This window comes from Carassius carassius, chromosome 29, assembly GCF_963082965.1.
Source record: "Carassius carassius chromosome 29, fCarCar2.1, whole genome shotgun sequence".
Taxonomy (NCBI): domain Eukaryota; kingdom Metazoa; phylum Chordata; class Actinopteri; order Cypriniformes; family Cyprinidae; genus Carassius; species Carassius carassius.
Window position 1 is genome coordinate 10844665 of NC_081783.1, and position 123508 is coordinate 10968172.

The following is a 123508-nucleotide window of genomic DNA, read 5'->3' on the forward strand; positions in this document are numbered from 1 at the left end:
AGGGGTGATGGTGTCAGCAGTAGTTTTTGTTGCTACAGTTGCACACATGGGGAAAGACATGCAGAGTCATGACAGGTGGCATATGAAATCACTTGTTTGGGTTTTGGTGGAGACAGAAATGTTGGTCTTGGTAGAATACTTTTTTTTGGCCACTTGATGATTTCACGGTGTGTTTGCACCGTTTCAGACAATAACATTGTTCTCTCTCTCTCTCTCTTTTTTTTTTATTTGGCACATCATACATTTTGAGAGTTTTGCTCTACATCATACATTTTGAGAGTTTTGCTGTACTTGCTTTAACAAGTCAGATTTTATGTTTGTTTTTCTCTCACCTTTTCTCCAGAAGCTGGCCTGTGTGTTTTTTCACGATTAACGGTGCTGTAAGTGAAGAGATTAAATGTTTCTTGGCCCATGAAAGGAACGTGGCAGAATCGGTGAATAAGTGTAGCTCGTTTTCCTTTTTGTGCTCTTCACAGAGCTATAGAATTGTGGAATAAAGAAAAGCTGAGAGTATTTTATGCACAAAAGGTATTTTTTTCTATTTATTTTTTTTATAGACTTTTCCCCTTAGTTAAACCCAATTTTTATGAAACTCCAGTAGAATAGTTTTATATCAGAAGCACAGTGGATAAAGTTGCCAGACGTATCCCTTATTCATCTTCAGATGACTTGACGCACATGCTCTTTTCGTCACAAACGAAGCATATTCGTCACAAAGGTGAAGCATATTGCATATAACTTGCATTATAACCTACAACAGAGCCAGCATTACTGTTTTTGGATGATTTTGTTGCTCCTCTTTGCCTATTCCTTCACATAATTGCATTATGCAAATAATATTAGATACACACTGTGTCTTAAGTGCCTGCTTGGTGCACAATAGAGTTCACCAACTGGTGTTTGTTGTTAATGGTAAAGAAAGAGGATTGAGAGTCTAGGACCTGTAAATGCATGAAAACCCCCGTCTTGCTGCTCTACTTGTGCTTTTCTAGGTGACCCACTCTCTCATGTTTAAAAGCCAAGAAACTGGATTGAATCTGCACCCATGCTCTACAGAAACTTGTGTACAAAGTTTGTGTACAGATGTTCTGTATTTAAACTATTTGTTTTATATGTTTATATAAAAGAATAAATATTTCACCAAGACATTCTGTCATTGATTTTCTCATTTTGTGTGTATATACAGTAAATAATTAATCTTGGTATAAGTACACACTACTTAGACCATATATAATGCTCTGTTTATTATAAGCGTGCATTGCAGTTATGCTGTCTGCAGCTTTAAATGTTTGAGCTTTTAAAATGTGTCATTGTTTTTATCATTCATTAGATATAAATAATCACTCTGAAACTGATAGCCGATCAGCATCCACCCAATGATAAAGCTTTTGAGCAATTAAAATGGTAGGTGACATAACTTTTTCAATTGTATCTATTTATTTATCTTTTTTATTTATAACACAAAAAATATATAACCTTTTAACACTAGCGGTCTCTATTCTATTTCTATTCTACTTATTAAAACCCCTTGCTACATCACAGCATTAGTATATTGTTGCTCTTTTGTTTGTGTGATTGCTGTTATCACTTTGGATAAAAGCATCTGCTAAATAATTAAATTTAAATGTAGGATAAATGTTACAGATGTAGTGAATCACTGAATCATTCACTCAGTCCATTTGTTAAAAAATGCAGATAAATGATTCATTGCTGCATGTGTCTAATTATGTGAGCAAAGTAGCAGTCAGTTTCTCAATTAGTCTGTATTTATAGTATAACAGCCCCACATGCCTTCAGTACAGCAGACGCGTGCATGTACAATCCATTTCCTTACTCCGACACGGGCTGCGTTCAATAACCCACAAGGCCAAACAGGGGAGCTTGTCTACTCACTTCGCTTTTGTAAATGACCCATTCTGGATTTAGTCCTGTCATGTTATTCACATTGTGTCACTGACACCACAAAGGTGTTTAAAGTTTCAGGTCATTTGTCACTTAACACTGTATAAGCAGGAAGAGGAGAGATTTGTGGTTCGAGCAGAACCCCTCCTGTACTCAGTTCCTGTCTGAGGGGGCTGGCCAAACCTGCAACATTTACAAATGAAATCCAAATCAATCTCAGTGGTGAAACAGACTTTTTCCTTGTAGGACACATGTTAATCGGTTTCGGCTGTCTTGAGCCAAACACGCGAAGAAGTAAACACTAGCGTGTGGTTAGTTTGATGTTTTCTTCTTTATAGAGAAACTGATTTTATATAATGTATAAACCTTCCACCGATCCACCATGATATCTTAGATAATATTTCTCTTTTTTTATTATTATTATGTATATATATTTCCTATATAACCCATCATTTTTATTTTGATTGTCATTCTAAAAGCTTAATAGGGTTAACAGTAGTTAAACTGTCAAGAACAGTCTTGTACCTTTGTCTTTTTGCACTTTTTGCTTCAAAGTAAGCACTATTGTGATTAACCTCAAAGGTAAGACTTTTAAAATCCCTGTGAAAAAAAAAAAAATATATATATATATATATATATATATATATATAATATGAAGAATATTTCCATAACCAGAAATTGTGGTTAAAGAACACTATGGGGCACATTGCAACATCATCAGGTCAGTCATCTTATTCTCTGATACTTATTTGCATATATCTAAATCTTTAAATGTTTTGTTTTTACTTTTAAAATCGTTGGCTATAAATCAATTTAAATTTATAAAGCTCCATTTAAATTTTCTTTTTTTTTTTAATCTTGGTAAATTTTTTGTCTGGAAACACACTTTTACTTTTGTCAGCTAGCGCTTTGAATTGTCTCTTGTTGTTGTTCACAGTTCATGTAAACTCTCTTCGAGGCTCTCCGGAGCCACTTACTATGCTCTATTATTATGTTGTTAGAAAAATAATCCTGCTTCAGACAAGAGAGTCGTTTTTACACTCTGTGTACATCGATCATCTTTGCATGGATGGACTGCGTGAATCAATAGTCAGGTTGCAGCTGGTCTCACTGAGTCTAATTTCCTGATGAAGTTTTTCCTCCTTTGTCCCATTCCAGCTAATTAAACTCCCAAGGAGATTTTTTTTTTTCCACCAGCATTATTTGTTTTCCAGCCCCTAACATTCCTTCTCCTTCCTCGGTTAAGGGCAAAAGATGCAAGTGGTTGGTGATGTAATGCGTTCTCAAAGGGAGGACAAACATCTTAGGGGTTAATGCACCATGTTGAAATGTTAAGAGTCAAAGCCTTATAAAGAGAAAAAACTCCTCCAAGCTGAAAGCTTTATCATCTTTAGAGCATTTGCAGATAGTTTTCAGAGAGTGTGGCTAAGCTAGTCTTTATGTAAATAAAAGCCAGTCATGAATGTATACTGGAATAAAAGTCAGACCACAATAAAAGCTGTCATTTTCATTTAAATCAGGAAATGCAGAAAAAGTTTTAGGATTTTGAGTTGTTTAAATAAATAAAAGTGACGTAAAATTAAGAGATTTTTAAACTTTGGGTTCTGTTAGGGCCTGAGACATCCCAAGGCCTTTTTAATAAAAAAAAAAAAAACGAAATATGCTGATTGTGATTAACTTTTCATAATCTCCAACTGCTTATAAACATTATTTCGATTTGATAATGTGCTTTACATAACTTCCATAAAAAAAACCTCTAGACCTCTAAAACCTATCAAACTTGATGCAATTAATTTTTTACATACTAACGTTATCTGACTAGTGTACCATCAAAAATCTCATTTTAATACATATTACTGGTACATTTAATACATATATTTAACACTTTATAGGGAGGAGACTGCAAGTAAAATATTTGTATCATTTCTTTATTTTACTTCTAGTAATAGGTAAAATATAATTTTTTTTAAATTCATATCCAGTAAATCATGAACGTACAGTTGCATTAAAATGATATGGGGGGAAGGTATTACATTTATTTATATTCATCTAAAATTAACTTTCTTTTCTCATTATATTCATAAAATTAATTAAATTGTATAAAAAAATTCTGTTATTAATTACTCACCCTCATGTCGTTATAAACCTGTAAGATCTTTGTTCATCATTGTAACACAAATGAAGATATTAAGATATTTTTTTATGAAATCCAAATGCGTTCTGACCCTATACAGCAATGGACAACGGAAAGGTAGTAAGGACATCGTTAAAGTAGTCCATGTGACTTCAGTGGTTCACCGTGATGTTATGAAGCTACCAGAATACTTTTTGTGCACAAAGATACATTTGTTTGATGCATGTTCACAAAACATATTCTCGTAGCTTCATAATATTGCGGTTGAACCACTTGTTTTAAAGATTTCCTAACTTTCTATGGCTTGAACGTGGCAGTTCCATTGCTGTCTAAGCAGGGTCAGAAAGCTCTCGGATTTCATCAAAAATATCTTAATTTGTGTTCCAATGATGAACGAATGTCTTTCAGCTTTGGGACAACATGAATCTGAGTAATTAATGACAGAATTTTCATTTTGGTGTGAACTATCCCTTTAACTTCTTCAGTGCAAATAAATGTATTTTCACAAGTGGTCCTAGACTTTTGAATGCACTGTACAAAGAAACCCGTAAGATCCAGCGGTGTCAGATGTAGTGTAAACAGTGCTGCAGGAATACATGTAAAGAATGAGAACACCCCACTGGTCTCCATCAAGCACAGAGCACAGCTCCAGCTGTCAGGCACTGGGAATCTATTGTTCTCCCTTTGCTGATACATCCTGCCATGTGTGCGCGCATGGCTTTTGTCATTTACCTCTCTGGCTACGTGCTAAAGGATGTGCTGAACCTGCTCTGGTGGACGTAAGTACAACCAGATGTGACAGGCCGGTTAAATTAGACACCTTGGCTGGCTCTCTTCCTTCAGGGCATGTGAAGGTAAAGCAAATGAATCTCGAGCGTGTAGAGATAATCCAGTGTCTGTCATACGAGTATGGCCAAGGAACGGTGATCTACTGCAAGATATTCCTGTCGTACAGAGAGGTCATTCAGAGGACAGCACCAGAATATGACTCTTAAGTGATAAACATGCTTTTTAGCATTTAGCTTGACTTAAGGAAGGTTAATGGACTTGATAGAAATGTCCATAAGCCAGTCAAAGTAAGTACGTTTTTTTTTTAATTATTGGCAAATGGAAGTGTAGATTTGAAATCTTATTTTCCTGTGATGCTCTTCAATGGCCTTTTTGTTATTTCTGGGTCACTGCTAATGCACTAGCTTTCATAAATCGTAATGCAAGCATCAGAGGACACAAAAATAAACATACATATTATGAAATCTAAATACTTGTCCAAAGACTTGTCCTCTTTATCTATTTTGAGTCAATGACCTGCTGTATCCTCTGCAGAGTGGTTCATCTAACCCAGCTGAAATTTGTATGTTTGCAGTGGGGTCTGTACCATCTCTCCTGAAAAAAGGATGCTTTTTGAGAAACGTGATTGAGTTGCTTGCCACTGAAATATCACTGCCTTTTGTAATTACTTATATTCATTTATATAGCCATTTTAACCATTTGTGATATTAGCCTGGGAGACTATTTATATGGACCATAAATATGGCTTATAAATCCATTATTGAAAGTTGTAAATATGAAGCCTGCTTTCTAAGGCTTCATATATTTCATCAAAGATACAGTAAAAACAGCAAAACCATGAACAAAATAGCTGCTTTCCATATGGAAATTATTTCTGTGATGGCAAAGCTGAATTTTCAGCATCAGTACTCCAGTCTTCAGTATCACATGATCTTTTAGAAATCATTCTAATATGCTGATTTGGTGCTCAAGATACATTTTCTTATCACTGTTGAAATCAATTGACCGTGCTACAATTATTATTGTTTTTTTTTTCAGGATTCTTTGATAAATAGAAGGATCAAAAGAACAGCACTTATTTGAAATAGAAATCTTTTGTGAAATCCTTTATATTTCATACAACAAATGTTATGTGAGTCACATGCTGAACCTCTTGCAAGGTCCACTAATTAAAGACACCAGTAATATATTTTTCATGGAAATGGACTGTAAAATTGGTCTCAGAATTGCAGAACCAGTTTTTGCAATGGTTTCAAGATGTTACCTGCATTGTTAACTTAAAAGTTCAGAATCAGTCCGTAACAGTATGTTAGCCCAAGCAAAAAAATCCAAAAATACACATTAATGTAAACAGTCTTGCAGATTGTATTCATCTTTGTATATCTGAGCTGTGTACAAGTCTTAACGAGTCATCTATCACTAGAACTAAACACGTTGTTCTGTTCTGTGCTGTGCTGTGTGGGCTCAAAGTCTGTGGCAGAAAACAGCTACAAAACATATGGCTATAGAGTTAAAATGATGCATTTAGTTGCAAAAAAATAAAAAATAAATAAACAATGAAGCACTCTTCATTGTTTTATGCTTTTCTATAAATGTTTTCAGATGGCCAGATTTGATATTTTAAAATATACTTTTGAATTTATTGACAAAAAAAGGTATTGCAATATAATATAACTACAGCCAAAAAATCTTTTATAATTCTTTCCATTTTGTTTACAATATACATTATTTTTGCAACTAAAACCAGCTTTGCTTCTGCAGTGCTTTGTTTTTTCAGCTATATACATCATCATTTTGACACCATAAAAAGAATAAAGCCCACACATTCATCCAGAGCCATTATTCAAATATCATAAAATAAAGAAATCTAGCAAATAGGGAAATTACACTGCTATGCTCCACTAGTATGATGCACTGGAGGAAAAGAACTCATCAGCCAGGCCATTAACGCTCAGGGCTGCCAAGCCACGAGGCACGGGTTAAAATCCCCTGTTTCACCAAATGTAAACAGAGAATCTTCCCCAAACATTGCCTTTTTAAGACTTCTCGGTGAGAGCTAGGGGGCGACCTCTTCTGCCACTCGCTGAAGCTAATGAAGGACTCACTGAACAACGGCTCGCACTGACACCCTGTTGTCACGCTTCTCCATTTCACTCCTGTCTAAATTTAGTCTTTCCAGAGCATGGGTCTGGAGGAGATCAGCCCCTCTAAACATTAGTCTTTTGCAGGCTCCTTTATGGACGAAGGCAAGAAGGGGATCTAACAGTGATAGACATTTCACAGACAGACCTCACCACCCCCTCGCTCTCTCTTTACCCATAGCCAATCTGCCTCTTTGACCTCTGTGGCTTGACGTGTCCAGGAGGAAAATTCATCTGCCAGCGAGCACGGCCCAAGGTCAAGGCTTTGTCTTGCTTTCTTTTATAATCGCTCTTATCTCTCCTCTCAGCAGATGTCTCATCTATTGATGCCTGGACACGGTGTGAATGAATGTCTGGTTTGTAAAGGTCTGCTGCTTATATGTACATTTTCAGAATTAGAAAGGGGTCAGCATATGTAAGACGACACTGAGTATTACATTACAATTAAATAAATAAATAAAAATACTTTAAGAATATCAAATCTGGCCATCTGAAGACCTCCACAAAAAAAGCTAATTGGCTAATAGATTAACCATTAACACACAGATTCCAGTTTATCTGTGCGGGTGTGTGATTTCATTAGCAAAATGTTTGTGTTGCCAGTGGTCAGTGTTATGATGATCTCCAGAGCCATATTATATTATTAGATAACAGTTTTCCCTAGGCCTGTTACACACACAATGTCCATCATCCTGAAGATGACCATTTCACTGTCGTTAATCTTTGTGTCATGAAAGCAAAAACATACAGCGGCTTCATCTAAATATTTTTCAGATGTATAGAGAAGCCCAAGACTAGATGTCACACGGGAAAGTTGTCACAAGGGTCGCGTCTTAGAAGGTTTTGAGTCAAAAGTCTAGCAGTGGTTAGTTTCAAACTATCCACTTCACAACTAGGATATTTAGAATTATAAAAATAACAAAATATTAAAATAGTTTTAGCTCTAAAGGTGTTTTTTTTTCAGTGATGATATAGAAGAAAAATGTTGGGCTCCCCAAAGAACTTTCAACATAGCAGTTTTTCTTAATGTGAAGAACATTTCAATAATCCAAAGAATCTTTTTCCCACTATAAAGAACCCTTTTATGCATTGAAAAGTTTCCATGGATGTTAAAAAGTTCTTAATGGAACCATTGATGCAAGTAAAGAAATGTGTATTTGGAAATAATAAACCCACACTGGTGTATTACATGTGTTTTTTCTCATCGTTTAAATGTTCAATAGTGTTTTTAGAGCCATGACTTTAGGATGTGTATAATAATCAATAGAATAAAAAGTGTGACAACTTTCTCTGGTTTTATTTGTACACTGTGATATAACTTTACAGTTTTCGCTTGATATTCTGATTTTCACAAATTTATTGTGACGTTTTATCTGGTTACAGTTTGACCAGTCGCCAACATAGAACGTCTTTGTGTGAAGACCCAGTTTTTGAGCCCAACTGCGATTCTGCCTCCTTGAGGAACATAAACAAACTTCTTTCTCTTTTTTTCTTTAACTCTTTTCTAACTGTTACTTGTAGATGATTCCCAGCATTCTGTAAGCAAATGCTTTCCCATATGGGGAAGCGCATTGCTTTTGAGAGGAAGTTAATTATTTAAAATAACTGTGTCTGTGCAAAGCCTGTGTGTTCCCAGGCAGGAATGGCAAGGAGGCCTCTGTTGTTAATGGTTTCCACATGGACTCTCAGAGAGGCCGGCCAAGACTCCAGCACGGGCAGAAATCTCCAAATTTAGAAGAAATATGAAAATTGTCAAACGTGCCTTCCTTAGGCTGAGACGGCGGGCCCGGCCCCCTACCCTGAGCCCTCCCTCCCCGTCTCTTCTCATCCTCACACATCGCGGGTCACAGCTCGGGGTCACGGGGGCTCTTACACCAGCCAATCAGACAGCTCGGGAGGCTTTCCCTGACGTGCCGCTCTGATAGTAATCCGGCCCCTTGCCTCATATAAGGTAAAAGAAAAGTCTTTGCTCCCCAAGCCGGCCATGCTTCAAAAAGGAGCCTCACTCCGGGAACCCCCTTCAGACGGTGGAGCGCACAGTGTCCATGAGCGGGGACCACCTCTCTGCATCTCTACCCATCCCGAACCCAACCACCCTCCCCACACCAACATATCAACCAGGACCAGTGTGAAACGATCCTTCTTCTTCAAAACACAGACTGTGGTAAGTCTATCTCAGCCAACTATTATAAACATCCGACTCAGTTCGTAAAGGTAATTAATAGCAAATTAATTTGTTGGCTAGTCATCGCCCATGTTGCTCATGAGATACTGACATACCAGGCATATCAAGCTGTCATTGAGAGCAGGTTGACACCGAGCTGATCCAGCTGGCTAAAAACACTTCACATGTTCCCCTTCAGGTACTGAGAGCAATAGGGTGCTAGGAATCAATCACCAAATGTGGCTTTCCTGTAGGTGTGCACTTATGAATCAAAGCTAAATCAAAGCCCTCTGATTAAGAATTACTCATGGAAAATTAGTTTTATGTTTTCAGATGGTATTGATGAATCTCAGATGACTTGCACTGTGCTTGCGTGCTGCAGGTTAAGTGTGTGCTAGGGAGTGTAAGAGGAGAGTTCACCTGGGGATAGTGGGGTGAAATGTGAATTGACCTCACAGAGCACAGTATCGAAAGCTTCTTTGGGGAATGTGATTCGGCTGCTGTTTAACTGGCCTTTGAACTTGACTTTGAACTTGAATTCTGTGAAATCAGATGATAAATCAGAAACTGAAGTCAAAATGTCCCCTAATTGTAGTTTTGCTAAATCAAAGTAATTTTACTTTCATGTCCACTATTTAGCAGTTATCATTTACATTTTCAGAAAACCGACTTGTATTGTATCACTAAGTTCTCAGACTACACAAACTTTCCACCATGTGCAGTGTCACTTGTCAATAAGCACATTAGGAAGTTTACTAAATATCTCAGCAGCAGCATCCAATGAAATTGTTAGAGCGAGAGAAATGAGGGGCAGAACTCCATCCCCCACACTCTCTCCTCCGTTCCTCCCATCCTTTGTTTCTGAAAAGACCCTGTTGCAAATATCAGATGTGGGGGGGGGGGGGGCGCGGAGGAGGAGGATTGCCAGCAGATGTGGCCAGCTGTTGTTCGGCTTGGGGTCAGCATTTAACTTTCCTAGTCCAGGGATACCACTCTGGTGACCTACTGAAACACACTCTGTGTCTTTCACACGCACACACATTCCAACACATTCGAGCTGAATCTTAGCATGCCCATATAAAGTAAAAGACATGTTAATCTACCGCTTGAGCGCATTGTAGAAGGACTGAAAATTTGCACCAACAGTTTAAAAAGAACAGTTATGGCCCATCTGGTATAGCTTTTAGATTTTTCATGACAGATTTTGAGCACACTCAATCTGGTGTTCAACATAAACACTAGATTTTGACATAACGTTCACAACTGTTGTGTGATTTCAAACCAGTATCTCTGATATCTCAGTGTCTCTATTAGCTAGTTTGTGTGGAGTTTCAAATTGTAAAACAAATATATATATATATATATATATATATATATATATATATATATATATATATCGTATATTGTGTTGCATTGTTTGTTACTGTATTATTTACTATATAATATACACTTGTAGCACAAAATTGGAAAAAGTTCAAATGAGCACCAACAGTTCCTCATTAGCTGTGAAAAATTTCCTTTGTATGCACATTTGCTTATCATATCGTTGCCAGTGCTGCCCAAAGTTATGTAACTCTCAAAGTCTTATATTCTAATCTACATTACACTGTAAGTCTTATTCTGCAGGGATGAACATCACATGTGTGTTGATGGACAGATTAGATAGAGGGTTATTGAGTTGGAGACAGTAAGGGAGGGAAAGGAAGTGCATTATTTATTTTCTGAGGAGTCAAAAGTCTGGCAGCCATAACAGCAGAGTGCTTTCACATGACCCTGTGGTGGCCTTGGTGCTTTGGCCTGTCCCCCACATCACTTGCTCCCCTCCCCGAGCCCCTGGGGACCCCAGTTCCCAGGGTCACTTTCACATGAACAGTGGGAAAAGGGAAAGAAGGGGGGTTAGGTGCTCACCAGGGACTACCCAAAGCTCATGTCCAATCACTCATATGGGTCCACACAGCCTTGGGCCCCCTAAAAACTCACATGTGACATTTAGGGACTATAGCACAACCCCCGGTTAAGCTCTGAGGTGCTGATAGAGAGCGTTGTCATGTCTGACTGGGAGTGTTTTTTCCATATACACACCACTCCACATTCCAATTACTTGCGAATGCTTTAGGGGTTTGTCAGTTCCTTTTTGGGCTGTAAAACGCTCCTGCTGGGCCTTTGGCTTGAAAAAGGGGATGTTGGTTTTTATGATGTTTAGATGTACCTGAGAAATGTTAATGATCTCATATCTCTTTGTCAAATGCAAATGTTTCCTTTTAACCTTGTCAAATTACACAATTGTTGAAGAAAGATGTGGCTTATGAGAACGGCATGTCTTACAGAAGAGAACGTTTGAAGGCATCAGGCATAAAATCGACCTAAGAAGTAACATGCAAACAATGCATAAATAGGCCTTTCTATAGCTTTCTTCTTTTTGCCTTACTAAATGCCACTAAATAGCTAACATCTTTTCTCAGAACTGAGTATGAGAAATCTGGCCTTAATATTCTCTCATATATGTGTTATTTTAACAGACAATGACAATAAAACTTGGTTAATTAGTTGTAAATCATATTTATTAAATATGGGGGGAATCTAGATTTAACTGTTAGTTAATCAATATAAATAACTGCATGTTTTTTTTAGTCACATTATTTTAAAAAATAAATATAAGAAAAGAAAAAGAAAAAAAAAATTCCCTAGAAATCCTACATGACACATCACATTGAATTTTATTAACATGTTTCAGTTTCTCCTTATTTATTTAAACAGTTATGTACATTAGGTTGTTTGTCACATTTTATGCTGTTTAGTTAATATTTATTACATTATTTTACCCCTCAAGTGGTGAAATAGTCTTTTAATTAATAATTATGGTGGTTATGTTGTCTGCATATTTCTTACAGGAACAGCTGCAAGTTTAACCATCTATTTTTCATATTGTAAGTTCACCGAAATCATTTCTGATCATCATAGTAGTGATCGCTTAAAAAAGGATTGTATGGTGAGATTCATAGTACAAGTGCTGAGCAGAAGACCACAAGCAAACAAACCCCATATCATTGCTCTAATTACACTACATCTCATTCTCAGTAAAACGCATCTTTCTGAATTACATATGCTTCTCGGAAGAATCTAAAAGTAGATAGCGCTATTCATTTGATATTCCATTTGAATGGATGAATGTTTGCATTTGTGGTTCATGCATAAGCCTAATCTTCAGAAGAGAGATTAGCTTATTAGAGCTAGACAGAGCAGAGAGAGGTAATAGGCAGGGTGCCCTCCCTCCTCCCTCCCCTCCTTCACGTTTCCTGTCGTGATGGTTTAAGGAGATGGGGAGAAATGAGAGGGAACCATAAAAGGCAATGTTTAGGCATGCTCGTGCTCTCCATTATCAAGCCACAGTCTGTGTCTGTGTAAACACAGCATCTGCCTCATCTGTGGAGGTGAGCGTTTTGGCACTAGTCTGGCCTGTCCCTGTAATAACTCTCTCTTTCGCTCCTTCACTGTATCTCTCTCTCTCTCTCTCTGTCCTGATCACATACACACATTTACACAGATCACATGTCATTTCCATCACCCCTATGATTCACTCTGCTCTGTTTCAGTTTTAGTGTTTCATGAGAAGTGTACTAAGTATAGCTTTTATGTATTTAGTCAGATTTTATTATCTTCTAATTATGAATAGTTCTTCGTTTTTTGAAGTTTCCGTTTATTTTCCTATGCTCATTTTTATGTCGATTTATTCATTTTATATTAGTTACAAGATATTTGTCTTTATCTTTCTTCAGAATAAATGCCACAAGATGTATAACATCTTTTCTTAGAACTTACTGTAATTTAATATTAATATTAAAAATGCATTTTTTTCCATGTTTCATGTTTAATCAGTGCATGCTTTCAATTTTCAAAAAGGTATATAATACACAAAAATTTTTATTAAAACCAAAGAGTAATATGTTCAGATTTATATATATATATATATATATATATATATATATATATATATATATATATATATATATATAATTATTTCAGTTTATACAATTATTTTAGCTTGCATTTTGATTTAATTTCAGTTTCAGTTCACATTGAGCTAACTAAAATAATGTTAAAAATGTGTACACTATTTGTAAGGGACTTTCAAACTGGAAACTTTTTATTTTTGTCTCTGGAATGTTTATTTATTTATTTATTTATTTTTATAACTATTGCAAAAACAAAACAGCTGGCATGCTTTAAAGTGTGTAAAGCTGGTAACACTTAGGCAATCTTTAGATCAGCACTGTAGACTTCCTCCTAAATGGCCAGACTATGTGTGTGTGTATCAGTGTTTGCAGAAACTGAAGGCCATCTGGCGTGAGTGGAGGTGTGTGAGGTTCACCTCAGCATACAGCCAAACCGCCAGAACTGCCTCATACAACACAACAAGCCAATAAATCTGAGCCATTCTTTGCATGTCATGCTTGAAATAACCATTAACATATTTTGGCCGATTTTGAGAAAGTATCCTAACAAAAAAATAGGACATGGGATAACTTTTGATTCACATATCTGGTCTATTCCCACTGTGAGACAAATTTAACTCTTGCCTCAAAAGCAGGACAGAGCCTGGGAACTAGGGTTAAACCAACAGGATGTGATGTTTATTATTGGGGCTCGCTTATTAGGCAGCTATTTCAGTATGAGTTTATCCACAAGCATAGAGCCTGGGAGCAGGATGTGTTTGCTGAGTTTTCCCTCACATGGAATACTAACTGAGACATCCGGCTCCATAATATCTCACAGAAAGGCTATTCACAGCTGTCAAACATGAGACCCAAGGCCTCGGCTACACATACCGAGGCAGATTGCCCTTGAAGTCGTGGTTGCCACTAAGTTTTCTGGCTTCTTCTACACCTTCGGTTCTCTTTTGCCTTTTACGTCAGGCTCCAGCCAGCTGTGACTAGAAAAGGGAATGTATGCAGGCAGTACAGCGGAGAGCGACCCGGGGAGGGGAGGGCACACGGAGCTGTGACAAATCTGCTTCCACAATCACTGGCCGTAAGAGGCTGAAAGAGTGAATGTTTATCGAAAGCGCAGCTACATTTTCCATTATCCCAAAATAAAATCCCTTCAGAATTCCTTATATGGGCTGAGGGAGATTCCAGAAGGGGGATACGAGACAACCTAAAGCTCTCACTCAAGACTCAATAGGAATTTTCATGTTGTTTCTCCACTTTTCCTCCATTTTTTTGGAAGAGCCTTTCTGCTTTGTAGCCAATTTGATACACCACAAATTCAATTAAGCAGGATTTGTTGGGATTCTTAACCTCCTTATCAAAGCCGCCTGGGGCATTCTGAAACCCTATAAGGATAATTGTTGATAATGTCTTTTCACACAAAGTCAACTGAGAAATGTGTGGAAAATCACTGATATTTGTACCTCTTGGCTGAGATATTCTATAGCATTGTTGCACGTGATACTGGAATGGTAGATTTAGCAGTGACATTATCCTGGAATTTCTGTTTATGAGATTCCATCTTTATCTCTCTTTACAGAGTCTGCAGGGGGGACACACAACATGGACAGTTGACACAACATGCTTCAGGTGATAACATACTTTATTCCCTTCCATATCCTTGAGATTTATTTTAATTTTATGGATGCTCGTTTCCACTTTCTATTTTTGTATAACAATAATAATAACAAAGGTAATTGCAACTTTTTATCTCACAATGTCATTTTAAATCTTGCAGTTGTGACTATATTTCACAGTGTGACTTTCTAACTCAAATAGTGCAATTTATATCTCATAATTGTGACAATATCACACATTTTTGACTATGTCTCACAGTTTGACTTTAAATCTTGCACTTGTTACTGACAAGGTGACTTTATACTTCAAAATGTAAATTGTATAACTTGTAATTGTGACAATATCTCATATTTGTGACTAAATCTCTCAGTTGTGACTTTATATCTCAAAATGTAATTTTGTACATCTTATGACTGTCACAATTTGATTTTCAGTTTACTATCTCTGAATGTACATTTTATACTTCAATATTTAGCATCTCATAATTGTGACATTATCTGACATTTTTAGACCGTATCTGTCACACTTTTACTTTCTCTATTTTTACTATCTCGCAGTTGTGACTTTATATCTCAAAAAGTAAATTGTATTATTTGTAATTGTGATATTATCTCATAATTGGGTTTTAAATATTGCAGTTGTGAGTTTATAGCTCAGAATGTCAATTTTATATCTCATAATTGGAACTATATCTCACATTTGGAATATTATGTCTCACAATTTGACTTGAAACTTGCACTTGTGACTGACAGTGTGATTTTATATCTCAAATCTAAATCTTGTAATTGTGACAGTATCTCATATTTGTGATTTTATATCTCAAAATTTGACTTTAAATCTCTCAATATCTCTACATCATGCAGTTGTGACTAAAATCTCAGAATTGTATTTTTATTTCTCATACATATAACTATATCTCACAAAAATATATTTTGTTACTTTATATTTCAAAGCTGTTACATTATAGTTCACAATTTGACTTGAAATCTTGTGATTGTAGCTACATCTCACAGTCATGACTTCATATCTCACAATGTATTTCTTTAGTTTTTTTTTTTTTTTAAACTTCACCTCACAATTAGCCTGTACTCTAAAACGGAAAAAGGCTTCTATATAATATACTTAAAAGGAAGACTAAGTGGAAGTTTTCCCTTTGTTGTACTCAGAAATAGGTCACCGTGCTTCATTTCAGTCTATAAACAGCATCGAAGTGGAGGCAGACGTGCTTGTCCACCAAGCTCTTGAGTGCTTCTCCAAAGGATTTTTACTGTAAACTGTGAACAGTACCTTGTGGATAAGCTGCATATGTGTCTGTTAATGTCTGCTGCCCTCATCTCTCTCCATAAACCACAGCACTGCTGGAAAAGCCATTAGAGAGCTGTGTCAGAGCGAGCGAATGATCCTGCATAATCACACCCGCTTCCTGGATGGAGAAGTGAAAACGATCCACAAAATTAGAAGGAGCGCAATGAGTTGCCTTTCTCTGAGAATGAGCTCAGCTCTGGGTTCTATACAGTAGCATTTTGTGGTTTCCACACACCACAGCAGCACATTCAGAGAGCTGACAGCACTGGAGCGAGGATTTTCTGCTATGCAGATGCCAGTGTGGTGTTATCTAATGATTGTGAAGGGCTCAGACTCTTTTAAACATATTTGAACCATGTCATCTCCTACTTAGAGAAGATAAAACTGGACTCTGACAGGTTTATGATTTTATTTGTCAAATCAGCCTGTTTAACCACCTCTGTTCGATTGAGATTTTATAGGATGAGAAAGGACGTCCCCTTGAACCTGGCTTGGCCTGTTCTGATTGAGACAGAGGAAGTGGTTGTGTATAAAGGGGCGTGGCCTCGCATTCTGCAGTACACTAACTCAGGGGCACTACAGCAGACGGCTGCATTGATGTTGCTTTGAACTTGAGTACAGATGTCCACTGCAGGAATAAACATCCTGTTCTGTAACCACCGATCTAGCAGAGCCACTTTGTGCCATATACCGCTGGGGGCAGAAAAGCGCTGGAATTCAGAGCGAGTGTGCAGTTGTTTGTTTAATGAATTGGAGTCCCGCAGCTCCAAGGTTTTTCTTGGGTGACGGCCACTTTCAGAGGCAAGAGCTCATGCTAAATATCCCGCTGTCAGGCTGGCAAGCTTATTTCTGTCTGAATCACTACATAAAGGCTTTCCGTTATCCCGGGTGGCATATTGCAAAACAGGATCAAGACTGGAATAGGAAGGAAAAGCTGAGAGGTTTGTAGGGAGATCAGGGCATGTACTGTAGGTCAAAGCCATTTCCTGTACACCCTCAACACTTCCCCCGCAAAAACATCCATCAACTTCCGTCAGTGTTTTTGTCCAAAAAGGGAGAAAATACAAAATAAATACCATCTATCCATGTGTAATTGAATATTCATCTTCTTCCCCTGATCTTTAGGTTTAATAGCTGCAGGTCAGACCGGCTGGCTCGCGACAAACTGAGGTATTCATCCAAATTCATCCTCTGGTTCTTTATTTGAGACTGAGTCACCTCCTATGTAATCAACAATGATCAATGATGGTAAGATGGAAAACACAAAAGGAGTCCTGCATGATCCATTCGCCCTCCAGTCCTCAGACCCAAGGTGCAGTGCTGCATCTCTGGTCAACTGGGAGTCTGAGATGAAGCACTGTAGCTCGGGAGGAAGGGCAATACACTGAACGCAAGCTTACTTGATTTTAATTTACAAATTTAAGATTGCTATTGAATAAAATGCCCACTTATAATTAGCAGTAGCCTAACCATTGTTGTTTAACATTAGCTTTATTTGGTAGAACAGGTGTTAGTAATTCTAGGATTAAATGTGCTTCTATTGTTGCCAGTCTTCCGTCAATGCAATCCATCATTTCCCCATCCCCGGGGTCCAGTTTTCCCAGGAATCCCTTGGGCAATCATAAGGGGGATTCCTGGAAATACTGTTCTTGGGGGTGGGGCTGGACAACTGAATTTATCGAATAATATTTTATGTGATCACTGGTTATTCTCCATTTTAACATTTTAAAAAACGTAACATGTATTGACATATATGTCATATGTTATATTGAAGATAGTTATATTTTAAAGATGAAGATGTTATATATTGTAAATAATTTACAGATTTAAATACTTTTTAAATTTATAAAGACAATAAATACATAAACTGATCTTGGCCTCCTTCAATGTTTTATTAAAACTACTGTTTACTCATCTGAAAGTGTTGATGTTGTTGTCTTTTCATCAAAAAGTGTTGATACTGACCTTGTGACATATCCCTATTTAAACAACTGTTTATACTGCTTTGCAAGATATTGTAAAGCCTTTACTTACATGACATGAAAAAACAGCGCCACCTGTTAGCGAAAATGTACAGAGCATCGAACGCAATGTCCACAGGGGGGCGCAGTTTACATGGAAAGGCGTTTCAAAGGGAAGCCGCAGACAACACGTGGTGGCTCAGATTACAGGAAATTTCCTTTAGTGTGACTGGAACCAAAACCAAATGTTTTTTTTTTTTTTTTTTGTACAATTCAGTTATCACAGCAGTCCTACTATAAGACCATGTATGGTAACTCTTTTATTTGTGTAAATGTGAACAAGAAAGAAAATGTGAACAGGTAGCCTAATCAAAGTTAAATAATGTATTTTGATATTGTTTTATAATAGTGCTGCACACACAGATTTGAGCGAGCGCCTGTATACAGATGCTTAGGCACCTATGTGCAGTGAGTCATTCACAATTAGGTGGGCGGTTGATGCTCATACATTTATGTGAGATTTGTTATACTGTTTACCAATGCTGCCACTGAAATGTGTGACACTGTGTGAAGGAAAAAGATCCACACATTTTGCCCTCTGACAATTATATATATTTAAATAATAGTAAACAAAAAACTACAAAGCAGTTGAAATTCAAAACTACTCTCACACTTATCATCTTACTCTTATCAAGGTCTCCTGATAGAGATCAGTTGCATAAATGTTTATATGGTTTGCTTACATGCGAGGAGGGGGGAGGGAAAGGCACAAGGATCTGTGCTGAGTTGCACCGTGTCACGTTCAGCCCAAAAGCTGCCTGGTGGTGATTCTGATCCTCTGAATCCACATTGGCAGAGACACTGATAAAAAGACAGCTGTGTGTGCTTGAGACGACAAGATGGTAAAACAGTGACAGGATAGAATAGCTTCAAGGCCGAATCAAACTTTTCTGAATTTTTCTACATCTGTGTTATTTTGGGTCGCAGCACATCTGCATAAGGTAAAGCTACATAACCAGAAACAACAATAGATAGGCCCGAGGTCAAAAAACTTTACCATAGCAAAACACAGGAGGCAAAATAATTTATTCATATGATTTTATTCGTATTATGTAGTAACTTTTATGTTGTTTCTTTCTGGCACAATAAAGTGAACTTGCTGGGTATATTTGCTATTAATGTAATAATTATTACAAATACTATTATTTGGGGCAGTGCTATTTTAGCATACATAAACTTAAACTAAATTAAATGAGATGTTACTTTGGCAACTAGCTAAAATAAAACATATACATATATATAAATATTATTTCATTACACCATTCTGAAGTTTATCCACATTTACGTTTATCTAAATTGTTATTATGTGCTAGAAAATCTTTATGAGAAAAGGAGTAAACATATTCCTTTTTTAGTAGTTCATATATATATATATATATAGGAAAAAAACATATGATGTTTTTGTAAGATCCATTGTAACATTTTTATTTCATTTATTAATTCATTTCGATGAAAAACAGTTAGGAATTTAGTAATTATGTATATAATTGCAATACATGTATTGTTTTATATATATGTTATTTGCGGTTTGGTTTGCAATATGTCTATTTGCAACTGTTAAAATGCCCTGTAAACATGCTGCTTGTGTCTTTTGTTTGAGGACTGCAGTTTAGCAATAAAAGTCTGTGTCATGATTCTCTGTTCACACAACATGAAAATCACAATAGGCTAGTACACGTGTCCAAGAGCATTAGAGGAATAATAAAAATGCTGTTTTAGAAATAGTTATTGTGATCAAGTATAGTTCAGCAAAGAGTGCAGTAACATGTTTAGACATGAGTTAGATGGAATGCCTGAATTGAATCAAACTCAAACATTTAATCAGGTCATGGATAGATTTTGAAGGTGGAGTTTGGTAGCTTTTATATGACCCGTTTTTGTATAAAACGCACTGAAATGTGATTAAATAAAGTTGACTGTAAATACTAGTACAAACTCTGACCTACATGTAAAACAAATCTCTCCATTCTGGCTCAGACTTGCACATAATGACGCAGAGTAAGAGATCTACAGGGTGGAAGTACTTGCATGGCTGGTAATGCTGTGGAAATGTGACGCACACAACTGATTAATCTGCTCATGGCACACCTGGCATGCCAAGGTGTGTTCTTCCTTTTCCCTCCATTTTTCTCATTCAAATGCCAACGTTTCCAATGCCAACGTCTTTAGCCATCTGCTTAACCAAGACCACACACTGCCATTCCATTTGGAGTGAGAAGAATTCCCGTGATTTGCCACACTGTCCGCCATGTGCTGGGTAAGACAAGCAGTATTGAGTGTGTTTCTCTGTGTGTTTCTAGTGACACATTACAGGGAAAAGAAAAAGAAAAACACTGTTAGGTTATGAGGCAATTAATCAGCAACCAGGGCAAGCAAATGTACATTCTGAAAATGTTTCTCGACCATTATATTATAGTTGTTTGATTTAAAATGTTTAAAAAATGTGGAGAAAAAAACCTGGTCCAGTTTTCTTAGTGTTTCTTAGTGTAACTCAAAATATATGTCTAGTTAACATTATTTTAATAAAACATTATTTTATGGTTATCATAGTGTTCCTGCAACAGTCTCTCACTTTGCTTTTTATATTAACAACTCAACATTCATAGGAATGCTTATTTGCAACATTTCGAGAATGTAAAACTGTCAAATATTTTACGGTAAGCATCATGTTCCTGTAACATTGTTTCAACTTACTTTTAACTCAACAAGGAACTAGGAACTAAGAAAATAACCGTTTCCATACGTCCAAACATGTTAAGTAAGCCGTTTTTTTGTTAACGTGCTAGATTTCCGGTTTGTTAGCGGCTGTAGGGAAATACCAAACACAGTAACAGTATGGTAAACGGTAAAACTGTTTGCACTACAAACCATTATGATCATAATTAAGATAATACATTAAATAATATTGTGAGACATCATTTTGCAATGTCAAGCACCAAAACAAACTGTTTTGTAAAGTTACAAATAACTGGAAGCTAATGAAACGGACACAATCATTTACAAATGCCGCGTTTCCACCGAAATTACCCGGAACATTTGTACCAGGAACTTTTTTTCCCAGGAACTTTTTTCCCCCCAGACCTGTTGCTTTCTGCGTTTCCACCGCGGTGTAAAGTACCGGGAAGATTAGGCAAATAGACTGGTGACGTAGGTCTGCGTGCGTTTGGACGTGCATTCTCGGTAGTGCGGACTTTGTGCATTCGACTCGGGAGTGGGATGTCCACGACGACGCAAATCCAGTAAATCTGCAAACAGCAGCATATACTTAATACAGTTGCAGAAATGTACTTAGTTCAGGGATACGTGTATACAGCCATTACAATGAAACGAAATATTATATAGATTTGCCTTTTTTATTTTCATTTTAACATATAGATAAGTTGAATACAGACCAAAGATAACCTGTTAGATTTACCCAAAACGAATTATATTTTATGTTTAACCACTAAAGAGACATCAGAGCCAGCGGCACACATCAGAAGGTCTAGCCGAGGAGAGGCTGCTCTCGGTGGATAGATGATCACTGAGCTCCCGCTGATCGCGTGGAGTTCACCGTCTCTGAGATCGGCGAAAAACGCATTTTTAAAAAGGCGCTGTCTTTATAAATAAACCACAGATTTGAGTTTTAAACAACTACATTCTTGCCTGAAATACTTTTAAAATTACATTTCATGACACAATAAAACAGTAATATTTTGAACATGATCCGAATAAATGGTGGTTGAACTCAATCAATGCTGCGTGAACTCAACTCGCTTTGGCTACTGCGATTTTCCTCTCAGTATATTTACAATAAAACGAAATAGGATATCAAATACCACTGCCTCCTTTTGTTTTCATTTAAACATAATAACAGCTGCATAAATGTACTTAGTTCAGGGATACGTGTATACAGCCATTACAATGAAACGAAATATTATATAGATTTGCCTTTTTTATTTTCATTTTAACATATAGATAAATTGAATACAGACCAAAGAAAACCTGTTAGATTTACCCCGCAGCTGAATTATATTTTATGTTTAACCACTAAAGAGACATCAGAGCCAGCGGCACATATCAGAAGGTCTAGCCGAGGTGAGGCTGCTTCTCGGCGGATACATGCGCACTGAGCTCCCGCTGGTCGCGTGGAGCTCACCGTCTCTGAGATCGGCGAAACACATTTTTAAGTAGGCGCTGTCTTTATTAATAAACCACAGATTTGAGTTTTAAACAACTACATTCTCGCCAGAAATACTTTTAAAATTACATTTCATGACACAATAACAGTAATATTTTGAAAATGTTGATCCGAATAAATGGTGGTTGAACTCAACCAATGCTGCGTGAACTCAACCAATCAGCATGTTTAGCGGCCAAGTTCCGCCCCCGAAAGTTCAGGAACTTTGAAAAAGTACCACCTCGCCAGCAGGGACTTTCTGAGGGGCATTTTTTTACCCGGAACTTTATTTAGTTCCTGGTTCCTGCGGTGGAAACACACCGAGTACCAGGCCAAAGTCCCTAGTTCCTGGGTAAAGTTCCTGCAGTGGAAACGGGGAAGTCTTTGGGGAAGTCGTGGCCTGGTGGTTAGAGAGTCGGACTCCCAATCGAAAGGTTGTGAGTTCGAGTCCCGGGCCGGCAGGAATTGTGGGTGGGGGGAGTGCATGTACAGTTCTCTCTCCAGCTTCAATACCACGACTTAGGTGCCCTTGAGCAAGGCATCGAACCCCCAACTGCTCCCCGGGCACCGCAGCATAAATGGCTGCCCACTGCTCCGGGTGTGTGTTCACAGTGTGTGTGTGTGTGTTCACTGCTCTGTGTGTGTGCACTCCGGATGGGTTAAATGCAGAGCACGAATTCTGAGTATGGTTCACCATACTTGACCGAATGTCACTTCACTTCACTTTACGGGAAAAAATAAGGTGGATAGGTTAGAATGTTCCTAAGCATTCTTTCAAATGAATTTTCATTTTTAGGAAGGCGATCTGAAACATGCCAAAAATATTTTAAAAACATCCCAGGAAGTAAAACTTTAAAGAATTACATAATCTCTTTTGCAACAATATACATCTTACACACTCAAGAGACTTTTGACAACCAGTCAAATGTCGTTTGAGTGCTTTGCAAACTGTGGTGTTTTACTAGCTTCACTATTAACCATTTTTGCTATTTTTTAACAACATCTCAATAGTTGGCCTGATGCTAGTCACTGCGGATACTCTGGAATTTAAATCGCATGTCGTTATGAAAATTACACTGATTAACCACAAGGTCATGAAAAGCGAACTAAAATTTACAAACTTGATAGTCTGGTCCATTCTTAAGGTCATTAAACAAGCCTAGGGACTATCACAGCCCTTTCATTTTATGTACGAGGAGTGGCTAAACCTTTAGCATGAATAATTCACACTCGTTCATTCAGCATTGTCCTCTGAAGGATTCTGCTCTAGGATTAATGCAGTTGAAAAGACTGTACTATCTGCGTGTTAAGTGTGCATTGCGAAACGTCATAGCAAATGCCAGTTTAACAGGGTGTGTCGGAAATGTATGAGACGGTGAATGACACCACATGCTGGGGGCATTTCCAGAGCACTGGGTGTGTCTGGACGTGTAAAGGTGCCTCAGTACTTTTCATTACAGTTTCATGAGACGCACTAATTAAATATTTGAACCTCGTCCTTATTTCGTTATGAACATTACCATTTTGTTTGCCAAAACGGCACCTACTTACTACTTTACTTTTTGAATGAATTACCTAAATAACTGTATAGCCTAAAGTAAAAGAAAGGTATTACACTGTTTGCTTTGGTGTTTTGAATTCTTCCTTTTCCCACAGCTTGAGTCTTTCCAGTAATTACACACAGACAGTGCGCGCAGGGGAGACCTGCAACACAATCCCCTCACTCGGATAGCTCTGTTAAAACACACTGATATTATTTCACATGGGTTGGCTTTCATTTTACCCCTTGTAGTAAGCATACAACTGAACCCAGCCCACCAGCTGACGCTCAAACAGGTTGAAAGGTGATGTTTTGCACCGGCTGTGTGTCACAAAGGCTCATCGAAACCGATGCAGTGCCCCATTAATGCCACAAGGAGGCGCGTGTTTAACTATGGAGGATTTACGGGTAAGCATTATATATATGTATATGTATATATATGTATATGTATATATATATGTATATATATATATATATATGTATATATATGTGTATATATGTATATATATATATATATATACATATATACATACATACATACATACATATATATATATATATTCTGAGCTGTCGCAGTTGGGTGTATGAGCCATAGTATAAATATATGGTGTGAGAATATTAAAAGTTTTGCATTATTGTGCCCCTCATTAAAATGTGACTTTTAAATAAATGTTTCTTGCCATGTCAACGAAAATCCAGAATAAACAAAAATGGATCTTGTATTGATTCAATGTGTCATTTTCGGTAGCTAAAAAGACAGTAGTGTTTATACTTAGGGTGTGCTCTCACTGATGTGCAGATGCCCTACCGGAGGAGTGTGTCGTGCTCTATATGAATTGACCACTCCCAGTTCATCCAGTAGCTCAGAGAGATTAATCTGCTGTTTGGATGAGATTAGCCTAAATCTGATGTACATTCACCTCATGACACACGGACATTTTCAATCCTCAAACGCCGACATCTACATTCAGACATTACAGGGTTTTTTTTTTCTTCCTCCAAATATTTTATCTAAGCATGAATGAGGCGGCATGAATGTAGGAACATTGTTGCTACTCTGAGTTAAAAACAGAATATAAATTATTTGCTTTACAAGCACAGTATTAAACGGCAAATAAAATAATAATGAACATACTTAATCATTTGTGATCAGGAAAAGGGGATTTTCTTGGACAAACTGCATCAGTGGCATTTTTCTGATACGATGCACTGGGAAACTATCATCAGAAAATCTTTTGTAGCATTTTTCACATATGAAAAGAAAAAAAGGGATAAAGTTAAATAATAATAAATGCAATACATTTGCTTAAAGACAATAATCACTGTCCTGATAGAGGCAAAATATATAGAAAAAGTAAAAAAAAAAAAAAAAAAAAAACACATTTATCCCCTTCAAGGCACATTATTTGTCCCTCCCTAAATGTTATTTTAATTCTTTTTAATTTATATCGTTTCCTTAAGTACATTAAACGCCAAAAAAAATGAGGTAATCTTTTTAAACATTGATTTCATGATGCGTTCAGAGGGATATAGAGGAACTGAGGTAAACTAGTGTAGCATGGATTACATTACACAGCTACAGCAGTACAGCGTGCGGTCACGTGACGCCTGACTCGACTCCATAAAGGGAAGAGAGGCCTTCAGTGGGCAAGAAGTCATTCATACTTTATGAATGAAGGCAGTCTTTAAATAAAACACCAAACGCTATACAAAGACTGTGTTTAAAAGGAATTTGTAGAATACAAATTCGTACATTATCATATTAGGCAGTTCTATGTAAGTTTTGGGTTTAAACCACACATACTGACGCTTTTTGTTGGAAAGGGTTTGTTCTATGAGCCTTTCTATTCACTCCCTCATGAGGCAGCAGCTGTTTTGTGCATGTGTTGATCTGAACCCCACTCCCTTCCCCCCCACCCCTTCTTTCATTTCCTTGAAGTGTACCATTTAAGTCTTTAGACCGATCCACAGCACATTTTAAACCACTTTGTCATTTCCTTAATTTAATAACAGGCAAGTTGTGACTGCTTTTATTTTGAAACACCTACAGATGACTCGGTAACAAGTCTGACAAAGCTGCTGCTGCCCTAAAATAAAATAGGATTTATAAAAATATATAATTAGTAACACAAATGCATTAATGATCCAATGTCCACACCTGCCATTTGAAGCAATTTTAATATTTACAGATATAAATCCTGGAATTTTGAAACACCACGAGCACCCAGAACTACCCACCACCCCCAAAAGAACTACTTTTCTGGATTACAGCAATATCTTCAGATCATTTCCATAAAGATGTCCCTTTAAACACTAGAGACAGTCATTCAAAGCTTTACATTTTTTTTTCGAGAACCAAGCATTTTGTCTTCTCATTTTTAAAGCATTTCATTTTAATTTTCAGTTTCAAAAATAAAAGAAGTTTGACACCTGGTTGTGTGGTATTTCAACAATAAATGTGCAGACTAGAGACAGATACCTGAACAAATGGAAGGGGGGGGGGGGTGTCTCAGTAATCGGAGTTTGTGCATTCTCATAAAATTACGTGAGACTGGGACAGCATTTCTGAGAAGTCATTTTAATTTATTCTGACATGCTAAAAGGGAATAAATTACACTTTTATAGAATGTCCAGCTGTAAAGTACTTACAGTTGGTTCTGAGGGACAATTTGGAGGCAAGGAAAACAACAAAAAGGAAAAGAAAGCCAGGTTACTGGTGTGCATTTGTCGTGGCTAAAGGCTGTGGAAAACAAAAAATCTAATTGCTCTTGCCTCACAAGACCCAAAACTTTATAGGAAAGAAACCTTCCAACCATGTTTCTTTGCAATAAAAAAAGAAAAGGAAATGAGCAAAAGACTGCTACCAAATAGCAGCGAAAAACTGTTGCAGAGAGAAAGTCCCAGAGATATTTTACAAGAGGATCTGCTTCACCACAGGAAGCAGCAACAAAAAACCCTTTCCCCAAAATGATTGATTCAATACAGGGAAAGACAACTCTATAAAACTGAAAAAGTATATATATATTTTTTTCTGATTTAAAAAAAAAAAAAAAAAAAAGATATATGCATATAAAAATGGTAATGGGAAGGGTGGAGTGAGCACATTTTTCTCTCAAAGACAGAACATTGAGCCTATCATAGCAATTAATCGCACAAATTGTTACTTTCTCAATCAACATGAACATTTTCCAGAGAAAAAACCCAGATCATATGCATACAATTTTCATCTAAGCATTTAACATACAGGTTTAGTTCAGAGTGATGCCTAATTTGTAATGAATATGCTTCTGTGGAGTTTATTTTATTTTTTAGACTTCAGAATACCAAGTACAATATAGTTAATGCAGCGTTCTATAGAGAAACCTAGTAGTCACTAGAATGTGTTTTTTTTTTTTTTTTATCTTCACATTAGAAGCTCTCTAGCACATCAGCAGGCAGAAACAAATCCCAATGTTTGCCTTTTTAATTATTTGGATACATAAAAAATAAAATTAAAAAACTTGAATCTCAGATGTTTCAATTTGCTCGGGTAAAGGAAGAAAAAATATTGAAGGATGAAAGTGTGTCTCAGATGTCTCCATTCTGACAAGAGTGTCTGGGTTCGTGCCACGCTTGGTGACGAGAGGACGATGAGAAGGGACTGAGGGGCCAAAACTGCTCTGATGGGCAACCAAGAATTCAGGAAGGACCCCAAACAGCTTTCCTGAAGGAGAAAACTCGGGAAAATATTGGCAAGTGCACAATTATATCCCCATTTTCTACAGTTTGCAGTTTCATAGGAGGAGGGGAAAAAAGTCTTAAGGGACAGGACAATAGAAAAGGCTACAGCTTCCAACTCCAAACCAAGCCTGCTCTCTGTGTGGATATAGTATATACATACCAATATATAGATTTATGCAGAGCATCTTATCTATATATACCGATTACATATATAGTATATGGAACAAAAGTTCTTTAACAGGAAAAAGGTTGCCCACAGTGCCTGGCAGGTTCTGGTGAATTTGATCCTAGATGCCGGGGTGTGATTGGAAGGCAAATCCTGCTACGACCACTCTGCTCTGCTTCATTACATTGTCTTAATGCTTAGAAACCTGCAAGACAGGGAGACAGATAGATCGAGAGGAGAGGGTTAAGAGTTGGTGGCACAGATCTGAATGGGGTTGAGCAACTGTAATCAATGCTGCCAACCCAGTCAAAGCATTATTCAGTCCTGGAAGAGAGAAAGTGCAAAGTCATCAGTCCCTCTCTGCAGTAAAGTACAGACTTGCTGCAGAGAATCTCAGAAAAAACATTTATGTCATCAAACTCACGGGGGGGATCAACTCTTTCACACAACAGTCCAAGCTTAGTGTTTACCCCAAGTAAAGTCTGAGTGACTGCATAAGTGCTGAAGGGGTGCTTCCCTAACCATGACTGATACATGTTACTCCTACACTTGTATGACCGACTGACACTTTAACCAACTCAGCTGCTGCATGATCACGTTAAAAAAACCCAGCTCAGAGTGAAGCAGCTGTCCCTTCAAGAATCCTTCATGTCAAGAACTAAATGAGGGGCATGACATTATTCACTAAAACACATACTAGATGATGCTACCAACCTTAAAAAGCAGCACAATTGCCATCTAAAAAGTACCGGTTAAAGGGATAGTCCACAAAAAAAAAAAAAGTTCAATTCATGCACTCAAACCTCTGTGACTTACTCTGAAGAATATTGGAAACACTGGAAGCCAGTTAAATTTTAATGCAAGGACCAAAAACTAAAAAAATGACAGTCCGTGTATATGTACATATTTTTTAGAATATAAATAAAAAGCGCTGGGTAGACAGATATTTTCAGAAATATATCAGTGTTCCACAGAAGTCACACAGCTAAGTAAATGACAATTTTAATTTCAAGGTGAACTATCCTTTTAAGATAATGTGAATTAAACTGACAGACAAATGAGACGGGTACAGATTTGATTTGAAAATGTAATTGCTAACCTTGCAAGGAGCTTCAAAGTCATGTACAAATCACAATCCTGAACATAAAAAAAAAAAAAAAACCCTGACAGACCTGTGACGCATTTTGAAATGTTTCCAGTGCAGCACTCTCAACTGTGGTCTGCTTCTAAAAATCAATGTGCTTCTGCCTCAGGCAAACAGTGCACAATGATCAAACAGTATAATATGGACAGGGAATAAAATCTAAAGAGTTGTTTTACGACTGCAGTTTCAACATTAATCTTTTAAAAAAATTATAAATTGATATTACTTGGAAAACATAATATTTACTTGTTTCCTCATATAAAAATCCTATTCAGGCTTTTAAAAGCTACAGAAAGAGCTGTGCTTTGAAATTTAAGATTCAAAAGCAGAGTTGTTGCCCTGCTTGTGTCATTTAGAAGTAATCCACAATGGATAGATGATTCAAACCAGTTGCCAAGTAACCTGATTGTTAAGTTCAAGCTGCTACTACTTGCAGAGTACGGTTACGTTTAGCTACTGCAGCCTTGACATTTCTATAGACACTGATGGAACATTTGAGGAGTGAAAAAAGACGAGGGGAAGAGAAGAAAATTAAATGCTTGACAAGTCTCCATTTATTGAGTGTAAGGAAGTATGCTGACGCAGCACTCTCTGGACAAATCTCACAATAATACAGCAGCGCAAGCTCCAGTCCTTCATTGTTGCAGAACTAACAAAGTTGCGCCGGTAACCAAGAAACCAACAATCCCCTGCAAATAAAGTTCTTTCAAGCTCAAACACTCCTGAGCGTCACCACTTAAATTCTTGGCTGCAGCCAAAGGAATCTTAAAGGGACAGTAATCTCAAGCTGTCTCAGTTTCTCAAGCCTGTAAGAAGCATTAATCTTTTAACGGATGGAATTATTGCAATCCAAATGTCACAATCATGTTTCTAAGCAAGGTACATGGTGCATCCTGGCTTTTGGCGTGGGGGGGGGGGGGATCAAACTAATACAGCGTGAACAAAGGATCAGGCCAATACCACCTCATCAGTAAATGCTATTCTTAGTCCTGCCACTTTTAACAGCAGTTGTTCTCTGTCTTAATTCAGGATGAACCTTCAGTGTAAAACAGTCTTCCTGCTTTTCAGCCAGCATTTATCAACAAAGAACATGACTTGTAACCTTGGGATTGAGAAGAGAGAAAAAAAAATAAATCTACTCTAAAAGCCATGTATAACGTCATAGAGGAAATAGATCACAAAGCTTAGCTGGGGAAAAAAAAAAAGCTGCCTGCGTGTGTTGACAGCACAGTTATTATATTAAACCCCCAAGTCCTGTGGCCATTTCTGCCTACAGATAAAAATCCATTCATTTCCTAATATAGATCACGGACCCTCAAATCTGGACCTCAAGATCCACTTTCAGCAGTTCAGCACTTTCAGAGTTCAGCACTAACCCTAATCAAACACACCTGAGCATGCCAACTAATGCCAATCAATGTATTTGGGATCATTAGAAAAATCACAGGCATGTGACTTGAGCAGGGTTGGGGCTAAACTCTACAGCGCATTGGACATTTTGAGGAACCCTGATATAGATAATTACAGAATGATACATCTTTAAGTATCAGAACTGCCAGAAATGTCTACTCTATTTTGGAATATATTCCAATATACACAACCTACAAACAAGGCTATTTTATAAATCCTGTAGGGATAAAGTAGTTTAATCAGACTGCAGATGTGACATTTAGGACTATTAAGCACTAAAGGTAACTTCTAGGTAGAATGATATTAATCTTTAAAACCAGAGATGTATACAATTAATAGTCATAAACACCCAAACCGAATACTTGTTTATTCCAGGGAACTAAAGGACAGAGCAGTGGAAGAGGAGTGACAGCAGCCTTTCCACTTAACTGTGCTCTTGCAAGTGTCAAGCTTACTCTGCATTAGATGCACAACAGATTTAGACTACATTAAAGCCTACACCACCTGACCAAGACTAATTATCGCTAATGTAGAGCCAAACAGACTCTATATGCTCATTAACATTCATTTTAAATCACCAACAGGAAATATAATATGATGGGATGAAAAATAAAAGCGCTCCAAGTCCAACTCCAAATCCATATACCTAGAATGGGCTACGCCTTTTGCTGGAAAGAAGATCCACAACTAGAAATCACAAAAAAATATCACTGTTGAGTCATCACATGAACATAGAACAACATCACAGTTCCCTCAACACCAAACATATAGAAAAGTACAGTAAGAGTCAATTAAGAAATGTGTTAATGACATGATCTTGGTTAGTTTGTGGTTAGAAATCACTTCCACGTATCAATGTTTGTACTGAAGAGACCAATATAATCAAGACTAACAAGTGTTAGATCCAGGAACAATGATTGGGAGATATATGTCAAATAGAGCATCCCATTTAGAAAGGGGTTAATTTGAGGGATGGTTATCTGACATTCACAGAAAAGATTATGAAGCCAACCCTTCGTCCCAGAGAAGAATGTACATTTTTTGGTACAAAGTTAGTAGTCAAATTTCCCAAGGACGTCTTTGCTTTTGAAAGACATACCAATTGAATTATTTATTTGTAGCGGGGTGCATCCTTGAACTAACACCGTTTCTTTGCATTTCATGAATCTTTTGGGGTGCAAATGATCCAAATCCACTTTTTTTTTTTTTTTTTATACAAATGTGAACAATTGGTGTCTCTGTTTTGCGCTGAAAACGTCGCTTGGCTGTTTGCTACTAACCTTTCATGTTACTCTTGGGTTTGTCAGTTTGCTTGCCTGTGGGGGTTTGTGCCGGTTGCCCCTGTCCCCCTGAGGAGGCTGCTTGCTGTGCTGCTTTCTGCTTCAGCATGGTCCAGTCAAATGTGTAGTCATACTGGTGGTTCAGAGTCCTGGAAGTGATCAAGCGAAAGTGAGTATACACATACAAACCAAATTAATTTACAAGTAAAGAAATAATCAAGGAGTCCACAACTGGAAAGACTTTCTACTTGAAAATTTGACCTCAGTTGTGACTAGGGAGTGTCTCTGTTCTGGGCCAAAAAGGAGTGTTGAGGCAATGCAAGAAATTGTCAGGCACCTGAAAAGAATGCGGAAAAGCTGACGCAGGTACATGTAGTCAGGTGCCTCTTCAAACCGCAACCCACGACAGTAGTTCAGGTACATGGCAAACTCTGCTGGGAACCCCTGGAGAAAGAGTCAAATGCATATTATGAAAGAAAACTACTAAGCTCCATAAATGTCATGTCAACCTGACCGGCTATTTCTGAAAAGGGTGCTATTATGCGTTTTCACTTTTTCAACTTTAGTTCGTCTGTAATGTTGCTGTTTGAGCATAAAAAAAAAAAGTTACAAAGCTCAAAGTCCAGTTCAAAAGGAGATAATTTAACAGAAATCACTTTTCAAAAACTACAACGAACGACTCATTTTGACTACAATGCATATTTTCTGGGATTTGTGATATCATGAAGATCGACGAATGGGACGAGACCTCGTTAAACTGTAATCACGGTCAAACTGATTTTATTTTGAGGCAATATTTACACTGAAGCTTGCAGCAGGAAGCTTTGGTAAGAGGCAGGACATTTCCCGACCAGGTGCTGAGTGCTGTCAATCACAACACACACTGGCCCAGCTAACCAATCACAGCACCTCGTTTTCCAGAAGGCGGGCCTTTATTTGATACAGGAACTATTTGAGCCGTTCATGCCAGACTGGGGAGAGAAGTGTTGTAATGTAAAATGTGAAAAATAGTGTTTTTCGAACAACCTGCCTGTTCTAGTACACCCCCAAAACAAAATCACGACTTTGTAAGAGAGCATAAGAGGACCCCTTTAAAAGCAAATGAACAAAAAGAAAAAAAATCTTTCTATTATAATGAATAACCAGCACTACTAGCAGGAAGAAGTCTGTCTGAAATTACAGTCAAGTAGGCTAGAACAGAAAAGCATGGTGAATGACAGACAAAGGATCGGAGTTTCTTATAAGCTACTGGATGTTTGTACATAAATTGCTGACAAACGACATTTAAACATTTATATTCTTAATAAACACACACACACACACACAAAAGCTATGTAAAAATGGTCAAGCATCATATTTAAAGATGCACCGATCGACCAGCCAGGGACCAGAATTAGCCGGTTTTCCACATGACCGGGCTGAACCGGTGAGTCCAGTGAGAAAGTCAGTCTGCCTATTCTGAGCCAGTCTGTTTTGACGTCACACTTACTGCGACTGATAATGTATTTGTCATGCCAGATGAGTCTCACACAGCCTAAGCGAGTGTGTGAGAGACTTCAAAAATCAAAACAAATGAGCGAAACACACAAAAAAAAAAAGAAAAAAAAAAGAGGAAATAATATGATTTAGGTACGCAACATTGCACTACCAAAATGCTTCAACACGACTGCAGTGTGTAGTTAAAATTAAGAGCCTTACATTTTAGACACAATATTGACTGTTTATGCTGAATTTCGCTGATGAAAATAGTTTCAATCAAAGCCACAGCAGAACTGTTTTGTGACTGAGCAACACAGCGGTTTCTCGTTACTGAAGGAATCCACGTTTAACAAATTGAGTAAGTCAATGTTTCAGTAACCCATTCATAAAGACAGTAGTCACTTGCCTTGTTTCTGAATCAGTCATTTGAATGAATCTGTTGAATAAAGGACTAAATGACTCACTCATTCAAACAGTCATTTGCCACCACCTACTGGTTTGGTTTCATTTAAACCAGTCATTACATTTTTAAAAAATATTTACATCTAATAAAAATATTCATTCGAAATTTTGCAGTGTAAATGCATTTATGGCACCTTAGCTTCACCAAACAGTCTGTGTAAATACATCTAATGTCACTTCACTGCAGCGTCTGTGTTTCCTGCAGTGGAGAGATGGAGTTTGATGATACGGATTTAATTTGGAATGGTAACAGCTCTATAGTTTCTTATTTTTTAACTGAATTAACTGAAACAAATGTAAGAATTTGATGTGAATGACATTTAATAATGTCAGTGGGGGAAAAATAAATTACAATAAGAAACATTAGAAAGTGACGTGTTACAGCAAATTCTTTTCAGTTAATTGTTATTTCTACCTCTTTACTAGTCACAGAGTCCTTTATTCTTATTTATTTTTTCAGAGTTGTTTAAATAAGAACATCTGTAACTTTGTCCAGATTGGGGGAACTGTAATGTTGAATATTTTTTTAATGTTTTTTTTTTTGCATTAACTTATACATTTGTTTTGTATGTTACCGTTTTTAGGAAGAAAATTGGAATCGGCAAAAATCTGTATTAGCAGGTCACACTTAAAATAAATTTGAATCGGTGCAGCTCTAGTCATATTCATATACAGTGTCTTTTTTAGCAGTATTGAATGTTCAGTATATGACAATTTTCATGGAACCCGAGAATAGTAGCACCACAACCTTTAAACTGAGCAGAGGTTTTGTGGCATGTATGCCCATACAATGTATGATTGCAGACTTTTGAAAAGTCTTGCTGTGAGGATGTACAAATTCACATACCTTACACAAGACCTCGACAGGAGTCGACATCTTTTTCTCACTAATCTTCTCATACTTCTGTTTCTTTGTGGCAGCCTGTGGGCAAAAATGGAAATGTTGCACACTATGATCTGGTACTGGCTGTCCATCATTGTGCAATCCCACAGTGCTGGAGGCCATAAATAACTCAGCTGAAAGAAGATTTACAGCACTTTTTTAGGCACCACCTGTTGGCCTGTTCCATACTGCCTAGCAATTTTACGTTTATTCTCTTTTGGTTCTTCCTCCACAGTAATACAGATTGAGCAGAATTGAGCTGTAATTACATAACGACAGCAAATGTACATACTAAATATAACCTGCATGCAAGATGAAACTATAATATTTATCACTTATAAACTACAAATCAGTGTCTAAGAAACAAGTACATTCAACAAACCTGTCTCAGACATGATCCCATCTAAAATCCAGCTTTATAAATAAACTCCTGCATTATCTGTACTTCCTACCTTTAGTCCCTGCCATGGCAGGCTGGTTCTGTTGAAGTACATCAGCACGTATCCTAGTGACTCCATGTCATCTCGACGACTGTTAAGATGAAGATTAAAAATCAAGAAAGGCTTTTTAACAAGTTTGAGGGCAGATCTTTAAGAAAGTAATCTAAAAAGCAAAAGTAGTGCGTAGAATGTGAGCTGATGTGATTGCGTAACCATCCACAATTAACTTGCTGACCAACATGCCAATACATTGGTAAAGGGCAAGCAAGCAGAGTCCAATCACTTAAGATCACAAAATTTCACGATACATTTTTTGATGCTACTTGCCATTATAAAGGATTTCAGCGAGCTAAGGGCTTAGTAAGTTTTTTTTTTAAAGAAATTAATTTTGTAAGTATACATTAAATAAATTGACAATGGTATTTCTTAAATTCCCATTTAGATTTCTAATAAATGTTATTCCATTGTACTATTTTTCAAAATAGTTTCTTTTAAACCATTATAAATACTATTATTAGAATAATTTGACTAAAATTTGTAACCAACTTCAGCACAATGAGCAAAAAATTTGTTTTAATATTCTGTGCCTGAGTGCTCACCTCTGCTCGATGCCTAAGTGTGCGTTGATGCTGGCATAGCGAGCTGTGCCTGTAAGATTTTTGTCTTCTCTGTACGGTATGTGCTGTCGTGTCCTGTTGTCTCGATATTTCTTGGCCAGACCAAAGTCGATGAGGAACAACTATACAAATAAATTGAAAAAGAAGCACAAACATACATTTCATTTTTAGAACTGACTGTAAACAAGAACACACACGAGTACACAAATACATTTTCCATTTTCTTCCAACTTCCTCCTGTGAGCTCTCTGACCTATTACCTGGACCTCAGAACAAAAACAATACATCAGCGGCTGTAATCAATGAAGCGATGGGGTCAGAGTCTACAACGCAAATGAAGCCTACTGGGAAAGGAAATACACCCTTTATCCAAGCAGAGATGTTGGAGTCAGCTCTAAGAGCCTGTCATTGGCCCCCCCCCCACACACACACACACACACACATACAGGCCAACCCAGTGAGAGTGCCTCAACCAACTACTTTTTCACTGAGGCAGCAGCCATATTGTAACATATCCACTCAGCCGTGCCTCTGTTTGCTTGGCTCAACCAGGGATTTGAAACGTATTTCCTCTTGTCAAGACAATTAGTTACACCAACCATGCAATTCCACTTAGACCCTTCTATTAAAAAGGTCAAATCAGGAGAAAAGATCTACAAATCAAAGCTTACTAGAAATGTATTTAAATAATTATGATATATCTTGTTCAACTTGAAAAATTGTGTAAAAAAAATAAACACCTGGAAAACAACACAGAGGCAAAGATGCCTCAAAGAGCACCTCCCAGCAATGAAAAACAGTTTAGACTTAAAAGTATCAAGAACCCACAATCTTTAACGATAAAGAGAGAGCATTAAATAAAAAGTGTTTTTCTGGCCAAACTGATTTAAACATTTTCAAATTATGTAAGAGCCATTCTCTGAATAGCTGGAGGTGCAAGTACTTGGCCATCACTGTAAAAACCCACGCAAACATTTAATCTTTTGCCATTTTAACTTCCTGACAGTGCTCTGAAGAGGACTACAAATAGCGGTGATGCCAACAATCTTTGACTCCAGGAGCTGAGCACCAAATGTTATATCTAATTGTATTTAGCTTAACTAAACATTGAAATAAAGATGAGCACATCTCAAGACAAGAACATGCAATAATTTTTGAAGGCCAGTTTTCAAGTGTGTTCAAAAGGTCAACCCTGTTAATACCAGGCCACAGTTTTTACGGGGCTTGTGCAATTGGTTGCAGGCTAGCAACATTCTGACAGCATGTTCCAACGTGGGCCAGTTCAAGAAAACAAGCTTCAGTACCACAAAGTTCTGCTGATAAACTGAAAGATTAATTCTGCAACAAGAACAAGCACCCAATGCTGTGTAACTTGGCCAATCAAATTATTCCATCACAAAGTACTTGATTACAAATAACAGTAGAGCACTGGGCTTTGTCTATCTGCAACAACTCTTTAAATAGAAAACAGTTAATTCTCTTACACCAAATATGCCAATTCTAGCTACGAAGAAAGCAAAAACATAAAAAAGACGAGAAAATCATGTTATAAAAATTTTAGAACTGACTAGGACTGAGAACAATCAGCTACTTCTTCCCGAAGTAACAAGCCCTTCACTCGCCTGTACAGAGATCCCCTTCAATCTGGATTAGGAGTTAAATCTCTAGTTATGTTTAGCATGTGTGTCTGGTTTAATGCCAACAAATATTAATGGTTATTGTTGAAAATCAAAATTAAATAGGAAAAAGAAGTCCAAAAGGCAAAAAATAATAAAATAAAATAAACAAAAATAATTTGGGGCGATTATTAGGTGGTGGTTGTGGTTTCAGACCTGGTTTAATCCTGAGAAAGATGGGTCTTGAGAAGAACTAACAGCCAAGCTTCTTTTCCTCTTCCCCACTGGAGATTCTAAACACTGAACAGACAATAGAGGGTGCAGTGCATCAAAAGTATTGCTGACAACCGCACACGGCCAGCGCAGACAGGCAACACCAAGGCTCAGAAAAAGAACGCAAGGAAGAGCAGAGGGAGGGGAAGAGAAAGCCTACGGCAATCCTTCATCCACCAGCAAGCGTCCTAGCTCAAACTCAAAGGAGGCTCTGCTAATGGCAGACGTCTTCCCATAAGCCCAGGCTCAGATACTAGCCGATAGTTGTTTTTTCAAACTACATAATGCAGGGCACGTTTGCCTCATCAGTTCTCGAGCCATAGAGGCAAACTGTACACGGCACCTCTGGCCGCCCAACCCAGTAATCTTTATCTCATCTATACCAATTGTTCCCAAGCCTGATTCTCTTTTTTGACTTTGCCAAGGCTTTATCCATAAACATTCCTTTAACATTATTTAACAATAGCTGTGCCATATGGTATTTAGCAGCTAAGTCCACCACAGCACAAAGTGAACGAGACAAATGGCACAACTAGGGTTAAGAAGGGCAAACTTCAAAGGCCATTCCCTATAATGGGCACCCGTTTTAAAATTAGGCATGAGAAGCTTTGAGAAATGCAACGAACCAAAACTCAGCCCCACCCCTTTAAAAGTCCTGTGATTGATTAATACTGCATTTCATATTTGACAGCTCATTGGACCACCTACAGTAAGGAAGAGGCTAGAATACTTTGGCGTGTGGAAGGCCAAATCAGGTAGGGATGAAGCGCTGAAGAACAAAACTTCAAAAAAAGCATGCAGTTTAAGATGTGCAAGACTTAACCTGCATGTTATAGCAAAAACAGATTTAGTTTAGTTACAAAAGACAAGATGGGATAGCTTTGGTGGAAGTGACATTGGAGATTTCAATACAGCAGCCCAGGGTAAAGCAACAAAACAAGCCATTAGTTAACAATGGTGCGGAGCAGAGTACTTTTATTCGCAATGTGACACGAGAGTGGGGGACTGTGTGAGGAGAATATGTCAGGCTTGAAGTACGCTGCAAAATGTTGTTCTTTTAAATGAAGGAATGTTTGGACCTCATCTTTTTAAGTTATTCTAGGAAAATATCACTGCATGAAGCATTAGCAATTGCCTCTCGAACAATTCCATTTTTAGACTTACTCTCGTGTGGAACTGATGTCACTTGTTGGCCTGCACCATTCTGGGTCAAGATATCCACATGTTAAGATAGTTAATCTTGAAAAAGGTTTTAACAGGGGCTGGATCAAGAGTGGTAATGATTGTATGAGAGATGTAAGCAGAGAGCGGTGAATAATGCAAAAAAACAGGCTTTTTGATTCATCACCAAAAGAGAGTATGTTTGCGAAGCAATAGCTAAATCAGATCTTCCCGTCAGCTGAGTTCACTGCACTCTTAACTACGTTTTTTTCCCCAGGGTGGATGTCGACAGCTACACATCCAAAGCAGAGCGTGTGCATCCAGAATTTTTTTTGAAAAAGGTGACAATTCCATGTGTATGTATCAAAATAAAAGCTTGAGGCTGGCATTCACACAGACACACAATGGTAAACATTTATTCCAGACAGCACTGCCAAAAATGGTAATACAGGCTTCACTGAAGTACTACAAAGTACCAGAATTTGTAGTGGAAACTGATCTGAACTGTTAGACGACCATCAGAGCTTGTACTTGTAAGTCATTGTATTATTTTGCACATGATGCTTTAACTTTGCCAAATGTTGCCTGTCTGCAAAGGCTCAAAATTAAGAGTTATCCGAAACGAAATACAAATCAGGCAACTTCTGTACATTAGAATAGAGAAATAAAACTGTGCAAAGCACTTCGAAGGCTCTTTGTCGAAGGGAGAGAAAAATAAATAAATAAAAAAACAACCACAAGTCACATATCATGCACAAGTTCCATTTGAGGAGTGAAAGACATACAATCCATGTCCACAGATGTCCACAGCCCAACCGTGAGGTGTTGTCAAACCACTGCCAAGTTAAGCTGTAAACATTGTGTCTAAGGACTCAATGCAGTTTTAATTATCTGCTCCTATGATTTCCCACCAAATCATCTTTGTCAAACCCAGCCATCCCCAATCAGCAGCGCTACATCAAACGTAACTATAACAGGCTCTCAAGCCAGTGTTTGTCCATGTGAATCTCAGTGTAACAAGAAACCTTAGTGATCTGCAGTTTTATTCAGTCAATCCTCCATGTCACTTAAATCTTGACTGTCTCTCACATAAATAAAGAAATAGTGAGAGTTTACCTTATTACAGTGGCGGCCAATACCCATTAAAAAGTTGTCTGGCTTGATATCTCGGTGGATGAAATTTTTTGTGTGCACATACTCGATTCTGCTGATCATCTGTGGAAGCAAAAGAACCAGGTTAAGACAGTGCCACAGGACCATCCAATGTTTGCTATAAAAAGGCTGAATTAACCATTCATTACCTGATCTGCAAGCATTAGGACCGTTTTCATTGTGAATCTGCGGGAACAGAAGTTAAAGAGATCCTCCAGACTTGGCCCCAGCAGGTCCATCACTAGAACATTATAGTCCTTTTCTTGGCCATACCACCTGAAAAACAGCATCACATGATTCAATTATTAGAAAAGCAAGAGAACGATGAAAGCTGTGATTCCCTCAAAAAGAAAAGATCCTTTAAATTGATTAATTGATAAATGACACTTTGCTCAGGTTTACAGGATGAGATTTTTCCACAAATTTGTTAAAACACTATTAAAGTTTAGCATAACTGACTAAGTTATATTGAGCCATTAAAGCATGAATCTTATCAGTTAAGGAAGTGTGGGAGTTACAAGGCACACCCTGCTGGCAATGGCATCCAATATATCCAGCTAAGTGACATGACTACGTTTAGAGTCAGCAGTAACAACTATATAGTCTTTGTCAGATCAGACTTTAACCAACCACTTTAGACACATTCTTTCAGAGTGGATAACCCCCTTCAGGACCTAAAAAAGGTAGAGTTTAGAGTATGTTTATGGCATGTACAAAATCAACTAAGGGGCTCTAACAAATACTGCAATTTAGACAACCAGAACTCAGATACACAACTTAGCAGGTTGAGGTTCAAAAGTAGGGCTGGGTATCGATTCAGATGTTCAAGATCGATTCGATTTTGATTCACAAGCTCTCAAATCGATTCGATTTCGATTCTCGATTCGATTCTATTAGAGCTGTAACCAGGCCTTAAAAGTTAAGCCCGACAGGACCCGAGCCTGACAGATTTCGGCCCGAGCCTAACAAGTACATTTTGATTGACAGCTTTTCAAAAGCCCGAAACCATTTATAACCCGACATTATTCAAATGTACGCACGCACGCACGCATCTCTTTTGCCTTTTGTCAGGAATGAGTTATTTATACATGTTTTAACAATTTATACATGACTAACGTAATAGGCCAATTGGAAGTTTGAACAAAGAAATAAAATAAGTCCTCTGTAACATCATAATATCTCAGCACTCTATAAATAGCCCTAGGTATAGGCTCATTTAGCGTATAAATAGGCCAACGCACCAATAAAAACATTTAAGATAAATTCTAAATTAAGATGGGTATTTGGCAATAACGAAATTAAGATAAAGGCTCTGCCGGATTTGCTTCGCCATAGCAGCTGACATAATATTAATCTACATTATGCATTTAAGACTCAATCAATATTTAGTTATTATTTGAAAAACATTTACTCACCAAGATTAGGTAATGCCTAAGTGTTTTTGTGGAGGAAAATGATTTAATCCACTGTAGATGGCTTCAGCGCGTTCCTGTGCTCACTGATGGTGCGTCCAGCAATAACCCTCTGGCTCATTATTCGAGGATTCTCATTATAAACAAGGTCAAAACTTTTCCAAACCTCAGACTTTGCTTTAGTTGCTGGTGCTACCAAAACGTAATCGTCAGAGGCAAGCCTCCGTTTCAACTACTCAGCATACATTTTCGCATCTCGCGCTAATCGAAACACATTACATTGTGTAATCAGCTCATTTACCACACAAGCCCCGAGCCCGTGTAAAATGATATAAATGAAGCCCGAATCGAAATGAAGTCCGATCGGGTCCCGTCGGTTTCGGGCAAAGATCAAGCTCTATTTTCTATACTCTATTCAAGTCAATGAATATAGATTTAATACAAATACTATATGTATAAAAAAGAACAGTGAACATAAGTTTACAATGGGGTAATAAAAAGAAATTAAGAGCCACAAACCTGTATATTAAACTTATTTAAGGTACACTTGGGTACATTAAAACATAATTGTAAGCATTTGAAAATTAGAGATGGGTTCTGTTAAATAAATACAAGTTTGATGAAAGATGAAAAATGCTTTGTTCTTGTCCACAACACTATCGTCGTCGTCTTGCTTACGAAATCTAAAATGCTTCCATACCTCCGACTTTTTATCTGAAGGTGGCATCAACATCGACAAACCACCTGAAACCCTTGGCAGTGGTTCTAAACCTTTTTTCCCAGCGGGCCGCATTATGGTCCAAGTACAAGTCTCGCGGGCCGCACGAACATTAAGTCACCAATACAAACCAACCTGATTTATAATATTATAGCCTAAATATTATGATATCTAATCGATTAGATTCATTGAAATAAATTCTACTACACCTGATTCTGTCGGGAGCTGAACAATTTTGTGAAATTCGGCTCGATGTAGTAACAAGCACAATGAAGTTGCGATTGTAAAACTTGTGTTATACTTTCCGCATGAGCAATCCGGACGCAGACGCGGCCAGTGCAGAAGCGGACTTCTTCCATTTATACTTCCGAAAGCACACGCTGATGGTCCGCTCTACAACAAACATGTGAACAAACCATTGCACATCGCTGCCTTTATATTCTTTATTGACGGATTGCACAGGTTCGATTGGCAATGGGCTTCTTCACACTGCCTGAACATGTGCAATTGTGCTTTTGAAGACTACTGACCACGCGCACCTGTCTGCGCTGTCGTCTGCTCGGAGCCTTGGCACACACTCTCCGATGGCGATTTTTACGTCACGTCTACCTAGCGATCCATAGCGGACTCGTGGACGGAGAAAGTATATAAGAGGCTTTACGATGCAGTCTGTAAGACACACACGGGAGCATGACTTGACGCGCGACATTGCAGAAAATGTGCGTTTACAAATGTAGCCTATGTTGATCCAAATATGGAAAGCACTTTTCTCCAGAGATGTTTTGCCACATTTCTTCAATTAAGGATGATTGCTGCATAGTATATGGTGTTTCCATTTGCTTGAACTTCAAGTGAGTTGCAAAAGTTGTGTGTGTGTGTGTGTGTGTGTGTGTGTTCAGCATATGGTGGGTCGCATTTGAATTGGTGACGTGCCGCGGGTTGAGAAAAACTGCTTTAAGCACTGAATGAATGACAGGTTCGTTGGTAACATCGCACAAAGCACATAAGAGGGTGACATCTAGTGGAGAAGATTTGTAATTAGATTAACGCTAAACTTATGTTCAATGTCTGCAAATAAATATGGGGAAAAAATCGATTCATGGCCTTTGAGAATCGATTTTTAATCGACCACATTTAAAAAAAACGATTAATCGAAAAATCTATTTTTTTACCCAGCCCTATTCAAAAGAGTTGCACATTTAGTGAACACATTGCTACAGCAGTCTCCAAGCAACCATCATGCTAGAAAGTCTCCTAAACAAAGAGGTATTGTGGAGACAAGGTGCAGCAGCAGTCTAGTGTTCGTTCAGTCATGTGTGCCAGCAAACCAACTTCTACCATTTCACAATGACAATAGAAAATGTACTTTGAGCAACAAACTGGCTCTTAATCCTTGTGATGGTTATATTGCAGAAGCAATCACATCCATTCAAAAAGCTGATATAAAAAGGGAAAACTCTTTTGTGGATATTTAGTTTTAGGCCTTTGTGTAAATTCACAGTTGTGCAAGTCTTAGCAACTAGGGGTGTGCTAATATATATAATATATATAGTCTGCAATATCAATTTTTTTTAATGACGTGCGATTTGACACTATTTTGAAAAAACCTTTCAAAACACCCCTAAGTCTACGAGTGCGCATTTAGAGAGCATTCTTTCACGGAATAATTCAGTCTAACAAAATGAATTTAGAATGATCACAAAATTCAAAATACTGGACAGAAAATGTATACATTTATATAATTTCATATAGTTAATATCACACAGAGTGCCGGTTTTCTTCAAAAATTACCATGATTACAAATGTAATATTGATTATTTTTCCACAGTTCAAGTAGTTAATTAAGAGACTTACGTTTTAGACACCATATTGCCTGGTTTTGCTCTATTTCGACTACTACAATAATTCCAAACACTGCCTCAATGCTATTTTGCCTCTCTGAGCAACATGATGGGTGTTTCGTTCCTGATTGAACCACCGTTTAAATGATTTGGTTCAATAATAGTATTTAACATTTCATGATTAAGATCAAAACATTATTCATGCATGTGTATTTGCAGGTTAAGTGTACATGTTCTCTACCCAACAGTATACATCTAAGTGCCACTTCAGATGTAACTTCTGTGTTTCCTCTGCATTGCAAAGATGAATTTTATTGATGGTGATTTCATTTTTTGGCTAACAGCCCAGATGTCTTATAGAAGAATGAAGCATAATTTTAGGAAAATGGCTTTATAGAAGGTAAAAATGCACATTAAAAGGTAAAAATCTATTTAAACTTACAGGAAAAGATCAATTTCTATCCATGTGAACTGACCACCACACAGAATATGAAGAATATCAAAATATTTAGGAGAAAGCTGTCCACGGCAGTCCTTAAGGAACCAGCACAATAACAAAATCAGCAAATTACCTAATAACTGTTATCATAAAATCCAAGAAAATATTGAGAATTTTTTGTTAATATCAAAACACGCCTATTAGCGACATGCTAGAATACAAAACCACCAGCAGAAATAATGAAGAGTCAAAGTTGTTAACATTCCTCAATATTTCCTTTAAGTTAACTCCAAAACTAATGTAAATATATAGACCTACCATGAACCCGTTTTACTGTTTTACAAGCATACTCACATTCACAATGCTTACAGAAATTCATATCAACAGCAATCTTTTGCTTACGGAAACTACAGGCCTCATTGTGGGACACCCATTTCCTCTTTTCAAAGCAAAACTAAGGGGAACACTGAACAAAACAGTGTAGTTTGCCTGAACATGTTAACTTTACTAAACTGACTTGTATTTAAATCACAGAGGTGTCAGTGTAAAAGTATATATATTTTTATATAACGCGAATAGACAATATACTGTGATTGAGCTTACATAAAAGACTTTGAAGAGCACACAAAGCTCTTTTCTTAGATTAGCAAAGGCAGTGAGTGGTTTTAAGGAGTGTGGGGGAGGGAGATCTTGTATGGCAGGTTTTCCCAGCTCTAGTAACCAGCAACTGAAACCCTTACTTTTACACATTCTTTCCACTGGAAACTTCAATTCATTCAATAAAAAGTTTAAGCCAAAGTGGCGCACAATTATGAGAAAATCACAGTTTTTAAAACAAAAAAGGTAGCTAAGTAGGTATTCATTCAATAACTTTTTTTTCTTAATTCAATCCAGTCATTGTGTAGAACATGAATTACACTTAGCTTAAAGGCAGTAGGAGTTAAACTAGAAAGGAGTTTAATATGATATACTTTTAGTTAAAACTAAATGCTGCATCTGGTCTTGTCCTTAAAGTGTTTGGTAAAATCATACATCCATGACAGGAGTTACCTAACTCTTAAGGCCGATGAGGGGCTAGTTTGTTTGGTGTGTTCCATTTGTTGGCGGCATGAGTGAGAGCTCTGATTGGATGTTCAAGTCAGATCCCAAAAATTAAAGCAAAAGTGATAAAAACAAGTACATAAAGGTGATACAGAAAGAAGGCTGTTTAAATGTTACGCGATCTTTCCCGATCATTCTAATACGCATTTTTATAACATGAGCCGCTTAAAATTATTCAGGTTACCAACATTACTGAATTACAATGGTAAGCAAGCACTGCTTTGAATTATGTTCCATGAATGTGCGTTTATCTTGTATATCTGTTTTGGTTTCTCATTTTGAATTATGAATATATACTATTGATAGCTGCTAAAACAGACAATTAATTCATTTCACACATGTGCTGAACATACGTGTTAGTTTGCCATCGGCTGCAGTCCGTGCAGTGTGTTTGAGCGCAGCTTTTTGGTTCGACGACAGACGACAACACTGTCAGCTTTTGTTGCCACTAGTTCTTTGAAGTAGGCTTGAGCCCCTTTCACACTGCCATCCTGGCAAATACACGGGTAAAGTGTTCCGGCAATTGTTCCCGGGTCGCTAGATTTGCACTTTCACACTGCCAGTGATTACCGGGGATATGTGCGTGCTTTCACACACAACCCGTAAAGATCCCGTAACAACACGTGACATCAGGGCGTGACGTGTAATGCACGAGTCGAAAACGCTAGGCACGTTATACTTTCACTGAAGCAAGCAAACGATCTCGGCGTCAGCGCGGAAAGTGAGGGACTAACTGATCTCTGCTTCATTACAGTTTGCACATATTTTTTTGTCGCGAACGTTGATCTTTCTTCAAAACAGCCGGTAAAAGAGTCGCGCGATAACGCACGTCATCACTTCGACACGCCATTAGATCTGGCTTTTGTTCACACAGCGCTCGTCCCGGGTCGAACCCGGCAATGTTACTAGGTCCCCGACCCTAGTTCAATGCCGGAATCAATCCCGGGACGTGGTTGCTTTCACACAGAAGGCAACCCAGCAATGTTGCGGCAATATGCCGGGTCCGACGTGCAGTGTGAAAGGGGCTTTGGTGTGTCCCGGCCCTTAACTGCACAGGGTTAATTAACAAGCTAAGGTCTGAGAGTTCAGATTTCTAATCAGCCAAGCTGCTGTCAGCATGAGATGCAATAGAAATCGACACCCTAATAAAACCTTCTTAAAGCTGGATTAGTTTACTAAACGATACATTACGACCTACAATGAAATGAGCAAATAATGAGAAATAAAAATCATGGCTGAAGCAGCATTTATGGCTACTTTAGAAAAAGAAACTGTTTAGAGTAAGCAATTTGGTTTGAAATGTTGGATGAAATTAGGTGGTCAGATTTACCACTGAAATTGTGCAAAATTCCAATCATTTAAACTGAAATACAAGCAATCTGGAATCTCACGCAAGGACATAACATTTCTCTATGCAGGTTGAACACAAGTTGGTTAATGTGACTCATTATTGCAAAATAAATGTTAATGTAAACATTAATAGAAAACTTAATTTTCACATAAAAAATGGTATTAAAGATCACTATCTGTTGTCTGGCACCAATCTGCTACCTCTTACCGATTTGAAAACTGCAGTAAAGTTAATTTTTTATATATAGTCACCACTGTATTACATGTAGATACAGCCAAGAATGGAGGTTCATAGTAGAAATAAAAAAAAAAATCTGAAACCAGATAAAGACTTATCACATCTTCAAGTTAATTAAACTTGTTTAAACTTAATTAAACATATTTGAAATATTACTTATATTTTTTAATTTAACAACTTCTGCTATGAATATAGCATGTTAAAGTCTGGGGTTGCAACCTTCTAACATCAAACTACCATGTAACTTTTAGATAAAATGATTTACACTCGAAGTCATACACCACCCCAGGTAAATAAATATCCCAGGATAATGGTCCAAATTGGCACATACTGCACAACATCAATAACTTTTTTAAAGAAACTACGAGGATATAGCAAATACAAATTCTACACTAATTTAACTAATACTTTATCCAGTAAACAACTTCTGCAATCAGACTGTAAAACGTATGTCGTTGCTTACATTCAATGATAACTTCCCAATAAAAAAAAACATACGTGAAAACCTCAACCTTTTCCGTGTGAAACCAAAACAGGGACAACGTTTTCTTTAAATGTGCATATAGAATCCGTTATTGAAGCTTCCTTGTCAATGGTTAGCTCTTGTACACAATTACAGATTATATTATAGAACAAACGACTATAAAGATGTTTTGACACGAATAACAGCGCTCGCATGGCTCAGTCACCTTGAGAAGAGAGCAGCAGTATCACCAGGCCCTCAAACTTGTTTTCCCTCATCCGCCATTTTCTGATCGAGAGGGAGGACATGTTGAACAAACACAACAAAAGAGCAGCGGCCATTTCCCACTCGCTCCTTATTCATTACTCAGCAACGCACAAACACACACTTCGTGATCAAACCCGATTCATTACAGCACCTTATACTATATCATAGAGAACACGGAACGTGATTAAAGACATTTAAAAACGCTGTTCATTCACGCGACTCAGAAACGCTAACGAACGGGCTAACTGTTAGTTAGCCGGTCGACTATTATCATAGGTGTAAAATCATATAACGTTATATTTATTAGACAATCCCATTCTCATATAATAAATTGATGATCTATTAAGATAAGTATCTTGCGTGGGTGGCGTGTACTTTGTACTCGACCCGTTGCTTTCGATCTCACGCTAATCTATAATCCAGCTCAAACTAGTCCAGATAACGTTAACGCTGCACCATCTTATTTAAATCAAAATCCATTATAATTTCCCGTTTAATAATCAGACATCTGTTCTCACCTGATGTGTGGGATTCCGACTCCTCCCTGGAGAATTTTGTACAACTTGCTTTCATACAGAAGTTGAGGGTGTCTGGCTTTCTGTGACTCCAATTTCACAGCTACCTCCTGAAAATATTCAAAATTAATATTATTGTTTAATATATCTGATTAATAATTGAGAGTACATCATCCTTTATTCTTTGGGGGAATCATTCATTTCTATTCAAATCTGCATTAACATCGTTGAATGATCTCCTCAAAATTGTAACACACAAGTCATCCAAATATTACAATATGGCAAACTTTCAAGGCTACGTGAACTAACGTTTATTTTTCGATGAGCATACGAATTGTGTCCTGGTCATCAGATTGACCCCTCAATAGTTTTAGCCCAGTCATTCAGTACATTAATTAAACATCAATTTCATCTTTACCTCTCCATTTGTGATGTTGATTGCCAAATAAATGTCACCAAAGGATCCAGATCCGATTTTCCGAACCAGCTTGTATTTCCCACCGACTATGAACTCGGCTTTAGAGCCACTGCTGCTGGCCATGTCCTAAAATCCGAGAAGTACTCTGAAACTGTGTGAACGGGTGAGGTTTTCAGGCTGCTCTCTCTTCTTCAGTCCAGTAGAAACAATGCTAGCTAGCCTAAAATCGGTTCTTCCTCACTAGCTGTGTCCTGAACAACTCACGACGAAATTAAGATAATAACGGACATTGGTTTCAAGAGAAGATTAGTTGTCTCGACATTTAAGTAAAAAAAAAACAATACTACTTCCCCTGAAGCTTTTTTCCTCTTAAGCAATTCCCAGATTAGCTGACTAGCAGCTTAGCCTGAAAGGACACTGAGGAGTCGGTGTCCTCGACGCTCTCTTCAAAACACCTCGCTTTGAGGGGCAACTTTTCTTCTTAAAGACGGGCTTTCCAGCTTATTCGACCGTACATCAAGTCAACCGACGTTTTAACGTTGAAAGAATTGTGTGAGTCGCTGCTTTCTTTTCAAAGCGCAACCCACTCACTTCGCCATCTTGTCCGTCTCGAGATGAACAGATTCTGCTGATCTGAAGAGAGGAGCGAGACCTCGCTAAAGCGCGCCTCCGCGGGCAGGGGAGGGGTTCGCGCGTGACGTCAGCGGGGCTGCGGGAACGCGCAAGGGAATTTGTGGATGTTGTGAAGTCAGTGCCCTACTTATGTTCTTTTAAATTATGGTTATATATTTATACTCAAGGACTATAACACCGAAATTATAAAAAAAATTGGTCTGCATACCATAATATTAATACTCGACTGAAATGTCACGGTCTTACATTTCTGTCATCTTATCAGAGCAATTTGTGGGATATTTCCTCACAGGATTTATTTTATATGTGTATCTCTGTGACCATATAAATAGTTTTTAATAGCACAGATTTATTATGTTCAATATTTACACGTCTCGCGCATAGACGGTATAAAAACAGGTCTCGCGATGACAGTGCACGGTCACGCGCGTCGATGACCTGCGCTTAATGGTTCACTGATGCCACCTAGTGAGATCCTGCCATTAACAAGGTATAGCATAAATCACCATTATTTTTCAACCATGTATGACTGTCTTTCTTCCAGAACACAAAACAAGATTTTAAGACAGAATGACATTCTCGGTCAGCATTCGCTTCCTTGTATGGAACAAAAGATTTCATTAAAATAATAATGTTTACTCAGAATGGTCTTCAAAGAGAAGGCAGTCATAAAGGTTTGCGACAAAATAAGGGTGAGTAAATGATTTTGAATGAAATATCTCTTTAAAGGTTCTCTCAAGTTATTCCCTCTTAATTATAGTTTTAGTTCTGTTTGACTACTCATCAAACTGATGAATTATTATCTTATCTCTTGATGGAATGTTCATGACAAGATGGACAACATAAGATTTACTCATCACAACTCACTATAAAAACAACATTCAGAAGACAAAAGCATCCCAAACTGATAGGAGGCCATCAACCAAATGAAGCAATTTAGTTATGGCTGTATATGTGTATGTAGTAGTTTTCTATTTAAAAATATTTTTTTAATGTATTCCTGTGATGGCAAAGCTGATTTTTAGCACTTATTACTGCAGTCTTCAGTCACGTTATTCTTCAGAAATCATTCTTAGTTGGCCTTCAAGAAAAATTTCTTCTTATTATCAATGTTGAGTTGTGATGCTTAATATTTTATTCTAATATTTTTAAGATTATTTGATGAATGTAAGTTATTAATAAAAAATAGCATTTTTTATACATTTAGCATTTACTACACATTTATTATAAATGTCTCTGCTGTCATTTTTCATCAATTTAATTCATCGTTGCTGAATAAAATAATGATTTTTTTTTTTCCACAACTCACTACAAAAACCACATTCAGAAAAACAAAAGCATCCCAAACTGATAGGTGGCCATCTGCAAAATCAAGCAAATGAGCAATTACTGCATATGTGAAGCCCATGGAGATTTTGAAATTGAGGCATTTACTGACCGTGAAACAATTACAGGTAACAACCCATCATTTTCTGCAACAAGCATTTTGTGATTTCATGTAGTTAGTCATTATGTAAAAAGAGACTATTATTTAGACCCGATTATCTAGCTTTGCTCCTATCATGGACAAGGGGGACTTTATTCTTCTAAGCATGGCTTTCTGTTGCTATTTCTATTTATTAAAAAGTCAGGATAAATAGTAAGAAGCAGAAGCAGTTTCTTTAGGATGCACTTGGTTGACGAAGATTTCTCTTATCTAGAAACCACAAACAAATGACCTCAGTCCCAAATGCCCTTAGTCATTGTTTGTGGACCATTGCATGAATGTCACCCGTCAGGTTCTTTCTGCGTAGGAACAATGAGAGGGAGGGAGGAGTGTTGGTAATTTAAAAAGCTATATAACTACAGAGCCCTGGCTACAAAGATATAGCTGCCGAATTTCCCACTCTCGACTCGCACGACGACCGTGACCATGAAGTTTGCTATCCTGGTCTGCGTTTCTGTTCTCTTTTACCTCTCTGGTATGTATCAAAATTGTCATTTATAAATACAATCAAATGTGAATATCATCTGCTAAATGATTAAATTTAAATGTAATATTGTGTAATAATTATTAATTAAAACCAAATCCAGATTTATACTTACTCAAGCTAATACTATTGTTTAACATACATCATGTGACACTGATGTGTCACAATAAGTGTCATGTTTCAGATACACAATGTTTCTTTAACATATGGATGGTGACTTTACATCATTTGCTCACAAGATGAAACGTTTGTTATTTAGACCCATTATTCATGGACCCAGACAGACCCACTCTGTGATATTTTGGAATGGGTCCATGTTGTAGAGATCCATGATAGCTGACATGACACTGATGAGAACTGGGATACTGCCAGACCTTTTGCTGTTTTAAAAAATTAGAAAATATGAACAGAAACGGCAGAATCTAAAAGTTGTATAGTTGACATAGGGTTAGTTATCCTTTATCCAGCCTGATTCTCTGACCACAGCCTTCTGAAGTATTGAAGGAAAATGTATCCCTTTAATCTATGCAAATACGCTCAAGAACATTAAAGTCAAGGGCATTCATTGTATTTGAAGTTACAAAGATCATAACAAAAGGGAGAAAGAAAGAAAAAGACGAGCAAATACGTAACGTACCTGCTATTCAAGTTAAATGTACAACAGGTTAAAATTAATAGAAAGTACAAAACTTGCTTAGCCACTTTTTTTTTTTTTTCTCCGAAGTCTCTGGAATTTCAACAGGGAAAAACTAGTGCCTTTCCTGGTTTATTTCTCATAATAATATACAATTTTTAAATTTTATTTCCACAGTGGCAGAAGCACAACAGAGCGAGGTAAGTTAAAGTAAAACCAGTCATTTTAAAGTTACCAGATGTTGCAGTAACTATATCAGATTTTTTATGTTTTATGCTCAGCAAGTTTGCATTTATTTGAACAAAAATACACTAGAATTAAAATTGCTGTAGGGGAATTTACAGATAACCCAAGGACCAGATATGTCGCAATGAAGACCAAGAGTCAGAGATGAGTTCAATTAATAATAATAATTTTACTTTAAGAAAATAGTTTACAATTTCATCAGCAGAAGTCAGCTTCAATGCTCTCGACGGAGTTCGTAGGCCGCCCCCGTACAACTCAAAATCAACCACAGTTATACCCTGACAGAGGATACTAATTGCGTCAATACATAAGTCAAGAAAATTCTGATTGGTTCCAAAACCTAGATAAACTCTCCAAAGACGTATATCTGAAACGCTGGACACTGGCAGTTGATCGTTTGTCCTGGGACTGTCTGAGCTTCTCCCTGTACAGACAGATACTAACACACATACACAGAGAACTTATCTAAAATTCAAGGCTTTCTAGCATTGGCGAGTGTCTTATCATTACGGTTGGATACACACACATAATATGTGGACATTAATCTTGAGGAAAAATCTTTAATATCTCATAAGCGCACATAAGGTTACACATTTCACTCTTGCCATAAATTGATTAATAGTCAAACAAGAAATCATGTAATAATATAATTAATATCAGTATGAAAGATATGGCAACTCGTCATCCACTCCTTCATTGCCATACTCCAGTGTTTAGTGTAACACGTTCCTTCAGAAATAATGCTGATTTGGTGTTTAAGAAACATTTTTTTTTGGAAAACTGTCACACTGTTTTCAGGATTCTTTGATGATTAGAATTTTTTAGCATTTATTTTAAAATAGAAATCTTTTGTAACATTATACATGGTTTTTACTGTCACTTTTGATCAATTTAATGTGGCCTTGCTTATAATGATTATTGTCTTTAAAAATTAAATTTACTGACCCCAAACTTTTGAACAGCTGTAGAGTATAATCAAATAAAATGGAGGTAAAGTGTCATGATATTTGGTTTTATTTTGGGAATCTTTCTGAAATCTTCATAATAGGGGAACAATGTTCCTGATTTTGGATGTACTCGTGAGTACGTTCCAGTGTGTGGAGATGATGAAGTCACATACTCCAATGAGTGCATGCTACACTGGGAGAACAAGTACGTGAGCAATGTGTAAAAATGTACATCAATGTACAGCAATTCAATCAGTATTTATACCTCTTCTAACCTGTCTTCTCTCTTTAGGCAGCATAACAAGAACATCAGCCTAAAGCACAAAGGAGTGTGTGAGACCTCCTAAACTCACAGCGGTTACATCTATGGCATCCAAAATGGCTTTCCATTTAGATACTACAGCAACTACCAGTGATTTTCTGTCATATGTTAATCAGTATCATATAATGATGTATGCTATTGGAACTTTTTCAGACATCGCTTTGTCAACATGTAATTTCATGCAATAAAAATTAAGCATTTAAGAGCTTTATCTTATTAATAAATAAGAACTGTAATTCAAATAAACCATATTTATAATGTACATGTACTATGACTCTGTCCTTAAAAGGGAAAGCAAGAATTTGTATTATTTGTATTTAAAAAAAAAAACATCTTCAAAAAGCTAAAAAAATTATTATATGGATGAATACATGATTAGTTTTTGTTTCAATCATTCAAAAAAAAAAAATCATTGTATACATACACCAGCTTCAGCATATTTTCTATGATATAAATGTTTTTGTTTTCTGAATTGCATTTTATTTATACATTTTTTGAAGGCCATAAAGTAAAAAGTAAAAACATATTGAGGGTGATACAACTGTCCTTATATTATAATCATCTGATAATTATAATGTTAAAAAGAAGGAAAAAGTGGAAAGAAGTCCCAGGAGAACACTTCTAAAATATTTATTACAAATACATTTAGAAGTTGTCCTTTTTTGTTGAACACATTTTAAATGATCATTACTTATCATTTGCTCATCTAATTCTGTGAAAATTATTTAAATTTTTTTTTAAAAACTAGCGCTACAGCTGTAAAATTCTGATTTTAAGTTTTTGATTTGTTATTAAAATTATATTTAAATTCTTCTTCTTTCAATTGTTAAATAGCATGGTGAAGAAACTAATTTGTATGCCACCGTCTTAATGGAGCAACCAGACAAATCCATCATTTACAACTCAAATATTTTATTAGTTCACGGTGTTCCAAGAAAGCAGCAGCAGTACCAATTTATACCTGTTGCATTTTAACAACCACAGTGTCCACAAGTGCCAGTATCTCCGCAAAATAACCGTCCTGCTCTCCTACATCCTGCTCTGTGAGCACCAGTTCTTGGTACTGTTTTTGTAGTTCACTAAGAGAGGCTGTCAATGCGGGATTTTGTTTATATTGAGTCTGACATTGAGCCATCATGGCAAGCAGAGTGCGCAGAGCCTTCTCTCTGCAGTCATGCTCAGGTGACACTAAAAGCTCAGGCACAAGGCTGCACCACCCCTGCTCCACCAACACGGGCAGGAGGGAGACTTCAGCATACTGTCGCAAACGTTCCTGATGAGACGAATCTGGTATAAGGTCCATTCCCACCTGTGACATCAACTCCTTCAACACAAAGTACAACTTTTATTACTATTATTATTAGTTCTGCTGTTCTGGATGGTAGTGTATCAAGGTTTAACCTTATAAACAAATATATTAACCTTCTCAGTGATCATATCATAGAGAACTGTGATGATTCTCACACGCAGAGGTTCCGTCCCTGATGTTTGAAACAGTTCGCTAAGCACCTGCACACCACCAAGTTTCAAAAAGTGACTTTGTGCAAATGGGAAGTGACGCAGGAGTGATGCCACAGCAAATAACACCTGTGTTAAATCAGAATGTCAACAGTTAATGGTGCATTCTTCGACATTAATAAATAATAACTATTGACTACCCATATTAACAGCATAATGCCCATGGTTTCTGGTTGGTCATACCTTTTTCTTTACAGTTATTGGTTGCTGAGTGCCAAGCAATGTCAACAGTTTCTGTAAAGCACCACCTTCTATTGCCTCAACTTGCACTGATGGATTACTAGAAAAATGTAGATGACAATGGATTGCGTGTGTCAATGTAAATGTGCATTCAGGTTTCACAAAATGTACAGAATCCGCTTGACCAAATTAGACCTGTTGCCAAATTTGCATTGTGAAATCCCTCCTGACTGCATGGATTTCTAATGAAATCACTGGATTTCGGCCCACAAAGCTGAAGTTATCAGTAAACATGACCACCCTTTAAATAATGTGTAAGCAGCCGTTTTGATGGAGGAAAATGCCACTTACCTTGAAACAGCAGATCCAAGCACAAACGCAGCACTCTCTTGGAGACGGATGTCTGTACTGTTTAAAACATGTATAACCAGTTGCATACCTCCCATGGACACCAAATTCTGGGCATTATCTACCTATAAAAGGGATTCAGTAACTTTGATAAACAGTGAACTGTATTTAAAAGACATTTTGTTTTAGAAACATAACTGAGGGTTGACCTGGTGCACAAGGTACTCCAAATCAAGAAGTGCCCTGATTTTTTCCTCAGTTGTGCTGTTGGTATTATTAAATTGATTTAAAAGCCTCCTCATAACTTGAACATCTGTTTCCACAAGCATGTCGAGTTCCTCCATGTCTTTTTTCAGCTCTTCGATGGGGCGAAATTGAGCCCTCACTGCATTCACATCCTATAATCAAACAACTTGATTAAAAAAAAAAAACTCAAATAACAAAGCCAAATGGCTAGTGCTAAACTGAAATGAACATACTTGTTTTGAGTCCACAGGATCATCCATTCCTTCTTTAAACTTTTTCAAAGCCTCTTTCAACTCTTCAGATGTGAATGATGGGCTGTGAATGTTCATCATCCCTTGCCTGCTCCAATGATGCATAAAAAGCTATGTGATACACATATTTATTTTAGATTGCAACATTCTTCTAATCGCTATACCTATTTCCATCTCTCCAGTATTTGAGACCTTCTTCCTCTCCCATCTTGACCTCTCTTTGGCCCGTCTGAAGATTCAATCTGACATGAGAGCCTGCTGGAACTGCAAGACCTACATTTAAATACAGACAAATAAGGAATTGATCTGTTCACAACAGTCAGCATGGGAATAAACACACCTGGTTTGAGAGTTTGCCACTTGTCTGTAGGTCTGAACACCTCCAAATCTTCAGAATCGTCATCCTCTAATAGTGTCTCTTCACCCTTGTTATGATCATCAGAGCCTTCTTTGATGGACAGGGCTGATGGTGACTGAGAAGCCAAAAAATATAATGTTATTAAAGTGTTACAATAAAATAAATACTAAGATGTGCAACAACAGATCTCACCTTCTTATTGTGGGCACATACGAGATGAACACGGACAAGCCAGAGGGCGACTGACAATCCAAGTCTCCACTTCTTTTGCATTATACGTCTGGTTATCAATATCTTGTACGAAAAAAAAAAGAAAAGAAAAGAAAATCGAAATCTACGCGCAGATAAATCATGAAAAATAATCTGATAAACAAATCACACGTCATCTATGCACAGGAGACCAGCTGAAAGTAAAATATATTCTAAATCTTTGGCGATGCAAGGTTACTAAATTAACTCATTCCAGATTTGCCCGTTCTACGTAAAAAATATCAAAATGTTTTGTTTAAGCACGTTGATATACCGGGTTCAACGTCAGCACCATCCAGAAATAAACAAGTAGAAACCACGTGCATTTCTGCAGTCCATCCTGACGGAATACGTGAACCAATCAGTCTACTGCAAGTGAGTATTTTTCGGAAAACGTCATTCTTTCTGGTCGCGATGATTGGCTAAAGGAAGATGCACCTTTTCATGACACAATAAAAGGAAAGTTCAACCGACCGCTTTTTATTATTATTAAACATAAATTGTAATCTATATATTTTTCTATTACGTCTTTAAAATAGGACAAGGCTATTAATGTTATGTTAACTTCCTGTTAATTACGTATATATGGACCCCCCCCCCTCAATCAGCAATAAGGCTATAGTAATAACTAATGGTTATATAAACGTACCATTTGCACAAATACTGCTGAAGCAGAATTTATAAAATGTCAATACTGTACTCAGTATACAATAACACAATGGCTTATACACTGCATGTTTGTAAACGGTTGTAAAACAGAAAAAATAGGCACACAAGTTGAAAAAAAGTTAATGAATTAATTAGGCTGGATTAGTTCAGTTTTTAATTTTTTAATAAATAGTTCAAATAGTGAACTGTATTACAAAGTATTAATACAAGTATAACAGTAAACTTTTCTACAAAGCATGTGCATAGAAAGGACAAGCCACAAAATAATGTTGTAAATTATACACTTGTAAAATACATACACAATATCCTTTTTTTTTTAACTATGAAAAGCAATGACAAAGGATTCACATTTTACATTAGCCAAACTACTGTTGAGCACACTCGTTTGCCATAGTTTTTTCTGAGCTAACGTGAGTGGGCTGTTGGTACTTTCTCCTCTTCTTTTCAGTTCTCCAGTTCTCCTCCGCTTCACTGTTTTGACGAGTTTGATCCTCATTCTTGCTATTGGAGTCACTTACAGCAGACCTACAGGGCAAATCATTCAGTTTGTGGTGGTTCAAAATACAGACCTCAAGTGCTAAAATGTAAATGTCATAAAACAGCATCAAGTTAATTACAACTTCCATTACTGCTACTGCCACAGGAGTGTTTGTTAAAAGTTCAACTTTTAATTATTGCAAATTACTGTAACTAACATTACTGCTACAGACACATGAGTGTTTTTTTAAATTAAACATTTTAATGTCACTGTCAAAAAGGTCTGACGGTTGAAGTGCAAAATGTTAACAACTATGTATTTAAATTTCAAATATTAGGCTACATTTCACAATGTTTTAACAGTCCATCTTCGCATAGTGTAGTCATTAAACCAAGATCAAATGAGCTTAAATGTCAAAATAAGTTCCTTCGAGCTATAGGGTTCCTGAGAGGCAGAGCGGGAAGTGACGGTCGAGGAGTGAGTGTTCTCATAAAACCCAGGAAGAGGAAGATGACAAAGACTGTAAAGTTGACACAGCGCAGGAGAAAGGAGAATGGTTGGCATGCAGAGGTTGGCACTGACCTGGGTGCATCGGGAATGCAGACTGGGGGATCGTCGCAGATTCGAACAGACTTGCTTTCACGGGGGTTGGGTTCTGGAGGTTGTGCGGACTGCAACGGGATCACAACCGGCTTCTCAACGGGATGACTGAGGGTTTCTTCCTCTGTATTTTCACTGGAGCCTTTGCTTGGCTCAGTATCCATGGTTGTAGTTTCCTCTTTGCTAGATGCTGACTTCTCCTCTGGAACAGGTACAGGAAACTTCTCCCGTCGGCGTTTCTGTACTTGTGCTTTGTTCACCTCTGAATACATATGGGTACATTTATTACCAGCATATAATTGCAGCACAAAGATGAATTATTTCAGCAGTTAACCAATAGAGTGCAAAAGTACCCACCCACTTTTTCAGTGGCCTTTCCTATACTTTTTTTTAGGAAAGTCTTCATGAAAGAGTTCATGAACCAAACCAACCAGCTAACCATACCAGCCTCTTTCACAGTGCCTCGTGGAAATGGATGCTAAAGAGTGCTTTTTTTAATTCGCTTGGCATGATTCTAAATTGGTGCAAAGTTCTTTGCACAATTATACCAATGATTAACATCTTCGTAGATCACAGTATGTCACTCTTGAGAAAAAGAAAGTAATTTTTACTTTCGGACACTGACTGTTGCACTCTAATCTGACTTATGTACAAAACTAAGGTTCAGAGATGAAGAAAAAAATTACCATTAGGTGTATATTTCATCTTTAGTTCTTCAAGTTTGACTTGGAGCCTCATATTGTCACTGTGTCTTTGTTTTAGTGCTTGCTCTGTGCCATAGAGTTTCCTCTCCAACTCCAACACTCTCTGACTTTCAGAGAGAGCCTTCATTCTTGCCATGGACAACTCGTCCTTCAGTTTCTCTGCATCCTTCCTATACACATACATATCATATGCTTTGAAAGAGTCTGAGGTAACACCACCAGTACAAATAATTAATGAGAGATCACTTACTTTGAATTTGAAAGTTGCATTTTTAATAGGTCTGTGTAATAAGTCTCATCCACAAGTTCGCCCTCTTTAGAGGGGGCAGGTGGATGCTGGTCTTTTACGGTCATCTGTTGGTGACAAGAGTTAATAATATTAGTTTCTCAAACTGTAATATTTTTACTTTCTATATTGAATGTAATATGCAAAGCTCACCTTCTCTTTCTCCAGTTCTCTTACTTTCATCATCAGGCTTTCTATCTCATTGTTCTTTTCAGATAACATGAATTGCAATCGTTCAAGCTGTGCTGGGTCAGCCCTGTTGCCCTGGAGCTGCATAAGGGTGGCTATCTGCATCTAAAACAGCAGACAAAAGGAAAAATTAAAAATACAACCTAAAATAAAACATAAAACATTTGTCATAAAACATTAATTACCTTCATGCGGTGCATATGTTGCTTGGTAAGAGCATGCTGCTTTTGTAGAGACTCGTGTTGTCGTTTCATGCTGTTCAGCTGCCGCTCCATCTCTGCTCTCTTGTCCTCTAACTGCAAATCCAAATATTTTGTGTCATGGCACAAAGGAATTTAAGTATAACCCCTTGAAACATTTAGTAATAACCATTTCTATATATATTAACAGTTTATAGCAATTTTACTATGTATTTTTTAACCAAAAAAAAGGGGTATTGCATAGGTATTATAAAATGTTTTTCAGATGCTTTCAAAATTAAGCTAGAGTTATAATGAAATCTCTTAGCAGACATAAATGTCATAAGTACGGTAGTAGAAGCAATGCTTAATTATGTACCTCAGAAAACAAGGAATTGCCTTTGCTGTTTGGATCTTGTGCCTGCTGCAACACCTGTTCCAGCTGGATTTGAAGGTCTTGGTTGGCTTCACGAGCTTTCTACATTGAAAAGAACAAATAATGTCATTTTATTAATTAAATCTAAAATTATTAATCTAAAAAAAAAATAATAGATCTTTCACTTGATTATGTTTTACACTGAATCAGCGAAGAAAATGTGCATCAGAATTCTGTTTTTTCAACTTTCTATTTATCAACCCCCCCCCCCCCCCCCCTCAAAAAAAATAAAAATCAAGCAGCACAGCTGCCACCAACACCAAAAAAAAATTTCATCAGCACCAAATTAACATCCAAAATTGATTCCTGCAGCATCATGTGACACTAATGACTGTAATAATGGCTGCTGAAAACCACAGCTTTGCCATCACAGGAATAAACTACATTTTGAAATATATTAAAATACAAAAAAAGTTCTCTTAAAGGGGTCATATGATGTGATTTCAAGTTTTCCTATCTCTTTGGAGTGTTACGAGCTTATGGTGCATAAAGAAGATCTGTAAAGTTGCAAAGATTAAAGTCTAAAATCCAAAGAGAACAGAAGATTTGCATTACGCCACCCAAATTTTCACACAAAGAAAGGTAACTTTTATTCTCGCTGATACAGCCGGCTCCATGTTGTGGAGGACACGCTGTGTTTCACTGGTTTTCTAAAAGAGGACACACTAGAACTAGAAACACTAAAAATCAATGGTTAAATTGTATTTACAACACTGTTCCAGAACAGTTCGACCCAAATATTCAGATGTGTGCTGCGCATTTTATGGAGGGTGAAGACCGTTTCCTGAACCAGTAGCCTAAAGTGCCTCTGTGGCACAACAGTTGTTTCTATAAAGCGAGGCAGTTCCAACTTTGCAAGGACAGTCTGCCACTTCTGACTCACAGCCTTTAAATAACGTTAGGTTTTTTATATTTAAATAATTTGCCACTGATGATTCAAATGTGAGTTTTGAGCAGTATAGAGTACACTTCTTGTTTCTCCCATCACAAATGCAGACATAGTTTTATGTATACACAGTGATATACGCAACGCATAAAGAGAGTATAAGTCATTATAATCAGTAATTACATCCCCACTGAATGCAACAAATGCCTTGATTGTAATGGGTTTTTACTGGTTTTGTCTAGTATAGTGATGTCCGGATCGAGAACGAATCATTCTTTTTAAATGGATCGAACCAGTTCACCAAATCAAACTGAATCGTTTGAAATGGTTTGCGTCTCCAGTATGCACTAATCCACAAATAACTTAAGCTATTCAGTTCATAAACGTGCCTGACACTGCCTCTGATACAAAAAATAAACTAATCTTGAGTCAATCAGTTACTCCTAACAGTACATTGACTGAACTGCTAAAGAGAACCGATGATGGGATGTGCACGAGCAGAGCAGCTGGATTGAGTCTTGTCCTGTTGGGAGACGGCATGACAGTTTGTTAAGAGGTGTAACATTTCCATCACACGCTTGCGGCATTTGGTCAATCTCAATGCACGGATAGCTGGCCAATCAAAGCTCACCTTTTTAGAACGATGAGTTTTGTCCAAATCAACGCATTTCAGAAAGGCGGGGCATAGAGGAGAAACAATAATGTACTATATATGGAAAATGTGTTTTTTGAATCTTAAACTGCATAAACACATTGCATTACACCAAATACACAAAATAATGTGCTTTTTAGCAACGTCATATGACCCCTTTAAATTGTAATATTTCACATTATTACTGTATTTTATCAAATAAACGCAGCCTTGGTGAGCCACAAGAGCGGCTCACCAAGGCTGCGTTTATTAAAATATAAATATAAAAAAGTACTTCTATTAAAATATCTTACCGACATTATTTTAAAAGGTAGTGTAAATACAGGTTGTTGTTTTTTCTAAAATGTTTACTATAGACATGCCTCCAAAGCATTGTAGCAGGACACTGCCTCTTTCTCTCTCTCTTCCTTCTCTTCTGTGAGTCTCTCTAGTTGTCTTTGGAGGGTGGTGTTGGCCAAATGTAATTGCTCTTCTTTGTATCTTGCCTCCTGAAGCTCCTGCTCCAAAGTCTCCTGCAAGACAAGGTCACACTTCAGCACCAAGTGCACACTGACATTTCTAATTTCTATGAAACCATGTTCTTCAATTAAAAATAAAGATAGTGAAGTACTTTACCATTGCTGATTCCATATTCATATTCTGCATTTGCAGCTCAAGGATCTCTGAGGACATGGTTTCATGTGCACGTTCTGTAAGGACACGAAGTTCTTCGGTTTTGCTGTTTAGGGCTTCAGACTGCTGGTCCAACTTGTGTCTCATCTGCTTCCCAGCAAGTTGAGCCTCCTCTAAATCGGTCTTAATTTTTTCCAACTACAAAGAAAGATATGAGATATTTATTTTCAGGACAATAAGTTACACAATGAGTAAGTTTTTGAAATTATGCTTTTTTTGCTACTACTTTAAATTTAAAATGGTTTATAGGTTTCCTGCCCACTCACCCCTTTATCAAATTATCAGAAATAATTTTAACACAAAAAAAGTTACATACTTGGATTTAAATGGATTAAAACATTGAAGATAAATGAATCCAATGGCAACTTCTGGTTCATAAATAGAGAAGAAAATAAAACACTACTTTTGAAGATGAAAACAGTAAATATACTGACCTTATTTTTTAAATCACTGAGCTCAAGTGCATGGTTCCTCTCCAGCAGAGTTTGTTGCTGCTCCATTTGATGTTTCTGTTGGGTTTTGACAAGATCAAATTCTGATCGCAGACTCTCCAGCATCCGGGCCTTTAACTCAGTTTCCCTTTGTAACGAGTATTTCTCTTGTTCCAGGGCCTGCAATTAGAGAACATGGTAAAATTTTATTTTACCACATTTAAGGACTCGTTAACAGATAAACAGTACTGTCAATTGTCATACTGTGGCGATAAAATGCTGGGTAAGTACCTCAATGACATTGGACATCTCAATTCGTTGTTCCTCCAATTTGTTGTGCAGATCCATTTTGTCATCCAAGAGTTGAAGTCCATACTGCCCAGCCCTCTGAAGAGCCTCTTCTCCTTCCTGGACCTTCCGCCGCAACACTTTAATCTCATCCTCTAGATCTGACATCTAAAATCAGAGAATATGTTATAATTTACCTGTGTAGAGGAATTTGTACTCTTTTTGTCTCTCTCATGAGATATAAAAATATATAACGTATATGTGTGTGTGTGTCTTTAAAATGTTTGCCCCACTACGTTACAGCCCATTCACTTTCATTTCATCTTTGTCCTAATAGTAACAGTGATTCTCCTATTTTCATTTAAGAAAGAATGTCAAATAGGTCAGGAACAGCATGAGGATGAGTAAATGATAACATAATCTGATGTTTTTATCACTATAGCGTTAAACACATTAGTTTGTTACGAAGCGCTAACTGCGAACTTCGATACAAAAACATCGCGTGGCACTAGTAATAAGAACGTTTTTATAATGTCACATTTAATTCACAGCTACACAACAAAATAAATATCTAAAAGTGTTTACATTTAGGTTTCAAATTTGGCGATACCAACCTTATACTGAAGAATGAAATGCCCTAACCGCTTTCTAGCTCTAGAAGTTTGTTTCAAACGGCTAGTTTGAATTCTGCAGCAGTCGTCAATCACGTATCGCGAGAAAACACGAGATTTACTATCCTTTACAAAACACCCCAATAGCGCCCTCTAGTCTCTCCAATCTCACTCAGTGGTCATACATTTAACTGAGAATGCTTTATTTAAACAAGAACATAGTATACAAAAAAAAAATTTTTTTAATAATGACTGGCTGGGATACAACAAATACAATACCATTCAAAAGCAAGATTATTTTATGTTTTCATAAGAAGTCTCTTTAATGTTGTTTTAAAGGAAACCCTAACATTCTTTTTTTCAGGATTATTTGATTAATTCGAAAGGACAGTATTTATTAGTTTGTTTGTTTTTTGTAGCATTATAAATGTTTTACTATTACTGAGTAATAGTTCTGTTACTGATCAATTTAATGTGTCCTTCCTTGCTGAATAAAAGTATAAGTTGTAAATTGCATTTCATTATTTGTGTGGGTCTATTTAAAGTCCTGTCCTTGGTATAAATGACATTGTAATAAACAATGGTTATGAAACAGAATATATGAAGTATTTTGAATGACATTAGTGCACTGGAAAATTAGGTGTTTTTAACTTCAGGAAGTGTGAGGGTGGAGGGAGTTACACATCACTTAACATACATAGGGTTCCTGGGGAGGTTGTCAACGGGTCCAAATTCCTTGCTTTTAGTTTCTAAATACACTGAGTTGGCAAACAACATGGCCCTATTTAAACCAGGTATTAACACCTTTCTTGGGTGACCTGATCACAAGAACTGATCAGATTTGTAAATGTTAAATACCAGGTGTAGAACCCATGAATCACATCCTCATACTTCTTGTGTCATTTGGATAAGGCCAAAAGTAATGCATTTCTACCTTAGTATGTAATACAGTTAGTCATATTGCATATCTAAAGTCTTTAGGTCAATTCAAAATAAGCAGCTATAACAGCTTGATACCTCATCTCACACTTAGACAGTGGATGTGTTTTGCATATTAAAAGGTGAGATATTCTCATACAAAGACACAATCTCCGCCCATCAACATTAAGTGTCACCAAATATCTGTAAAGTGCTGACTCCAGACATTTCATCTGTTATGCAGATCTCGCCTATCAGTTCCTATTGCTCATGCTGAGAGGAAAAGTCATGTATCTGCCCTCTCAATGAAACTCAAATAAAACAGAACAGCTTTATAAAGTTATAAAGTTCATTATAAAATTCAGCTTTAGTTAGCAAGCACGTTTTGCTGTGATGTCTGACTTTTCCACTGGCCACACATTGACTAGAAAATAATATATTTGTGTGTGTGTGTGCACATAGGCCGATAGCCTACATGTGTGAATATAAATAATCTAAATAAATACATTAAAATAGGATTTAACTATTTCATGTTACCACTAATCAAAATCCATAGGCCTATATAATTTTTAGACAATTAAGCTGCCATCATCATGTAGATTCAACTTTTTAGGTTGTTGTTAAACCCTACAGAGAATTAACATTTTCTAGATGGGTTCCTTCAAAAAATGCATTCTAAATTTTAGACCTATGAATAGAAAAAGTTAGCATTTTAAGTGACTTTCACATTTTGTGCTATTACATAAATTACAAATGATTGAACTAACTTTACCTACCACGTTGTAGAAAATAAAATCCATATTTGAGAATTCATTTTAAAATTAGGTTTATTTAAAAATTATATTTTAATTTGACATTCACAATTATACAATTTTGTATTTTTTTATTTCACATTTTATACGTTATAACTGGTTTTTCAAAATGCTTTGTAAAATGCAGTGATATTTTTATTTTGTTTTTTTTAAACAGTTTTTTTGACACAATTCCACAAAGCCCGCCTTTTCCAGGGTGGGGCTTACTGCAGGAGAGGACACTGCGTCATGACGACAGTCGTTTAAAAAAGGCCCTTTCTTTAACAGTAGAGTCGTTACGGCGGTTTAGTGGAACGATATGTCAGCAATGGAGCAGCTTTGCAAACTTTTCGTTGGTGGCCTGAACGTCCAAACAACCAACGATGGGCTCCGCGCTCATTTTGAACAGTACGGGACACTAACGGACTGCGTGGTGGTCCAAAACGATCAACTGCAGCGGTCTCGTTGTTTCGGCTTCGTAACGTACTCCACCGCAGAGGAGGCTGATGCCGCAATGGCCGCCAGGCCACATGTGGTAGACGGTAAAACCGTGGAGCTGAAGAGAGCCGTGGCTCGCGAGGACGCCGGGAAACCCGAAGCACTCGCCAAAGTCAAAAAGATATTCGTCGGAGGCTTAAAAGAAGACATCGAGGAGAACACCCTCACCGAGTATTTCTCGCAGTTCGGCATGATCGAGAAATCCGAAGTCATCACCGACAAAGACACCGGCAAGAAGCGTGGATTCGGCTTTGTCCACTTCGAAGATAACGACTCGGCCGACAAAGCCGTCGTGCTCAAGTTCCACATGATCAACGGACACAAAGTGGAGGTCAAGAAAGCGCTCACGAAACAAGAGATCCAGGCAGCCGGCGGAGCTCGGGGCGGCAGGGGGAGAGGAGGAGGAGGAAGAGGTATGGGGCGGAATCAAAATGGCTTCGGCGGCGGGAGAGGAGGCTACGGCGGCTACGGGGGTGGCTATGGCGGAGGCTACGGCGGCAGTGATGGCGGCTACGGCGGCGGCTATGCAAGTGGAGGCTACGGGGGTGGATACGGAGGAGGCTACGGCGAACAGATGGGAGGCTATGGTGGTGGTAACGGTTACAGTGACTTTGGCAGCGGATACGGCCAGCAGTCCTCCGGCTACGGGCCCATGAAGAGTGGAAACACGTACGCCGGCAGAGGCGGAGCCCCCTACTCCCGTGGCGGCGGGTCTGGATACGGCAGGGGTGGCTACGGGGGCTACTAAAGCGCGTTGGAAGAAGACTCAGAAAGCTGCCTCCCCCCTCCCCCAGGCTCTCTCGGTTTCCACATTGGGCTCATTCACCCGGCCATGCAAGAGATGGCGGACACTGTGAACGCGTACCTTAAAGACCTCAATTCTTCACAGGTAGGAAGAAGATCTCTTCCCAGAAACCTGACTTGCTCGACCAGCTTTAGTTTTAGGACACGTTCTATTATATATCATTTATTTTCCACGTTTTAGGGTATGCAGAAAAGTTGGCCCTGGCTGTTTTCTTTTCTTTTTTTTTAAAGATGCGATTTGTTCGTAACCCATTCGTTTTAAAAAATCAGTTTTGTTAAACTGGCGATTTGTTGTCAAATGCATTTTCAGTAACTTAGACCTTTTTTCTATATAAACTGTTGCCTATTGTCATGGGGGGGGGTAAACGCATGCAGTTTTGAGTTTGTTCGTCTGTATAAAACCCACCACGATTTTTTCCAAACTAGTTTATCATGATGGGATAGATTAGGCTTCCTTATGTCTTTTATTTTGTAAACCAGCGCGGAAACCCACTCATGTTCAGTTCAACGCTGTATGAGCATCATTTACTTCCAACATTCTCTTGTGTATTGTATATTATGTCTTCAGATCAATCCAGTATTGTTAAACATTGATATGCAATTGTATGTTACTTTTAAATAAAAGTTTCACAGCTTAATTATCCTTTCAGACGGCGTTTTGGCTGTTAAGACTTTGAAGGTTGTCCTCCACACCTGAGATAGTCATTTAAGCATATATATTATATGTAGTTGTATTACTACTTGACATCAACCTAACACTGCCCCACATTCAGTGCTATATATTTATATAGTGTTTATGGTTTATTTACTTTTGATTCCCAAATATAGGTGTTCTTTCAGTTATTCCAGTACTTCAAAATAGCTGTAGCAGTTTGTTTGTACAGGGAACCTGTTCAGTACCTGGGTGCGATTGTGATAGGACTGAAATATCTCATTAGGATATCACCCTGCGATCTAGGTATGTAATCAACCTGTCTTCACTACGTGTTGGTCAAGTATTGCAATTTTTTTATAAATGGTTTATATTTATTCCTTAAGTTGTTTTTAATTAGTCTCCATAAGTCAAGTGGACTTTACAAGACCTGATGCGATGGAATTTGGGTTTGTAACACCGCTGCTTATTAGGGCCTTTACTTGCTATGCTATTTTAAGGATTTTTTTTTCTCTTGAGCAATTTTTTTTTATTTTTTTTTTGCATGACTAATGTGTTCCCCTTTCTTCCTGTCTTCCTCCTTAGGAAACCTTGGATTCCGGACTCTGCCCAGATCAACTGTGGCCATGGAGTTTGGTTATCTACACAATCCACAGAGTAGTTATGATTTTAATAATGGACTGGTGAAATGATGACATGGAATTTTTTTTATATATATTTTTTATATAATTTTATAAATGTTTACATTTTAATAAAAAACATTGAAACCATTTTTTTGTGTTTTTAGTGTCTTTTTTTGTTCTTATAAATATTTGAATACATTTTAATAAAGTTTGTTGAAATTATTCTTGTGTGTTTGAGAGAGATTAATTTGAGATGGATTTGTGCGCATGTGCCTACACAGGTGGTCAAATAGATTAGGCAGGGGGATTTAAAGCATCACTTTTAAATTTGACTTTCATAACATGCAAACAGCTCTTTCTACAGCAGCTACACAGTACTGAGTATTTATGCATTGTAATATTGATGCAGGCACTCTGATTTTGGTATGCATTTAAAATATATATTCTTGCACACCATTTTTTTTTAAATCTATTTGCACTATAAAGAATAACTGTAACCCTTTTCTTGCAAATACATTGGTAAGGAAGCAGTAAGTCAGGTACTTTACTGATTTTTACTGAAATTTTCTGGGTGTCTTAACATTTATGAATGTAATCTAAAAGCAATAGCTGTGCTAATCTTTTTTGTAAAATGGTATGTAATCTTATGTCTGATCTCTTCACTTTATACATATGTTTAAGATTGAATAGTAGTTAGGATTAATTTAATACTTTTGTGAATGTTAAATGTTTTAACATTAACAAGAATGTTTTCCTTTTTTTGTGCAAAAATCACTTGAAGATACATAAAGCAGACCACATTGGTGACCGCAACAAAAACCAAACATCTGATCTCACTTAAAACTTCCACTTAAACAATCTAACTAAAGTTACCTTGAGGTTGTTCATGGGGCTTTCAGGCTATTCCACAAAATATATTTTTCTAATAAAAATATACTTTTTAGAATAACTGAAACTCATTTGTGTAGAGTAGTTTTGCTCACCATGAACTGCCATCATAATATGGTAAACCGGCAATAAACTTGTAAAAATTGTTTTAAAATAGGATTTAACTTTGTAATGGGGTTTGTAATGGTGTAGTGTGATTTCTTGGCTTTTAGAAATTTACCACTGGACAGTACAGAGATTTAAAATATATTTTATATAAATTGAACACAAATAATATTTGCAGCAAAATAAATACTACAATAATGGGTATAACAAAGTTTTTTTTTTAAATACAATAGAAATGGTAAAAAAAAATGGTCGCACTTTTCCAATTCCCTTATATTTCCTGTATTCAGTGAAGAATGGCATTTGCTACATGCATGTACAAGTTCACATATAACACATTTACTAATGTGCTTACTACAAAAATACATTTTTAAATCCAAATCGAATGGATTCACAAATTAGCTTTGATTCTAGTTCCAGGCAACAATGCGTCTTGCTAATTAAGGATGGGTTTGATTTAAGTGCTTTGCTTTGTATCCAATCAGAGTCCACTACGTATGTGTTGACGCGCAGAAAAGGAAACGCATTGACTTCTTTCTTCCACTCCGCGTGTTCTCAGTCAGTACGTCCATTGTAAGAAAATGACTAACCAGCTCTGTAAACTGTTTGTTGGCGGCCTGAACGTCCAAACAACCGACGAAGGCTTGCGGGCACATTTTGAACAATATGGACAGCTGACCGACTGCGTGGTGGTGATGAACCAGCCGCTGCAGCGCTCCCGATGCTTCGGCTTTGTAACGTACTCGAGCGTCGAGGAAGCAGACGCCGCCATGGCAGCTAGGCCTCATGTCGTTGACGGGAACAACGTGGATCTGAAGCGAGCGGTGGCCCGGGAAGACGCCGGTAGACCGGAGGCACTAGCCAAGGTCAAGAAAATATTTGTCGGGGGACTAAAAGACGACATCGAGGACGAACACCTCCAAGAGTATTTCTCCCAGTTCGGTGCTATCGAGAAGGCTCAGGTCATCACCGACAAAGACACCGGGAAAAAGCGAGGTTTCGGTTTTGTTTACTTTGAAGACAACGACTCCGCCGATAAAGCCGTCGTAATGAAGTTCCACGTGATCAGCGGACATAAGGTGGAGGTGAAGAAGGCTCTCACCAAACAGGAGATGCAAGGTGCCGGCGGTCGCGGCGGCAGGGGAGGCCGAGGAATGGGCCGGGGAAGCGGCTACGGCGGCGGAAGAGGTGGTTACTATAGCGACTACAGCTATCAGAACGGCGGCTACGGTAACGATGGCAGCTACGAAAGCCAAAGTAGCTACGGAGGAGGCTATAGCGACCAGATGGGCAGCGGATACGGTACCGGGAATGGCTACAGTGACTTCGGTGAGGGTTATGGACAGCAGCCTTCAGGTTACGGCGCTGTGAAAACGGGCTACTATCCCGGCAGGAGCAGTGCGCCCTACCCACGCGGAGGTGGTGGATATGGAAGAGGCGGCTATGGTGGATATTAGAAGCACAGATGTGACTCTTTTAAACTGTAGTTCGATTATTTTTTTTTTTTTTTTTTTTTACGCAAACTACTTGGACACTGGACTTTTAAAACTAATTGATTGGTATTGGGTATAAATGAGATGTTCTGTGCCATTACCAGTACCAGCAGACACGCATTGCGTTTTCTTTAAGTTGAAGTGGTCATGTTTAACGCAAGTCAAGCCTGGTAAAAACCGTGTAGGCTTCTGTATGATCTGTTTTCGGTTTATTGCCTGTCCATCGTTTGAGATGAAACTCAGGGGTAATGAAATTTAAGCAGCTCATTGTTTCACTTCATGACTGCCTTTTGTTTTAAAATGCAACTTAATTTCTGTTTTAATGGTATTACACAGTTCCTATTATAAAACTATTTTAAGTAATATTTAATTTGATCCAACCGTTGCCATTTTAAGAGCATTTTGACCATTAAACAACTTTTTTTTTTTTTCATAAACCTTGTCTGTATGGTCCATTTCTTCAAATGTCTTTTGATCTTTTCATAATGCTTTCACGTTTTTGATGTCTCTTAAGCTCTTGGGCAAATATTCCTTTGTGTTTTGGGTACTATATACTGAGCCATTTGATGCATTTTATCAGGAATATGCAATGTGTAGGCATAAGTGTACTATGATTTGCGCAATATATTTTGTAAACCCTTATTCTGAAGTCACCAAATCTGTGTAATGGTAACAGTGGTTTTCAGATTTTGTATGTATTCTTTATCTGACACACTCCGCTGAGTTCATGGAGCACTTATGAGTTGATCTCTGGCATGTCTGTTAAGGGAGCCATACAAAATGTGCAAAGTGGTGAGTCCCCAAGACCAGGGTTGAAAACCACTGTATTGGTGATTTCTGCAGGATTATGTGACTCCGAAAACTGGAGTAATGGATGCTGGCGTTGCATCCATGCTTTGAATAAAACATATTAAAATCTGTATTGGTTATTTTAAGATGAATTTTGTTATGGTTTAATTTACAGGCATGTTGAGTATAACACCTCATTCAAAAACATTAAGTCTCACTAATTACAAATTTTTGGCTGGTAGTGTAGAGGTAAATTTGTAAGAGTTTCATAAGCCCACAACCAGTTAGGTTAATATATGAGCTTTTAATTGTGTTATATGTTGGCTATGCGAATGAGAACTTTAATGCCAGTGAAACGTACTCCAAATGGACATCATCTGCTAATGCATATCTCCTAATATAGCCTTTGGATCACCACATCTCATAAAAAGATGGTGTTTAGAGACCAAACTTAGCCAACAGCCATATTCATATACAACCTCAGTCTGTTTTTATTACGAATGTCATTCTGAACTGTTGCTTTATGACTTCACTAGCCTTTAATGCCTCTTATAAATGCAACACTTTAAACTTTTGGAAAATTGATGTAAGATTTTATGAAAAGTGACCGGTTTATTAAAAGTATATTGACAAAGTCAATACAGATATTCAGAAAAGATCAGTTAACCACACAAAGACACACATTTGTTTTGTAAGTGTATTTATGGGTGTATGCCCAAGTGCTGAAATGTGCATATCCACAATTTTATTTTACATATATTAAGTAAGCCCTACGTACTACCCTCTACAACTGAAATCAACTATCTGAATCCAACTAACCTTTAAAAATGTAAAGGTAAAGCAACAGTGTTTGACTATAAACAGATTTAATTTCACTTTTAGCTTCAAGTCTTCATCTGACCCTGTTCCAATCAAACAATAATACCGGGGTGATGGGGTACAACAATGTTATGTACAAGAGACACAGCCTGATGAACGGTGGTATTGTGTCTTTCTTAATCACTGGCGATAATACATGACCCCAGAGATAAAACAAACCAAATATATCTTCTTGTCATTACAAAATACTAATGTTGAGAGAATAGTCAAAGAAATTTAATTTTTTTTATTGTTTAGATTGGAACAAAGCTTCATCTTGAAATATGAACACTCGATTAGCGCAGAGTTACTAGCTCCTCTGAGGACGTTGGGTGGATGGCAATGGTTCTGTCAAAGTCTTCTTTAGTAGCTCCCATGTTAACGGCCACAGCAAAACCCTGAAGCATCTCATCACAGCCAAAACCCTGCATATGGAGACCAACCACCTAAAAAGAATAGTGACTTATGACTAAATGTAAAACCTAAATCTTCAAATAAAATAATATATTATTCAAGAACCTTCTTGATATTTTCTACCTATTTATGATCGATGGACTGATTATGACCTCACCTTCTCATTTTTGCCAGCACACACCAACTTCATGATGCACTGACTCTTTCGAGTGGTGATGGCATAATACATGGGGGTGAAAGAAGTGGTATAAACCTTCACATTGTCCTTTCCCCATGTCTTGATTGCTTCATCTGCAAAACATGATATTTTTTAAATATTTTTTGTGTGGGCAGTTCAACCCATTTGTTAATATGTCAGTCAGTCAGTATACTGAACACACATTAGTATGTATTGAACACACATTAGGACATGCTAAATGAAGACTCAGGACCGGACCAGACAGATAGATAGATAGATAGATAGATAGATAGATAGATAGATAGATAGATAGATAGATAGATAGATAGAGACAGAGACGCACTTCCTCCTTCACTGTCATAAATACATATGCATAAGAAACCTCTACTTCAACAAATTCACCAAACTTAATATAAATAAATAACTTTACAGCCATTTGTGAAATAGAACAAATAAAGATAATATTAGGAGAGGGACAGACAGCAGCATGGCTCCAAGATACGTGTGGATGTGCCACAGCCTGAGAGACAGCTGGTGAATGTATGTGTGTCTGTGTGTGTGTGAGAGAGAGAGAGAGAGCAGGTGAATGTGTGTGTTGTGTCTGACCCCAATGTGTTACCCTACTGTCCACCACAGTGATCCTTAGTATGTTTGTGTGTTTCTATGTTTCAAGTTAAAGACTGTGGTATCAAATGTTCACACACTGTAATTTGTTATAGTTTAATATTTCTAAGATTTTATAATATTCCATTCTATTACTGTGATTTTCATTTAATTACTGTTAATACATTATTCTTTTGTACATGTATACTAAGCAGACAGACAGACAGACAGACAGACAGACAGACAGACAGAGATAGATAGATAGATAGATAGATAGATAGATAGATAGATAGATAGATAGATAGAGTCTGATCATCAAGATACTGTAAGGAAGCATTATGTGCACATAAGCTCACCTTCAGTTAGTCCCACTGTGCCTATAGGTGGGTGGCTGAACACAACAGTAGGGATATTATCATAACTGATTTTGGAGTCAGCTTTGCCCTCAAACAGCCGGTGAGCAAGCTTTCTGCCAGCAGCAATAGCAACTGTCCATAAAAACAAAAACAGGAACCAACAACAGCTTATCAGAAAACAAAACAAAACTGAATATGCATTCCCCTTTAAACATATGATTTTTAATTTTAAGTGTGATGTATGGTAAGCATGTCCAATCTACTCTGACCAGTTGATGTCGCTAGAGTAAAAAAGAAATTCACAAAATCTACTTCCTCATGAATGGAGGAGCTGTCGTTTTAAACACAATGTGAAAGGTCATTTTACATAAACCAACTTAATTGCACAATGAGCATCATGATCTTTTAAGGTTAATGAATTGTTTTAAGACTTTAAATCTCTTACTTAATTGGTTTCTTAATATGCTTAATGAATACCTTGCCGAAACAGTACAGTGTATAAAATGAGCTATTTTATGTTTTAAAAGAAAACACCCAGAATTGCATGTAGGAAAAAATTCTAAATAAGGATATTATCCTGGAAACATACCAGGTGTAAGAAGAGCTCTCCCACAAACATCCCCAACTGCATAGACACCTGCACGAGTGGTGTTCTGGAACTCATCCACCACGATTTGTTCCCTTTCATCAAGCTTCACACCCTGAATAACAATACATTCAACTGTTAGTCTTTATCACCAACTGATTCAGTGCAAAGATAAAGCTTACAATACTATCTTGTGTAGCTCCTGCAGTTTAAAATAATGTACTGTGTTCAGCTGAACTTTATCAACAGCATCTGTGGAATGTTTCACCGATGCCTCATTTTGTAAAAAGCAAAAATGGTGTGTACAAAATGTGACAAAGCATTCCAGAAGGCTTACAAGCAGAAATGTACAGCTTGTATTTTTGTCAAAGCATTATTCAGTTTTTAAAGTTGTAGAGTGTATGTCTCTAACGTTCTAGCTACAAGTATGGATAGTAAAGCATTAGCAAAATAATTCTTGTCCGCAGAAATTTGCACAGGCAAGACTGAGATTTTATCACACTAGTCTTACTGTAACACATATCATAACTGAAATTGCAAATTAATAGAACTAGCAACAGATCTATTCTTCTATATTGTAACTTACATCTGAGTAAAATTGATTATTGATCAAATAAAAAAATTGTAGGACTTGGATCTATCAGTCTGTCATTGATTGGATTAAAGCAGAACTGAATGAGAGCTTGAGGCTGATTGCAAGACAGGGACGGAGTATAAACTAAATGATTGGAGAAGTTCAGCATATATCACCACAAGACTGACCATTCACTGGAAGATATATTTTATGACATTTTGATAAAACATCGTGAGGTCCAAAATTATGTTTATATGTATATATAAAATTACATATGTTTTACATGTAATATATGCAGTTCCACCCCCCATAAGATTCAATTGTATGTGCACTACTGTAAAAAAAGTGTGAAAAAATTTGGAATTTGAAAAAAAAAAAAAGTGAGGAATTTGAATTCTTTGGGAATTAACATCATGCCACAGACGTTATCAATAGAGTTTCATTTATAATCCTGTAACAAACCTTTAAGCTTATTATTATTATTACTAATAATATTATAATAAAAATATTAAGATTAATCAAAGTGAAATTCAGGTTTACTATTGATCTGAGATTGAGGCCAGCGGTGTTGGGTTCCCTGCCAATAGCCCAGAGCAGACAGTCCACCTCATGGATGGTGTCGTACTTCTCCTGTGCATCTTTGTCGTCAGGGTCTTTTGTCACCAGCGTAACAGAAAGGCCTTGGTCAGTCTTCTGCACTGACCTCACCTGTGAACAATATCAAAATACTTAAGATATATTTTGCGGTGACCACTACTGATACATCACACTGGAAAGATAGACCAGCTACATAATACCTTTCTGAATAATACTCACTACTAGTTACCTGAGAATTTTTCCGTAAATCAATACCATGATTTTGCAATTCTTTTGTGCAATTTGAGCTAATCAAGGCATCGAAGTTCCTCAGTACCTTGAAAAGAAAGAACACAGTCATTGCTTACTCTGGGATATGCATGACAGTAGCATTTAACCAGATGACAACAAGCGCGTCTCTTACCCCTCCTTGCCGTATGATGATGGATGTTTTAGACCCCAGAGTGGAAAGGATACCAGCCATCTCCACAGCAATATATCCTGCCCCAACTATCACACTACGTCTAGATAGATACAGCGATCAGCTGTTTTAGGATAACGAGAAAATACAACAATATAAGTAGAAATCAGCAATCGATCACTTACTTAGGGCAAGACTCAAGTTCAAAGAAGCCATCACTGGTAATGCCTAAACTGGCTCCTGCAATAACATTGAAATGAACAAAATGCAGTCAAAAAAGTGATGAAAATAAGTACAAAAATCACACTAATGGCAAGTGTACATAATAAGGATGCACTGATAAGTAAAGCAGAATAAGGAACAAACATAGGATCACCTGGAACATCATTTTCACTGACAGTGGACGGGTGGCCACCAGTGGCGATTAAGATATGAGGAGCCGTGTATTTTTTTCCATTGACTTCAACAGTAGGTTCAGGATCATCTGTGAACCTTGCATAGCCATGAATGGACTCAATTTTGGCCTGTGTACAACCACAAACAACTTCTTAACCTGCACATCAATACCAATTTTAAAGGTTTAAAGAGGTCATATCATGCATTTTCATTATGCTGCTTAAAGGGATAGTTGACCCAAAAATTAAAATTCTGTCATCAATTGCTCACCCTCATGTCGTTCCAAACCCGTAAGGCCTTCATTCATCTTTGGAACACAAATTAGGATATTTTTGTTGAAATCCGAGAGGTTTCTAACCCTCTATAGACGGCAATGCAACTCCAAGGGATACTTTCATACTGTAAAATTTTTGACATTAATCAATTACCCCCATGTCGTTCAAAACCCGTAAAAGCTCTGTTCATCTTCGGAACACAATTTAAGATATTTTGGATGAAAACCTGGAGCTTTGAGACTGCCCCATAGACTACCTTGTTTGTTTTGTGAGCGCCTACACTTCAGAATAGTTTCGAAGCTACAAGTCTTTGGAGTCTCATGTACAGTTCACAAACGGATGGGTTCAGGAGCTGCCAAGTATGGTGACCCATACTCAGAATTCATGCTCTGCATTTAACCCATCCAAAGTGCACACACACAGAGCAGTGAACACACACACACACACTGTGAACACACACCCAGAGCAGTGGGCAGCCATTTATGCTGCAGCACCCGGGGAGCAGTTGGGGGTTCAATGCCTTGCTCAAGGGCACCTAAGTCATGGTATTGAGGGTGGAGAGAGCACTTTACATGCACTCCCCCCACCCACAATTCTTGCCAGCCCGAGACTCGAACTCACAACCTTTCGATTTCGAGTCCGACTCTCTAACCATTAGGCCACGACTTCCCCTTAGTTAGTGCTAAAAACCATTCACACATGGACTTTTAACTGTGTTTCAAAAGTGTAGTTAGTAGCTGTCAACCCTCCCATTCTTTCTGGGGTTCTCACGTATTTGAGCTCTTTTCCCACTGTCTTCCCGTTTTAGTATTTTCCTGTAAAATATCCCGTTAGCCCTTCAATCGGACCTGTCAAGTCTCTGTGCTGTTGTCCTGTTGCTACTCCTTGCCCTTCCAGCGAACAGATGTTTTCAAAGCATCGTTTTGCTTACCTGAAAGCAACCTTAGCATGATGTTGGGCTTTTTAAGATAACAGCGTCGTTGTTGTGAGAGCACGATTTCATGCCAATCTGTAAGCAAAGTCATGTCAGACCTAGCTTCACAAATCGCTTGATGTTAGTTAATGCAGCAGTTTTGTAGTACGGATTTCTGCTGTCAGCAGAGGGAGAGCAACAGAAAGATGAATGTTGAAATTGATGGATGAGTTACCCGAGAAATTTCCCTTATTTTCAATGTTGACTTAAGCTATATAAATTAATATTCAGATGTTATGGTCTCTGTGGTCGCGCCTCCCAGCAGGAAAGCTAATCCATAGTTAATCCATTCTCATTTTATTTTCCCCATGGCGATTATATGTTGCGCTGTTACACCCCACAATACAGCAATGGTTTACCATGGTTACCAATGGTTTAATCAAATTAAGACACACGGATGAGAGGGAGTACGTCTAAATACTGCGCAGTAGTCCGAGTAGCAGTAAAGGACGCCATCAACATGGCGGCCACGCCAAGTAATGATGTCACAACGCCCAAGCCCTATTCCTTTGTCAAAGGGCTCATCTGTGTCACTCCATATTACTGTGCTGTGTATGCTCTTCTGTGTCCTCCGCGCCACAAGGATGCTCTAATTTATTTCAAATCAAAGTAAAAAAAACACATAGAAACAGCGCATCCTTGTGGTGTGGATGAAACAGAAGAGCATACTTAGCACTGTGATTTGGAGTGAAAAAGTAGAAAAGTAGTAAGTTAGGATAGTCCATGTGACATCAGTGGTTCAACTAAAATATTATGAAGCTACAAGAATATTTTTTGTGGTCAAAAAAAATAAATAAATAATGACTATCCAGCGATTTCTTCTCTTCCAGGTCAGTCTCTGCCTCTATTCAGGAGAATACCACAACGTTATTGTTTACTGATGTCCCATGGACTATTTTAACAATGTCCTTACTACCTTTTTGGGTCATAAAACATTTCAGTTGCATTGCTGTCTATGAAGGGTCAGAAAGCTCTCGGATTTCATAAAATACATATTTTAGTTTGAAGGTCTTGCGGGTTTAGAACGACATGAGGGTGAGTAATTAATGACAGAATTTTCATTTTTGGGTAAACTATCCCTTTAATTTCTCCCTCGAGAACCACAGTCAGTTAGGAATATGTTTCAGGGGCTAGATAGTCCACCCTGTCTCTGACAATTAAATTTGCTTTTAGTATTTCTATGTAAAACTTTCATAGTATAATGTAGTACTAGTACTGTAATTCCTCATGATATGACCACTTAAAACCATGCTCCATCCAAATAAAAAAAAAATTTGTATACTACAAATTCACATTTAATTTGCTGATTTAAATGTAGCTTATTGCAGCCTACCTTGTCAAGGTTGTTCCGGTAAATCTGATTCAGGCGACTAACGTAAGCATCCCTTTTGCGTTTAATGAGCCTGAAAATACACATACCCAAAGAGTGACCTTTATTCTATTAATTTAGCTTTGTCATATCACAGAAATCCTGATAGCTGAACTCTCTACAGCATAACTCACCTACTACTACAACAACCTACTCCACCTCATGCCTTTGTGTCTGACAGAAACAATTACTTAAAGCTTTACTGATATTATATACCACAAAAGGGAAGCAAAACAAACACTGAAAGCTTTAATGAATCAGAGCGTGTGGGAACTTGACTATCCTTAACTGTCACAAGAGTAAAAAATACCTTTTTGTGAAATGAATTACAACATCTTCTTGCAGAAACAATATCCTCTATGGCAAACTCTCATTACATGTATCCATTAAAACCCATTATCTTTACTGATGTTGCTATAGTACTTATTTTTAAATACTATTAACTAATTACAAGTAAAAACAGAATAGGTACTTCCTTTTTAATTACTATTAACTAATTACAAGTAGAATAGGTACTTGAAATAAGTAACATAGAAAATGCATTTGAAATGTATTCTAGTTAGAAGTGAATGGTTGATGTTAACTGCAAATTCCCATAAAATTCAGTGGAAAATACTGTTCCAGTAATTTTAGAGTGTTTACTGGTATGTTATAAACATAATTGGAAATTAAAACCAGCTAAGTCACCAAATGTGGGTGAAAACCCACTGTGACATGTAGCATATATAATTTCTATAGCCAATTTGGCCGGTTGTGATTCATAATAATGAGCCTCCAAAAATATCAAAACAAACCATTTGTTTTTTGTGCTTGAATAGAGTCATATATATATCCTAGACTGTAAGGTGGGTGTGAATTGAGTCTTAGGAACAGCTCATTACTTCATGAATTGGTAGCCAGCCCAGTAATCTTCAATGTGTTAATCAATAAACTATTATGATTTTGACGTGAGCTACATTTAGAAATAAAGAAAAGCTATTTTAAGAGAATTGGGGAGAATTTGTTTTTTAATATCTATTACATTTTTATGTAGTTAACAAACAGTGTGTGACTGTAGTAAAATTGAAAACCTGTTAATGATTTAGAATCAGATTTAATAATAAATGTAAATCTAAGCAGGGATTTTGATCTGGTTTATTACTGACATTTACTGATATTTTTGGTTTGACTAATAATTCTGAATGACTGATAACTTTTTTAGCAGCCAAACTGACTGGTGAGTGATAAAGTAAGTTTCAAACCTTGGTTATTTATAAGTACTAGTTACTGGCCGAATTAGGGATGGGACGATAACCGGTTTTATTGATAACCGTGATAAAATGTGCTGAAGGTTAGTAATATCGTTTAAAAATGAATTATCATTAAAACCGTGTTTGATTATCGCGGTTTTAATAACTCACTATTAAATCATGTCCAGCCAGCAACAGTCTATTGATAATCTTGATAATTTTAGTCACTATAATCGTGATATTAAATTTTCATACCGTCCCATCCCTAGTCCGAATCAATACTAATATCTAATGAACCAACACCAGCAATAGCAGAGAAGTAAATATACTAGTTATTAAAAAAACAGACACTAGTAACACAAAAATAAATTTTATCAATGCATTTCTGTTCTCCAATTTTAGAATATTTAATGTTGCCTTGGCTTGAAATAACCCTATACACTCAACATATACACAAAAATAAAACCAAACAACCCAGAAGAATCTTACTTACTGCCAGTTGAAATGTGCTTTTGCTCCCTCAAACCCATAGTCTTCATGATCATGGAGATACTCTGCATGGGTGGATGTGTTCCACATTACCTGGAAGCATGCAGAAAGGACACAATTTTATGAGCGTTTTTATTGGGCAGCACTAACATTGTGCACCAAATCAATTTAGTGTAAGGATAAATGGGGAGAAAAACAAATACCTTTTTTGGAACACAACCAACGTTCACCTGTACAAGAAAGAGAAGTTTTTTTAATGAACCAAGTCAATAATATCACCAGACAAACACGCATAGGTGCTGGTGCAAACCATTACACACACAAAAAAAACCACAAAAAGCGTTGGATCTGTAGGCTTCCCAAATCACCTCTGTTCATGCAGCCACCAGTTATTGGAAATAACTCGTCTAAAGAATACATCTACGTGACTCTAGGGGAAATGTGGTGTTGCAGAAGCAGGACGGTCTTTACTCACGCAGGTACCCCCGAGTTTGTGACTTTCGATAACGGCAGCAGTGGCACCGAGTTCAGCCGCCCGGCGCGCACCGGCCAGCCCTCCGGATCCTCCGCCAATCACCAGAAAATCAAAGCGCGTAACGGATTCAGAGGCCATGCTGCGACCGAACAGTCTACGAGAAGATGACAGCGAACTTCTAAGAGTAACAAAAGACGCTCGCAGTCGAGCCAGAGGGCTTAATATCTCCATAAGCAGGAAGTCAACACCCTGGCAAACGCAGTGGTCGGACTAATGGGAGGGACGTGAAAGCCTGTGCTTAGTCATTGTGAATTGACACAATAGTGTGTAAATCCCAGAAGCAAATTTGGACAATAGTCATTAGTTACACATGCTTATTAAAGTCCTTCACTGTCAATCCCATCCCCAATATCCAGGGTGCTGAAGTTACTTTGAACTAACTCTTTGAACTCGCCATGTTGAGACAGACTGCTTTATTTGATAATGGGCAATATTTCGTGTAAAAAAAATCGAGAAAATCGATTCACTGAACACTTCAAGCTCACCGATTAAATGCAGCCGTTAGGCCTACATATATCTGTAGCGAAAATTCTTTTGCAGTAGGCTACATTGTAAACATGTAAAAAATGACTTGTGGTTAATTAGAGGTGCTGAATTTCAAACTCGTTAGGTGTATATATGCTGCCCATCTTCATTCGGTAGTGTTTATAACGGAATGACTCGATGTAAACTGAAGTCGGTATGAAAGCTGTACGCTTAGCTAGACTGAGCATGCGCGTTTCAGCTTGCTGCGCCACACACAAACACATGACAGAGCAGGCGTTATATTAATACACTGGAAGGAAGGGAAAGTTCAGAATTTTGGGGGTCAGTTAGATTATTTCTAAATAAAATACTTTTTATACTAATGCAATGACGCATTAAATGGATCAAATATGACAGTAAGGACATTTGAAATGTTAAAAACGTTATTCTTTTGAACTTTATATGATTCAAAGAACCATGAAAACTGCTTTCAACATTGATAACAGTAATAATAATAAAGTTTAATGAGCAGCAAATCAGCATATTAGAATGATTTCTGAGGAATCATGTGACTTAAGACTGGAGTAATGGCTGCTGAAAATCATTGCTATTGTAGGAATAAATTACGTTTCTAAATATAATCAAATAATAAAAAAGTTATTTAAAATGACAATATTACTATTGTTAATTTTTGAAGAAGAAGAAAAAAAGTAGCATTAGTGACTTCAGAAACATAAAATCTTTCCGACCTCAAACATTTTAACAATCTCGGCATTGTTATGTGTCCTGTTGGGCATATCCAAAAATAATAAATACATAGCCTAACCATACATTTGAATGTATTCATTTGCAGTGTGTGGTTCAGTGTGCCAATGACAAAATTTAGGGTTTTAAAAACCTCTACCAAGTAATTAAAATGTCCATGAATAGTAATGGGAGGGTAAATGGGTACATTTGTCAGCTTTGTCAGTATTTCAAATAGCCTACTTATTATGAACACAATAAATGAGAGGATAAATCTGAGTGATGCATCATATTAAGGTACTTTATTAAACAGCTAAACTGAATCAAAGTGATTAATTGGCAACAAGTCAGAAATCCATTTTTCACATAAATATTTTCTCTATTGAACAGAAACAAGAAGTTAAACATGGACATATCCTCAGGCGAGCGATTTCACTTGTCATTCTCAAAGTCGGCAGGGTTCTTTCTTTTGGTCTGTTCATGAACACGATTGCCCCATGTGTAGGTCAGGTACATCAGAACCATGGCTGTAAACAGAGATACAGGCGTATAGAGGCATTTAATCACACAATGTTCGCTTCAATTTATAGCTGGAATACAATAGATTATATATTTTAATAATTTTGGACAAAGATGACTCACGTGGTGCAACCTTGAATACAGATGTTTTGAATCGTCTCCAAACATTTGGGATTCCCTTAGAAAAGTAGTTTGGGAAAGCCCTCTGCTCAAAGGGAGAGATAGTGTAGGTGATCACATGCCTTATCTTGGCCAAATCTCCGAAGTGACGACCCATTGTGCCAAAAAAGCTGATCTAAGAGAAATTAAATTCAAGGTTCACATTAGTAATGTTTACAAATTAAATAAGCATATACTTAGACAGGAGTAATATTTCAATAAGTAACAATTGGCTGAAACCGTAACAATTGGCTGAAGCCACAGCCAATGGAGAAAGTCTTTGCGAAAGGAGACCCCGCCCCATTTTGGAGATCTCCGGTCTGCAGTTATACCCACTTGGAACTCGGTGACGTAGAGCGGGAGCGCGCACACATTATCAGACGCCGATACAGAAATTAATTAAACAATAATGCTGCAGCTGTCTGCTAATATTTTGGCCTACTACGAAGAATGGTTTCTTTATTAGATGTTTAGCACTTATTAAGCTTTAACATATTCTAATTATCTGATAAATGTAGGTCTTTATTACTTAGCTTCAAGTTTAAGTAGCAATCAACTTAACTGTATAAGTAATTTCAACTTTAATTAAAGCTGCAAGCAGCGATGAACGGGCCCTCGCACCCGGGCTCACCGCCAGCAAGAGGCTTTAGTAAATTGGCGAACGGTGAGATATATGCATTTAAAGTCGTAAATATAAGTGGAATATGTCAAAATCATTTATATGTGCCAGTCTTCCTGTTGCCAGCAGGTGGCGCTATCATTATAATGGAATATTGGCCTTCAGATGTGTTCAGGGCTGCACTCTTAACGAACATGTGGAGTTTGGGGAAGATTGAACATTTTATGAGTTACAACAACAACTCTTGCTGTGGCGAGACATCAAATTTTGTCATGGCGCCATGGACACGCCCTTTAACAAAAACTGAAGATCTCCACAATTTAACATTGCACAGGCCTTTAGATTAGAACTGACAACAAAAATACATTAATGTCAAAAGATTTCTAGGAGTAGTTTGTCGCAGCGTAAAACATGTCACTTCCTGTTGCCAGCAGGTGGCGTTATGACTATAACTGAATATGGGCATGTAGATCTGTTAAGAGCAGAAGTCTTATCTAACATGTGAAGTTTGGGGCAGATTGGACATTGTATGTCTGAGTTACAGCAACTTCCTTTTTCATGGCGAAACATCGAAATTTGTCAGGCCGCCATTGACACGCCCTTTAACGAAACCTCAAGATCTTCGCAATTTAACATCGCAAAGGCCTTTAGATTTAACTGACCAAGTTTGGTGTTGATCTGAATAAATCTCTCTAGGAGGAGTTCGTTAAAGTACAACCCCTGAAAATGCCAAAAACAACACCAATTTTGCAGAGAAAATTCTAAATAACTGACTTCCTGTTTGGATTCGGATTTTGTACCAAGAGACTTTTTCGTAGATATTGGTGTGTTACATGTGTGTACCGATTTTTGTACATGTACGTGAAACATAGCTTGAGGCGCACTCCGTTAAAAGTGTATATGCACTCTGTTGAAAATGTATAGGTGGCGCTATCGAGCCATTTTGCCACACCCAATGGAATATTGGCCTTCAGATCTGTTCAGGCCAGGACCCTTATCACACATGTGAAGTTTGGGCAAGATCGGACATTTTATGCCTGAGTTATAACATCTTTTATTCCCATGGCGACACATCGAACTTCGTCACGGCGCCATGGACACGCCTTTTAACGAAAACTCAAGATCTTCACAACTAAACATCACACAGGTCTTTAGATTAGACTGACCACAAAAATAACATTGATGTCATAAAATTTCTAGGAGTAGTTTGTCGCAGTGTAAAATATTTCACTTCCTGTTGCCAATAGGTGGCGCTATGACTATAACTGAATATTGGCATGTAGATCTGTTCAGGTCAAGAGTCTTATCCAACATGTGAAGTTTGGGGCAGATTGGACATTGTATGTCTGAGTTACAGCAACTTCCTTTTTCATGGTGAAACATCGAAATTTGTCAGGCCGCCATGGACACGCCCTTTAACGAAACCTCAAGTCCTTCGCAATTTAACATCGCAAATGGCTTTAGATTACACTGACCAAGTTTGGTGTTCATCCGAATAAATCTCTAGGAGGAGTTCGTTAAAGTACAACCCCTGAAAATGGCAAAAACAACGCCAATTTTGCAGGGAAATTATATAAATAATTTCAAAATAACCGACTTCCTGTTGGGATTAGGATTTCGTACCAAGAGACTTTTTTGTAGGTACTGGTGTGTTACATGTGTGTACCGATTTTTGTACATGTACTTGAAACGGAGCTCGAGGCGCACTATGTTGAAAGTGTATAGGTGGCGCTATCGAGCCATTTTGCCACACCCGATGGAATATTGGCCTACAGATGTGTTCAGGCCAGGACTCTTATCACACATGTGAAGTTTGGGCAAGATCGGACATTTTATGCCTGAGTTATAACATCTTTTATTCCCTTTGCGAGACATCGAACTTCGTCATGGCGCCATGGACACGCCTTTTAACGAAAACTCAAGATCTTCACAATTTAACATCGCACAGGCCTTTAGATTAGACTGACCACAAAAAAGACATTGATGTCATAAAATTTCTAGGAGTAGTTAGTCGCAGTGTAAAATATGTCACTTCCTGTTGCCTATAGGTGGCGCTATGACTATAACTGAATATGGGCATGTCAATCTGTTCAGGTCAGGAGTCTTATTAAACATGTGAAGTTTTGGACACATTGGACATTGTATGTCTGAGTTATAGCAACTTCATTTTTCATGGCGAATCATCGAAATTCGCCAGGCCGCCACGGACACGCCCTTTAACGAAAACTCAAAATCTTCGCAATTTAACATCGCAAAGGCCTTTAGATTAGGCATACCAACTTTGGTGTTGATCTGAATTAATCTCTAGGAGGAGTTCGTTAAAATACAACGCATGGAAATGACAAAAATGACACAAAATTTGCTCATAAAATTAAAAATAACCGACTTCCTGTTGGGTTTTGGATTTTGCTCCAAGAGACTTTTTTGTAGGTATTGGAGAGTTACTTGTGTGTACCGATTTTCATACATGTACGTGAAACATAGCTCGAGGCGCACACCGTTGAACGTGTATAGGTGGCGCTGTCGAGCCATTTTGCCATACCCACTTCTGAAACCCATATCAGATGTACATTTTCGCCGGTTCTGAGGTGTGTGCAAAGTTTCATGACTTTTTGAGTATGTTTAGGCCCTCAAAAATGCGATTCATCCTGGAGAATAATAATAATAATAATAATAATAATAAACGGAGCAATTCCAAGAGGGTCCTCACACCATCGGTGCTCGGGCCCTAATAACAATAAACTGACTTAAAAACATGAGTGTTGTAATGTTTCTTAACACACCTCTGTTTAGATGGGACAAGGCATTTATTATTCCTCCTGGTCCTAACCATAGACTGTATGGTCCTAACACAAAGTTTGTTGAAATTCTTTACACACTAATGTGTTACAGTTACAACAATTTGTTTCAAGTATGTGTTATTTTTGATCACACATTGTATGCAATAAAAACAACATAAACTCACATATAGATTACTGGAGTGAGGAAACTTGCTCTTGAGCAGAGTAATGGCTCATGAAGTGATGCAAGAAGCAATGTGATTGGCTGATAAATAACACGTATTGGATGCACTGCGTTGTTTTTTTTTTTTTTTTACACATTTAACACAAAACAATACATTGAACACAAAATGAACATCCTTTTTAAGAGCACATGACTTATTGATATAAACATTTTTATTTTACATTTACATTTGTTTGCATATTAATAAGAATTTGTATTAAAAATGATATTGTTTTTACTGAGATTCTCTCATGAGGTTTTACTTTCTTCTATGAGTATTTCTAGAAAAGTTAGGTAGTTGAATAGTAAGAGTTGAGTTATTATTGAGGTAGGGTTCAAATTTTATCTGAAAAAAAGTAGGATAAAATGTGTATGAATAAATAACATGTCTTACGTAACTGTAAATACCTTATAGTGGCAGATCAAGAGTGGTCTGTGGTCACAGATCAACATTTAACAAAACAAATAAAGCAATACGGCTGCTTTCAGCTAAAACTATATACACGGTCAATATTCACTGTCCCTTAAACATGACTTTAATTATTATTATTTTTTACAACAAGTTTATAACACTATTTTACAATCAAATGCTAATTAAATAATGATAAACTTCATTCACTTTGAAAGATCTTAGTTTTTTAGCATTACTGCACTTAAAAAAAACATCGGGGAGGAGAGGATGAACATTAACAAAATACATTCATGTTCGGCAAAGGAATTCCTTCCTTCTCAATCTGCATTTATTTTTTATATTGAATCTGCACAAGAATATCAGGATAAAAAACCTGTAAGCCTCAAAACAGGCATATAAATGTAATTTAATTCTGCTTTCTCCTGATGACACAGAATACCTTTACTTATTAACACATTTTGATGAGTGCAGATTCTGATATCAATAACATAAAGCTTATAGAAAAACAAGTTTACTGTATAGCTCTTATTTCTTTTTGGATATGATTAAGCAAATTAATGGTAGGTACATGTCAAAACAACACTTGTGTAATAGAAAAAAATAGAAGAGGAGCCGAAACATCAAGAGTTACTTTATTAAGCATTAGTCACCTGCATGAAATAAAGAGTGGTAACATTTCAATAGCTTAAACCTGTCAGACCCCATCTATAAATATCAATATCTGATCTTTATTTATATAAAACAGAAATAAGGGATTCTCACACATCACACTTATTAAACATTGATAGTCAGTTATTATGAAATAAATTGTGGTAACATTTGTAAACTGTAGGATATCCAACATTAAAGTAAACAGTGATAAGAATAAAGACCTAAATGTATCAGATAATCAGAATGTTATATCTTAACTTACATAATAAATGCTAAACATCTCATAAGCAAACCATTCTTCGCAGTAGGCCAACATTTTAGCAGACAGCAGCATTAATATTTAATAAATGTTCTATATAAGCATGTAGATGCTCGTGACAATATCTAGTTTGTCCAATGGAGGTCTTCTCTAGTATTAAGACAGAAAACCTATTTTACAGCACCGCTCAGCTCCTCTGACGCTGATCATTCCGGTTCGGCGTCTGATAATGTGCTCGCTCCCACGTGCACATCTGCTGAACAGCGACCCCAGGTCACAAGACCGGTTGCATAAACTGTTTAGGCTGTTAATCTTAAAACGTTAGTCATCTATTTTTTTTCCTCAGGTCTGTTCATAACTTTTTTAATACAGTTATGAAAAGGCAGATTGAATTGGAAATACGCATTGGCAACAGCTAGTTGGTCAAACTAACGTCACGGTCTTAACATGGTGGCTAAGTTTATGCAACTGACCCCTGTAACTTTACATGACCTAGCAAAGATGAAAGATATGAATGAATAGGATTACTTATACATCAATAAGATATCTACAATTTCTCAGCATAAAGAGACAGAGAGTGCAGAGAAAACTCAGTTGTACATTGATAAGTAGCTTTGCGTGGCTAGGCTAGCAGCTTTCTGAAAGACCAATCTATCGCACTGTCTCGGTTTACTTTATACATACATTTCTACTTCACAGACATACATGCAATTGCTAAATTAAGATAATGTCGCAATTTTTTACCTAAAAATACAAGACAAGGAAAGGAAAGGAAAGACTTTCTGCTCACCAACCTCTCTGCTCTTTGACGTGCTGTGGATTCTACAACTTCCGGCTGCAACTCAAGTCACATCCGTTTCCTCTTGATTTCTCGCTTTCTCGATTCTCATTGGCGCTCCGTTTGCTGTTTCCTGGCTATAGAGACACGTGAAGGTCAGCATAGCGCTCGAACAGTGTACACAGTGGACAGATATCACCATTAAACGATTATTTGCAGCATTTGCCATTGTTTCCCCCAATGGATAACCAAGGAGTCACGGCAGACCCTCAGCTGCAGCAGTTTATCGAGATCGAGTCTCAGAAGCAGAGGTTTCAGCAGCTGGTTCATCAGATGACAGAAGTGTGCTGGGTGAGTGTGTGTAGTTTATGTATCCTGGTGGCGACTTAAACCTGAATACACAGACTGGGGACCTAAATTGAGGTCCCCACGGGTACAAAAGCTAATAAACATACAGCATTAGTTTTTTTTTTTGGAAAGTAAAAATGCAGAAAGCTTCCTGTGATGGGTAGATGTTGGTGTAGGACAATAGAAAATACTGTTTGTACATTATAAATAACATTACGCCTATGGACTATAGTCCCTACAAGGATATCTGACCAGTCTCTCTCTCTCTATGTGAGTGTGTGTGTGTGGAAACTGATTTTATTAGGATTCTTTGAAGTTCATAAGAAAAGCATTTATTTGAAATAGAGTAACATTATAAGTCTTTACCGCCTTGCAGAATAAAAGTATTTTGATATCATGAGATGCATCAAGGTCATCAGTTATAGGTTTCTTTTGAGCTCATCGTGTGTTTTTTCTTTGCAGGAGAAGTGTATGGATAAGCCTGGCCCGAAGCTCGACTCCAGGACAGAGGTGTGCTTCGTAAACTGTGTGGAACGATTTATCGATACAAGTCAGTTCATTCTCAACAGACTAGAACAAACTCAGAGGAGTAGAGGAACCCTTTCTGACACAATGACAGACTAGTAGAACCACAGCCGATGACAAGACCGCATCATTTTAGCCACTTCTTGAGTAACGTGACAACTGTGAGGCAACAGCTATCAACAGGATTCAATTCATTTCTCAAAGACAAAGTGCCTCATTTTGCTCTTTTTATTAATGTAAAGGCCATATATTCAAACTCAGATGGTTGCATGTCCCAGTCCCATTGCCTGTTTAAGACTTTGGTATGAAATCAAGGAAACATCATGGAACATCATCTGAAAGGTCAGTTTTACGGATCTGATCTGGAATTTAGGAGAAAAGCTCTGTTTTCGCTTTCTCTTCAACTTCCATACCAAGTCTGCACTCCACTGTCTTGCTGGGAATGCTTCAAGATCTGTGGCTTATTCAGTGTGTGTTGAAATGTGGACGTGAAATAAAAAGATAAAATACCTCCTGCAGTTATTCATATGATGTATAAAAATTTGAAAGCCGAGATCAAGTTGAATACTATTAGACATCTCAGGGGTTTCAAAGTCCTATTTATAAAAACATCATAATATGTTATAATAAAATCAATGCACCACCTGAGAAATGTAGCAGTTGATTAAAAAAAAAAGAAAGGTTGTCTAAATATGAAGATGTGTGCTCCCTAACACTAGTACAGGACATTTACCCCAAACGTTTGGGGTATGCATTAAATTGATCAAAAGTGACAAAAGATTTAGGTTTCAAATAAATGCTGTTCCTTTGAACTTTAATTTATTAAAGAATCCTGAAAAATATAACACTGTTTGCACAAAAATATCAAATCAGCATATTAAAATGATTAACACTGGAAACTGGAGAAATGGCTGTTGTAAATCACCTCTGCCATCACAGGAATAAATTTAATTTAAAATATATTAAAATAAAATACAGTTCTTTTAATTTGTAATAATATTTCATGTTTGACAGTATTTTTGATCAGATATAAAGACAGATTTGGACAGTATAAAATAATAAAAAAAAAGGATGAGGCATTAAAAAGTTGCTTGATATGAATATAATTCTATGTATATCCTAAACAAGGCTGGTTTGACCATAGAATAAATAATGTAACATTTAATAAGATGTTGTACAGCTGATTTTTTTAACACTATGTTGCTACTTCAGGATTTTTGTATTTAAAACGAATGACTAGGCACATCATCTTGCACAACTTGCAAGATGGAAACAAATATTATAGAAAATATATAAGACAAGTACCTAAAGAAAAGAAAAGCAAATTAAAGTATTCTCACAGTATTAATGGTTTGCAATGCATGCCTGTAGAGTAGCGTACATCTGTGTTTTAGTAGTCACTCACATAAGCATTTTTGCTGATATTATGCTAAGTAATAAATGTACCATTGCTCTTTTTGTCTGAACTCTCAGGAAAAATGCTCTTTGCATTTCTTTTTTTAGTCAGCTTGCTTTCATCGATCATAGTAGTTCTCTCATCAGTTGGCAAAGCAATGTATGGTTGGTTCCACGTTCTGTTTTGAGAGCCAAGATGCAGAAATAAAGGTAGAGAGTCCAGCTTAAAGTTTATGTCCTTGAACGCATGGAGAAGAAAAATTCCAATGATGATGGTTAGAAAGCCGCTAACAGTTCCAGCAGCCCCGTCGGCAGACATCCGAAGCCACTCTTTAAACAAGATGGCTGAACAAGCCATGACAGATGTGGTGAAGAATACATAATAAATAGGTGTAACTATAGAAGTGTTGAAGATGTCAAGGGCTTTATTAAGGTAGCTTATCTGGATACTGATGCAGATCACAAGGCATATGAGAAGGGCCCAGAACAGCGGCTCTTTCAGAACGGCCATTCCAGCGAACAGCTCTTTGATCCCAATGCCAAGGCCTTTCACACAGGACACAGACAATGAACCAATCACAGAGCAGATGAGGATGTATACCAGCACATTTTTCTGACCATAGCGTGGTGCGACAAAGAAGATCAGGGCCAGACTGCTGACGACAATGCAGACAGCAAAAGCAATGAATCCTGTGATACATGCAAGAGAGACGACTATAATGAAAAGCAGCCCAGAGCTCACAGTATGTCTAGTGTGTTTGTAAATTAGGTAGAAGAATACCTGGGTCTTTGAGTTTCTCTGCCATTGCAGTCAAAGAGGCAACTTCTTCCTCTTGCGGAGCATGGAGCACCATAACAGTGGAACCGAAGATGCACAGCAAACAGCCAATTTTGCCGTGGATATTGAGCCGCTCACTCAGGAAGTATGATGAAAGCACAGCACTAATGACAAAAAAAAAATTTAGACAAAGAATTTATTTAATTGATCGAAAGTGACAGTAAAGACATTTATAACGTAACAAAAGATTGCTATTTCTCATAAATCCTGCTATTTTTAACTTTCTATTTAAATCCTGAATATGACATTTTCCACAAAAATATCACACTTCAACAATGATAAGACATATTTCTTGAGAACCAAATCATTGTATTTGAATGATTCTAAATGATCATGCAACATTGATGCTGGAGTAATGGCTGTAGAATATTTAGCTTTTCCATCAAAGGAATAAATTATATTTAAAAAAATAGAAAACATTCATTTTGAATTGTTATAATATTTGTGACCCTTGTCCACAAAACCAGTCATAAGTGGCACAAGTATACTTGTAACAATAGCCAACAATACACTGTATAGGTCAAAATTTCCTACAATAAATAGTACATCAAAACATCAATATAAGTCAGTTTAAAAAAAAACTGGCCCTGATTTTGTGATCCATGGTCACATTTCAAATAAGAAACACCAAACATTTAAGTGCTGTTGTGAGTAAATTTACCTGACCAAAACGCTCAATGCTCCCAGGGGTGTTACTAATGTGGCAGGAGCAAATGCATAAGCTGCAAAATTTGCTGCTTCACCTATTCCCACTAAAAATAAAACACACGACAAGACAAAAGATTGTGATGAGAGTGTCCATACTTACATTTGTATGTGTGAATGGCAAAAGCGTACTCATGTAAACATACACATTTAACTAATGTTGATATTCTGGTTATGCCTTGTAATTCAGCCCTGCTGATGACAAATAAATACATAAAATGATAATGTCATACTTAATATAAGTCCAGACCACCACAACCATTCTTTCAGGTACGCATATCCACCTTGACCTGAATAACGAAGTGAACAGACCTCATTAGACAGCACAAGAAAAATCCAGTGGGAATGTCAAAGGCATAAAAAGGAAAACAATGCAAATCAAATACTGCCTAATAATATATTGTGCTATGATAGGTTACTCTGCAAATTTTATTGACCCACCTGCTCTAGTAGAGCCCTTTTTGGCAAGTCGTAGGAGGCCTTTCTTTTTCAATATAAAGCTGCCACCAATGAAGATAGTCGAGCTCACAGCGAGTGCCAAACCAATGTAGAAGTCAGAGCGGTTTGCAGCATCCATCTGAACAGTTAGAAGTTCATCAGACATTAAAGTTACAGAAGTGGTTATGTCTAAGAACCTAGTAAGCTATCTACATAGACGGCATTTTGGAGCATTGTAAGCACAGCTGAGCAAGCTTACAGTTCCCCAACATAATGTCTATGTAGGCAGCACAATGACTTAACAGCCACACACTAGAAAAGGAAGCTAGTCAGATCATGTGATTCACGCCTGCTTTTCACATCACCAGTTCTTCAAAACAATAAAACATTATATTTTACTTTATACTGTTTATCTATCTGCCCTATGCATTTATGACTACAGGAAATGGACAATCACAGCATTTCCAAACAAGGAAAACTACTTTTATTTTAGAATGATTTAAGTAGATTTTGAATGTCTCACTAAACTTTTGAGTATTTTGTGCTAGCAGGCAGTGACGTTTCATGTTTCGGCGCTTATTTATATGAACATTTAAGACTACACTTGAAACACTGTAGAAATATGAATAAGTGTTAAACTGACTAACCTTGCATGCGAATCGTCCATCGGTGGCGTTCTAGTCTCGTGCGAATAAACTTCCTGTTGAAGTGACTGGAACGCGGGTTGCCAGATACTCTTGATTAACTTCACAAATAGTCTGAACATTTTGTTGGTATTGATCTGAACGGAATTTGGCGAGATTGTATAAACCGTGACATTTTGTGTCAGATGTTTTCTTTCGAATCCCCGCAGGTATATACACATTAATATCAAGTGTTTCATCAATTGTTCCACTGTCATAAATCTGCAGTTGGTATTTTGATGATAAAATATAAATAAATGTATTTGTGAAACATGGAAATCTGTGTCAAGGTAAGTTTGGACCAGGACAGGAAACTATTTTAGACTCTTTTTTTTTAAACATTTTTAACTTTTAATCCAAATTATGTTTTTTAAAGCATGACAGGCACTTAAAAGAACTGCCACTGTTCATTAAACAAGTGTTTATTGACATTAATGGTGACAAATGCATGTCATTTCAAATAGCATTAAAAGAGTGTTACAAAAATTAGTGGAGGCAGAGGAATATTGGAAACTGTTCTCATTTTATTCAATAAACAGCCAGATGATAAAGACAAAGTGTAGTCTTTAATTAAATAGCCATCAGATTTCAACCACAGAAGAGAATGTGAAAAAAAAAAAAAGTATTTACACATCAAGACTGGAAGATTTATTCTAGATCGTACTTTGTTTTACTAAAGTTTACTTGTTTATATACATTTCTTTTGTATACAAATACACAGCCAAATCAATAAAAATCAATACACAGTCATTATTTATATGTACTTATACATTACAGTCATGAATTTTTATTTGTATTGTTGTTGCTGCTGGTTATTATTAATATATATATATATATATATATATATATATATATATATATATATATATATATATATATATATATGTGTGTGTGTGTGTGTGTGTGTGTGTGTGTTAAAGAGTAGCTTTTGATTTAGATATGAAACTTCATAAAATGCCAAAGCTTTGAGGACAATGCAAGGAAAGACCGCAATGTTACATGAGAAATCACATTCCAGTATCCTTTTTAGAAGTGTCTAATTCTGAATTCACATTATTGGGTTCCTTAGATTAAAGAAATTACAGAGGTTATTCAAGACTGACAAAAATAATGATTCTTGATATTCCATAGACAAGATTGCATATGATGGACTGTATCCTTAACGTCCAAGGGTGCTCATAGTTATGTGTATTTTATTACATATTGAAAAGCAAATCCTTAATGATTGTGACAAGATCGCTGAATGTGGGCCGCTCATCTGGTCTCTACAAAAAGAGAGAGAGAGAGAGAGAGAGAGAGAGAGAGAGAGAGATTTACTTGAATTACTTGACTTTTGTCATGTTTACATTGCATGATCTGCTAACTGTTTTGATTCACAAAATGTTTTCACTTAGTATAAACCGTGTACCTCATGCCAACAAATGTTCATAATGGAATAAACTTTGTCATTGGCCAACTGTGGGCGATAAAGCCGATGACCTGCAGTAATTTTCTCGACTATCTCTGTGTTGTTCCACCGATCGTATGGCATTTTGCCCAAAGTGTACACCTCCCACATTAAAACACCTGTCAGACAATTAATACAAGAGAAAATTAAACCATGATTTTTGAACCATTATTCTGCTGGAAATGCAGTGGTTTCGCACCAAATGCCCAGATATCTGACTTGCTGCTGAACCTGCAGTAAAGCAGGACTTCAGGAGGCGACCAGCGCACTGGAAACTTTGAACCTGCAGAGCTGGTGTATTCATCATCCAGAACATATCTGTAAGAAAAGCAGTAATTTTTATATAGAAAGTCAGTATGGATAATTTCACTCAAATTGTGTCCTGTTCCATGCATAAAATTACCTGGACAATCCAAAATCAGTCACTTTAATGGTTCCGTTTGAGTCTACTAAACAGTTCCTGGCAGCCTATGAGAAGAAAAAAATCATTTTAGACATTTTAATGGTAAAATGGGTCTTCCAGGTGAAAAGGAACATTATTGTGTCACACAAACCAGGTCTCTGTGGATGTACTGATTGATCTCTAAGTAGGACATGCCCTCGCTGACATCTTTACACATCTCAAGGAGCAAAATACTCGAGGGGTGCTGCAGAACATCCTGTAAGTAACTCAGCAGACATCCATTGGCAAGATATTCTGTGACTATGTAGATGGGTCGCTGTTTTGTGCAGACGCCATAGAGCTGAACCAGGTTTTCATGACACAGTTTCCTAGAGTTATACAGCACAAAATGATAAGATTATATACATAATCATGGTTAAAACAGATCAAAAATACTGTAAAACAGATTAATATTATGAAATATTACTACAATTTAACTTTTTATTGTTTTAATACTATTTAAAAATAAAATGTATTCCTGTGGTGTCAAGGCATTACTACAGTCTTCAGTGTCACACGATCCTGCAGAAGTCTTATGAATCATTGTAATAATGTGGAGCCCAAAAACATTTCTTCACATTATCAGTCTTGAAAACAATTGTGCCACTCAATTTTGTGGAAACCATTTTTATCAGGATATTTTGGTGAATATAAAGTTGAAAAGATCAGCAAAATTTTTTGTTTGTTTAACAACAGTGTAAACTTACATCATGACCTTGGCTTCCTCAATGAAGTCATCCTCTGACATTGAGCCCTCTTTGACCATTTTGATGGCCACATCATGACGGCCTTGCCATTTTCCATACTTTACCACTCCAAACTGACCGTTGCCAAGTTCTCTGATAAATGTAAGCTGACGGGGATCAATCTCCCAACCTCCTGATAATGAAAAGTAGGAGATGAGGGCAATATTAGCACATAGTTTTAATCAAACCCATAGTGAGAACTGTCAGAGCCATACAGCCAAGACTTTACATTTTTACAATTATGCATTTGGCAGATGTGTTTATCACAAAACAACTTACATTACATTCAAGCTATGTATTTTATCAGTTCATGCATTCCCTAGGAATCAATCCCAGTGCAATGCTCTAACAAATATTAACTTACCATAACCCAGACCAGCAGTGCAGGGAGCACTCTGAGCTCGATTTGACACAATGTATTTTAGTCTGCTTACCAGACCTGAAACAGACATATTTGCATTGATTAAATACTTTCACACCGGTCATTTGTCATTGTGTAGTTAAAGTTAAATTTACCTGCTGCATTATGCTGGTGGTAATTAACAAGTTCTGGGATAGTGCTGAAGTTGTGCTTCTCTGCTAAATAGAACTGGCCTTCTGCGGTGACGCATATGTTGTAGTGTCTGCAGCTTCCAACAGTCTCTCTGGAGAGAAACAAGAAATACAATTCTCACAGTTACTTGGGAATCAAGTCAAATCCTTAATTTTCTTACAAAAAATCTTGAGAGATGAACCGCACAGTCCCGTGACAATTTAAACAGTGGGAAACCTGACCTATGATAGGAGTTTTGCATTGAGATTTACATCTCTCTTTCATAGGGTCAGTTTTCCACTTTCATTTTGATAAGTTAACTGTGAAACAAATGTGTAGCTTAATCAAACTTACCCGCCAGCCTTGGTAAATACAGAGACAGTGTATTTTCCAGTGAATTTGCCAGAGTCTCTCACCAAAAAACCACCATCTTTATTCTGTTTTTTTTTTAAAGACAACATTTCAGAATATAAATTAAACAAATACATAGAGTGAATTCAGCTCAGTAGTGCCACCTTATAGAGTTTATATACAGATTTCCTTATACAGTATATTTATTCAGATAAATCAACCCTTTTTTTGCCACCACAGCTCTACTTACTTCTGTTTTCAGCAAATTTTCTGCCTGGCTACGGTTGATGTTCTTGCAGTACCAACTAGGAGACAGAAAATCTGTTCAAATGTGGCTGGACCGAGTTTACAAGGTTTAAAAGTGTTCATCTTTTCAAACTAGCATAGATGGACAGAAGTTGTCTATGTTCTTGAAAGTTTACTTACTCATATTTCTCCAATCCATTTAAGGCCTGGGCGATGTAGTTACTTGGGATGTATCCTTCATTTCTGTAAACGGTGGAGAAGATCAGTAAAGCTTTTCATATTAGAAAAAAACACAGCCCTGATTGCACAGCTAGTTCCACCTGACTACCTTTCGCCCACAGCCTCTAAAAGTTTTCCCAGATATGTATATTTTAATTTAAATAATTTGACAGGTGTCTATGTTTTTATCAAATACATTCTCCACTAGCAGATTCATACTATATATCTGTTCTTTTGTATACAACAGTTAAATCAATGATTACTAATCATAAACTTAATCATGGTCTCTTACCCATATGTATCTCTAGCTTTAAACCAATTGGGATCATTGATTTCTAAGAGTGTGTACTCTTCATCCTTTCTCAGCTCTAAGTCCTGGGGAGTCATAGGTAAATATTCATATTCAGCTACAACAGTCATGCCCACACTGAAGCCTGGGGTGGACACGGGGGGCTGGGGGGGCAGAGGCCTGGGCGGCTTTTCCTAAGGAAGTAGCATAGATCAGCTCTCAAGTGTAAATCTGAAGATATGTGATGAATACATCGTCAATGATTGGATAAATGGGTAACAGACCTCCTCTGGTGTTGGTGGGAGAGGCTTCCTGGAATCACGATTCTTCGAACCCCTTTTGAGAAACCCTTTGAAGAATTGTAAAAGATATATTGACATGCATTGAAAAAATACAAATGATTAATATTGCACCATACTTAAAAGGACAGTTCACCAATTTAGGCTTTAAATGCATAAATACCACTGATCTATATTATAGATCAGTGATAAATACTCAAATTAAATGATCTACTTAGCAGACAGAGCAGTAGTTACCTTGGAATAAAAACTTTACATGCGACATTATCTAATATACTCAGCACAGCATTGTCTTTTAATTTCAATCTTTCTGAAAATCCTGCAACCAATGTGCATTACAAATAAAGTTCATCCACTCTTTCCTAATAATGGCATCAGAAGGAAGGCAATGCAATTTTTCCACAATTTGGCACTGCAGAGCATCTTGTTGTCTTCGGAGCGTCTTTATCATTTGGTTTCTGCGTAGATCTGCATTCGCTTCAGCGACGTAGAAGCATGAGTTGATCTTCTTTTGTGGAGGCAGTGTTAATCCACACTATTCTGTCGTAGAGTGGTACATTACACAAGCTGCTGTTTTTGCAGACCGGCTTCAATATAAGCTGTTTTTTAGACTAACAAGTTTTGAGTTCTGAAACTTACTGGGTGTTTTTATAGCACAATGACCTCTTTCGTGTCCAAATGTTTCTAAGTTCATGACACATTTAAAAGGCATAAAAGCAACCCAATAACTGGCCTTAAAAGGATATTTCATCCAAAAATAAGAAATCTGTCATACTCATGCAAAACCTCTATGACCTTATTTCTTTAGAAGAGCACACACAGACACACACACATTTGTTTCTGTGAATTATGGGGACTTTCCATAGACTTCTATTACTTTAATACTGGCCAAATGATATTTTTTATCCTCTCACCGAAACCCTAAACCTACCCCTTACAGAAAACCTGTTTGCATTGTTACACTTTCAGATAAACATCATTTTACACACATACACACAAGAAAGAAAGAAAAACAAAAACACAACACAACACAAAACACAAGTCATACAGCTTTGTAATGACATGAGGGTGAGTAAATCAATATTTTTTTTTTCTTTTTTTTGTGAAAAGATCCCTTTAAGTACATATTAAACAACAGGCCTACTAAACAAGCAAAAACGTGGTAACATACTTTTTACACAATACTAATACCTAAACACATAAAGTGCATCTTAAGCTGCATTTTACATATCGGTGTAGTCATAACTACCGATTTAAGTCTTACAGATAGTTAACAGCACTATGTTTTGATTAACGAAAAAAGAACGATTCATCATAGTCATTGGATCAGGAAATTGGACTATGCAAATTGTAGTGTCATTTTGTTGGAGTCGCTAAAAAGAAGCGACACGTAAGTGTCATTTCAGCTCACTAGAGGCATGCATTTGGAAATTAAACTGGATTCGCTAGTTTTTGATTCACTAAGAATAGCCAGCTTGTAAGAGTTATTCATGTTGAATCAGACTACAGTGGTCATGCTTAGAAGTTTTGCATTGTACTGTACATTGAGTATTGCAGGAAACGATATGTTAGTACGACATTTCAGAAAAATCGAGCCTTGAGAATGGAAACGAATGAAACCTAATTTATTTTCAACACTTTTGTATAATGTTAACAGACCTCCATTTTTGGTCTCCAGCACCCTGCAGCCCATTGCCTGCTTCATCTCTTGCTGGCAACACTTCCATGTGCCATCCTCCCAGAAGCACGGGTGATACTTCTGTGTGAGGTCCTTGTTGAATCGCACCACTTAAAGACAGGTACATTGGAAGTCATTTACATTGAATCAACACAGGGTTTTGCATAGGACTTGTTTGCTGTGTTACGGGAAACACTCATACTTTTCTTCTTATCTTTTCTATAATGTAGCCCACATAAAGGTGGCTTGCTGATTTGAATATAGTTTGTGATAATGACTTAAACACATACTGACCTTTTTTTAACTCATTTATCCAATGCTTTCGAATTTGATCGGACTTAGCAAATACATAAAGAGGACCTTCGTCATAGATTATCTGAGAGAGAGAGAGAAGAAAAAAAGCATCACAATACAAAGTTATATATGACTTGGGCTGATAGATGAATCAACTGTTTTAATTTCAAAATAATCTACTATTGCCAAATGTTTCCTCTTTCTTTTGAAGTTTCATTTACTGGACAGTTTATTGCACTCAGTTTACATTTTTTAAGGTTTCCAATTATTTGTACATATTACCATCGCAAGTTATGTTTTTAAAAGATATATAAATACATATAGCACATGATCTATGATCATGAAGAGTTAATCTCTTGAGAAACTGAAAACCACAAAGTTTAGCTGTTTGACACGTTCATTTCCTGGCACCCTTTCTTTTTGTCAGTTGTCTTGAGGATAGAAAATGCACTTTTTTGTGCTTAATTTGCTTAAGCTATGTACAAAGCTTGTATATGCCTGAAAGTTTTACAATGTCAGCACCTGTTGAGTTTTGTTGTTCCTCTGATTTTAGACAGATTTTTAGAAGAGGAAAGGTTTCACTTCTGCTCCGTTACTCTCAGCCTGTTATCATGGTTGAAAGCTTGAGCTGTGTTTTTTCTTGCACTCTGTCAGCCCAATGAGACATTTCTACTAGCCTGAGTGATCATGTTAGCCTATACTTTTTTTTTAATGACGTCTAGAAACATTTAAAAGAAGATCCGATTAATGTGAATCTTTTCATTAGTCTTCTCCACTAAATATCACCCTCTTATTTACCTTGCGCAATGTTACAACAGAAAGCCTGTCACTCATTCAGTACTAATCATGACGGAAATACTGTTGACAAGAACCAAGAACAAGGCAATATGCGTGATTTGCAATGCTCAGGTAAAATTCTACAGTAATTCTTATTATCTACGGACGCATTTGACATCATGCATAAAGGCGTTGTTTACACAAGTGCGGATGAGGCTTGTGGTGTTTTCAGCCTCTGTCATCTCACTATGTTGATATGAATACATGAATATCATCTCCAGCTGCTCTGAGAGTCACTTCATTAGCATTTTACCGTTTAATTTGACAAAACTACCGTCATAACACATACACAGCAGCTGCAAGCTCCTCACGGCAACCCGTCAAAATAAAAGTTTAGTTTAACATGAAGAAACTCAAAAATATATTATTATTTAGCAGTCTTAAGACTCAATGTAACAACAATGCTACTACTACTACTAATAATAAATATTAATAAATATTTTATATCTAAAAAAATGTATAATAAAAATTTTATATATTTTGCAGCACTTTGTTTGCCAAAAATAAAAGGGTTTTTCATTTCAGTAGGACAAATTAAATTGTTTTATGCCTTTATCTGATTATCAGAAAATAAATTAAGAAGAACATTTTATATGGCCATATTATTGTTTAAAAAAGGACCCTATACAAAAAAAGAAGAAAAAAGAAAAAAGGTTTAAAATACAGACCTGTGGCTCTTAATTTCTTTTTATAAATTCACCATTTGTAAACTGATGTTTACTGTTATTTATATATATATATTTTTAAATATCAATAGCTTTTGTATTAAAACTATATTCACTGAATGTAGTCAAACATTTAAAAAAAAAATTGATAATCGAACCAAGAGTCGAATAAAATCGAATCGAATCGGGACATCTGAATCGATACCCAGCCCTACAGCTAATGCTGAAACTTTAATTACATTAGATACAGCGACACAGACTTCACTTAAACATCACTTCAGCTCAACTTGAAAACTAAGACATGGTGATGTACAATATATTAATGAGGGAAGTGGAAGTAACAAGATTACTGTAAATACTGTACACAAAGAATGCATTAGAAGTTGTCTAGTAACGTAAAAAAAATCAAAGTTGTGTTCCCACTAAAGTAGGTGACAAGTATGATTTTTAATGTATTATTCTTTGCTGAGACCCACCTGAAATGGAAAGAGTCGATCAGGAGGTGCGCTGTCTTCTGGTAAAACCACCTCCACACATTTGATCTTTTCAATGTCCACATAACCTTTCAGGCCTTTCCTCTTCTAAAGAGTCAGAAGAAGAGGATTATGTTATAAAAAAATAACATAAAAAGCACAAAAATACTGGGACCTGTAACAGTGGTTTAAAAATATTAAAGTAATGATGTAGAAGAACTAGCAACAGATCTTTTCTTCATATTGTGATGTTCATCTGAATAAGGTGGATTTTTGGTAAAAAAAAAAAAAACTAGAACAAGGACTTTGTTCTATCTATCAGGTGTTATTTCAGACCTGAAGGTGAACTTGCGGTCGATTGTAAGAACGTAAGGAAAGGGTTTAAGTAGATGAAATGATTACAGAAAAAAAGTCTGTCATTTTCACCAGAAGAATGAATTCTTACATTTTGATTGAAAATTAAAAGCAAAAAATAAAAAATAAAAATAAACACATGATGGACTAATTGTTTAGAATAAGATCAATTAGATGCATTTAGAAAACAAACTGAATATCCAATTTATGTTGACTTTAATAAATGCCTACATCAAAATCAAATCAGAATTATTTTCCAAACATATGGTTATACTCCTAAAATGAAAATTCTGAAATTCATACATACCGCTTTTTCTGCGTCATAGTCGTAGTAGGATATCTTATCCTGAGTGAGTACAAACAGCCTTTCTTTGAAGTTTAAAGGTGAGGTCTTCTTTTTCTGCTGCGACCGTTTTATAAAAATCTCTTCAAGAATGATGTCTGGCATGTTGAGAACTGATGTGAACTTGGGGGAAAACAGAAAAACTGTTATGTTTAATTTTGTTAGTTAAATTTGATTGATGGGTAACTCTATATTGGTTATATTGGTAACTCTGTATTGGCTACCGTATTTTCCGGACTATACGTCGCTTTTTTTTTCATAGTTTGGCTGGTCCTGCGAATTATAGTCAGGTGCGACTTATCAAAATTAATTTGACATGAACCAAGAGTAATGAACCGAGAGAAAACATTACCATCTACAGCCGCCAGAGGGCGCTCTATGCTGCTCAGTGCTCCTGTAGCCTACCACTGAGCAGCATAGAGCGCCCTCTCGCGGCTGTAGATGGTAATGTTTTCTCTTGGTTCTTGGTTCTAAATAAATGCGACTTATAGTCTAGTGTGACATATTTATGTTTTTTTTCCTCATCATGACGTATTTTTGGTATATTGGTCTTTTAAATATGGATATCCTCTACATGTTTCTAAAGAATGCTGAAGGGAACTTTTTATGTTTTTATGTCCCCTGCAGTTAAACCTCTCTGTATCCCAATGTTAAAATCTTATGCTACGTTTTAGTTTTCCAATGGGACTGTTCTGGTCTTATGCTGAAGATGGATCCTGGTGGCTGTGCCCGATTAGGAATGGTTTGCATGGGTCCTCCTGTCAGTGTCAATGACATCCTTTGTTGCTAATATTTCCTCCTGTAGATCATCTGTTTCCTTTGAACACTTCTTCCTGGTCTGTTCTAAGCCATGAACCCACAACCTCTCTTCTTTTTTCACTGCATATCTGCATCTCACCATGTATCTTCACTATCTACAAACCAAAACTGAACGTTCACATCCTTCTCCTCAAAAGGCCTGCGTCTTAGTTTAATGCAAAAGCAAGAGGTCCTATGAACAGTATGTTTATTCAGCATTGATACTGTATGTTAAAATATATACAAAAGAGTTTATTTGCAAAAACAGATAATTGAGTTTTTAACAATTTTTAAAAAAATCATGTTTTATTCTGTAAATTGTTTTTTAACCTAATCTGCAGTTTGATTGAGATTAATTGAAATCCACAATAAAAAATGTAAATACATTTTTTGAATTGAGTTCTCTGTTTTTGCAAATGAACTCTTTAATACAAAACAAAACCTCACATAATTTTTGGACAAACATCTCAACATTAAACAACATCATAATGGCCTTACTGGTTGTGAAAAAATGTGATGAGGAAAAAGCATTTGTTAATCATTTAATGAACACGTTCATGAACATTTAGTTTTGCTCTACAATATCTAAGCTAATGTAACTTCACATATTTACATGAAGCTGTAAAGATTAGCCTACTAGGCAGTCTGCTTTTATATCTTCTTAATATACAAATATCCTTTTTTGTATTTTTGCATTAAAATTTACTCTGGCATTGGCTAAATTTACCTGTATCTCAGTGTCCTTTAAAACATCATCTCAGTTAGTTCTGTTCCTCATTACTTTCAGTGCCTCCGCACTAAGCTTCTCTCGCGTAATCGTTAAACGCTGAGTCGTCTGTGTTCTGTGGTAGAGAAACTTAACTGCTTATTTTAAACACCATGCAAGCATTTCCTGGTTTCTTCTTCTGCCACCAACACCGCCTTTTAACACCTTCAGAAGCTTGTCACAAAAACTTAGAGGTGAAAACTGTGTAAAATATGAACATTACTGACACTTTATGTTTGAGTTGACACTCTCTATTCTTTGACTATAACCATCCAGTCCTGTATTAAATGCACAGCTGGATGATATAAGTGTGGATTTGGTGTTGGTTTGACAGTTCAGGACTGCAGCGCACATGTATTGGCTTTAGCAACCTTGTATACCATGAAAGCTCGACAGCTTTTTCAAAGGGCAATGACTTATAAGACTTGACACAGGGAAGTTGCATCAATGTTGCTCTGTGATACAGAGGAAGGGGAAACAGTTCGTATCGGCATCAGTAAGCAGTACGAGTCAGATAATAACTGTTAAGCTTGTCTCTGTTTCACATCAGGGGTTTTTTTTTTTCTCAGGCAGATGTCACACAAATGTAACCAATAATAGTTTGTTGATTTACCAAATACTGCCTTAATGAAGACCAGAACTTCCTATGTTACTAAGTGGCAGGGCAGGTAGGCCTTTATAGGCCAGATAGTCAAATGTTTTAGAAAAGTTGCTTATTTGACTCTTCTGTGTTCTTTGAGAGTGATATTGAGCAACAGGAACCTTCTAGAGTGACCTGTGTCGGTAAGGTTCCTGAATGATAAGTATGTGAGTATCACTCATGTTCGGAAGGAGGCAAATGATAGTCTGCCACATTAGACCACAATTTATCTACACCGCTGTGGTTCTATACCAGTGAAACGTATTTTGCTTATTCACTTGGCTAATTTAAACTCAAATGCAAAAGTGCAAATATATATTGCAGTATTACATAAGCAGTGTTATGATTGGTGTTTTCAATTGTACCCTACTGAAGAGGTTTAACAAAAGAAAATCTATAATAATTTAAACTTTAGCAAAAAAAAAAAAAAGGACAAAGCCTACTAAATGTCACAGATGATGATGATATGACAATCTCACAGTAAATGCTAATCAATGGAATTTCATTTTGCATGATATCCACCAAAATTGACTCTATTCATTGTGTGAGGTGGAAATGCAAAGCACTTTTTTTCTGATTGTATCTGTCATTAGCCTTATTAACATAATGTCCACAAAGGTGTATAAGTGTACTGACATTTGTTTAAATGTTTATATGATTATAAAGTGCTAAAACAGAAATATAAACACCATAAACACTTAAGAGGACAGTTCCCTAAAATAATTAGAATAATTATTGATAAAATACATTTTTAGTGGCAAGATTCCTAAATTTTCCCTATATATCTTCTCTTAGGCTGCATTGCTAAAACCTTATTGTACTTTTCGTTATCATTTATTTATTCACAGTCACTTTGGATAAAATAATCTACTACATTAAGAACTATAAATGAAAAGAATCATGGTTTAAATAGCTGTATTTTTTAGCTTTTTTTTGTTTACCTAACCAAAATAACCCAACTGCAGGTTGATTGAGATTAATAGGAATGCACAATGAAAAAACATGATTTTTATTAAAAAATGGAGTTTGCAAATGAACTCTTCGTATACAAATGACGCTTATTAATAATACTATCAACCCAACAATACTGTTTTCAAACCGCTGTGGTATTGTCTGCGGATCTGTTTTTACAAAATGCATTGACATTATTGAGTAACACAGTAAAAGTAAAGTGTGAAGTAGACTAACCAGTGGAGTAGAGTATTTTCATGTGCAAATAATCTCTGTAAACTCATTTCATTATTAATACATATAATCTCTTATTCTATGAGGTAAACTGTTTCCCAGGACAAGCCACTTATTTCTCCCTTCTATAAGCCAGATATGTATGCAGGATCCATCTAATTCAGTATAACTATGTTGAGTTGTATACAATGTATTAACAAGCAGATAAAGTGGAATGTCACTGTAGTAAGTCATTTTCTTATTTTAGTTATGCATTCTTATTTTTATACATATATATTTTATGTTATTATTAATATATTGTTGTGTATCCTGTGGTGTTCCTGTAAATAGTATTGCAAAATATAATAAAATTGAATAGAAAATGTAGGCACGTTGATTTACTTGTATGACCATGAAGCAGCATGGCTAAACAGTAAAACTGGCCAAATAGAATTTGTACAGACTAGAGACAAGATCTTAAATGGATCAGTTAAGACATTTTAAGACACTATCATGGGGTGTGTATCTGTTACATTGTTAAAATCTCTATATAGCATGTTGCTATCTGTTAATTAACTGGAATTGTTTGCTTTGGCTAGTCACTTTATATCTATCAAGTAACAGCATTACTCTATGTCACAGCTAATGGCAAATTACACAATCTTAGTGCTTGACAGAGGAACTCCAGTCTTAAGTTATTAAAGAAATCTATGAAATCTTACCTGAGCTCTGTTTTTTCCACTGTGACCAGGCACCGGGATAAAACCAGTCAGACTGAGTTCAGGCTATAAAACTGGACAGTGAATGTGATCAACAGTGGACAAGACTCCACCCAGCCACAGGACTCTTGTTACTCAGTTCCCCTTTTGCTTCCTGCTCATTTTCATACTGTCGCTCATGCAGGGCTACTGCTAATAGTTTCTTGCAATCTGATAATACTCACATACACTGCATGAAACTGACCGGTATGCTCCTTTGATAAACTGTTTGAGAAGGCTGAATGTGGTTGATTCAAATAATTCATTCCAAAGCCTGCTTGACTCCTTTGATATGACCATTACAGATGGTTTCTCAGTTGTTATAGCACCATATAAACCTACAAAATGATACATAAAATGTGTATAGTTTGGATGTGATCTGTGTTGTTACCAATAAGTTCAGTTAATTTACCTTGTCAAAGGGTTGATTTTAGTGAACACCATATTCATGCTGTCATGTCAATAACTACATAAAATATGTAAAATGATGCTGCAATTCAATCATAAAAACCACCAGATGCTGCAATTCATACATGTGTGGATGAAGAGAATGAACCCACTGACCCACTATGAAAATGAGTCATGTGCCTCCAAAACACATGGTGGCGCTATTACAATGTACTCATGAACTATAGCAATGACTTTTATTTGTAAAAAGTTACATTTTGTGTATATTCATATTTGTTATGTTTATGAAGAAACTCGTTTTTTTTAAGTCATTGGGCTATTTATAGAAATGTTATGATTACATGTTTTGTACTGTATGATTTTGTATCACAATTAACATGCCGTTTCCAACACGATACAAAATTTATTATAATTTGACATTTACTGGTACAAAAAAATCTTGTTGTTGGTCAACTTTTGGTTTAGGCCAATCTGAAAAGAGTTGTAAGAACAGGAGAAAGAGACTAAAGAGATATATGAAATAAAGCTTCACCAGCATATTGATTCATATATTGAACATAAAGTGCCCATCGCTTTATAGTAATGCAAAAAAGTAACACTGAAGCTTACAGAAACACTTTTATTGATTTTAGATATTCATTACAGAACAAGACAAATGATCTGTAAAATCCCTGAGGGTCTTTATGTATGTTAAAATAAGAATTTAATTGGCAATGAAACCTTTAAACACATTTTAAGTCTTCACTGTGAAGTGGAACAGATTATCCATGAATGTGATAAGGTTTTGTAGTACAGTACATCTGTAGAAAATTGAAAACATAGGTAAAACAGGTGCGTATAAAGTATAAACTCAACATTTCTTAGAGTTAAAGTGCTTTGTGAATGTTTTATGCACAGTAAAATGATACATTACTACAACTGAATTTTGATTCCTTAATGTGCACTTTTTAAATAGATTCTAAAGCAATATTCAAAAGGGGGAAACATCAGGAAGTTTAACTCGATTGCATTAGTGCAATGATACATTTCCCATTTCTTTGGAAAGTTTTGCTTTCCAAGTCATGTCACAGGGTGTCATGAGGATTGCTTTTGATAGGGGTGACAGTGAGAAGTGTTGTGCCTGTGGGATTGACTTGGACCATCACCTCTGAAATGAGATTCTGGACACCTATTTCCCGGTACACAGGCAGGATCTGTGTTACGTTGCACTTCGGATCACAGAGCTGCCAACTAGGCAGCGTCGCTAAGGAAATGATGAATCTGCGTGGACCGCCAATCTCCTGTCTATTCATCACTGCCACGGCCAGCCTGTTGCCTGACAAGGGTCGCTCCCACACCTCAAAACTGTCACCCTGTGAACAAGATAAATGTATTCCAGCTCGCTGACAGATACCGTAATGAAACAAAGGATAGGTTAAGACCGTCATTTGACACTAAAGTGGGCTAAGATACTTTACTTTTAATGTAAGATGGCCCTGCTTGCCCAGAGGGTCCTGGCTGATGGCAATGATCTGTTTGTTCTGCAGAAGTTCTTTGGCTTTGGGACAAATGTTTCGCAGGTCGTTGGACATCAGAAGTGGGGCAGCCATGATAGCCCACAAGGCCATCTGAGTCTGCTGCTGATCGTGGCTCAGGCCGAAGTTCCCTATGACCAGCTTGAGACATCATAACCACAAATAAGATATGATCATAATTTCACATTAAGCTTATTTTAAATGACCCAGCGTGAACTTGTGATTTCAGAGTAAAATAATCAGATGAGATGTTTCATACCATATCAGGGTCATTCCATCCACCTGGTCCTGCCACAGGGACCAAGATCTTCTGCTGATCAGCTGTCCAGTCCAAGATGCTCTTCACACTGGTCCACTGGTCATAAACATCTCCATAGTTACGCCAGTGGTTACAGGTCTTGCTAATTGCCTCATAGTCAGGCTGGAATATAAGATACACAGAACTATTTTTAACTGAGCAATATTTAAGAAGATTTGATAAAGAATTCGATTTCAAAGTATAGTACACCCAAACATGAACATTCTGTCATTATTTACTCACACTTATGTCATTTAAAAACCGTTTGACTTTCTGTCTTCTGCTGAACACCAAAAAAGATATTTCGAAGAATGTTGGTCACTAAACAACAGCAGTTCCCAATGACTTTCATTGTATTGACCAAACTACAATGCAGGTTATTGTCAGGTTACAAACATTCTTCAAAATATATTTGTTGTCTTTAAGTGTCAATGTTTTGATGCAGAGTATTATTAACAGAAACGGAAAAAAGGAAATGAAAAGAAAGGAGAAGAAAAAGACAAAATAAATGACAAAAACTAAATATCTTCTTTTCAGCAGAAAAAAGTCATACAGATTTTGACAAACATTAGGCTGAGTAAACAATACTTTTTTTTTCATTTTTAGATGAACTATCCCTTTAAGATAGCAATGAAATAAAAGTGAAAAATAACTTGCTGCACCTTTAATTAAAAAAATCTCCATGTGTCTCACCTGTTGGTGTTGCCACTCATATAATGGCCATTCACAGGAGTAAACAATACTTCTGCCTGTCTGGTTTAGAGCTCTCGACATGTTCATATAACCTGGGAAACATCAAAACAGTGTAAAGCATTTCTTAGCAAAACTCTGAAATTTATCAGCATACTGCTCAGACTTGCATATCAACCTACCTTCTCCTAGCTGATGCCAGTCAGGCATGAAGCATCCGTCGAATTTTAACAGATCCACACCCCAGTCTGCAAAGGTTTTAGCATCAATGTCATAGTAGCCCAAAGTCCCAGGGTAGCCTGCACATGTCTTTGTGCCAACATCTGCATATATCCCCAGCTTCAGGCCTTTGGCATGGACCTTAGAACACAATAAAGCATTAATATTCATTGCAAATTATCTAACATGAGGTCAGAATGTCGTTTTATTGTGATATCATTCAGACAGCAGTAGGGGGCGATATATAACTGACAAAAAAATTTGGAGCAGCCAAGCTATGGCAGATTGCTAAAGGACAACAAAAGATCAATTCTCAGTATTGTTAGTGCGTAAAAGTTAAGTGTGTGCTAATTCACCTTTGAAATTACATTTATGTGGACATGAAGACACTTTTGTTAATTGGATCAAATTCTGAATGTACTGTACATAATGGTTTTTTTTTTTCGGTATTGAACAAAGTGATTATATAAAATAGTACACAATGATTATGATATAAAATTACTCCTCCATAATTAATCAATTTTTTTTTTTTATATATTTATTAAATTATTTTTGATCAAATTAAATTATTATAATAATTATTTTAATGACCATTTAAAATATTTACCAAATAATAAGCAGAATATCCATTATAGCTTTGTGTGAGGACTACATGAAATATTTTATTTTCCGCTTAATATCATAAGGTGTACAACGTGAGATAAGGGCAGAATTGATTTGACAGAATTGTTTTGGAGAAGCATCCTTTCAATTCTAGGCAATGCCGCATGTGAGCCAGATGCATGTTTTCTCTTCTAGCCTTTCATGAGACCAATAGATACCTACATAATCTGCTAGTTTTTTGATTCCACTGGGAAACCTCTTGGGGTCGGCCTGCAGACGCCCCTGGGCGTCCCTCTCGTGCGAGGGCCAGCAATCATCAATGCACACAAACTCATATCCAGCATCCTTCCATCCTTCTTTCACCATCACATCTGCCATCTCCATGAACAGCTCCTCTCTGCCAAGACACACAAGAGCATGAGGAACAAGGCATCATGGCCAAACATCTGCACACTGTACGGGATGGGTTCTCACGAGTTTGAAAGTGTGAAAAACAGCATCTGTTTTAAACAGTACCATATGAGACCTATAAACACCCTTGTCCTTCACCCTTTGTGCACAGGATGAGAAGATATCTATGATGAGATCTTTCATCACATGCTGTAGCAGTCACCCATGTGACATAAGTATTCAGGTATATCATTTTCTTCTTCCTCATTCTCTAAATCAACATGCAGGCTTAATTCTATCAATGTATCCATGACAATATCAGTTCTTGTAACTATAAATTGATTTCATTATATATATATATATATATATATATATATATATATATATATATATAAATATATATATATATATACACACACACACACACATTTGACCCTTTTTTAGTTTGGAGTGACTATGTTGCTTATACATTCATTTATTAAAAAAAAAAAAATCCATCTACAATACTGCCTATTTATCTACTAATTCTGTACTAATTCTGCTCTTTTCATTCGTTTTACATACCATGTTAGCCTAACATGACTGATACAGAAAGATTTCCATATTAATATATAGATCATAAATTAGAAAAACATTCTGTCAAAAATATGGTGTTACTATGACACTTTTCAATGATAAGCAGCCAAAACTGAACTAATTTCTAATATCGCACATCTCCATTATGATTTGTTTAGTAAAACATTGACAGTCACCTAATACAGTTCTGCGGATCCGCGTCACAGTCGGTGTTGCACATGAATCTCTCCCAGTGCAGCCAGCCCATGGTGGGAGTTAAAGCTAGCCCGTTATCCAGCGCCGGAGCTGGGACTAATAAAGACGCAAGCCCGATTAAAACTATATTTAAGACACTCATGTTTGTGCCGATGAATGACTGAATCTAGAGCAACAAGTTGTTTCACTTCCGTGTTCACAGCGTCAGTCAGGTGCAAACATGCACGCGCCTCGATCAGTGACGTCACACGTACGCTCCAGTCAAAACAATCATAAGCGTATGTATGATTTTGTTGGCTTTATTTCTTGGCGCTTTTTTGATGTTAACTGTGTTTTGTATGGTACATACAAGGAGAAACTTAAATGCTCAAGAAGACCAAGGAGTGTAATGCATTTAGTTTCTTCTAGTTGTCTTTAAACTGTGTAAATTAATGTCAATGTGTCCTTGTGTGTTGAGTTGTTGTGACGCTAATAGAAAACATTTTAGGTATGGATTTTATTTTGGATTTTGTTGTGGAAAACACATTTATTTGTTCTAAAAATGTATTACTAAGCACTCCCAAATTACTATGTGGGGCCAGATGAAGTGTTACGACCCTTCCCACCATGTTAGTAATTATATTTTTTGATTTGGTTGATGGTGGTTCTGTCATTTAACATCCATGAACATGATAACAAAATTCTTAGAAAGACATGACATTGTACTTAGGGTGGAGATTAAGTATGATTTTGGCATCATCCCTGAAGTTCATTTCTAATTGGTTGAACTGGTGATGCTACAACTTACTCCTTGTCACAACACCAATTTTTTATTTTTTTAGTTAGGCTACTGCATTTTATGTCAGGCATGGGTGTTAGGAAGAAATATAGATTGTAATGCTGTTCACTCTCAGATTCATTAAGTCTTCTACACACTGCACTATTTCCGGCTGTCCCAGACAAAAGACATTGTGAAACAATCGTGGCGATTTCTGGGATTGTGGCTACTAATTGGTGCTCCTATGTCGTACAGTGAGTGAGGTTCAAAGACGGCCGTTGTCATAATCTTGCAACCAAAGAGAGTCTATGATTATTTTCTGACAGTTTCAGAAATCCAGCATGATCATCGCACGGTATGTTTGCTTCTACGACCCACGTTTACTGACAGTAAAATGGGACATGAAATGGTGTTGATCAACTTAAAACTGCTTACCTCAAACTCTTAAGGTAACATGTGTACGTAGTCTGTGAGTCGTGTCATCATTGTATAGTCTGCATACATGTTGCACCCAAGTTTATAAGATCCATGTCACACAGCGTGATTTGCAATGATCTTATAGGATTGCTTAAATAAGAAGGCTTTACACTTCCTGGTATAACGCTTGTGCTTTTGTTGAGTGCGTTGGACAGCAATAGCAGTAAGAGTGTTTGCTGAACACGCTTCATATTTGTTAATTAATTTCCCAGCTATCAATTTACTTGAATTGATTCAATGTATTCAGATCTACTTTTTCTATCAAATAAAAATCTCTTGCAAAACGCACTTGGCAGAGCATCTGTGAACAATTTATCACACACTTCATAATCTGGCACTACTTTTATATGCTATTCTGTATTTCTCTGCTGTCTATGCCTGAAAATGGACTGTTTTGGGGAAACAAAGTCTGACCTTTTTTCCAAATGTCAAGAGTTTGGTTAACTGTAATATCAACCTAAATGTTGTTCCAAGGAGGGCAGGCATGGTAAAAACAATTTATCACTTACAGTAATTCTATCAAAGCAATGGTGTAAAGGCCTCAAAATGTCAGAGTTCAGTTTTTCTTGGGCTTCTTGATGGATGGACCAGTCACTTGGTCTGGTATCAAAACTGGTTTCAGTAGTTTGGCAGCATCCGGTTTCACAGCAGAGATAAATTCTCCAATTTTTTGATGTTTGTTTCATTGCATTGAAGGAACTGTCCAACTCAGCTGTGTTTTCAAAGGATGGATTGTAGAGGCCCACAGCCCACTCATTTCTTCCTGGGGCACAAATGCCTATCCATCACTTTCTGTTTTGCCACAGTGCCATTTAATTGAACGGGTTGTCACCTCTGGCTTATGTATAGACATGTTATGAAATAATGGTTAAAAACGGACTGGAGTAAGGGAGGTATTGGTGGGAGGCTTCCCAGTGCTGTTTTATTGTAGTTTGTAAGATCTGACTTATCAGGACCTTTTGATAAAACAGCTTGCCCTCGCTTTAGCAGATGAAATTTATTTTATTTATTTTATTTAAGGGTTGAAAGCACTGGAAATTCCCTAAATAACTTTTCACAGGCCTTTCCTGTTCTTTGTGAATGTGTAATATTTCATTGCCTGCTAAGCCATTAGTCTGGATGGAGCTGGTTGTACCAAACTAAAATTGGAAGGTGGTTGCAACATCACCCCCCTCCTTAGTGCTCCTCTCCTTTATGAAGATGCCTGTCAAATGTGCAACTTGAGAAATTATGGTCTTAATTATAATCTTAGTGTTGGGTTGCTTTGAAAATGGTTTCCAATAATGGTTTGTTTTTTATTACTCTCCAACATTATTAACAATGATCTCATAGCAAGTCCTTCACTGAGGAGTTACAAGGCTGAGGTGAGCGAGCTTTAGTGTATTTTGAGAAAATCAATTTTAATATTGTGATCAATACATGATCCCGCTTGCAGTCCTCCAAAGCATCATGGAGTGAGCAGAAATGACCTTCTTGTACGGCATGATTACTGCACTATAATAGTGTGGCCTTTTACAATCTACTTTTTTGTAAAGACTGAATGATCTTTTGCTCTTGTACTAATTAGATATAACTGCTTATTACAGTAGTGTCGCAAGAGTGGTGGTGGGTTTTCTTATTATATTTTTCTTTTAGGATAGAGTTTTTTAATAAAAACTGCAATTAGATAAGATGTAATTAGTATATACTAAATTACTACTAAATATTTTTTTCTGATTATTGGTCCCGGTTCCTGCATATTTTCCATGTCTCTATTTTCAGACACACCCATTTCTGGTCTTGGAGTCGCTGCTAATGAGCTGATGACCTGATTCAGGTGTGTTTGATTAGGAAGGCATGCAAAATGTGCAGTGTTTGGGTGCCTCCAGGAACAGATTGGGAGCCACTATCTCTTAGACAATAACCAGTGCAAAATTCTTGAGAAAGTTTGAATTCCTCTCGGGCCCTAATATATAAAGATTCACACAGCACAGACTCATTGGATCAAATTGCCTAATCCAGGCTTCAATATTCTGGTGTTTTTCTCCAGTGCACTCCATTGCAGATTGTCCATTACACTAAATGAAGCCAACACAATCCATTTCCTTTTTGTTACACATGAGTAGCACACCTAGCAGCATGGGATCCACTACTAAATTTGATCAAAATTAGTTTGCGTCCTTTTCAAACAAATCAGTTTAGGGAATGTGTATGAAATGGCTCCTGCAGGATTTATGTCGAAATTATTTTAAGCACAGATTCATAAAACCTATCTGAATGACGTTACTCTGGGACCAACTTCTAATTATTGTTTTATAGGAAACATGATAGTCATATGCCTTGTAGGTTTAGCAGAGAGCCGTAATGTGACCCTAAAGTGCTGACTGTGTGGGACAACCAAATTCTTGTTTTATGTCACTTCCGCCAATAATTATGAGCAGCAATATTGTGCAGAATTGTCAGGGGAATTGCCTACTTCTGGAAGCGAATGTCAACACAACTTTCAGCTTAAGAGATTTGGCTTCATTATGTGTTATGCCTCATACAGTTTTCCTCACCTCAGCCATTTACTGTCAAGAGGCAGGAAACCACCTAATTAAGTTTCGCCCACTATTATGGGATTTGTTCTAGGCTGTTGTTGACCAAAACCTAAGTACACACTAGCATAGCAAGTGGAAATTTAATACTGAGAGCTGGACCAAATGCTTGACAGATAACTGCCATATTGTGTATTTATTTATTTACATTAAAGAGCTGTGTCTGGAAAGACAAATGTGAGGCCTTTTTTTTTTTTTGCACCCAGCAGCTTAAATAAAACATTGCAGAGAGTTGTTGGGAATGCCTGTTTGGACAGTGCACAGTTCCGAGGGCGGCAAGCAGTAAATAATGGGGTATAGGAACTCTTTCAGGTCGATTCTTCCCTCTGGAAACGGCACGTCGCTGGCCCCTGGACTGAAACGCCATCCTCCATGGGTGATGAGGCAAGCCTGAGCTGCTCTACCACAGTTGTAATAAAGAGAGATGATGTGATTTTTATGATGGAGGCCCCAGCAGAGACAAATGTTGTTGATAGTGATAATGATGGCACTGGGAGTTGAGGGTGGAGGTGGAGAAATGGTGCATGAGCTCAATTCACTCAGTTACATCTTTTTCCTCTCCTCCTTTCTGTTTCTTTCCCCTCTCTGCACCACATTCCCGCTCTCATCTATTTGCCTCCCTTTGGGTTTGGTAACACCCTCCCCCACCCCCCGCCACTCCCATAGACTTATTACTTCTCTGTCCTTGGTAGGCAATGGTTACCGTGGCAACAAGGGCTGTTCCGTACCACTTGTTCCCCCATCAACATTTTTTGTTAGATAAAGTGTCAAATGCAAATGTTGGTATGCTGATTGTATAATTCCTCTAAACTGACTCGAGTTTATGCAACACATACATATGTACCATATCTTCTCCCTTCTTAGTACTAATCGTTATGTTTTGGTAATTTATGAGATGCACAGCTATATTGTATTTTTTTTATCTATTTTCTTTAAATATGAAAAGTTTAACAAATACTAGGTAAGGACAGTAAATGGCACTGTACTATATCAGGTATTGTTTCAGTACAATTTTATTGGTATAAGTCAACATTGAATTTTTTATTTTAAATGTATATTTCCCCTATTTTTACATTTAGATTAATTTTTACATCATCTGTGCTTACCTAAAGTTAATATTCTTTAAAAACATTGTTAATTAATATCCTTAATTTACATCCTATTACTTAATAACCCTGTTAAATGTGATCTGTCATGCACATTATAATGATTTAATGTTTAAATTCATTATAGCATGTTAAAACAATTGACTGTAGTTTTATTTTTTATTATAAAACAAAGTGTCAAATTATAATATGAAAAAGCTATTTCCATTTCATCAGGGACAGACAGTGCATGCATAATAAATCCATATTTAGAGAGAGAATTCAGTGTTTTCTTTAAACATTCAAGTATAAATAATATATAATATCTATTTACATGAAATGTTAGGCTGTTGTCGTAAATTCAATTCAATTCAAGTTTATTTGTATAGCGCTTTTTACAATATTTAGTAGTGGCAGAAAGTTTCAGAAAAATTTATAAAAGACGTAGTCAAACAGACAATGAACACTATTAACAGCAATTATTATATGATGCAATCACACTTGTAGCAATATTTGGTAGTTCTGTATGTTGTTTCAGGGTTAGCATCATCTGAGGTCCTCTGAGGGGTTGGCATCATCTCTTTTCAGGCGTTCTGGGTCCAGACTGAAGCTTGTGTAACGTGGCAAAACTGAGGAAAAAAATAGAGACATAATTAGCGTAGCTGATGTTCCAACCAAGTAAAATTAATTAATTTAACCCAAGCTAAAGAATAATAGTGCGCAAATAATGCGCATTTGATCAGATATAACTGCAGTCCAAAAGAGATGTGTTTTTAATCTAGATTTAAACAGAGAGAGAGTGTGTCTGAACCCCGAACATTATCAGGAAGGCTATTCCAGAGTAAATTACCCCTTACTGCATGGATTTGCACAGTATTTCAGTAAGAAAGTAGACAAATAATATTCCACAATCACTGTAATGTGGCCTGGTGTTTTCATTATGTGTCTGAGATGCTTTATTGAATGGATAAAGTAAATTACTTTAAAACCCATATAAAGCTTTCTTTAAATGATTCAGTCTGGTCTTGTTTTGTTTTTATTGTACAAATAATATATTTATATTTCGAGGCTACTTAAGACTTTTTATGTGGCTTCTAGAACATTTTTAAGCACCATATTTCGACCTGCAACCAAAATGCTATGTTGTGAAATGTAGTAAAAGCATTTTATGATTGTTGGATACTTCCAGTCACAATAGGATTCTGAAATGTATTTCTGTTGAGGTGATAAAAACAGTATATCACAAACCGTGGTTTAAATCTCTGAACTGTCTCTGTTGTTGGTTTTTTGCTTATTACCTAGAGCTTGAGTATTGATTATGTGTTGAAAAGCGAGGAAAGTGTTCTGTAAGATTCCCTCAACAAACTGAGTAAACAAGTGTCTGTATGTTACTGAAGTAGCAAGCAAAGATAATGTAACAAACAACCCTAATCTTAAGAAACATCACAAATGGTCATTAATATGCTGCAGGTGACATTCTGCGATATCCAGTGTGTTATTTTTTATTTTTTTTAACAGTGTATGTCCTTTTAAATATTCAAATAATGTTTTCTTGACCTATCTTTAAAAACAGATTTTACCTTGTTCTTTCAATGAAAAAGGTCTGAGATGGTGGCATGTCATAAAACAACAAAATAAAAAAATACAAAAAATCACTTTACCACAACAGTGCAAACCATGCGGCTTGAAAGTTTTATAGAGCTACAAGGTCAGTCTGTGACATTTTCGCTCTACAAATATGTGGGTCACCAGACATCTTTGATTCATAGCATGTGCGTGAATTCATATGCAATTCATATGGCTGATATCAGTTTTCATCATGATTTTTCCATGCATCTGTTGTTGTTTTTTTGGTTTAAACTGTATAGACACAAACTTTATTAGATAAAGAAAATGTGAGTTCTTTAAGGTATGAAGTGCAATTTGCAGTATGTGTGTGTGTGTGTGTGTGCATGCCAGTTGTCATGGTGACAGACGGCTAGTGATGTCGGCTTTCAGTGCGGTACTGTGTGTGTTACAGGGAGGTCCCAGCTTCACTTCGCCAATGGTAAAAACTGTAAAGCTATTGCACTTTAACCTGTCCGCCTGTGAATCAGGAACATCCACCTCCCTCTCTCCACAGAAAGTCATTATTTCTCATCTCACACTGCTGACCTGTGGCACTGATTCAACACAGCGTAGGACTAGCACACAGGTTGTCCTTTTCCAGCTGTCTCCAAGGTGTTAAAGTGTGAAGGACGGGTGGGGAGAAAGAGCAATGAGGAGAAATCCTCTGTTTACCCTGAATGCATATGAAGAGGGGTTTTCTAATGAAGAGCGGAGGAAAGTGACAAATAAAAGGAATTTTTCACCTCAAAATAAAACTTGTTCCAAAAAACAGCTCAGCAGTTCATATCGACTAAAACCTGTAAATATCCTAAAAAGGACAAAAATTAAAGCACAATAAAAGTAATCCATATGATACCTTTTCTGAAACTTTGGGATTGGTTTGTGTTAGAAACAGCATGTGGTTTAAATGATTATTCACTGATAATATTCCAGCTTTTGAATCAAATATGTCATAAGGGTGCAAGTTGAACGTTGGTCTCTTATGCCTCCATTTATTTATTTTTTTTGCCCTTTTTGGAGATTGACAGCCTGTGGTCACATTGGAATTGTTTCGCTCTTCTTTAAAAAATGTGAGGATTCTGTAAAACCTTTTTTGTTTGTGTTCTGTGGAAATTACATGACAGTGAGTAAATAATAGATTTTCTTTGTGTTTGGCTGAAGATTTTGCCTCTTCTCCCTTCTCTTTACTCTTTTTGAGAAGAGATTTGCCTTTTTGCCTGTCCCTCCAGCTGAATGAACCAAACAGATAAAGAAAAAAGGGGTTTGCGAAAGGATCAATGGCCAGAGACAGTACTTGCAGATGTTGTTAGCTAACGCAAACCTGTAGTGGTGTAAAACACCTGAATGGCAGAAGATAAATGCTTTCTTACTGGATATAGAAAAGAGTCGATGCACAAGGTGAAGCAAGTAAAGAAATTGCTGCACTTACCGGTATATGATTTCCTATCAATTTCTGAGTTAGCTCACCTCAGGCAGCCCCACTTAAAACCATTAACACAGGCGGAGAGAAAAGTTAGAGAGAAAATTGGGATTAAGAAGTGGTAGAAATGGTGAACAGGAGGACAAAAGCAGTTGTTCACTTTTTCTGACTATTTCTGACAGGATCCATTGGTGAGCAAGCCATGTAATAGCTCTCTTCTGATGAAGAACTCATCTTTGGTGGCCTGAGGGTAAGTTTTTAGCCAAATAAAATTTTTGGGTGAACTATTCTTTTAATTTCATGTTTGTCTTACTCATGATTGAGCTGTTTTTATGAATATCATCACCACTTGCTGTGTTATTGTATATTTGTGAAAAATAGCACTTGCGTGATATTGCTTAATCATAGCTGTTTTTGCAAATTTTTTGGATGGGCATCACTCTTTTTCCAATTCTTGTCTTATCTGCTGTCCTCTAATTCTGACTGAGCCTGAATGAGACTCAGTGAAAGTAATGTAAAGCACAACCTCAATCATGTGAGTAATTCTAGCTGAATGATTGAAAGAAGTGCTGCAGCAAAGAGCTTGGAGGGTGGTGCGATTGCATAAGGCTGTCTTTCCCCCATCCCTCCTCTTCTTTATCCTTCTTTCATTTTTAACAGGGCCCAGTGTGTTAAAAAAAAAATCTATATTCTATATCAAATATTGTCTCAACGTGACCTCCGGGCCCTTCAATTATAGGGGCTTTTAAGGCACCCACCCTGGGGTTGGGTCTGACAGATGGGCGGCTGGGCAGGAGAAAAATACTTTCCTCTTTGTGGACTTGATCTCGGAGAACACCTGAAGCATACCTAGCTAGCCTCCAAAATTAGTTTTCATCTCCGTAATGAGTACGTCTCTTTCCCCTGCAGACATGACTTGGCTCAAATAGTAAATGTGAGAGGAGGAAAGAAACAGGAGACATAAATCAACCTACTAAAACTCCTAATTTACAGAATATACTATGATTGATTTTATGTGTTTGTTTAATATAGGTGATAATATGCACGTTTAAACTTTGTGTATGTTGTAAAGCCTGCTGCTTTAATGTAGATGTGGCATTCACTGAGAAACGGACCTTGACAGGAGCCTTTATAAGGCTGTCAGGGGACATCTTAAGAAATAGGATCACTCCACATTACACAAAAAAGGCAAAGAAAGCCAGTGACATGACCACATATGAAAGGTACATTTCAATCCATCTTGAACAGCCCACGCACATAGAACAATTCACTTCTTACACATGCAAAACGTATTCATACAGTGCCTTGGAAAATCTTTACAAATAATACGCTTTATTTTTAATGCAAATGTTACATTGTTTTATATTATTTATAATGTGTTGTTAATGCAGTTTGAATAATTGTAACAATTTTTACTGTTAGAATTATTATCTAAGTTTGCTATAGCTTGACAGACTGCTTTGTTCAAAGTGCTTAAGGTTTGAATGATGCTTGTGTACAACACAAATTTCAAATAGTGCCATAGTTTCTTACTTGCAGTGGTGAATGTTTATATTCAGTCATTATATTGATCTGCTACTCAAGTATTTATGCTGAATGTGTTTGAGGTCATTGTTCATTGTCTCAGTATATTTATACATATTTTTTCAAACTGCAGCATTTTTACTTGCGGTATTTCTCTGTTTCTTTATTCTTCATTTTCTGAAGGCCTATTGTTCCTTTTTAAAACTTTTCTGATACTTAACTCTGTAGCTCTTTCAAAGTAACTGCTAGTCTGGCATCTCTCTAAAGATTTTGGTTTAAAAACGCTTTTTAAAAGTGGTTTGATATAGTCTAGTCTTCACTTGCTGATAATTGGACAGAGACTGGGACATCTCAACGCTTGAATGTTCTTTGATACCCTTTTTCCTAATCTGTGAAATTAATTGCATTGTATCTGTAGTACGTTTCAAAGTAGTCTATCACATTCAGTAATAGGTGTTTTAGGACAACTGCTTTTCTTATTCTTATAACATCAAACATCTAATTCTTATATTGACCTCAGAAAGCCTTTGTATTTGGTTTGTGAAAAACCTGATGATTGTGCTATCCAGCTGATTTGAGAAAGATCCAAATCTTGTGCTTCAACGAAAGCAAGAACATCTGACCATCTGTTTAAAGTTTCACAAGCTCACTGCTCACATTTGCTTCTTTGATTAGTGGCTGTTTAAATTCAATAACTTCTTGAACAAACACACAGTTGAACCCCCCCACCCAATATCTGATCTAGCTGAAAATGTGAATGAGAGTGTGCTTCCAACAATATTACTTTCCCCAAGGCTCTATTAACATTCTACTCGGATAATTCCCTTGGGTTGGTGCAAGGACAGACCCAGGATAAGATCTGGACCTCCAATTCATCACACCAACAACCCTGCCCACTTCCCATGTTATCGACTGCTTACATGAAGATGAACAATAAATGCAAAGACCTCAGTTGCTCTCCTGAGAATATGACTAATGTGTTTGGCTTGTGCTTTGTGGCGATTTGAACCGAATTCTTCAGGGAGAGAGTGAGATAAACTGAATATCAAAACATTAATTTGTGGCTACACTTCATCCACAACAACATATTTTGAATCAATATATGTAGAGGAATATAGTTTCATTGATTTCTCTCAGGGATGTCCTTGAATGCATGTCTCTCTGTTTTTCTGTCTCTCTTTCTCTTTTATTTATCTCTCATTTCCTCTCTTGCACACACATATTCCGAGGTCTCATTATCCGAAGTCTCAGGACACCTGCACAGATCAGATATGCACATTAGTAGAAGTAAATGTTGTGGGGATGTATAGCGTAATGATGTTAGCTTATGAATCCTTGGTGCTTATTGAGGGGAAGAGCCACAGAACAATCTCACAGGAGGCGTCTGTGTGATTTCCTCTGTGATTGAAATCCATTAGAGTTTCTGTATCTGTGATACAGGCAGCACTGTGGGGAGATACACTAATCGAGTGGAGGGCAGAAGGAGTGTCGTTTTATGCTATAGATCACAGTCCTATTTTGTGTTTGTCAGTCAAGGGCTGCAGATCTAGAAAATCTTCTTAAATCCCACAAAGGCACAGTTTGGCCCGTAAATGCCACACCAAAGAACTCTGTGTAACAAAAGGGTTATGACTGGAGGAAATGAATAAAACCAAAGGGTTGCTATATGGAAAAATATCCTTTTCTTTCTTTCTTTCTTTCTTTCTTTCTTTCTTTCTTTCTTTCTTTCTTTCTTTCTCAGTCGTTCTTTCCTTCGTGGTCTGCGTGGACCTTCTCAGAGGCAGTAAATGCAGTATCCCACTGTGTAACTCAAAAAGCCTCTCATGGAAAATGCACATCGTGAGATACAATAGCCAATCTTTCTGACATTTGCCAATTGCCCCCAGATTTCCTCTTGGAAAAAAATCTACTTAAACTGTCAGCATGTGTGCAGGGCTTAAGCGAATATGTCAAGCCACCACATTCACTCAAATTGAGAAACCTTGAACTATCCAAGGCTAGCTGCCATTTGAGTGGGGTTTTAGTTTGTATTTGAATAAAAAAAAAAACTTGCTTATTTGAAATGAGCCGAGGCTGAAATCTTGACAGCAGTGCATTATAGCTTGATAGGACTCCTACATCTTTGCAGTTAGTGCTGGATGGACTAGTTAGGAGGATTGAATTTCTGCACATTTTTAAACGAAAGTCAAGTAGAATTGCACAATATGCATGATCTCAGTGGCTATGTTTACATTCAACTGTATCTACTGACAGGAAAGACTCTTGAATTATCCTGTTCATACAACATTTATCCATAAAATCGGGAAACAGTTCCAAAAACTTAAATTATAATTTTGTCAATGTAAATGCTAGATAATCTAACATTTGAGAAAAGTTTTTGTGTTGCATTTTATTATTGCACATTTCAGTTCTTCTAAGTGACAAAATCAAACTGTTAAGGGATTGGAAAGGACCATGAGCCAGGATTTAGGTTGTATTTTGCTGCTATCTGAATAAACTTTAGGGTGCTATGAAAACTATGTAGCGACAGATCTTTTCTCCAATACTGTGATGTACAGATTGAATGAAAGGGAGAGTGAATGAAAGAGAAAACTTTGTAGGATGAGAACTTTGTTCTGGTTGTTGA

The 123508-nt window shown here is 37.0% G+C and overlaps 12 protein-coding genes across 19 annotated transcripts; 4 read left to right on the top strand and 8 right to left on the bottom strand.

Moving 5' to 3' along the window:
- Window positions 1-27197: 27197 nt before the first annotated feature.
- On the bottom strand, window positions 27198-48932 carry LOC132109612 (casein kinase I). Of its 4 annotated transcripts, none has more exons than XM_059515837.1 (11): window positions 48285-48932; window positions 47870-47976; window positions 39672-39798; window positions 39487-39585; window positions 37153-37236; window positions 35303-35442; window positions 34716-34794; window positions 34228-34302; window positions 31777-31883; window positions 31440-31588; window positions 27198-27810 (listed from the first exon to the last, which is right to left on the bottom strand). In XM_059515837.1, the coding sequence occupies exons 1-11, from the start codon at window positions 48405-48407 to the stop codon at window positions 27803-27805; spliced, it is 1098 nt and encodes a 365-aa protein (XP_059371820.1). In that variant the 5' UTR covers window positions 48408-48932; the 3' UTR covers window positions 27198-27802. The 4 variants fall into 4 exon arrangements, with proteins under 4 accessions (XP_059371820.1, XP_059371822.1, XP_059371823.1 ...); XM_059515839.1 differs by having other exon boundaries at window positions 31476-31588; window positions 48285-48931; XM_059515840.1 differs by lacking the exon at window positions 37153-37236 and having other exon boundaries at window positions 48285-48930.
- A 1817-nt stretch (window positions 48933-50749) lies between these two features.
- On the top strand, window positions 50750-53298 carry LOC132110124 (protease inhibitor 2-like). The gene is made up of 4 exons (XM_059516721.1): window positions 50750-50878; window positions 51699-51721; window positions 52816-52919; window positions 53007-53298. Exons 1-4 carry the CDS (start codon window positions 50830-50832, stop codon window positions 53059-53061), a joined length of 231 nt encoding a protein of 76 aa, XP_059372704.1. The 5' UTR covers window positions 50750-50829; the 3' UTR covers window positions 53062-53298.
- A 630-nt stretch (window positions 53299-53928) lies between these two features.
- LOC132109311 (nucleotide exchange factor SIL1-like) lies at window positions 53929-56210 on the bottom strand. Its single transcript, XM_059515320.1, has 9 exons — window positions 56130-56210; window positions 55920-56052; window positions 55744-55843; window positions 55562-55667; window positions 55292-55480; window positions 55086-55207; window positions 54738-54834; window positions 54459-54623; window positions 53929-54360 (listed from the first exon to the last, which is right to left on the bottom strand). The coding sequence occupies exons 1-9, from the start codon at window positions 56208-56210 to the stop codon at window positions 53992-53994; spliced, it is 1362 nt and encodes a 453-aa protein (XP_059371303.1). The 3' UTR covers window positions 53929-53991.
- A 776-nt stretch (window positions 56211-56986) lies between these two features.
- On the bottom strand, window positions 56987-63413 carry spdl1 (spindle apparatus coiled-coil protein 1). Its single transcript, XM_059515841.1, has 12 exons — window positions 63271-63413; window positions 62660-62824; window positions 62372-62548; window positions 61881-62075; window positions 61624-61777; window positions 59671-59765; window positions 59298-59408; window positions 59077-59217; window positions 58888-58991; window positions 58620-58807; window positions 57916-58195; window positions 56987-57380 (listed from the first exon to the last, which is right to left on the bottom strand). Exons 2-12 carry the CDS (start codon window positions 62822-62824, stop codon window positions 57221-57223), a joined length of 1770 nt encoding a protein of 589 aa, XP_059371824.1. The 5' UTR covers window positions 63271-63413; the 3' UTR covers window positions 56987-57220.
- Window positions 63414-65242: 1829 nt separating this feature from the next.
- LOC132109614 (heterogeneous nuclear ribonucleoprotein A0-like) lies at window positions 65243-67697 on the top strand. Of its 2 annotated transcripts, XM_059515843.1 has the most exons (3): window positions 65243-66363; window positions 67163-67236; window positions 67516-67697. In XM_059515843.1, the coding sequence occupies exon 1, from the start codon at window positions 65296-65298 to the stop codon at window positions 66220-66222; it is 927 nt and encodes a 308-aa protein (XP_059371826.1). In that variant the 5' UTR covers window positions 65243-65295; the 3' UTR covers window positions 66223-66363; window positions 67163-67236; window positions 67516-67697. The 2 variants fall into 2 exon arrangements, with proteins under 2 accessions (XP_059371826.1, XP_059371825.1); XM_059515842.1 differs by lacking the exon at window positions 67163-67236.
- A 1375-nt stretch (window positions 67698-69072) lies between these two features.
- Window positions 69073-70974, top strand: LOC132109615 (heterogeneous nuclear ribonucleoprotein A0-like). The gene has a single exon (XM_059515845.1). It carries the CDS (start codon window positions 69128-69130, stop codon window positions 70001-70003), a length of 876 nt encoding a protein of 291 aa, XP_059371828.1. The 5' UTR covers window positions 69073-69127; the 3' UTR covers window positions 70004-70974.
- A 435-nt stretch (window positions 70975-71409) lies between these two features.
- On the bottom strand, window positions 71410-81362 carry LOC132109616 (glutathione reductase, mitochondrial-like). Of its 3 annotated transcripts, XM_059515847.1 has the most exons (14): window positions 81146-81362; window positions 80601-80754; window positions 80329-80355; window positions 80130-80218; window positions 78372-78441; window positions 75771-75918; window positions 75580-75634; window positions 75398-75497; window positions 75224-75310; window positions 74938-75105; window positions 73827-73938; window positions 73238-73369; window positions 72258-72391; window positions 71410-72132 (listed from the first exon to the last, which is right to left on the bottom strand). In XM_059515847.1, exons 2-14 carry the CDS (start codon window positions 80736-80738, stop codon window positions 71983-71985), a joined length of 1410 nt encoding a protein of 469 aa, XP_059371830.1. In that variant the 5' UTR covers window positions 80739-80754; window positions 81146-81362; the 3' UTR covers window positions 71410-71982. The 3 variants fall into 3 exon arrangements, with proteins under 3 accessions (XP_059371830.1, XP_059371829.1, XP_059371831.1); XM_059515846.1 differs by lacking the exon at window positions 81146-81362 and having other exon boundaries at window positions 80601-81109; XM_059515848.1 differs by lacking the exon at window positions 81146-81362 and having other exon boundaries at window positions 80609-80708.
- Window positions 81363-82149: 787 nt separating this feature from the next.
- On the bottom strand, window positions 82150-88369 carry LOC132109619 (cytochrome b-c1 complex subunit 8-like). Its single transcript, XM_059515851.1, has 3 exons — window positions 88286-88369; window positions 82512-82683; window positions 82150-82396 (listed from the first exon to the last, which is right to left on the bottom strand). The coding sequence occupies exons 2-3, from the start codon at window positions 82663-82665 to the stop codon at window positions 82302-82304; spliced, it is 249 nt and encodes an 82-aa protein (XP_059371834.1). The 5' UTR covers window positions 82666-82683; window positions 88286-88369; the 3' UTR covers window positions 82150-82301.
- LOC132109618 (mitochondrial import inner membrane translocase subunit Tim8 A) lies at window positions 88364-89653 on the top strand. Its single transcript, XM_059515850.1, has 2 exons — window positions 88364-88620; window positions 89080-89653. The coding sequence occupies exons 1-2, from the start codon at window positions 88510-88512 to the stop codon at window positions 89239-89241; spliced, it is 273 nt and encodes a 90-aa protein (XP_059371833.1). The 5' UTR covers window positions 88364-88509; the 3' UTR covers window positions 89242-89653.
- Window positions 89654-89885: 232 nt separating this feature from the next.
- On the bottom strand, window positions 89886-93257 carry zgc:101583 (uncharacterized protein LOC494104 homolog). Its single transcript, XM_059515849.1, has 6 exons — window positions 93166-93257; window positions 92522-92657; window positions 92314-92370; window positions 92037-92127; window positions 91319-91479; window positions 89886-91227 (listed from the first exon to the last, which is right to left on the bottom strand). Exons 2-6 carry the CDS (start codon window positions 92655-92657, stop codon window positions 90572-90574), a joined length of 1101 nt encoding a protein of 366 aa, XP_059371832.1. The 5' UTR covers window positions 93166-93257; the 3' UTR covers window positions 89886-90571.
- A 450-nt stretch (window positions 93258-93707) lies between these two features.
- On the bottom strand, window positions 93708-106638 carry LOC132109620 (tyrosine-protein kinase BTK-like). Of its 2 annotated transcripts, XM_059515853.1 has the most exons (19): window positions 106507-106602; window positions 103942-104056; window positions 102381-102539; window positions 101723-101827; window positions 99745-99826; window positions 99432-99560; window positions 97758-97822; window positions 97477-97667; window positions 97146-97208; window positions 96970-97024; window positions 96723-96805; window positions 96353-96480; window positions 96201-96275; window positions 95798-95969; window positions 95203-95419; window positions 95052-95116; window positions 94848-94966; window positions 94610-94767; window positions 93708-94466 (listed from the first exon to the last, which is right to left on the bottom strand). In XM_059515853.1, exons 3-19 carry the CDS (start codon window positions 102519-102521, stop codon window positions 94398-94400), a joined length of 1917 nt encoding a protein of 638 aa, XP_059371836.1. In that variant the 5' UTR covers window positions 102522-102539; window positions 103942-104056; window positions 106507-106602; the 3' UTR covers window positions 93708-94397. The 2 variants fall into 2 exon arrangements, with proteins under 2 accessions (XP_059371836.1, XP_059371837.1); XM_059515854.1 differs by lacking the exon at window positions 103942-104056 and having other exon boundaries at window positions 106507-106638.
- A 917-nt stretch (window positions 106639-107555) lies between these two features.
- Window positions 107556-111687, bottom strand: gla (galactosidase, alpha). The gene is made up of 7 exons (XM_059515855.1): window positions 111417-111687; window positions 110497-110671; window positions 109635-109812; window positions 109456-109547; window positions 108724-108885; window positions 108408-108605; window positions 107556-108302 (listed from the first exon to the last, which is right to left on the bottom strand). The coding sequence occupies exons 1-7, from the start codon at window positions 111575-111577 to the stop codon at window positions 108015-108017; spliced, it is 1254 nt and encodes a 417-aa protein (XP_059371838.1). The 5' UTR covers window positions 111578-111687; the 3' UTR covers window positions 107556-108014.
- Window positions 111688-123508: the final 11821 nt, after the last annotated feature.

Bases quoted from the DNA above. Each gene is read 5' to 3' on its own strand.
- zgc:101583 (XM_059515849.1), bottom strand. From the start codon at position 92,657: ATGGATGCTGCAAACCGCTCTGACTTCTACATTGGTTTGGCACTCGCT. The intron at 92,128-92,313 runs GTATGACATTAT...TTTTATTTTTAG, and splicing joins GTGGTCTGGACTTATATTAA to TGGGAATAGGTGAAGCAGCA. The intron at 91,480-92,036 runs GTAAATTTACTC...TTTTGTCATTAG, and splicing joins GCATTGAGCGTTTTGGTCAG to TGCTGTGCTTTCATCATACT.
- LOC132110124 (XM_059516721.1), top strand. From the start codon at position 50,830: ATGAAGTTTGCTATCCTGGTCTGCGTTTCTGTTCTCTTTTACCTCTCT. The intron at 50,879-51,698 runs GTATGTATCAAA...TTATTTCCACAG, and splicing joins TGTTCTCTTTTACCTCTCTG to TGGCAGAAGCACAACAGAGC. The intron at 52,920-53,006 runs GTACGTGAGCAA...TTCTCTCTTTAG, and splicing joins ATGCTACACTGGGAGAACAA to GCAGCATAACAAGAACATCA.
- LOC132109615 (XM_059515845.1), top strand. From the start codon at position 69,128: ATGACTAACCAGCTCTGTAAACTGTTTGTTGGCGGCCTGAACGTCCAA.
- LOC132109620 (XM_059515854.1), bottom strand. From the start codon at position 102,521: ATGCCAGACATCATTCTTGAAGAGATTTTTATAAAACGGTCGCAGCAG. The intron at 94,768-94,847 runs GTGCGAAACCAC...ATTGTCTGACAG, and splicing joins GTCAGATATCTGGGCATTTG to GTGTTTTAATGTGGGAGGTG. The intron at 94,467-94,609 runs GTACACGGTTTA...CTCTTTTTGTAG, and splicing joins TGAACATTTGTTGGCATGAG to AGACCAGATGAGCGGCCCAC.
- gla (XM_059515855.1), bottom strand. From the start codon at position 111,577: ATGAGTGTCTTAAATATAGTTTTAATCGGGCTTGCGTCTTTATTAGTC. The intron at 109,548-109,634 runs GTAGGTTGATAT...GATGTTTCCCAG, and splicing joins CTGGCATCAGCTAGGAGAAG to GTTATATGAACATGTCGAGA. The intron at 108,886-109,455 runs GTGAGACACATG...CTTATATTCCAG, and splicing joins ATGAGTGGCAACACCAACAG to CCTGACTATGAGGCAATTAG.
- LOC132109618 (XM_059515850.1), top strand. From the start codon at position 88,510: ATGGATAACCAAGGAGTCACGGCAGACCCTCAGCTGCAGCAGTTTATC. The intron at 88,621-89,079 runs GTGAGTGTGTGT...TTTTCTTTGCAG, and splicing joins AGATGACAGAAGTGTGCTGG to GAGAAGTGTATGGATAAGCC.
- LOC132109614 (XM_059515843.1), top strand. From the start codon at position 65,296: ATGTCAGCAATGGAGCAGCTTTGCAAACTTTTCGTTGGTGGCCTGAAC.
- LOC132109619 (XM_059515851.1), bottom strand. From the start codon at position 82,665: ATGGGTCGTCACTTCGGAGATTTGGCCAAGATAAGGCATGTGATCACC. The intron at 82,397-82,511 runs GTGAGTCATCTT...CTCTGTTTACAG, and splicing joins TGTATTCAAGGTTGCACCAC to CCATGGTTCTGATGTACCTG.
- LOC132109616 (XM_059515846.1), bottom strand. From the start codon at position 80,831: ATGGAGATATTAAGCCCTCTGGCTCGACTGCGAGCGTCTTTTGTTACT. The intron at 80,356-80,600 runs GTGAGTAAAGAC...TTTCTTGTACAG, and splicing joins ACAAACTCGGGGGTACCTGC to GTGAACGTTGGTTGTGTTCC. The intron at 80,219-80,328 runs GTATTTGTTTTT...GCATGCTTCCAG, and splicing joins TTGGTTGTGTTCCAAAAAAG to GTAATGTGGAACACATCCAC.
- LOC132109311 (XM_059515320.1), bottom strand. From the start codon at position 56,210: ATGCAAAAGAAGTGGAGACTTGGATTGTCAGTCGCCCTCTGGCTTGTC. The intron at 56,053-56,129 runs GTGAGATCTGTT...TTGGCTTCTCAG, and splicing joins TATGTGCCCACAATAAGAAG to TCACCATCAGCCCTGTCCAT. The intron at 54,361-54,458 runs GTTAATATATTT...TTTGTGTTGAAG, and splicing joins ATGATATGATCACTGAGAAG to GAGTTGATGTCACAGGTGGG.
- LOC132109612 (XM_059515837.1), bottom strand. From the start codon at position 48,407: ATGGCCAGCAGCAGTGGCTCTAAAGCCGAGTTCATAGTCGGTGGGAAA. The intron at 39,799-47,869 runs GTGAGAACAGAT...GCTGTTTTTCAG, and splicing joins GTCGGAATCCCACACATCAG to GTGGTATGGCCAAGAAAAGG. The intron at 34,303-34,715 runs GTAGGAAGTACA...TTTTGCCCACAG, and splicing joins TGCCATGGCAGGGACTAAAG to GCTGCCACAAAGAAACAGAA.
- spdl1 (XM_059515841.1), bottom strand. From the start codon at position 62,824: ATGTCAGATCTAGAGGATGAGATTAAAGTGTTGCGGCGGAAGGTCCAG. The intron at 59,409-59,670 runs GTACATAATTAA...TTGGATTTGCAG, and splicing joins GCAATTCCTTGTTTTCTGAG to TTAGAGGACAAGAGAGCAGA. The intron at 59,218-59,297 runs GTAATTAATGTT...CTGCTGTTTTAG, and splicing joins AACATATGCACCGCATGAAG to ATGCAGATAGCCACCCTTAT.